Consider the following 144,179-nt stretch of genomic DNA (forward strand, 5'->3'; position numbering starts at 1 on the left):
CTTTTCTTTTTTTTAAGTGTATCACTAGATCTGCCTTGACCTAAAATTTTATAATGAGATAGGCTGAACAGTTCAAAGGCTAAACTGGAATAGCAGGGTGTCTTCTTGCCATAGTATGTGTCGTGTAGCCAAAGCAAGGCCAGGGGGAAGATTGCATTTAGAAACTATGGAATCCACCTGCTGTTCTTTTGCCCAGAGGCATCACACTAAGTGCTGGCATCAGTTTTGTGGTAAAGAATACCAGGGTTTAATGAGCTTGGTCAGACTTTTCTTCACTAGTTCACTCTCCAACACCGTCTTAAATACCCGTTCTCTAAAGCAATTACTGGCGCAGTATGTCAGATAAACTCACTGCACTCAATACCCTAGTGCATGTTTTATTATGAGGTGGCACCTGTGCCAGGGTGACAGCATAAAGCATGCAGGTGTCACTGGTGAATAAATAGTTTCCCACTTTACAGCAGAGGCTGATTAACTACATGTTATTAAATATGTGCCTCAGAGAAACACTTAAGGATCTGAAACAGTCTGCATTGTATAAATAGTTGAATCTGATTTTGCCTGGTGTTCCCCTCCAATGCATTTTAAAGTCAGCGAGTTTCTATTCGAGCAGCTTTGTTTTGTTGTTTTTGGCTGGATGGGATTGCCAACACTGACACTGCAGATTATTTAGTCAGGTAACATCTCCAGATCTCAGTTGTTTTTCCAGACATGCGACCTGCTGCTAGTGCCATTAGAGATGACAGAGATGTGGCTGGAGTCACCATCTGTGACTGCAGTACTGGATATAGAGCTGCTGCTACCAGGTGGCGCAAAGGTTTTTAGAGGTCATTTGATGTGAAGCAGCGGTCAGGACACTAATCCATTTAATAATTTATTACATTTCTTTTTAAATGGAAGACTGCGCCTCACCGAGCTGTTGAAACAGATAAATAGCAGAAGAAATTACATCCAGTGTTTTTATCTACACTTGCTGGCAATGTCTGGCAAGTTATTACATGTATGTTGTCTTTGTATAGTAATTGGTAAGTGTTTGCCTTGCGATTGTTGTAAACATACATGCTAAAAATATGAGCTGTTAAGCATATTAAGATCTGTTGCAAATTATAAATGACACTGGTTTTAAAACATACTCAGCTCTTGTCTGATGTTTCAAGCATGCAATTCCTTTTGCATTAATAATTAATTATACATAAATAATTATATTTGTTATGTGCATTCCATCTGTTGTTAGCTTCAGTGCCTGCTTTACCAGATCTGTCATACTAACTCATCTATAACTCATCTCTTCATATATGTGACACTTCAAAAGTTTACTAATCTTAAATCTCTCATTTTTTTGAGAAAGATGCTGGCAATAAAAGCTGAAGTTTTCTTCCTCCTCAAGTGCTGACAAAGGTCCTGGGGTCCTCTCTCTAGCAAAAAGTTTTAAAACAGCCAGAGTCGACCAAAGAACTAAATGTAGACATTAATAGACGGGCAAGCTCAAAGAAATACAAAGAACAAGGCAGAGCACTTTAAAAGCTAAAATGTTAAGACCACTAAGAACAGCCTAAGGCCATTGAAAACATTTATGTCTTAAGATTTCTCTTAAAAGTGTCAGTGAACGCAGTAGTGACACAGATAACTGAAACAATCTTTTAAAAGTGGATACAAGTGCCAAAATTTGCATATTTGTCCCTCTGGAGCTATTAAATTGAAAACTCCCATTAGTCACTTGAAATCTGGCCATCATGCAGCATGGGGTCCGTGCTGTTTTTTCCTACAAAATTTCAACCAACTGGATGCATTTAGAAGGCTTTACTCTTGATTTATATGCTTTTCACTATAAGTAAGTAAAACAAAATAACTGCAATGACACATTTGTTATGTGTTTTTCTATTGGTCCAGTGATAGCTTTAGCTGCATGATGCTATGCAGGTCAAGGGATTGACCTTTTACCCCTTTTTACCTCTTTACCACAGGTAAACTGCATATAGGTACAAATGCAGTTTAAACATTTGTACCTATATATACAACCATGACATTTAACATTCACTGGGTGCCAATTTTTTCCTGTGAGATTCAATGAATCTTATGTATTCAGTGCATGAAGACTCCTTTATCCTTGACTCAGCTCTGAGGCGGCCAACAATGTCTTTGGACAGGTTCAAACCCACAACTGTCTTGTTTTAAGACAACTAATGACCACTGTGCTGGCAGGCTATCTCCCATAACTTCACTCTCAAGTTTGTGAGGTTAGTTAGTGTTCTGCCCTTTTCCTAGTTTAGTCCTGCAGTCCAGTTTATCGAACACCTTTTTACTTTCACCTAACATTCAGTATTTTTCACTGCAAGCTGCATCCACAGGTACATTGTTAACATTCACACACACATGCAGAGATGGATGCATCAGATGATACTTGGGGTTGAGTACTTTGCCCGAGGATATTTCAGCATAAGTTTGCAAGAGCTGGGCAGTGAACAACAGACCTTCTAAATAACAGACAACTGTACATCATAAAGAACAATATTTTCTATGACCATGATTGAGACATGAGTTACCAGTGAGGACTATAAAGACCCATAGACCCCACCCCCCTGTTTGCAAACTGGTAAAAAGTAATTTCAGACTTTTAAAGTCAACTTCTAAATAGTTGAATATGCATGATATGACACTAAGACAAGAAACAAAAGTGGCAGGACTTCTTTAAGTTTCTTGAAGATGTTTCACCTCTTATCTGAGAACCTTCTTCAGTTCTAAGACCAAATGGTGGAGAGTTCCAGGTATTTAAGCCGTAAGTGTCCCTTAAGAGGGTTGTTGACCCACTATTGATCATGTACCTCATTACAGGTGCCAAGGTGTGTAAAAGGTTGCGTGTCTGAAGAAGAAGCTTCTCGGGTGAAAAATCTTCAAGAAACTTAAAGAAGTCCAGTTGCTTTTCTTTCCAAGCTCCCATCTACGTCGTCTACCATGACCTGGATGACTGAGAACCTACACAGACACACAAAGACAAGGCAAGTCTAGTTTACTTTACTTTACTGGGGGGGGGGGGGGGAATCATATTTTCTTGCTTTTGTTGACAGTCATCTTTTAAATTGGCCACCGATTTTAGTTTTCAAATTGATAATAAGCTTAATCAAAAAATATCAAAAACTGTATGCACCACTCATCGCACTTGTATCCACCCATGAATGATTTCTCTGCAATATTAAGTTATCTGCTGCACTACAGATCATATTGATGTTGAGTCATATTGATGTTGTATTTGCCAATACAAAAACCATGATCCTCATTACTCACTAACCTGGAACAGTTAAAAGCAGTTGATGAGAGCAGACTACCCGTGTGATGCGTTTTTCTTTTTCTGATACTAGTTAGAAGACTTGCAACTGCATTGTGCACCAGCTGCAGATGAGACAGTGCAATATCCAGGCATAGTGAAATGCAGTAATCCAGTTATGAGGAGATTAGCATGGTGGTGTTCATGACATTGAAAGAGGGAGAGAATGGATTTTACTTTGGTGTAGTTCCTCAGCTTAAAAAAAAGCAATTCAAGCATCCTGTTGATATAGTTGCCAAATTTTAACATGAAATAACCCTAATCTCCAGTCTGCATTAAAGAGAGAAAAAGTTTTTTAATTGTCCTTAAGATTAGAGTAATAGAAGTGGAGTCATGCAGATTAAATGGCATTATTCGTGTGACATCAGCATACAAATAGAAATACAAATAATAAATACAAATAAGCTGATATTATCTTTGTGGAAAATCGATCCAAAGGGAGTGCAATATTGAAATTGGGCTTTAAAGGAAACCTGTAGGTACACTACAATTGCATGAAGAAAAATCCCTGATCTTTCCAGAACAGACTCTGGCTGTTAACTATGAGGAAAACTGCACAAGGACATTACCTCAAATGGCAACCAGCCACACACTCTCATATACACACATCTAAATTGGCATGTGTGTCTTTCGACTGTGGGAGGAAACCAGAGTACATGGACAGAAGCTGGAGCATGAATATGGAGAACATGAAAACTCCACACAGAAAGACACTGGCTGACTAGGAGGTCTGTTTCCAAAACATAAAATATAGAAAAACAACAAATAGGGGTTGCATACAGTTACACGGTTACATGCATATTACATGATCACCAGGTCAATGAAAAGTTCAATTTTCCATCTCATGAGTTCGTTCATACTGCTTCTTATTCATCTTGAGCCAAAAAGTAATAAAGTTTGCTTTCATCGATGTATGAAGCAGGGCTCAAATCAACTCAACTCATTTTTAACCTGTTGGGGATTCACCCATATGGCAGGGATCACATGAACAAAACGAATGAATGGAAAAAGCGGCCCAAAAACAACCAAGTCAATTGCAGCCATATGCAATCCCTCTGAGTGGAAATCATTGCAAACTGCTTCTGTATTCTCTGCTAAAATCTCTGGGGAGTACTCAAGTGTAGTCTCCGAACATAAAGCTGTCGTCACACCTGCGTAATGACACTTACAGTAGTCCTATAGCTGGCTAAAGAAAAGCCAGGTTCTTCAACAGTCATTGCACTGGAGCTCCCAGAGCTCTTCAGCCTAGTCATGCACTGTGGATGTCTCCCATTTCAAGCAGTCTTAGCCAAAGATAAATCACCAGGGCAAGGCCTGTATCCTGGCCTCTTCCCTTCACTGACGTCAGCCAACAGCCATCCTCTTATGACAAATGAATGCTCTTTTTGGAGTGTGGCTGCCATGAACATCAGTTTTCAACCCCTGTGGGATGCCTCCATTGAGTTACTGGCCAGGTGATATATCCTCCAACCAGCAACCTTCCCACAGAGTGCTGTGTCGGACAGGTTAGAAGCTTACCTCCAACCACCTGCTGGGAACCCCATTAATGTTGGAGGGGATGGATGGGCGCACAGTTGAACTATTTGTTCAGTGTGATCAAGCTTTTTTGTTGAAAGTTTCTCACCTAAGGTGAAAAGAGACTGCATACAGCTCCAAAAGATAACATACCATCCGGCTATATTTTGCATTTTCTGGCGCATAAATTCCATTAATACTTGTGCGGGTAGTGTACATCTGTGGCATTTTAAGCCAGACAAGAAATTATTCCTTTTTTTTTTCTCTTGCAAGGCTGGGTTACTGCAGGCAAAGTGAGCAGGCGCCTCTAGGGACTAAGAGCTGCAGGTTTACAGTGTAGCAATTCGTTTCTGATCATTTGATTAATGTGAATTTGTTTGGTAATTACTTATGCTTCATTAATGGGGCCTTGAGGCAGTTTAAACATTTGTACCTAAACTTGAATTATTCTGTTCTTTAGATTGTCAAAAACAAAAAGAAAAACTGCTGTGAAAAAGTCTACTTGCACAAGAAATGGGAGAGGAGAGCAGTACATACCTTTTTGCTCTTGTGTTGTTGGGCAGTTTTGTTTTATTGTCTTCTGGGCTCTCTAAGTTGGTAAATCATCAAATACATGTGACATATGTAATAAAACGTTCTTTTTACAGCACACCTTTAAATATATTCAAGCCAAGAGACTTCAAAAGAAATCCCTGACTCTTTGCATGACAAAAGTTCTGTCAGTACATCAAAGTCACATTAAAATATTTCACCTGGAAGATCCGTGCTGTGATTTGGGGGCAGGAGGGTCAAATGGACGTGGAGTGTTTAACTGGCAGTCAGAGGTTTTGTAAAATATTCAGAAAGGCCAGCAGAAGATGAATGTCTCCTTATGCCCCCCTGTGGTGGGGAGCCAGGCAGGACGAAAGCGAGTGATAGAGAGGTTACAACTGGCAAGAATTTTAAACATCCATTGGCCCAGGGGACTCCGGAGACATACAGCTCAATATAGATCAGTTGGATAGCGAGGAAAAAATAAGAGCAAGAGCAAGCTGAGGAGAAAGAGCGGAGAAGAGGAGGTGGTGGATGGAGGGGAGGGGAAGTAAAGGAAGGGGGCCGTGTGAGAGAGGTAGGCAAGGGGAAGAACAGGAAAAGGCAAATGTATTAGAAGCAAGAAAACATGGATTCATTGATATACAAATTCAATCTCCTCTCTTTCTTGCCTCCCTGAGAACAGAATGAGCATTTCAGAAGAAACTCTTGTGAAAGACTGCAGTATTTTCCAACCGTGCTGCTCAGTCTTTAAAGTTTTGGGGGGGATTTTCCCTTGTTTGAGTCAATATTCAGTTTAAGCGAATGATGAAATATCTATGCATGTCTAAGACGTTGCTAGAGGCAGGGAGGAAAAGGGCTGAAGGACTTTTCCTCAAGTTCAGCCATTTGAGATTTTTGTGGTATAAAACTTCTCTGTGACACCCAATTAAAAGCATTCCTGAGATCTACTGGTTTGTTAGTGCATGTATGATATAACTCATTACTTAACTACACTCTACATGTACTATCAGCATCCAACTAAAAATCACTGCTGCCCCCCTGAGGATTGTTGTGTAACAGCATGACAGCAGCTGTACAAACCCCTAATAAGAGCAGAATGGAGGAAATAAAAGGTAAATATTAGTCTGTTGTTTATGCATTTTTGATTCAAAATGTACCTAAGACACTATTCTTGTCACCTTCAAATTCTTTTCCCTCCTGACTCCTATATTTTTGGGGAGCACGGTGATATTGATACATTTGCATGTGTTTCTGAGAAAGGGGAGAGCAGGGGTGTCGCTTTGTAACTGGGATGAGACAAAAGCACGTGGTCATGTTTGAGCAAACAATTTCTCGATAGCTATAAATAATAATACAGGCATAATAATTCGTTTCCATTCCCTAAATGTTAACTTTAGAGAAAACATCAGCATATGTCTTCTGCCAAAAATACACAGAGAATGGTTGATATATCATCAGGGTTTGACGCCCCCTCTTGCGTTCTATAACATATTTTTGTATTTCTAAGAACATCATTTGCATCTTGTACAGACAATGAGACAATTTTTAGAGCTAAAGTCAGACACAGAAGTTCCTCTTTCTAACATCTTTTCCCAAATAAGGCGATGATTTCAGGCCCTGGAGATACCCGTGGACTTGTCCTCCTGTTGACCCATCTTCTGTCACCTGTTACTAAGTAAACTCAAATGCCACAGGTTGCAACAAGAAGCTGAATACATTCAGGCCTTCGCTCAAGCCTGTTCCTAGATTATATGTACTATATGTATTATAAGCGTGTAGCGGCCTTCTATGTTCTAAGTCTTTTACACAATAGATTGTGAAGTCATAGCGCTTCACAAAGCTTGAAACCTTCAATAAACTGAGACTGAACATCAACTCTGAATGAGCACAATCATGCAATGTGTATGAAATACTTCTGGCTGTACCTGTAATAAAAGGTTAACATGGTGGAATTAGCTTTAATAAACATCTTTAATACAATATCAAATGCTATAAGAAATAAATGATAAAACTGCAGATTATATGTTAGCAATAAAATTTCTGTACTTCCACATTAGCCATTTTCTAAAGTATTGTTCCTTGTTGAAGACTTTCCTCACTCACGAAACTTTGACAACACTGCAATTCAAATCCAAAGACTTTGACTCATTTGCCGAAGCTCACAGAGATGGACCTTTTTCACTTCCATTCCATTAAAATGAAAATTAATGCAGAGTCAGTAATAACCCAGGCCATCTGTTGCAGCCACTTCACTTCTGAATAGTACTTAATAGTACTTCAGTTATTTCCTGCAGACTCTATATTGCAGTTAATGTCTGCATTAGTGTTTTTTAAGCAAAGCGTTTAATGTTAACAGTCAGTTCTACAATTATAAGTCATCCACTGTGACTGTCCTTCATAACAAATAAAAAATAAATCATTGTTACCTTCTCTTGTGATTTATTGCACCATCTAGTGGCAAATGGTAATTCTGACCGTCTATTTATAATTGGAAATGTGGCAACAAAGATCCTCCATTTCAACCAAAACCCTGATCTTTCCCTGTATGTGTGAGACTCAAATGAATGACCATAATTTGTATGGTCATTCAGAGCAAATAATTTCTTGGAACTGCCAACTAGGTCTATGTGACTTTATATTGTCATGTCCCTTCAGCTTTTGGTCACTTATGTAGACTAAAATTATGTTGTTTTGTTTTGTTTTTTAATGATAGTATATTCTGCAGAAACTATGCAAGCATGTGAGCATGAGCTAATATTCTGTCACTGTCATCCTGTTTTTGTCATCCGTTAATAAGGATGAAGCATCAAAGAGAATTTTCCAAAGCTGATTTGGGGATTTTCTATCAAAACAACAACCTGTTGCTGCTGATTACTCCCTGGGTCACTGTTAAATCTAACCAGCAGTTCATGCTCTTTTAAGGAACCTAGTTACCAACACATGGTGCACACTTTGGTGGAAACCTCTCCAAAGTTTGATCATTTTGTTTGTTTGGGCAGAGCAAAGCCATCTTAAAGAGAGTGATAAAGCATTATATTTGCTTTAAAGACACACTTCAGGATTTTTGTGGAGTAGTCGATGAGCGGCTTTGCTCTGTGGGTTCATAATCAGCCAAAAGAGTAATTGTGGATTATAATGGTTTACATTTGTAGACTTGGTGATGATGCGTGATGAAGCTGAACCTGCATGTGGAGGTTTTCTTTCATGATAAATCTCCAGATGCCAACATATCTAAATTAATTTCAGTGTTTGTTTTTTTTTCAGTCATTTGTGGGACAGAATTTTAGAGAAGCAAATCAGATTCATTAGTACAGAATATAAGAAAATATAATTAGAAATGTTCATTCAGAAAATAGAAATAACATTCATGTGTATCGTGATGTACTTACTGTAGTCATTACTATAGAGTCGCCTAAGAATTATTATTGTTTGCTATATTAACAAGGAACTACTGCAAATCTAACCTGCCATGTAAAGAAAAACACATGACACGAGTTTTTAAAAAATATCAAATTTAATTTGGTTATAAAAGTTGTATTTTTCACATGCACACCCACACATAGTTAATCACCATAAATACTGTCCAGTGATTTCTTTTTCTTCTTCTTTTTCGTTGATTTGTTGTTTTTGTTTTTGTTTTATCTTGATTCACAAAGCAAGCACATACGGTGGGCTTATACATGTGATTTCAAAGGACACTATGGAGAATGCTTGCAGTTTTTTTTGTTTGTTTTTTTACAATGAGAGGAAATCTCAGTGCACTGAAAAAAAAGGCTGTCGTAAAATCAAGTAGAAACATTTACAAATTATCTACAAATGAATCGAAGTACAAAAGAGCTACAGCGTTTCGAAACACTACGCCCATTCACAAGTGAATGATTTGGTATTGGAACACCATATAATTTCAACATTGTGAAAGACTGAAAGTGAAACTATACGTAAACAGCTTTGGAAAATAATGAAATGTAAACTGATTGCCAGCCTAAATTCCCCTTTGGCTAACCTCTCATGTCTTTGCATGCCCTCAGCAATATTCACGAATGAAGGAACCCTGTGCCACAAAACAAACTCACATCCGGCTCATCTTTTAAATGTAACTTCACATAAGAAACACGGAAGATGATTGGGACATAATAAATTTTTATCACTAAATATAATAATAGAAACTTAGTCTTTTTTTTAAAGGTAGTAATTATGTTTGTGAGCTCCAGTAATCCTCTCCAAAGCACACAGAATGCTTATAGATGAAGCGGGGTCTTTCTTTCAAAAATTCAAGTTCATTTTTAAGACTTTATTTCAATAATGTTGTCAAATTAACACACGCCTGTCACCTTGAAAAGTAAAACAGTGGGTTGCCATTTAAAGCTAGTCCATTTCTGGGGGATGGATCTCATTACACCAGCCAGTTTGAGCATAAGAAATATATGGAAACGCTTAAATGTTTAAAAGACAAAACCCAGAAAAAATGGTCTCACCCATAAAAAGTCAAATAAATTTGTGTTTGCAAGCACAGAGAAAAAATAAGATGTGTTTTCTTCCTTTTTTTCCTTCATTGCAACAGTTTCATTTTGAATTTGTTCAGCTTGCTAAGCTACATTTTCCCCATCAAAGAGGATATCCACACCACCAAAGGATATAATTTAAACCCAGGAAGCCACTTTCAAACTACTAAAAAGAGAAGAGAAAGAAAATGAACTGTCTGGCATTCATTTTCACCAATTACACACAAAACTCAGCTTCTGATTCTTTTATATTTTTCTCCCTCTGTGAAGCCTGGTCTGTTGTTTGTGCAGCATTAACACTAAGAATTCATTGAATAAGAAACTGACTAATTAGACAGTCGGCTCAACAATCTGCAGGATATTAAGCTTCTGCTGATCTGATCATACTTTAATGGTGGCAATCTTTCAGTGGCATTGTGCAACTAAATTTGCTTTTGAGGACTTGATTAAACATATTAAACATTCAGAGAGTCAACAAACAAACGAAAAAACAATAAAATATTGACTGTATTAAGTGGAATCACTTCATACATGTTTTTTATATAATTCAATATCATGGGAATAAAGTAAAAATCTATTATGTACCATATCCTCTTATATAATAGCTGCATATTAGCTAACATGTTGATTCAGCACAGTATAGTTCTTTATATAATGAAAGTACAGGTCATGATACAAAATGTGAACTTAAGTTCATATTTATCTCCACAGACAGCAGGTAGATAAAACAAAACCAGAGAACAATGCACATCTTAACATTTTGATTTCCAGTTTTTATGAGGCTTTATGAGCATGTCCCTCACTGGTTTCAAAAGAAAGTGCATCACCCAAACCTTAATCAGAAATGTTGGCATTTTGTGGCATCTACAGTTGCCTGAAAAACAAAAATCTGTAAACTTGAGTCATAATTTGTGTTTGAACACAAGTTAATCATCTACAGAGATGGGCTGCTACAGATGAGGGCAAAACTATTGCCTCAAAATGTTCCCAAGTTGTTTTTTAACAGAGCAAGAGATTTTCAACATACTGTTTCTAAACATACTAGTTTTCTTAAAAAAAGCATGCATTATTTCTATTTGCCCACAATAACAGAATTATTTCAGAAAACAGAAATGACCAGGGTCGATATTATTTGCAAGCTTAAAATAATGTATCTTCTTCTTATCGACTTAATGGAAGGGTTGTCTTCCAATTTACTCATTGTATGAAAACTTCAGCAAAAGTTTGAGCTGTCACTTGAAAAAGCATCACGCTAAAACCAAAAAATCAGTTTAGACTCAAGAAAAAGAATCGTTGATGCTCACGAAGCAGGAGATGGATATACGAAGTTATCACAGCGTTTCCAAGTGTCAAGAATTGGACCGAGAAATTCAAAGACCGACAAAACAAAGAAACACAGCAAAGATACTGAAAGAAGTGAAAGATTTCCAAAACCCTGGAAAGAAAAACAGTGAGAGGTGCATCTAAAGACCACAGTGAATGACTTAGCCAAGTCAAAGAAGCCAGTCTCTAGAACCCTGCACAGGGATGAACTGCGAGGTTGCAAACCAAGAAAAACTCCACTTCATTGCAAAATACATCTTCAAACAACACTGAACTATGCATAGGACAAGGTGAACAACTCAAAGAAGACTGTTCCCACGGTGAAACACAGTGGTGGGAGTACTATGCCGTGGGGATGCTTCAATGTGTCTGGAGATGGGAATCTCATCATGGAGACAGGTTTTGTTAAGATTTTGAACAAAACCTCAAGCATTCAACAGCAACACTGGGTCTGAGTCGTTCCTTGGTCTTCCAACAGGACAATAACCCAAAACATACATCACTCCTGGTGAAGAACCCCCTCCTGAAGACCAAAGTGAAAGTTATTGACTGGCCTGTCAAAGCTTTGACTTGAACCCCCCTGAAAATCTATCGTGAGATCTGGAGGAACTGGAGAGATTTGCCAAAGAAAAAAAGGCTCGTGTTGCACAGGAGACATTTGCGAGACTTGTTGAAAACTACAACTAAAACTGCAAAAAACAAATACACCTGACTATTAGCATCAGAGGGGCTAATAATTTTGACCCTGTTAGTTTTTGTGACATAATTTTGTTTCTGTGTGCAAAGTAAAATAATGTAAGCATACAAAATAAAACCTGGATGTTTGGAAAAGCTGTGTTAAAAATTTCTTGCCATGTTTAACAGCACTTTTTTTTTTTTAAAAAAGTGGCATCTTTCATAGGAGACTAATAGTTCTGTCCTCACTCGTCTATAAGGTTGCAAATGTACATTTTGAAAAGTTTAACTGCACTCATCTAATAATAACTAGCTTTGCTTTTACTATCAACGATTGTGTTAGCAAGTTAATAATAACATCATTCACATCTGGGTTACAAATGTGACATTTTGTGGCGATCCACTGTCTTTGAACACCAGTGAACATCACGTAAGCTAAACAATGCACAGCCAATGGAGGTAGCAGCACACCACGAGATCACAGGACCAACAATTACATGGCCTCTCCTTCAGAAAAAAAAAAGATAAAGCAAGTGAACAGCAAACATGAAAGGTGCAAAATATGAATGCATCACATACATACATGTAGTATACACGCACACACACAGGCACACAAAATATATCGTTTACCAGTCGTCCGACAAAACACCCACCTTTGTGCAATAGGAAGATAAACACAAAATTTCGTCTTGAACTAGGCGTTTCATGACAGTTTGACAGCGATGACAACAAACATTACCGCTCTTTGTTTAATTCTCAAAAATGACAAAGCACAAGCGGCCCGTCATGAAAAAAAACCCTGGCGTTAAGTCAACCTTGCAATCAAACTAGGAATGTCGTGCTCATATTGTTTCATAAAGGCCACTGAGACAGCTAAACTTGCCTGGTGTTTCTGACGTTAATGCCCTGTTGCCAATCTGTTCTTCTCTTGCAAAGTCCTTTCATCTCAGAAAAAAAAAATCCTCTCTGCTGAATCACAGGTACAAGTGGAAATCTTATTCCCACATATGCTACCATCTCTCTATGATATTGCACTGAATAAAGGATTTTGTAATATTTTTTTTAGCAGCCAGCATTACTTCACACAATGCCTCAATAACAGTGTAGTCTTTTTGAGATTTTCTTGGAGGAGCATGGTGTCTGTTCCCTTGTAGTGACATCAATACTCCATTTTTTTAACATTTTATTTTATTTTTTTTTAATTTTTTTGCTGAGAAAAGTCTTTTGGAAAGTTTTATAACCAGATGCTTTGATACCCTGCTTAAAAAAAATGTACGAATTACTTTTGCCTAATGATAACAAAAACAGAAGAAATACATGTCATGAAAATCCTAGTTTGTTTTTGTTTTTTTAATCACCCCCTTGATTTAAAATACATCATAGTTACACGATTTTGTGTCTGCAAGTGACGTCGCTCTTGATTTTGGCACTGCACTGTACATAATCGATTTGTGGCCACCTTTTTTTTATATATATATCACTGCACTGAAATAGGCTCAAGCAGTCAAGGAGACACAGCTCACATCCTCTCTGTCATGTGTTGTTAGATCAGAGTTGATTGTATGAATGCAATACACCGAACCCAGCATGAGCACTTACTGTACATTAATTTTGTTTCTGTGTTCTTTTATTTCACAGGGGAGAGTTTCTTCAGGAGTTTCTTTCCCTTGGAAAGCAGTCCTTTCTTCTTCTTGTTTGCCAGATCTTGAGAGTCCCGGGGGTCCACTGGGACGTGGGGACCCCTTGTAGGGCTGAGGGGCCTCATGGTTCCAGGGAGGAGGGGGCGAACAATCGGGGACGGCGCCCGGACGGGTGTGGTGTCATTGTTGACGGCTTCGGTAGTTTCTGTGGTAGCCTGCGAAGAGAAGTGGTGGGGAGGTATGGAGGCATGGGGCAGCATATTACAAATGAACCAACTCTTTCATACTGAAACTCTAAGCCTTTCCCTCTGCGTTTCCTCGGCTAAACGCTGTTTAAAAAAACACTTCATCTGCTTTAAGTTCGATCAGATTCCTTGAGTAACACAAAGAATGAAAATTAGCTCTCTTTCTAGCCTATTTCAGAAAAACAATTTTGTTTTTTAATAGATTTACAAAAATGTCCCTCACTGTATTCATAATTTTCCGCTATTTTCCTTTTGACTTTTTTTTAATATGTTCAGAGCCAGATTTTCTTATACGTTTTTAAAGTGGTCTCAATTGTTAGTTCTTCAGGCTTTCTAAAGCCCTTTTAAAGTTGTTTAGACATTGGCTGCTTTTTCCACTCATTTACAGTCCAGCCCTTGTACCTGACCATATTAGGTGTTATTTTCTTAAGCCACTTAACACTGACTCGTTAATCTTTCAAGCATAAATAACTCGAGGGATGAACCAGTTGTGAACTTAGCACTTTGACACTTCGAAAAAATACATAATTTGTTATTTCTTTTGTTGAATCCAGGTGAAAAAGAGCAAAAATAACACAGTTGACAGACATAAAACAATCTTTTTTTTTTTTTCAACGAGAAGGTCATTCCCTTTTGCTTTATAACTGCTGAAATAGACTTCCACTCTCCGCAGCCCTGAATTGAGTGACCAGAAGAAAAGAGATGGAAGGTGATTGCCAAAGAGCTACTAGCCAAAAAAAATGGCATATCTCATGGAGTGTCCTTAAAGAAATCTGAAGTAAGTGGACAACTGGGGGACAAAAGAAGTGTCAGGCATAAAAAAAAAACTTTCTACAGCAGAGGAACAGTTTCTTAAATGCATGTCTTTAAGAAAAAATCCACCAGAGACCTGAGAGATCCATCTACTGTTCACTGAAGCCTCATCAGATATCGCCTCAATGGAAGGGCAGCTGTCAAAAAGCCATTCTTAAGAAAGGGAAACGGGGAGTAAAGACTGAGGTATCCCATATTACACAAAAAGAACTGTACTGGAAATCAGAGGAAAAGGGTGTTTTGGTGCGATCCAAATTTGAAATTTATGTTTTAAGATGTTGTCATCAATGTGTACAGGGGAGATCAGGAAAGAGTCGGTGTCGATGACCATCTGCAGAGCAGAGAGGCTGCAACTCAACATTACTGAAGCTGTGTGGGTTCACATTAACACAGAATGTAACAAAAGGAAGCAAACATCCAAAGAAGAGCTTTAAATGTGCTTCAAGAAGCCTTCAAGAACTATTCCTAAAGATTACTTTGAAAATGACAAGAAAGCTTGGGTAAGAGATTTCAGGCTGTGTTGAAGAACAACGGCAGTCAGACCAAATGTTTAACTTTAAACCTCATTAGAATTATGCACACTGCTTTCTCCTTTACATAGTTTATTTCCTTTGTTTGCAGATATTCCAGTAAATCACCCCATATCCCATTTTCCTGGCAAAATATAAAGACTTTTGCACAGTACTGTAGTTTACACTTTTGGTGGTCATATCTCAAAACCCCTGAAAACAAATTTATGAGGAATGAAAAAAATCTTAATTTTGGGTGTTTTGGGTTCGATTATGTTTGATTGACAGCATGTAAATAACTCACTTGATGTGGCATGCTTCAGATTCAAAGATTGTCTTTCACAGATCAAAAGGTAACTAAAAAAATAAAGGTTTCTAGTTCTATATGAAATATTCAGTGTTTATTTTCAGCAATTGATAATATTAACTCTTAATATAAAAGTTTCATATTTTCTATACCATTTTATTTACATTATTTCTCTGGAGTAAAAACTGATATTTCAGAGTAAAGCCGTCCAAACCTAGGTACTCTGCCTGTTAATCTGGATAAAACTGATAGTAAAGATGTTTTTACACACGAATACATGACTTCAGATAAAATTCTTTTCCTTCAGAATTATTTTCACCTTAATCCTAACTGCCATTTAACATAATCCCAACCTAAAAAAAAAAAAGTAATTTTTTGTGTTATTTAGGCTTGCTCGGTGTCCCTGTACATAATGCATGTCCTCATTAACTGAGTCCACAAACAGTTTAGGGTCTGCAAAACATTGTGTAATGCCTCGTCCACACTCTCTCACACACACAGAAATCAAACTGAGGAAGAAGCCATCAAATGTTGAGCACAACATCAGCACACCACAGAGCTGAAGAAGTCCATCATCAGTAGGCCATGAGGGAGTATACAGTACAGTCAGATACGGTACAACACCCAGGGACACAACTGTAGATACCAGGCTTCCCATCTAATGCAGCAGCTGCTATTTCGGATAAAGATATCGTCCTATAATGAAATCTGGAATCTATTCCAAATTGTAACTATAACACCTACGGATGACAGAAGGGAAGCTACCCACTAATGTGAGTCAAATATTTTAGTGAGTCACTTAACAGAGAGCTAAAAATCAAACAAAGAGACAAATCTGCCTGATTCGAATCATGAAACAAGTCAATGACTTGAAAAACGCCTCCGTAATATTGCACGGCATTTAAACAGCTTCTGCTGCAACAAGCTGTGTGCATTAGCGCAGCGAGTCTGGTATCTCAAGTTGCCAACTTACTGTACAAGGCAGACAGAGCCATTTATGGTGTGAAATGAACAATCTTCCTCTGCTTGTTTGTTTTGTTTTGCCAAGCGGGTGAGGAAAAACAAAAAAGAAATCAGATGTGGCAGCACTGTCACTGTCGGTAAAACCCACACCACTATGACAACTGAAAACAACAACACCACCAACAACACACATGAACACAGAGCATGAATGTTTTTAATATCCAATTGCTTTCTTTTTATTGTTCCATTGTAACAACAGTACAGTATGGACGTCTCAGTGCTGCGGTTAGTTTTTTTTTTTTTTTTGTCTCTCGAGCTCAGAGCAAACATGGCATATCCACTGTCACCAGGGCTGAAAAATAGATCTGATGTGTGTGCAGTATACATAAAGAAACAAAGCCTCTTCAAGGAAATACAGCAGTCGAGCCAAGAAAGTTGCTAGAAAATGTATCAAGTTTGAAAAAGGCATGCTTTTGTCTTTTTGTTCTCAATATAATTTCTTTCAGTGTCATTGGGTAGCAATTGTTATGTGTTAATAAAGCACTTAATATATTTATCTTTAATAATACAATACATAACCACAATTTGATTTTGTGTTTCAGTGCAAAGAGGCCCCAAATTATCTTGTGTAAAGAATGAGCCTTTTTCAAGTCCTCCCTTAACCAGTGTTACATGCATATACCACCTGCAGAGCTCCCACAGTCTATCCTCTCTGTCCATGTCAGGCTTTGCTTCTTCCTTTCTCTGAGACTCAGAAAGGTGTTAACACTGGATTTTGTCCCCTTTCCCCCCTCCAAAGGGTGAAGGGTGGAGAGGGAGTTGTTAGTCTGTATAGAGTCACCACTGTCACCACATGGACAAACACACACAATGAACAGCACACAGACGGCAAGTGGAGGAAGCGAGAGACGAAAATCAAGAGAGGACGGAGGATGTATGGACACAGGGCCTAGCGCTGAGAGCGGCGATGATGATGTACCCGTTTGCTCTCTGAGACGGCGGGGATGGAGTTGGCAGGAGGCCGGTTGGCGGGCTCTTCCTGGGGGTAGTGGGATGGAGTATCAGTCAGATAAACCTCCACGTCATCAGGCACTTCTTCCAGGAAGTTAGAGGGAACCAAACCGCGGTGGCCATTGATCTCACCCTATGGAAAGAAATGAAGAGAGGTGAGAAGGCATAAACTTCACTGGCAGAATACCAACTCATAAGATTATGCTATGTCTGCACAGCTGCCACAGTTAACTGAACATAATGTAATCCATTCTGTGGACCAAACACATCTAATACATTTACATCACATATGTCAGGCCTCCAATTGATCTGAATCACGTCTCTCACATCTTCCTACCCATCTGTTTCAAGTACACTCACCGGCCACTTTGTTAGCTACTCATGTTTAACTGCTTGTCAATGCAAATATCTAACTGGCAGCAACTGAGTTCATTTAGGAATGTAGACGTGACCAAGATGATATGCTAAAGTTCAGAGCATCAGAAAGGAGATTTTAGTGACTTTGAATGTGGGATGGTTGCTGAAGCCAGATGGGCTGGTCTGAGTATTTCATAAACTGCTGATTTACGACAACCATCTCTAGAGTTTACAGAGAATGTTCCCACAGAGAGAAAATGTCCAGCGAGAGCCAGTTCTCTGTGAAAAAAAGAAGAAAAAAGCCTTTTTGATGCCAGAGATCAGAGGAAAAATTGCCAGACTACTTCAAGCAGATGTATACAGTACAGTACAACATAAGGTGGTCAGCTTTAAATTTAAATGTATTTTCATGTTTTACAGCTTTTCTTACTGCTTCCTCGCTTGATTTTAAACGAGTCTGATGTTCCTGCAGTAGAGCGCAACATGTTAAAATTAGCAGATGGGCTACAGAGGCAGAAGACCACACCAGGTGACAGCCCCAGAACCACTAAGCTTCAAGCAGAAGAGGCATCTATTAAGAGTCATCTATTAATCGCAAGGTTATTGGTTCGATCCCTTCTTCTCCAGTTAGCAAGCCAAAATATCCGTGCATACAGTGCTGAACCCCAAGTGGCTGCCCGATGTAAATGTTAGATAGAAAGCACTTAGATCTATGACTGTGTGAATGACACCTGGTGAAGCACTTCGAGTAGTTTAATCAAAAATGGTGCCTAATACAAATTTTGAGGAGTTCTCTCGAGGAGAAACCCCAAAAACATGGACAAGCACTCACGTAATAGAAACCATCTTCGTCAATGTCACCAAACACAGCAATGATGTCACCAGCGCAAAATGTGAGTTCAGCCTATTAGAGAGATAGAGAGAAAGGGATACACAAATAATACAAAGTAAAATCCAGTTTTTGTTCCAGTTTATTTAAACAGACTGAATTAAGGAGTACAAAAGTGCTATTTTTGGACAATCTTTGTGGTTTTGTGTAACAATCACATTTCAATGTATTTGTGAACCAAATTATTCACATATAAAAGTGTTTAGGTGTGTTGTAGTAGCTGGTTAGATATTTGTGCATTACACTATAAACACTTAAGCGTTGAGCAGTTTGTCCTTTACAGCAAACAATACCTCAACATCAACATTAGGAGAGCTCTCCCTGGGGTCGTAGTCGTACAGAGCCACCATCCTCCTGGAGGCCTGATCTCGACGCAGGCCTCTTCTGTTCTGCTCTGAAGGTAATTGTAAACGGCATTTTAACAGGAAGCGTCCCGTTACATGCTTTCTCTCACAATATCTAACCATTTTTTAAAGCTGTACATGGTTGTTATTTGTGAGGGTGTGCATGCTCTTGTGGTACCTATTCTATCCACAGGTGTGCTGAGCGGCAGAAAGCCCTGTTTGATGAGCTGGTCCATGGTGTCCTCATCGTCTGCTCGTATCTCTGACACCATGTTACAGGGGATCAGACCCATCCTGCCCTTCACTTCACCTCTGTAAAACCCATCAGTATCTTTATCCCCATACACCTGGTAGATAAGAAAGAGCAATGTTTAAAACTCATGCTACTACTACTTTCTTTATCCATTTGACATTTATGCTTGGTTTAATAGTTTACCTAACAGTATGAATTCACCTTAAAAAAAAAAAAAAAAGAAAAAAAAAGAAAAAAAAGAATGAATGCATTACATGAAAGCACTTGAAACTCCCACCCTAATGATCTGCCCCTCTTTGAAGGGCAGCTCTTCATCAGCAGCATCCGGGTTCGGAGACATGGACAGAGGATCGTAGTCAAAGAGAGCCACAAAGATCCTAAAGGGCTCCTCTGGCTCTGACTCATCATAGTACGTGGGAGAGCGGCGATCCCGATCCCTGTAGCCATCTTCAGCACATAAAACAAAAAGTAAAATCCCATTATCCAACCTCACCAACCAATAGACTTACAGAAATGTGGACCAAGTACTGTATCTTTCGGACCATAAGGCGCACTGGATTTTAAGGCGCACTGTCGATGAAGGAGTCTGTTTTCATACATAAGGGGCACCGGATTATAAGGCGCATTAAGCGAAACAAAGCAGTCAGATAAGTCCAGTGTTGCCAACTTAGCGACTTTGTCGCTATATTTAGCGAGTTTTCAGACCCCCTTTTTTTCTAAAAAGTGACTAGCGACAAATCTGCTGACTTTTTTCTGGTGTTACTGGAGACTTGTGACGACTTTTTCACATGAACGCACAAATCGCTCTTACTCTGAACAAGCAGCGGGTGCTGCCATCGGCACCTCGCCCGTGTGAAAACGCTCACAGGCAGCAGGTAGTCCTCATGCAGCAGTCGCCCCCAGCTGATGTCAGAGCAGGAGATATTCAGCCCTACAGTACAAACTGCAAATGAATCGCGCATGAGCAAGCCGCTGGCGGGAGCAGCAGTAACTGTACATTTTTCTTAGTGCATTGATTCTTAAATCAATGCACTAAAATACATCATTCCAATCATTGCAAACTTAGAAATCGGATGTCCATAACTCCATCTTGTACATCCAATCAAGACCGAAGCTGTCTGGTGAGGCTTGCTATGTCCATTTTGATTGTTAGTGGTTAAAATGTTCTTCTTTTACTCTTACTTTTTGTGGATGACAAGGTTTAAAATTACTTAAAAAGACACACACACACACACACACACACACCACAAAGAAAGTAACTCTGCCAGAGTGCCTATTTCGCGTCACTTTTGCCGGTCCCAAGTCCGTGTAAAGGAGGAGGGTTGGAATTATTGAAAACAATAATAAGAGAGAAATTTAATTTGTAGTTTAAATATTCTAAATACTTTTAGGGTTCTTGGGGGGTTTTTTTGGGGGGGGGTTACTCACTTTATGTCTCTTCCACGATGTTATTTCTCTCTCCTACAGTGTCTGTTACAATTAAATAAGCAGGATAAATTGTGCAAATTAGGCAATGACGTCATTTAGCGACTTTTAGGATAGCCAATAGCAATTTTCCTTACTGAGGAGTTGGCTACACTAGATAAGTCAAACTCAACTCATTCTTCTTGCTTCCACCACTTCCGTACCAGTGATTGTGATCCTGTTACTCTTTATTCTTTATTATTCTAGTTAATGTTGAATTCTCTCGCAGCTGCTCTATTCCCATGTTGTCGCAGTATATTCATGACCAACCTCCTATTGTGGATAGATTTTCTTAGTTGTTCTCCTGACTGAAGTTTGGTCCGTTTCCAGCATCCTGTCATGTGATTGCATTTGCCCCTAACCATCTGGAATCTTGCCTTAACTTTTATAGAGCGGAAAAAGGTTAGCATTCATCCCCCAACTTCGCTGTGGTTATGTTATGCTAGCATAGCTGTGTTGCTAGCAATCACGTAGCACATCACTATATACCAGCTAGTCCAACTTCACTGCTGTTTAGTTTTCGGTCTTCATTTATGTTGGAAGTGATAGCAAAGCTGTACATTTTAATTTTTTCAGAAATCTCTCAGTCAGAACATGGTATATCATCTTTAGGTGGAAACTAGCAAGCTAACTTCCTGCTAACGTCCCACTCAGTTAAATTTAATAAATTCTGTTTTCATGGATGCCTGGCGTTAAACTTAATTGTTACACCTGGTAAAGCAGCAACGCTGATCATTTTATTAAAGTTTAACTCTCAGTGATGCCGCAGTGTTAGTTTGACTTTGGGACATGAAGGGAACTGAGTTTTGGACCCAGATTACTCCGCGAGGCTCCTGACTATAGTAGCCGTAATGCTCCAACAATCCATCAAGCAGTGCGGCTTCATAGCTTACCAAAGTCGTACTAAAACATTTGACAGATTTTTCAGCGCCGTTTACCACATAAAATCGCATCGAGGTCAGTAAGCACAACCAGAATTCATACATAAGTCGCACTGTCGATTTTTGAGAAAATGAAAGAATTTTAAGTGCCTTATAGTGCGGAAAATACAGTAGATGACTACATTAACTTTACTTTGTGTTATAAAATGTCGTAAAGTGTGGCTTTTCTATTACTGTGAAGTAAACATGTGAAGTAAAGCTTTAACAGCCGGTGATTTTAAATCACTTCCACATTAAAAATTATTCACAAAACTTATTGCTGCATACAGTGAACGCCACTTCTGTGATAAGCAAGTCTGTGATGCCGTGCTTCCGGTCACAAGAAATCAATGAGAGGATCCTGATAAGTCTTATTGATTTGACCATTCAGTATTTGCATGACAGATTTCACTTTCCGTATCAGGCCATGATTGTGCCTCTAACCATGCAGGAAGAAATCTGTGACCCAGTGAACTATTTTCTGCAGCACGCACACATGCATCCACAAATACACACATGCTACGTGTGTTTTAATTACTTTATTTATTTTATAGCATGTTTTTTTTTATGTTTGAATTTGTACATGGTGTCATGCATGAAAAAGAATCACTTTTTGATGTAAAACCTCATGAACTGTCAGGAAAATGCACAAACTATAAGCACAATGCATTAATAATGCAACAACTCAGTTATTGCAGTCATTATGAATCGTTAATCATGTTCATGTGTACTACAGTTTAGTCCCTTCTATGAGCTGCAGACGTAAGAAACTAAGCATAACAGCAGTGAATCTGTCAAAATGTTGTGATAGTGGTTAATTAAGCAAAACTTCTTCATGACGTTACTGATACGCTGATAGTTCATAATGCTTTACATCAGTCAATTAGTACTTCTTCATACATAAAATCATGTAAGCATTCATAATAATTTGTGTGCCCTTTCCATTAATGGTCATCAAAGACTAACCATGGTGCAATACATAGACAAATCGTGATTTATGTGCATGACAACATCCGCGACAAACAAGACCCTGACATGCATGCTAAAGCCTTAGAGAAGAAAAAAGGGAAAAAAAAAACAAAAACCCAAAACATCTGAGAAACAAACAATCTAAAACAACCACACTGTGCCAACCCTCAAGGCAAGAAGAGGTCTCAAGCTGAGGCGGCAGTGTTGTTGTGAAGACCTGTGTATGTTTTTTGATTCGCTACGATAACACTGGGAAAATGCACCACCTAGCAAACACTATATGGCCAGTGCTTGAAAATACAAGCTTACAATATAAAAGAAAGCTAACATCTCAAACTCAGACATCTAAAGAAACAAGAAGCAATGCCAATGTGGTCATTCTTTAGTGCCTACCACTGTCATATCTTTTGAGTTTCATGCATGACTGGTGTAGTGGGTGTGGTTGTATCACAAAGGGAAGGGTTTTAGCAGGCGTCTGGAGTTCAGTGCAGTGTTGTGAGGCATTCCCTAAACAGTCAGTCAATCATTTATCATCTGCAACTGTGGAAATGTTGATCCTGGACCCAAAGCATGGTTTGCCAATGGGTCCACCATTTCAGTGCATTGCGGTCATGCTGTTCAACTGTAAGCATAATAACAATGACTATTATTTTTGAAGACAAAACATTTGCAAGTGTCCACAGCTATTTATTGCAATTTGCCAGGTGCTGGTGGCACTTTTGTTGCCATGCTGTGGTGGTAAAAACAGGACTGCAGGCACATACCATGGGGAGACCTGGTGCCGCCCATGTGCCTGCGGGATGACCAGGTCCTGTGTCGAGCTACTCTGCCATAGTAAACATCCTCGGTGATGGGAGAGAGGTTTCCCTCACTGTTATTCTCAGAGGTTACCTCTACAGAAAATACCAGTTAGAAGGTGATGAGGTTACAAATCAAAGCTCTACTTTCTCCTCCCAATATGTTAAGTGAAGATTTGCATTGCCTCCTAAAACAGGTGATAACAAATTTTCAGTTATATTTCTAGCTATCGTCACTGTTCGAGTAGATTAACTTATCACTCTGTGCTGCAACAGTGCAAAGCGGTTTAATCATCATCATCATCATCTCCATCTCTGGAAGATCAAAGTCAAGGTACTGAAAGGGATGAGCATGGTTCGCAGACACAAAGGTGATCTGGAGACAAAGACTTCATGAGCTTCTTGGTATTTAAAAGAAAAAAGAAAAGAAAAAAGGAGCAAATGCGACTGCACTAAGGGACAGAGAACCTAAAATATAGCCATCTGCCCATACTGACCAATGGAGGGGACCATTAGGGGTCGTCTCTGAGGCTGGGGACCGCCGTGATGCGCTCGTCTCCCACTATCCCGATCATGGCGGCCTCCAACAGGGGTTGTTGTCTGAAATATACACAAACATAGAAAGCATCCGCAGACAAAGCATTCATGTGTCATGTGTTGTCACAGAACCGTGAATATACCCGTAAACAGCGTGTGAAAAAGTGCATGTCGAACATACTTGTACAAACTGTATGTAAACAAAATCATGCAGTACTCACAGGCAAGCACTGAAACATAGACGCACACACGTAGACTCACATTCAGACACACACACACACACAAGCCCATGGGAAATATTTCCATTCCAAAATTAAGAAATAACTAGTATCGCTCTACCCATCTACTAAAAAAGAAAGGCAAAGATATTTGTCAGTGCAGCCTAGGCTACACCCCTCAGCTTTATGTCTCCCTTTGTCATGATAATCTTTTCAACCCAGTCTCACCCTTTAGCTCTCCAAGTTCTGTCCTCTGTGTTTTAATCAAATCCAGTCTATCCCCGTTTCACTGCAAAGCACCCAAACACAGAAAGAAACTATCCCTTTCTGTGTTTCTGAGAAATTAAAGGAGCTTTTTGGCAGCAGCAAATGGAGTCTTTGGTCCAGACTTTGAAGATTGCATTTTTCTACACTGACATGTTTGTTCACTGAAGTAAAATAAGCTTCTGTAGTTTCTGCGATGACATGCTTTAAAAAAGTGGCAAAAAAAGTCACGTGTTTATGAAAGCAGCAACAGCGGTGCCTGAAAGCATCTAAAACCCAGTCTACATCTCTCTCATATATATTCCGCACTATCTTTCTCAATAGTGCGGAAAGATTCAAACCCGACAGCTTTCATCATCTCTGTCTATGGTACTGAAATAGTCAAACCCACTGCATCTGCCCTTCTATCCATGGGCTTTTTCTTTCTGTATAAAATTTGAATTAAACTCAGCACACACACTAATGACACATATCAAAAGCAAGGCAGCAGTCTCAACTGAAGTATCTGTGCCTGTGCAGTTCACTTAATAATAATTTGCTTGGATAAGTGCAAAGAACTGCACCTTGGGTGTGTTGTGCGAGTTGCGTCGACGTCCCTCTTCCAGCTTCATCTCAGAGTACAGTTCCTCCTCATCCTCTTCCATGATGTCAGACAGGTCAGAGCCCCGGCTGCTTTCGCTGTGATAATCTTCATTGTGACTATAGTGAGGCTTTTGGTAGTTACACACACAAACGAACAGACGCGATTAAGTCCGCATACAAACATACATACATGCACACACCAAACACACATGGATAAGGCCAGCACGCCCACGTGAACACACAAAGACACGGGTTAAGGAGTGTGTACACATGCAACCACCTCAGACGCACATGCACACACACACGTCCAGATGCACACATGTGAGGAGGTTTTTCCACTGAAACACACGTTAGGTGCTTGAGCTCAGAAGTGTGATAAGCAAAGTGTGTCGCTTATCACACGGGTCTTACCGGCCTCCCCAGCTCAGAGCCTCTGAGGAACTCGTCAACCGAGGGTCCTCTCCGTCGACCGCGAGCAAACCCTTCCTCGTCTTCCTCTTCCTCATCAGAGTGATGCTGGTGAAATGAATGACCCTGTTCTCCATATCTGCCCTGCCTTCTGTCACCCTGAAAACATGCGTGTGTAAATAAGAATGGAACAGCGTTAACGGTGTCTTTAGGTTTTATTATAGTAACAATCACAGAAAGCTCAATATTCTTTTATGTTTAGCAACTTGTGACACTTCCCTTCTTCAGCTACTCTAAATTCAAATTAAAGCAACAGTTTAATGACAGTGACTTGTGCTAAAATATATAACATCATTTTCATTAAGCATCTAGAGTGTTGTGTGAGCCAGCATTTCCATTTTCACCAGACCTTTCCGCTTTCTGCTGCCACCCTCTGAGCTGCTTCTCGAGCAATAGCTTTGGCCACAGTGTCCGGGATAAGCGTGCCTCTGGGCTGAGGAAGAATCCTCTGGGGTGAGGGAGACCGTGGATTGGCAGGTGATGGGGCTTCAAGGGTGTGGCCTTGCATGGGCACTGGAGGCTGGACAGAAGGAGAGCGTGTAGGGTCCCAGCCAGGTTGGCCAGGTAGAATAGCTCCCCCGTGATGGGCCGCATGGTCTTTGGCATCCAGGTCTCTGGCACTTACTGGTCTCAGAGGTATAAGGTGGGGTTGGGGGTGGGGCAGCAGAGGCAGTTGGTGCTGTGGCCTGGGACCTTGGTGGGGTGGATGAGGCTGAAGATGTAAGGGCTGCGGCTGGGGATGGGGAGGACGAAGCTGGGGTTGCGGGGGTCCACCTTGATGGGGGAGTCTGGGATGGGGTTGAGCATGGGGAGGACGGGGCGGCAGTTGTTGTCCATGTGGTGGAGCGGGAAGTTGGGGTGTGGGATGAGGAAGGTGAGGGGATTGGAGGAGAGGTTGAGCATGGGGGTGTGGAGGGGGGCCCGCGTGAGGATGCACTGGTGGTGGCAGGGGAAGCGGAGGTAGAGGCACAAGCAGGTTGTTTGGAATGACAGCAACTTGAGAGTCCTGGGATTCTCCCTGGACCGACAGTGTCCTAACAATGACCTCCCTGGCCTCAAGGCATTGAATCCTTGTCAGTTCAACCGTAACATAGTCTGCCATAGGGAACAGCACCTCAGCTATCTAGAGCCAGAAAAAAAAAAATGTTAACATAAACAGTGGCTGCAGTTTCATTTTAACAACAACTAAAACATTATAGGTATCAGAGTCAATACATCCAAAACAAAAATGGACAAATCCAGCTACTGGAATTTGACTAGCCCCCTGCACTTTATAGTGTCAAATAAGTGATTTCACTGAACTAACGAAAATACCTCTTTAATTTGATTTATTATGGTGGGAAAAAACGCTCTCAAGATTTCCACCTGCAGGGGCAGCTCAAAAACAGGTTTCTGCCCAGTGTGGCTGAACGTTGATTTACCCTTTCAGGTTTACTGTGATGATTTACTTTAGCAGTCACCAGAGGGAGCGAGAGACCTTTCCAAGACCCAGACCTGCACCGCACGTTAATTACAAGTAGGTGGCATTGCTGAGTGAACTGATGGTAATGATGACATAATGCCACGCTGAGAGGCAGACGCTGTTAATGTCCCATCTGTGGTGTATATTCTCATGTTTTGACTGGATTACGCATGATTAAACATTTCAGTGTTTCAGTGTTGTAAATACTGTACAGCATGTAGACCTTAGGAATATACATCCCATATGCTTAGGATTTAGCCACAAACTACTGTAGTTTCTCATAACAGAACACAATACATCATGAGCAATGCCTTTAAATCAAGATGAGCTCTGTGTGATCACTCATTATATCCTTTTAAAAAGAATGATATATAAAAAGTAAACTAGTCTTGGCAGGCGAGACCTAGACATGCTAACTCACCCTCTGCCCTTTAGTGCAGACTGCGTAACCAATGACATTTGCCCCATTGGATGTGCCTGTGGGAGAGAGGTTGGGGGGCTTCCAGCAGACCTGCAGGACCCCTGGAGCCTGCCCACAGAGCACCTGAACATCCTGGGGTGGCAGCGGAGGCCCTGGGAGGTAACCAATCCAGTGTGTAAGAAAAATAATCTCTTACGGTTTACTGATTTAGTACATGTAGGATACAAACGAGAGGGGGAATGATGTGAAGCATTCATCAGATGCACAAATACGTACACACACACACACACACACACACACACACACACACGCACCACCATGCACAGAAATGCCCAGACACAAAGGAGGAAATGAGGACGTGAGGTTGGGGTGGGGGGGTGGGGTTATAATTTGACTTGCATATCTAAATTTATGAAATTACATAACAGCTTATTTGTATTTTGCAGAGATACACAGTTCATGCGGGCTACTTGATAGCATGACATTGCTGGTGGGAAACATTCACAAAACACTGCGTGTTGTGTTTAGACAATGTCATTTAAGTGTATGGTGAGTTTTTGCACAACACTAATATTTCCTAACCTAAGATGATTGTCAGATAAATCAAAATGAAAATTTTATTTTTATTTTTATATACAGACCTATATTTTTAGGTCTGTATTCCTTATATATGCCATTCTACTATAACCATTCAGTAATCTTTGGAAGAGATGAAAACTTTAAGGGTTGCCCCGAGATATACACTGCTGTCTCCACATGCAGAGAGCCTGATTAGAGCTCAGCATTTCTTTTTTCTGATCTCTTTGAAACATGCACAACTGCATTCGAGCAGAAGCAAATGCACACTGATAGAAAATGGTCATTTCAGTGAGCAGTGGAGGGGCACCGCTTTATATAGAACTGGCTATGTCAGGCTAGGCTATAGGCTGAGGAAATGACTCATCGTAATTATTGATCATATCTCGTGCTGCTCTGGTATTCTCTAATTAGTGAAGTGCACTGTGCAGCAAACTTGGGCAAAATTGCATACAAATTTGGTTTCGAACAACAAATTGTGCATTTTCAAAGGACATGTGAATGACAGACTTGTTTTTAAAAGGTTTTCAATCTCAGAACCAGAATAAGATGCCATTTTGCCCACATTTCATAATAAACTGCATATGCTGAACAACATGGCACAGTCATCCTCCCTGCAAAATGTGTCAGAGCACTAATGACATCCCTTAGGTTTAGCGCTGGAATATATGGGAAACCCAGCACTGAAGCTTCGTTCTGACCTGTTCTGCAAAATGGTGTTGGACCTAGACAAAATACAATACACAACAACGACATGGTAAAGAAATGTGACGCTATACTATTCTAGAGCAGAGTACAATAACATTAGAATTCATATTACAGTAGATGTTCTTGCATATGAGAGTTAAACTAAGATTCTTAGAAGCATGTGAAAGTAATCGTCAGCTATTAAGCTGCGCATTATTGATACAGTATCTCTGTGGATAATAATAAACCTTTCTGACCTGCTGCCTGAGTGCAGAACTCCACGCCGGCTTCCTTCCTCTCTCTCTGCTCCAGCGGCAGTTGCCACGGCACCTGGTGGGGCTGTGCCACCACCGTCACTTTGTAAACTGTCAGGGGCTTCAGGTTGTGGAACCGTAGTCTATACCTTCCCGGTTTTACCGCTGCGTGCTCTACCCCGTCTAAGAACACAGTGTGAGCATAGTTGCTGTTGCTAGGCAACCAAGAGAGCTCGGCAGTGTCACGCTGAATGTCATCGACGCGCAGACCGCACGGCGCCACCACCACATTGGCTCCCACCAGCAAGGTGCAGCGCAGCTCATCTGACAAGCCCCGGTCCGTGACGCTCTGCACTGACACACGGTGGACGCAGCCGTCCAGGTCCAGCTTCTCCAGCAAACACTTGGTCCGACCACCGTATGGTATATTGGCACGAAGCTCCCCATCTACTAACACATTGTAGCTAGAGATGTTCCCCCAGCCCAAAGGCACTAGTGGAGGCTCCCAGGCCACGATGACACTCCGTGCCAGCTGCTTGATCAAGGTGATCTTTCTGGGGTAAGGCACAACGTCTTCCGCCAGGTCCTCAGGATCCAAGGCCCCACCTGTCCCATTGCTACAGGGAACCAAAGCGTTTGCTGAGCTCAGAAGGCCATCCTGGGAGGCACCTCCATCCACAGCCATCAAGGCTAGGGATGTGTGCTCAAGTGAGCAGAGATCTTCCCCTGCGTCTCCAGCCTGAATGCCTGGTTTTTCCTTGTCCTGGACAAACTCCACAAAGTTGGAAGGAACAAGTCCTCTTTGGCCATCCAGCAGCTCCCCTGTCATGCATAAACAAGTACAGACACAAAGGTAGAAAATAAGAGAAATATGTTATTCATTTTTTAAAATGATATTTCTAGTTAAAAAGAATAAAAGTAGATAACAGAAAATCCTGCTACTATTTAATAAATGTCTCTTTAGGAAACAACTTTCTGTTTTGATGCCACCTGTAAGTGTTAAAATTAGGCTTCTCTCACAACACAAAGACAAAAGCAAAGCAATAACTTAAACACATAAATCGGTGAGAGCTTCTTTTTTTTTTAACCTGCAAGGTGGGAATGAGTCACTGAGTGAGAGGTGGAAGATATGTAAACATACAGCATGTTCTATTCCCTAAGATGTAAGATTCCCCACGGGTTCTCTGATGCCATCTTTCATACTCCAACACACAACTTAGAAAACACTCCTTTCAACATTTCTAAGGACCTCAGCGTTTGAACATTTCCAGGAGCACCCCAGAGTACGTAGATGCTGCGGTCAATGCAGGAAAAAAAAGAAAGAAAAGAAAGTGCTTAGATTTGCAGTGTAGTTTTTCCCCCAAGGCAATAAGTTTGTCTTCAACAAAGCTCCCTATCATCTCGTCCTTCAATCCCTTTTTCCACAGAGGCCTGGGGGGCCTTAAGACCATCTTGGTGTGTCTCTACAAGTGTATCTGAGCGAGTGTGTTTGTTGTTTATGTGTGCTGATGATTAAGCTGAGCCCTGCTGGATTAGTCATCAAACTAAGAGACCAAGGTCCCCATCCTGACAACAGCTTGGTATGCAGCCCAAGTCGCCCCTCCTGTGTGGTAAATACAGAGACCGTCTGCAATACCATGCAATCTGACTGCACACAGCTAATGAATCACAGGGCTTTCTATGACGGTCTGTGCTGGCTGCAGGATTGCTAGCAAGGGGGATTAGGATTGCCTCTGATGGAGAAGCCTTCATAATTATAAAGAGATTATACAGAGAGTGAGTCCAGCCACCAGTAATGAAAAAGTATCGGGAAACTTTTCTTCATGACACCACGCACTGACTAAGTGGAAGTCACGCGATGAAAGTAGTCAACTAGTATGTATGACGGACTTATTCTATATCAGGGTGACAAAGCCTGTCAAGCAGTCCTTGCAGCACGTTTACAAAAATGACTGCATCAGCATTACGTTTAGATTGTGCTGTATCATTACATAACACGACATAATGTAAAGAGACTGCAGGGGCACAAAATGCATCACAGATACAATGTGTCATTCTACACATACAACATTTTTTGCATATACCACTTACTGCACAGTGTGCTGTAGGTGCAATGCAGTAGGGCGATCGTGGCTCAAGAGTTGGCAGTTTGTCTTGTAATCGGAAGGTTGCCGGTTCGAGCCCCAGCTCAGACAGTCTTGGTCGCTGTGTCCTTGGGCAAGACACGTCACCTTCACCTACCACCTACCAGTGATGGCCAGAGGGGCCGATGGCGCGATATGGCAGCCTCGCCTCTGTCAGTCTGCCCCAGGGCAGCTGTGGCTACAACTGTAGCTGCCTCCACCAGTGTATGAATGTGAGAATGAATGAATAGTGGTATTGTGAAGTGCTTTGAGGGGTCCCGAAAAGCGCTATATAAATGCAATCCATTATTATTATTATTAAATGTTACAGTCAAAAACGCCACAGACATAAATACGATGGTGAAAGACAAAACAACTTCAGTGGAGAATAAATGCCAGCTGACACACACTACTCTGCATTTTTGTGTTTGTGAGACAATACATAATGATGCATACACTTGTTTTCACTGTCAGGCAGCATCAGCGACAGCAGACAAGCACTCAGGCAAAACTGCAGGCCTGAACAGAAGAAAACCTATCCTCCCAAACAGAAAATTTGTTGCAGTATTTTCAGATTTTTGCCAGAATTTGATTTATCGAGCCAGAAGCACATATCGCCTCACAGACCGCTTCAAATGCTCTATGTGTGTTGTGTACGACTCACCTTCATAGAAGCCATCGTCATCCATGTTTCCATACACATACAGATACTTTCCAGCCACAAGGGGGAGTTCTGCTTCAGGATGCTCATTTGGTCCATCGTAAGGGTTATAACTTGAAGGAAAGAAAGGTTTTTCATTCATTTGTGAAGGAAAATTAAAGATAATGCGCGTTATAATGAAATTATGTCTGTATTGAAACTTGTCTTATGCACCTATAACGGGCAGTGCAAAGGCGGACCTGGCCTGTGTAGCGAGATTTGGACCTGGGTGATGGGCTGGCCTCATCCTCCATCTATAGATAAATGACAGGAACAAATTAAAGTATTATTAGCAGGGATAAGCGACTTTCCTACAGCATATTTAAGAATTAGCAGTTTGCAGCAACTCTTGAACCATTCCTTTTCAAGATATGAATACGTAAGTTAATTATTTAAAAACAATTAACATAATAGGTTATGCATGCATTATTCATGGATGTGGCATCACACAGACCCACCTCTGATGAGGGAAACTGTCGGGGGTGGATGGGGTGGTCCGTTGTCACGGTGCTGGATTTGACAGACAGCAGTTCTGGTGGTTCTCCGTCTCCAGTCTGCGGTGAGCAGGGCAAGAACTGGGATATCAGCAGCGGCGTGTCTGCCGCACTCTCATCACCTGGGAGACATTGATTTCCATAGCAAATAAAGAGTAACTGCCTTTTCCTTCCACAACCATTTCGTGCTCTTTGGAGCAAAACCATTGATCTCCTGCGGGTACAGCTAACACCCTTCATTTGGAAGGCTACTCCACCCCTATCAGCCCATCCTATTGGCAAAACAGACTTAAAAAAAATGCAGAAAATACAAAACGGAATTCCCTGAAGAAATTAACAATACGTAAACAACACAGATCAAGTGCATCACTGCGTTCTTGTGGTTTGTATGTAATATTATGCATTAGCACAAAAACATCAGTGAATTCTGCCCGAAGTGAAGAGACAGATAAAACAGGATTTTCAGCACTTCAAAGACCTTTGGTTTGTGCCAGACTGTATAAATCTACATCACTGATACGGCTCTATTTGCTGTATCTGCAGGTTGCACTATGTGTTGTTAGAATACTAATGTGTTAAATTACATTTGTGTCGTACATCAGGCTTGTGATCAAGGGCAGATATTGATCATGAATAAGCACCGTCTCCATTAATGGTATCCACCTCTGGTTTGCAGTGAGTGGGTCCAGCTGTAATGTGAGCTGTCTGGGGATTAGATCACTAATTATCATTTTATCTGATCATAACCCTTTTAAGCACTAATAATTTTGCAGATGCTTTTATCTGGAGAGCACATGTGTTTTTAGAATAGTTAGACCCCACTAATATTTAACCCTGCTAGTCTACAGTTTTATATCACCACTTTATATTACACAGTTACATTAATACTCACAGAACCACACTCACACTCAAGTAAACACATAAAACCGCTCAGCTAAAACTGAGGAAAGTAGTAATCAGAGAAAAATAAATAAATAAATAAATAAATAAATACATAAAAATCAGGGACTGACTTTCTAAGACTTTTGATTTTTGATATATCCCCCCAGCCTCATAACTGCCTTTATGGCTCAATGTGTTTCATACAAAGCTGCCTGTGAGGTGAGACTCACCTGTCTCTGGTTGGGCTTCGAATCTGACCTGCGAGAGTTTCTTCTGTGGTGAGGGCGGGATCTGGGATGCAGAGGTGGTATTACTTTTAGGGATAGTCACAGGTTCCGACTGGAGGCGGAAATTCAGCAGCTCTTTGGACAGCTGGTGAAAGTGTTCACTGTGTGACCGGCATTCCTGCTCCAGGTCACGAACCTTGACCTTTGGCAGTTAAGAAAAAGAGCAGTAAGGATTGTGAAGACTGAGAGAAAAAAAAAAAGAAAAAAAAAAAAAGAATGAGAGGTGAAAGGTGATTATTCTTCAGGGCTTTGGCAGTATATAATTTTGAATGTCTAGCAATCTAATCTAAACACGTGGAAGTGTAGAGTCATTTACTGATATGGTTAAATCGTGATAACCACGCCTGAGCACTGCATGAAGTTATATCATAGACATGCTATCAGAGGAAGGCCTAGAGGGGAAAGCGTGAATATACATATAATCACTTTTGGTGATACAGAATATAATTTTGGTTTCAAAGGTTTGCAATTAAAGGAAAATTCGAAGAGGAAAGAAAGGGTGATGTAACTAACTAATCAGGGATGAAAATAAATACCTGAAACATTCTGTCCTTATTGTTCTGTTCAGACAAAATGTGGAAATCAGAAGTCGTAAGTAAAGACAGGGGAAAAAAAAATGCAAAAAGAACCAATCATTAATAAAAGCAAACGGAAGGGGAACCAATGAGAACACAAATGTATTTATGAGTCGACAAAAAAAATAAGACAAATGTGTTTGTCGAACTGAAATGGACTCCTAAGCACAAAAACACAGAGTGGGAAACATATGGGGATTTCACACCTACAGACAGCACAACTATGCTTTCCCTCCTGTGGCCATATTTGCCCATAACTATAGAGAAACGCGCCTGTGAAAGAGACCAACTGATTCAGTGATTTCTAGGAAGAGATCTCCTTGACAGAGTTTCAATTTCTCTGACCAAACAGTTTTTTCTGAGCCAAACTCCGTCTGCTTGCTCAGTAAAATCGTATTAGAGCGCTCCAGATGGATAATAACGTGACCTCATATGAGCCGCACACAAAGGAGTCTGCGACGTATTCTCGTAGCAAAAGGATTTAAAGTAAGACGAGAAAATAATTTTGAGTAGAAGTCTGTGATGAAACAGCGGGTCAACGATTACCATCCGGGGGGGGGGGGGGCGACGTGAAGCGTCAATGCAAGGCGTGACAACGCATCTACTAAGCAGAAACGTTTGGAGCGCTATAACAAAAGCAGCCTGAATAAGAAGATAGAGGCAGAAATGTGACCGCAAGCACAAAGGATACGCTATTGTCTGACTAGTCTGATGTATGAGTCACAATCTGGTGTGGAGTACAAAAAAAAACTACACAATAGTGTAGCCAAGCAGATAAGTGTTTTGCTGGAAGAGAGACGGGGGGGAACTTACTTATGGGACTTCATTAGAAGAGAGTCCCCAACGGTACCCATGTGTCATAAGTTCAAGTTTAGAATAAACTTGCGTCGTATGGCTCCACATTAAAACTCTGCTTGTCCACCCACGCAGCTGTTTTCAATTAGCCTGATTAGACGTCGTTGAAGGCCTACGTAGGCGTGTGCAGACGGTGCCTTTTTTAACATCTCTCTTAAAGTGTTGCCAGTTTAAATGCACTAGTAAGTCCAAGAAACGTCACTTTTCAATTTACTTAATTTAAATAATTTCCTGCGTCTCTGCGTTCAATTTCAGGCTCAGCAGAGGTGATTACTGAAGATGGCGTGAGTCACGCAGTTAAACTAATACATTCGTTTGACAAATATACCTCGCTTATTTTATTTTAGCCCCAAATGTAGAATGGCTCTGAGGATGGCAGTGTTGGTTGATGTTAGCCCAGGATAAAATATCTAAAGAACTGCACTGGAAACAGACATTAATAAAAAAACAACAACAAAAAAAAAAACTGCTGGGGTGAAGATTTAAAAAACAAAACAAAACAAACAAGAAAAAAAAAACAGCCTTCAAGTTTCTGCATTTACACAATTGAATGTTGGACAAGAAAAACTCTATATTGTGTCTTGCAACGTCAAAGGTGTGCGCTTTCATCTCCTTTTTGATGTCAGATTGTGAGCTTTTGATTAGCTAACATTTCCTCCCAGTTACGTTTATATCGCCGCTTGTTGCTTTGGCATGTTCTTGACAGACAGTAGATTGCTCTTTGCATTTACATTTGGACTGAGATGTTTTTCAAAATGACCTCAGAAAAATCTCAGTTTTAGCAAACACCCTACGTGTGGACATAGCCTAAAATTCTCACTTTTAGAGCCCAGCGTTGGACATTTTGACCATCTCTGTGGTGTGTTTGTGCCTCTTACAGTACTTTTAATATATCAGACAAATAATATAGCTTGCTGTGCAGTTGTTATACTATAAAACAATCGAAGAAGTCTCCACACTGCACCCATAGATATATGTACAATCAAGATTACTGGCCTTAGTTTATAATTTAACACTCCACTATCTCATTTAAATATGGCCACTTCCTGCTCCAGAAAAGAAGATGGAAATAACCATAAAGCTAAAACTGAAGCTAAAAGTTCAAGGCTAGTTCAAAGCACTGGGTGCCGTAGTAGAGCCAGACAGGATGTTTTACAGCAGCTAACTTGATACATAGACAAGCTTCGAGTCTTTTCCATATGTTACAAAAAGGAGAGTTTCATCACCAACTTATCCATGTTTCCCCTTATTTCATCTGGAAAACTGACCCAATACTACATGAACCATCTTAAGGATGTGTTTTGATTCACCTGGTTAAAACAGAAAGCTCCACTATGTTTAAGAAACACAGCAATCCAGGAAACATAAGGGTTCGTTCAGCTTACTGTACCTCTAACAGGTGTACTGCTTCCTCATGCTCTTGGTCAGTTTGAACCCAAGCCTGCAGTGAACACACAGAAACACACAATGACAGCTGACACTGTGATCACAGTCCATGAGGTAGAATAGACAGTACACAGCTGACATACTGTCAACGCAATACCCTGGCGGATGCTCACTGGTTCATCAAACAGAGCTGGTACTTGAAGAGATGCCTACTTCTGATGGTACAGCTCCAATAAAAAGCAACTGGCTTATTTTAGGACATGTTAGTGTCCAAGTACTGGCTGTTAAAGGCAGTGAGATTAAACCCACTCTTGAGCGACTGTGCAAATCAATTTGTCTCAGTTTGAATGATCTGCATCTTTTTGAACATTAATGATTCTCTTTTGAACAAACATCAATGCAGAAATGGGACCAAAATGAGACAAACAAACCTCACAGACTTCCGAGAAAGAGACACTTTTCATCATGTTAGACTTGTGGTCTAATCCAGAAGGTATTTGATATTATTTCAGTCATCAGCATAGGAAGGAAACAGTAAGCAGGAACACATGCGCACATGTATATTGTGTTTTACGAAATATCAAAAAAGAATAAAACAACCACAACAGGTCAGATCTTCATGCTGCAAGATATTTGTAATGTGTACAAATATATCAGCAACTACAAAGGCAGCATTTTTAGCCGTGTTCTTCATCACACGATCAAAGGGACCATGGCTGCATTTGTATTCACATCTGCTGATTTTGGGGCGGGCTATATGAGGTATCTGTATTTTCTGATACAGTAGCAGTGATTCAGCATAAAGTGGCTCAAGACACATCATTATCCAAACAAAGCCCTTTGGCATAAATTCACTACATAAAAGTCGATAACCAAGGAGGGATACTGCCAAAAGTATTAAAAGAATAGACTTAAAGCGGTTTTTAAACATACCTTTTGCAATTGATTGATCTCCTTCTGCTTGGTGTGAAGGGCCACCAAGGCTTGCTCATGCTCTGTCTGCAACTGTTGCTTTAGCTCTACAGCCTCATGCATATGCTAGGAAGAAACAGAGGAAGCAGAAGGAGGAGAGATTATTTCCAACACTACTGCAAAAATAATAAATTACCCAGCTGCAATCTTTCGTTGAAAACAGTATTCTCACATTTCAATGTCATCGAGTAAATCTATTCTCTCTACCACTCTGGCAAGAGCTTTTGAGGAATCTGAGCCCTGTCCACCTGATTTAGCGACATTGCATCCATTTCTGAGGAAAAATGAGGACTGCTTGAAAAATAGGAATAGCCACTGTGTTGTTGCATCAGCTTCAGTGTAATAAATCCCACAAATTGAAGTGAAGCATTGCCTAATCCTCAAAGATTAAACCAAGCAATTCATTTGAAAGGTTGCCAAGAGTTGGATAAAAATATTAATACCAATTACCACCTAGTTTATCTAAGGCTGAAGTAGAAGAAAACAGCTTGCTTCTATATGACAGTTTAGAGATCTGCCTACTAGCAGCCGGTTAAGCTTAGTAATTAGCACATTATATGTTGGTTGTTTAAAGTTTAAAGATTTTGCACCCTCACATACGATGTCACTTAAGAGGCAAGGTACGTGAAGAGAAGAGCATTAAGTAACACTGGCTTCTGTAACATATATATCTCTGGCACCAAACATACTCTATAGTCTGCACTGACTTACACAAAGCTGTCACGCATAGTCGCTCCTGATCCAAATCTACCCTTTGCCAAATTAGCCAAGTCATGACCATACAGTATCTATGCATGAAGTCACAACCAGCTGCCACATCTTGCAGAAACAGAATTAAGGCCATAGGATGTCTCTGTGAGCTTAAGAAGAAAAGACAGCTTAGAAAGCTCTGACATTCATATTTTTTTCCCTGTTCTTTCTCCCTTGAAAAAAGAAAATCTTCTTTACCTCCGGGAGTGGCTTCGAGGTGTCCTGAGCAGCCAGTCGCTGCTTTGCATAATCATGGAGAAGCTCTAAGCTGCAGAGGACCGGGGTAGCTGAGAGGCTGTCACTGGAGCCTTAGTGAAACTGCTTTTTTAACCCTTGCTTTTTCACACGGGAACCAATGGTCACGCCTGCATTTAAACACCTCGTTTTGTCATTTTAAAAAGATCTGCGATCCTTCACTTTATCTGCTTTCGTTAACTTATTACAATTTCAAACAGCTCCAACCCTTGGACTACTGCAGAGTTATCCAAGGCCTACGCTGCTTGATGTGGACTCGAAGCCTTGAAAAGTTGACTAAGACTGGATTGAAACAGCAAAAGAAAGATGCTGACTTATTAGAGACAGGAATCAAAACAGACTCTATTTAACTGGGCATTGACTGCCTATAAAACTCATGACGTCTTATGAACTGACTTAAAATTATTGTCAAAAACTTCAGGCTTGACCTGATATTTGCTGTTGAGAAGTTTCAGACTTTATTTGGAGCTAATGCTTTGGCTGTTCCTCGGGACAGTCTCACTTGTCAACATCCATAAACTGGTTGTGTCTCTACTGAATGAGGAGGAAGACACTGGCAAATTAAAAACATCTGTCAACAGTATACCAAAACAAAAGCCAGGAGGTCCCCAAAATCCAACTGGAAGATAAATCACGGGCTGATAATGGTCAGCTCTCCATCACATTACTATAATCACGCTATAATTCTATACTATATACTATACTATAATACTATAATTCACATTTTTTAAGACTACACTCTGGATTTACCTCTGTTGACACACATACATGTCTAACAAAGGTCTGATGTCACTGCAGATTATTAGTTTATATGTTTGTTCTCATTTCTAATCCTGTCCCTTCTGATCACTGCCAATGAAAATCTTCAACTCTGTTTTGTAAGTGTAACATGAGCCATGGCCACAGATAAGAAAAAAAAAACTACTAAATACAATATTGTGGGGTTTTTTCTTTTTAAAAAAAATCTGTTTCCTAGTTAAATTGGTTGCTCTCTTTAACCTCTTAGGACCTGGCGTCCACATATGTGGACATCACATTTTGGGTTATTTAGACCAAAATACTCAATTTTGCTCTGCAAGGGCCTGATATCCACTTACGAGGACATTATACTGCTACTGTTCTATCGAAGTTTTAAACGAATATCCTCATATGTGGCTCTTATTTTTCTTAAAAACAAAAATAAGGTAAAAAAAAAAAAAATCTGGTAATTCTTTGTTTTTACATTCATTGGGTCCCAATATGCCCAAATATCAAAAAGAGAAATTAAAAATGCATGTCGTGGAAGAGTTCAGGTCTTAGGAGGTTAAAGACGGCAGTTTTTGATCCTCTGCATGTTTGCTCACAGAGAAATTAACAGTCTCTCATTTTTATAGTAGTTTCATTTTAATGGATACACAGAATAGTAACCAAAGATCCTGAAAAAACAAATTATGTGAAAATTATAAATTGATTTGCATGACATTGAATGAAATGAGGAAAACATGACTTAGTACTCTGTGGAGAAACCCTTGTTGGCAAGCACAGCAGCATTTGTTGTAGTTGGTTACCAGGTTTCCAAACATCGCAGGGCTAAGAGATCATGACCTTGAAGTTTTCCTTCTTTACCCACTCCTATGGTACCTTGGTGGTATGGTTTGGGTCACTACCATGCTGAAAGATCCATCCACAACCCATCTTTAGTGTTCTTGCTGTCTAAGTTCTCATCCAAGATTTCGTGGTACGAGGCCCAAACCACTGGCCCCTAAATGTGGTAAAGTTGTCTTGCACCCTCTGGAGAAAAACGTCCCAAAAGAATATGTTTCCACCTCCGTGTATGGCAAACAAGTTGATGCCAAAGAGCTTGATTTTGGGTTCATCTCTCCACAGCACTGCCTCCCAAGCCTTCTCTGGATCATTTAGATGTTCACTGGCAAACTTAAGTCGGGCCTGTACATGCGGCCTTGAGCAGGGGGACCTTACAGTTGCTTCAAGACTTTAATCCATTATGCCAAAGTGTGTTACCATTGGTGTCCTCGGTGACTGTGGTCTCAACTGCCTTTAGAATATTAACAAACACCTCCGATGTAGTTTTGGTCTGATCCACCACCTTTCTCACGATCATTCTCACCCCACGAGGCAGGATCTTGCATGGAGCTCCAGACCCAAACACAGCCAATCGGTGAGAGCCAGAATTCAGGCTGGGTTGAAGAGGATCAAATGTCTATTCTTTTCTGGATAATTGGTTGATATTCTGTCTGCCTGCATTAACACTGAACTACCATAAAAATTGGAGACTTTTCATTTCTTTGTAAGTGAGCAAACTTACAAATTCAGCAGGGGATCAAATAATTATTTCCTCCCACCTTGTGTTCTAACTTGTATACCAGACTTTGACCAAAACAAACAACAAAAAGAAAACTTTTGTTATCAGATTATATGATTAAAAATAACACAGACAGTGCTGCATCTCATTAGTTTTGAACCAGGTCTTTTTCTGTTCTTTCACACTGTGTTTCTACCATCTCTGCTTTCTCCACCCACATTATCCTGTGTAATTTTCTCTAAATTATTTCTTTGTCTCCATAATCAATGCACAATGAGAAAGTGACAAAGCTTTCTCTGCTGTATCGGGGAGCTGGTCAGTTTTTCTCATGCGGGTACATTTCGCTCTCAAATATCCTGACAGACACACAATCGATAGGAGATGCAGGGAGGCGAGGATTTGTAATGAGAGTCCCTCTCGCAGTGCAGCGAGACTGTGTCTGATTACTATTGGCAGACCAGAACACAATAAAGAAAACAGCCTTTCCATGAAGCCGGTGACACTACACCTCATGTATTGCCTCAGTTTCCTTCTCAGGTTTTCTGAGGACACAAATGCATGGGAAATGGGAATATTTCCGAAAGAGTCACAGTAAAACTGGGCCTGAAAAATCAGTTATCGTGACTGGTGTGAGGACTACTGAAGTGAACACATGTTGGACTATGAAGAAGATGGGAATGCTGGAGAAATGGAGTGAGATGGATTGATGTAATGGAGAAAAAGAAGCAAGAAAAGGTGGTTTAGGCTTGGGTCATCACATCTTCTACTCATAGGTACAACAGGTGTGTGGCTGACTTTACAGATTGTTTAGTGGTCTGTTGAACTAAATTTAGACTCAAATAAATGCATAGAAACTGAATAATAATTACAGGTAATTAAATCTGAAATCTGTGCGAAAAGTAGGTAAGACAATAAAATTTATACAAGAAATGAGTGAAATCTTTAGTCCAGGGGTTTATGTGTGGTCGAATAGCACAGAGGAACTCAAATCTGATATTATTAAGGCAAAAAAATTTGTCCCACCTTTAAAACGTGTTCCAGGTTATCCACTTTTTCCTGGAGCTGGCTCCTCTGCTCCTGGGCCACGTCTCTCTCCTGACTCACTACAGCAAAAGTCTGTCTCAGCCGATCATAGTCGGATTGCACCTGCAAGAATTCGAATCATGAATTGAGCACAGACACAACGAAGGGATAGATGAGAAACAAGCGAAGGTTAAGTGGATCGTTAAAACATGAATTTGAATAACTGTGGGTGGAAAAGAAAAAAAGGTCAGCAGCAAAAGAGGCAAAGAGAAAACCACAACAAAGCGAAGAAAGAAAACACTTTAATTGCGTCGTCGTTGTTTTACTTGAAGAGTCTCAAAATGCAGTCTGTTTTATAAAGAGCAAAACAAGCATGCAATTTTTATGAGGTTTGTTCTTGCAGCAGACCTACTTTTCACATTTATGAATAGAGGCTGCATTTTTGTGGCTCGAGGGTTGATTGAAAGTTCACAGTTTGAAGAGAAATTAATCAGCACATTTTCATTTAGCGTTGATGAGACAGCGTTGCTGACTTGAGCATTTCTGCCGCTCGTCTCTTCATCGGTCAGAGGCCTTGAGCTAAGCCTGTTCCTCAAAGGACTGAGCTGAACCACACCTATCATCTCGTTAATTAGCATGAGATGAGAGACACAATAGATAAGCTTACTCACAAAAATAACATTTAGAAGTACATCAAAGATACATGCGGCTTAACACGGATGAATATTTCTATTTTATCTAATCATTTTATTTAGAGATCAATTGTGTCACTGCTGATGTTACTAATTAAACCAGACAAGCAAAGAAGTTGTTTTTTATTCAACATTCTTTGCTTAACATTTCGATTTAATGAGTTATATTTCTGATATTTCTTAAAAACTCAGTCGCTAAAAGAAAAGTTACCACTAACGACTCTGAGCAATCAAAATAACACTGCTTCTGTGATAAACATAAAATAGTTAAGTTGATCAGTTCTCTCTAATCTATCAAAGATCCTACGAAGCAAATGCAATTTATGTACTCTGATTCTCTAATCACATCCCCCGTCTTGTTTCCCGTCTCTTCATTTCTTACTCTCAGCTTCTGTCGTTCTCTTCTCCCCCTGTCATTAATTCACTATCTATTTATGCACACGTAAATACATTTTCATTGTGCCTTTGTCTTAATTGCCCTTACAAGCCAGTCACACTCAGTTATACAGTATATGTGACAGGACTGCACACACATTTGCCCCACTTTCTTTTCATCTCCGTGGCCACCTTGTCGGTGAACAGATGGCATCGTTTTCTGTGACACTTTGGAGCAAAAGCTCTGAGCTGAGTCCCTGGACACATGTCAGATCTGTCCCCTCTGTGAAAGTCACAATTAGCGCCAGAGCAGCTAATCGCCTACCATCACAAACGGTCACTGTCTCTCTTTATGGGTCTGTGTGCATGCGTATGTATCAGTATATGAAGTCAGGAAACCAGGGAGCCAGCATTAGTAAAAGCACAATATTAGGAAAGGGAAAGTAGCAGTAGTGTGTGTGTGTGTGTGTGTATACAACACGTCACAAGTTTTGAGCAAACCCTTTTTTCTGTTTATTTTGCTAGAAAAATCGGAGATAGGTGCAGCAATTAATTGAAACACGTCCAAACATACGTGGAAATACAGCAGATAAGAGTTTGCACAATCCTAATGAGGTTAAAGTCAATAGTTGGTATGACTGTGTTTATTCTTTAGCACAGCTTAAACTGTCTTAGGTGAGCTTTCTAGTGATTTCTTCAAGCAGTCTTCAGGAATAGTTCTCCAGGCTTCTTCTTCAAGCTATTCTTTGAATGTTGGCGTCTGGTTCTGTTCTTTGTCAAGATGATCCCACAATGCTTCAATAACAGCTCCAAGGAGGTCAATCCATGACTAATAATATTCATTTGTGTGTTTTTCTATTCAGGTGTTTTACTTTTTTCCTTTTAATGCATTGACACTGTGTTCAGGATCATTGTCATGCTGAAAAATTAAGTTGTAGCTAATTAAATGCTTTCGAAGTCGGACCAAAATCTGACACATTTTGAATTGTAGGCCCAAACCATGAGAGAGCTTCCATTGTGTTTTCCTTGCTTAAGAATGGTGTCTTAATAGCCATTCTTCCACTGAGACCATTTCTGTCTGGTATATGTGTTATTTTCTTTTGTAGATTGACCTAAAGAAATTAGTGAATGAAACCAGCCAGGAACGAGGACAGGACTGAAAGTGAGTGAAAAAGAAGCCAATGTCCAATGAAAAACAGACCTTCAGAAACCCTGAAGAACTATTGCTCAAGAACAGTTATATAAATGAAAGCAAAACATAAAAAAAAAAAATTGTGGCTCAACACTGTTAATATTTGGAAATCAATCTGATATATTGATCTGGCAAGATGGACAAGTTCCATCATATGACTGCTCCTTTTTCTCAAAGCCACTGTGTGTGCGTTTCTTTTCCTGCATCGTTGATACAGAAAAACAGATCATACCAAGCTCATTCACTGATTTCTTTCATTTTCCTGTGTGTGTACTTCCAATGCATACTTGCACAGTACATGTGTGAATTTCTCACCTGGTCATACTTGGATGCCTTCAGATGGTGGTTGATCAACTCAAGGTTCAAACGATTTTTCTCCTGCAAGGCAGCATGGAGCTTTGCTTTCTGAGAAGGAAGAGAAAGCAACAAAGAAAGAGTTGGTTGTCTTGTTCCATTATCCTCCTGCTTACAAGGAAATTTATATCTGAGTGCAAGCCACACAGCAAAACTACACCTCAAAATTATTATATAAGTGAAAGAAGCGACCTAAGCAACTTAGGTTAGCGTCGATCGCTCCCTCCATATGTATGCATCTGCGAGTGTGTGTGTGTGTGTGTTTGTGTGGATAATCTTTTTCTAAGATGCCGTCTGGAGGACAAAACCCACAGCTGCATACTGTCACCCTCCATTTGGTATGTGGCTTTAGGAATGGAGGGTGAAAGCTGAAAAAGATGAGGGAATGGGAAGAAAGAAAGAGAGGAAAATGGGGTGTGTGTGTGGGGCGGGGGTAAATGAAGAAAATTGGAATTGTGAGAAAGAGCAACAGGAAGCAAGAAAATATCTGAGGGAGAAATAGGGGGGGAAAAACTAAAGTGAGGAGAAAAAGATGTAACAAGGGAGTCCCAGAATGTTAGTCGAGTACTAAATAAGCAATCGTGCGCACAATGTCAGTAAAACCCTCCTAGCTAAAGACGAGATTAACTTGCAAACCACGTAAAAGGATTGAAAAGTGATGTGCAGTTCCTGTCTGCTCCCTCTACATTCAGAAGTTGTCATGCCGCTGGTGCTGCAGGTACTCAAGCATTACATAATTACGCCAGACTCAAACTAGGCCAATGCTCTCCTCCTATCACGCCGCAGCGCACTCAAGAGTGATTTTTACTGCGACTGTTCATATCCTGGCACGTAATACCACTTCACTGATACTGCTCATTGCCATTCTCAACACTCCGGCATTAAAATGTGGGTAAGTATTTTATAATAGCAGCAAGGCCTTTCCTCTTTGTCTTCAAACAAAAAGCAACAGGAGTTAATGACAGGTTTTATTTTCTTGTTATGTCTAGTCAGGAAAAAGAGCAGGGCTTGTTTTTAAAAATACTGTCTCCAAATGCAACAGTTACTGTCCAGGGGAGGTTTGAAAGTAAACTTGGATTTCAGATACACTGAAACACAACCTCTATACATTTATATTCAAAACGGCAGAGCCACACTTGTAATGGTTTATGTTAAGTTTACTGATATTGGGTTATTCTTTGTTTCTCCTGTCATTCCTCATTCGTTTCAGTTGTTCCTGTTTAACCTGGCCTCCTTGTACAGAAGTCTTGAGCTACACTTCACAACATAATTTCTTTATATGTTGCTTCCAAAGACCCATAACTTCTTGTCATTTTTAAAGACATCTTGAGCATCAGTTCTCCTTTTGGTATTGGCTGTGTTTTCTTTTTTGTTTGTTTATCCACTTTGAAGTTAGGTTGAATGACCTTTGAACCAATCAACCTAACTGAATAAGTCCCTCTTAGCAAGATACCAATTATTAGTAGACTGTCAAAAACGTACATGATTTGTTCGCATACCTTTAGCTGAATCTATAAAAAAAAAAATAACACAGTTTGATAGGCATAAAATAGAATTTTTGCACTAAAACTAGCTGTAAGAAAGCGTGCTGTGGAGTGTGTTCTTAGAAAAATTGCAGATCAGACATGGATTGGCCTCCCCAGATCCCAGACCTCAACTTTACTGAAGCAGTGTGGGATCATTTTGACAGAAATTGAATCCAACATCCAAAAAAGAGCTCTGGATGTCCTTTAAGAAGCCTGGAGAACTGTTCCTGAAGACTGAAGAAGAAATGACAAGAAAGTTTGCCTAAGAGAGTTTAGGCTGTGTTGACGAATAAAGGTGTTCATACCAAATATTGACTTTCCACCTTGTTAGAATTGTACAAACTGCACATGTTTGTACATTTTTCAGTGAATTACTGCCCTTATTCTCCATTTTCCTAGCAAAATATAAAGGAAACCTTTGCACAGTATTCTATTTAGTTTGAGTCAGCCTTTGTCAGATTGTGTGTGTCTACCATTTTTTGTGCTATTGTATGTTTCACTGACTTGTTCTCCATCTCATTTTTTTTTTGTCTTTGTTGTGCTTCTCATTTGGATTGTTTGTTACCCTTCAACAGCTTAGTATAACAAACCTCAGTCTATCTACATTCTCTTTTGTATTATGCTTAACAGCGCTAATAGCATATTGACACACCATACATCAGCGCAATATGCTCTTGTGAACCTGACTGTCACGAGTTAAAAAATGGCCAAAGCTTTGTATCACCTTCTGCAAGAGAAAAGACTGTGGAGCTCAGAGGTTTATGATCAAATTTATCAGTACAATAAATCGAGGAACTCAATAAACTCTGGACAAGAGGAGGAGAGAGAAAAACAGACAAAGTGAGGGGCCAGCCAGATTCATTCATCTCTTTGTGTGCAGGCAGAGTGACAGCCAGGGATGTCAGAGAGACACAATCAAACCAAGACCGAGATAGAGAACAGACAAGGACAGGAAGACACAGAGACTGGTGAGTGAGTTCACTTGCTGCTGTTATTGTGTAACTCATGTCGCCACATCACAGCCCTGCAGACTACAGCGTTTTTCAATGTACAGAGCCACACCTACAGCAGCAGTTACAAATCCTCCTGCTATGCTGCTGTTAATTAAGCAGAAATGAAAAACAGGGAGATGTCAGTCTCAGTCACGCACTTCACTAAATCTCCAGGACATGGTCTTGTAGCAGACACCATAAGACAGGCGGGGAGGAGATGGACTGAATGTACAGATAACTGGAAAGAAGACAGCAATAGAAACCCTAAACTTTCTTTTGCTCAACCTTCTTTCCCATCAAGGAAAAGAAAGTTTGAAAGAAAAGACAGAGAGTAATAAAGAACCACAGAAAGAAAGAGAATGACCTTTTAAAGCCTTCTTTTTATGGGCCTCAGGAATGATGTCTGCTTCTCCACTTCCTCCCACTTACAGTGAATCACACATTCACAGCTCAGCTTAACACTCCCTAACATCTTGTATACACACAGCTAAACTGCGAAGCCAAAGGACACACACATTTTCGTGCCAATTTAAACCTCCAATATCCACAAATAAACAAAGAAATCTGGTTTGACGATATGAAGGATATGGAAATGTGGTGTACTCTTAAGAAAAAACGCAATTTAACACCACTGACATCTGTGCAGAGCAAGTGAAAGAGTAGCAGGCATGTGTGAATCTTGAAATCTGTGTTCCATATGTGCATGCAGAGAGGCTGGATTGGCTTAAGGGAGAAGCATCAATACAGCTAATGTCTAATTCACTCTGATAACTTTCTTTCTTCCTTTCCATACTGTCATTTCTCATTGCCTACCACACAACACCCACACACACTCATACAGACTCTCCCTTCCATCACCATAATTATCATTCTGTCCATAAAACCACAAATTTAGCTACTGAACCCACCTTAGCTCACGGCTGCCAGGCACCAAGGTCCTAAACTCTCAAAATGTTCTGTGCATCTATATTACTGGCTCATATCTTACTTTCTTGTTGACACTTTCTTTAGGAGCTTCATAATAGTAGAATTTCCAAAAAATGAACTGGCACCTGCCACAAATAAGACAAATACAGTGTCTTTAAGCAATGATTCATCAAGTCATGAAAAAACAAGCTGCAGCTACATTATTTTGTTATATAGATTGCACTATTGTGTGAGTTAGACTATAAATATATCTTTGCCCAGGCCCGAAGATGCCCTTTTAAGAAAATATTTATTTTCTTATTCTTTTGTTCTGCCACATTTTACTGACACAATAATGTAGGATACAGCAGAGTGGCTTAGAAGTAATCAAACTCACAGGATAATATATTAGCTATACCAGTTTAACTGCTTGTTAACAGAAATATTTAATGGCAGCGACTCATTTAGGCATGTAAACATCGAGTATCAGAATGGGGAAGAAAGATGGAAGAAGTGACCATGACTGTGGCACGGTTGTTGGTGATGAGACGATATGCATATATGATAAGCATTTTAGAATTAGCAGAGTTACTGGTAACCCTCTCTGGGTTTATAGAGAATGGTCCGAAAATGAGAAAACATCCAGTGAAAATACCTCGTCGATCTGAGATTTGCCAGAATGCTTTGAGCTGAATGGAAGGCAACAGTAACCCAAATAACCACTTGTTACAACACAAAAGGCACAGGCTCACCAAAATTGGACAAAAGAATATTGGAAAAACCTTCCCTGGTCAGTTATGTCTCGATTCTTGCTCCAGCAGTTCAAGGGTCAGATTAGGTATACTGTAAACAAGATGAAAGCATGGATCCATCCAACTTTGTATTAAAAGTTCAGTTGTTGGTGGCATTATGGTGTGAAGGATAGTTTCTTGGCACACTCTGGCCCCCTTAGTACCAATTGACCATTGTTTAAAGTTCACAGCTCTCCAGAGTATTGTTGCACGTCCATCTCCTTGACCAGCGTATACCATAACCAGCAAGGTCCAGCTAATAAAATAGTCAGTGACTGTATAATTATATTTGATCTACTCAGATTCATACACACTTGAATCTAAACTGGGCTACATAGGAAAAAGAAAAATGGCAAATAAGTCCTTATGTCAATCACAGAGGACACTCAGCTGTGTTTGATGAAATAAAAAATAATTTAAAAAATATTTAAGAGATTAAATTCTTCCGTTTTTTAATTAAAAAACCAATTAAGTGACATTAAATGCAGCATTCAAATATCCTTTGCAAGCTAATATAGGATTTTATGGATGTGATCTTGGATTTGCTGAATTTAGAAAAACACATTTTGGATCCTAATAGCAATATTAAATGTTGCAAAATAATACTTGAGAAAATAAGCCAGGAGATGATGCATTTCTAATGGAGAATTGATGGGGGATGAAATCATGATTGCAGAGATTTGTGGGATGGCTACTCCTGACTCTAAATAGGATTCTTGTGGGTAGAGGATTGGTGCTGTTTTCCCCAGGAGGATTGTCATTAATTAGATGTCATGGCGGAAACACTTTGTTCCACTTAACTGTGGGCGGAAAGACACACTGACAACATCTGCCGTCGTCACTGTGAGCAGCAAGTCACAAACAGAGATGTGCCCATAATAGGTAATTACTACAGACATGACCTTTTTATACAAGTAAAATGCAAAAAGAAGTTCATGGCTTAAGTTTCTGAAACTATATTCTCCTCACTGTTGACAAACATTCGTATTTGAATGTAAATTTTATACCATTTTCCCGTCCAAAAGGCATATTCTCCTCTGTGTTTAAGATATATAACATTCATATCTTGCTACATTAGATTATCTCAGTCCTCTTTAAATCTTGAGATATTATAAACAGATTATTTCCTCCAGATCTCTTCATTAAACTCTGGACTGCCGTTGTGAGTGAGTGGTATAATAGGACATCTACAGTCAATGTATCTATGCATGCAGCTGTCCTTAATAACTGAGTGTGTGAGAGAGATTGTTCTGTACTTGTGGTTAGTGAGTGGACAAATTGGTAATGTTATATCCTCACTGACATCTTCTGCAAGAAAATCAAGCTCACCACTATTGAATAGTTGATGCAGTCAGGACCATGGACAGCTCCTTAGCTTTAGTAATGCAGACCAGCGCAAACGCCCTGAAAACTGGTTTTGCTTTTATGTACATCTTTAAGGTTAAAATGTGAAGGGTTTTAACATCTATAAATTTGAAATAACATTTATGAACTTAATTGAAGAAATATTTCAGTTTGAACTCATCCTTTAAAAACCTCTATAAGCCTGCAATTATTTAAATCACACTCAAAGTACAGTGTGTCAGTGGGCCACGTTAGACAAAAGCAAGCCACCAGTCCTTTAATATCTCACTGTAAAACAGCTGTGATATGGAAGCAGGTGACAGAGTAGCATATCAGTGTGATATATGCGATCATTTATTACACAAAATGAAATCAACAAGAGTAAAACAATACAAGTGAGTAATGTGATGACTTGTAGGACTATACATGGAGTATATTTACTTACACGTCCTTGTGGGTTATGCTATGTGAGTAAGACTAAGAGGGAGTTAAGGATTCGAATTTCTAAACATGAAAGCAATATAGGAAAAAAGATCGAGAGAGAAAAAAGAAACAAAGAGAGAAGAAAGAGGTGCTTTATAGCGAGACATTTTCAGCTGACTGGATGTGGCATTTTTGGTCTACCGTTCAAGGGAGTTGGAGTCATTATGTCACTGAAAAGAGGGAGCAATAAGAAACAAACTTCTTCAAAGGGAAGCACATTAGACGTATCATTTGCAAACTGTGTATCCTGGTGGATTAAAAAAGGAATTTTATTCAAGTGTTTGGTTTGTTTTTGTCTGTGAGTATGTTTCAGTGTTTTGTGCACATTTTGTTGATTTGGTGGTTGGAGCGCACTGTTGGTTTTGCATGTTGACAAACTGTTAGTTGTTGCCACCTGTGCCTGTTACTGATTAGGTCCTGGTTGTGTTTTATGGCTGGCAGCACCCACTTGTATCAGAAACCCTGAGGAAAGCCTTATGCTGAAACACATCAGGGGTTTTTTTCTTACTTCCTTGTAGTATTTAGTACAATATATATGTAATTGTTAGCTCTCATGAAATTCTCATTCATTATTATGATATCAGTGTGCTCACAAAGGCAGCGAAGAAGAGCGTCAACTAGGGTGTAGCAGAGTAGGATTTAAACTATACAAAAAAGTATCTTTGGATATGTTATATGTAACATTTCCAATAGAAGAACTCAGTTTAGTGTTCAGAGTCAAAGATGCATTTAAATCTGTTTGGTGTAATAATTTTAGTAATAAATTTATACTCTTGTATTACTTTACTTTTTAACCCGGCCACTGTGACTCCCGTGGTGCTGTCTACCCACTGGAAGGTCAGGGGAGCGATCCCTGCCTACTCCGGTCTGCATGCCGTATCCTTGAAGTATCCTTGGACAAGATAGTGAACCTTGAGTAGCAAATGTTAGACAGCACCTATGGAGAGATAAAAGTGCTGTCCACAGTGCACCTGAAGCACATCTGAACCAAAAGAAACCAACTAAGTCACTTCAGTGCCGATTACAAAGCACTGAGCTACAACATAACACAAAAGAGTCTAAAAGAGGACACACTCTCAAGGTTAACTTTAAGACAGTTGTACATTGACACTGTATGTCCCCACTTAAGGAATTGGTTTTGAAAAGCTGGGACATTTTGGAGGATTTATTGTATAGCATTAGCAAGCTTTACACTTCAGCATAAAAGATGATGTATAACACAGGCTTTGTCCTCTGAAGAGCTTAATAGGTGTTTGCCCTTTCGTGAGAGAATGTGTGACTTCCATCCCACTTGATCTTCAGCCAAACATTAGCTTCCTTGGCATAATGTAGTAAGTCTCAAGAGCATTTTGAGATCAGTCGTTTATAATGCAGTTAATACCGTGCATTACTTTTGGATTGGTAGGCATGACACAAAAGCAAATGCTGGGTTATAACAGCGCAGTCCATTCACAACAAATGATTTGCGTTAACATTTAATGCGTAGTAGTGTTTATGTGTGTGTATTTTATTTGTAAACTCTGCCCTTCCGATGACAACCGCAACCTTCTGCATCGCAGAATGACTTAATATTGTTTCCCTTAGCATGGAATGTTGTTTTAGCAACTATACCATAATGTCATTTTTAAAAGAGGCTGTAAAGATGTCAGTTTTTAATGTCAGTTTCAAAGCGTTTTCAGCTGATTTCTCTAACCTGTACTGCTGATTATGCCGCTACAAGTGCCTCATTCATAAAACATAATTGAGTCTCCAATCTAGTTTTGAGAGTAGTGTGTGTTTGTGTAAACCCGTGTGTACATGTGAGCAGTCATAATAGAACGTCACACAAGACCTATGAGGTCATCTCTTTTATTTGCAAACTGTGGACACAGATGGCATGGGGTAATACCAATACAGTGAAGCGTGAGCTGAAGTGTGTGTGTGTGTGTGTGTGTGTGTGTGCATGCAAGCATGAATGAGTTGCATAACTAGCATCTCCAGGCATATATTAGCCTTAAGCCCTTCTGCGCCCACTGTGTCACAGAGCAGACCTTTCAACTGAATCCCACGCATTTAAAACCCCTCGAAATAGCTCATGTAGTTAGAATACCTCATATGATGAACACGCTCCGTCACTTTAATACAGCAAGTTGTCCTAACATACGATACGATACAGTAACAATCTGGGGAATTTTCACACACGTGTAAATAAAGGCTTGAAAAAAAGGTCTGCACATGAATTATGTGACTCACTCCTGCACATCTGTAGCCTATATGTAGTCCCAGACTTTTAAATTTAACACAAAAAGCTCCACTTCAGTTCAATGTGGCAAACAGAATTTTATGCACATTTACAATCCTCTTGGAGGGAAGAAATCACAGTACAGTCTTTTGCATTTAGTAAAATCGCACATATACAGATTCTTCTTAAATGTGTAGTTTAACGTTTTGCTCGCCTTCTAAGCAGAAATCAAACAGCTACCATATCAGCAGGACCAAGAGCAGGAGACCATCCGTGGTTTTATTCAGTGAAAAAACCAGAGGAGAGGCAGGGAGAGGCCGGCGCTACAGTCAGAAGAGATTAACTTCTCCTTCACGTAGCAAAACATCCTCACTCACGTCACCCTTCAAGCTACTTTGCCACTTCTCTCCTTACTCCTTGAGCTCAGCTAAGATAATACTGTAAACTGTAGTATTTGCACTTGTTTATTTGTGTTACGGTGCTTGCTTTTGACTCAGCAGCAAACCGGAGTTGACTTTTTCACGTCAGACATCTCAAAGTTTCAAGCCTGAGGCAAGGTAACAAGTAGCTACAGCTGTTCCCCAGCAGGGGCACACTTCCCCAAATTTGCAGCAGCTATCAGGCCCCTCTTCTGTCAAACCAGCTCCCAGATCAGATTTAAGAAACAGACACTCTCTCTACTTTTAAGACTAGGCTTAAAACCTCCCTTTTTGATATAGCACATAACCAGGGCTGGATCAGGTAACCCTGAACCATCCCTTTGTTACGCTGCAATAGGCTCAGGCTGCTGTGGGAACATCCCATGATGCACTGCGCATTTCTTCTTCACCTCTTTCCACTTTTTGTGTGTTTACACCTGTTTCTCTCTGTTCTCCTCTCCCCAGCACACCCCAGAGGTTTCTTTCTGTTAAAAGGGAGTTTTTCCCTTCCTACTGTCGCCAAGTGCTTGCTGACAGGGGGCCGTCTGATTGTTGGGGTTGTTTCTATTGTAGGGTCTTTACCCTACAATAGAAACTGCCTTGAGGCAACTTTTGTTGTGAATCGGCGCTATATACAAATAACTAGATTGAATTGAACTGAACAAGCTACATTCTCCTAAATGAAATCATTTTCAGTAGTTTTACTTTTTCTTTACTTTTAACACATTTCACCAACCAAAACAAAGTATTTCAGTAACCAAAACTGTGACAGATGCTACAACTGTGTATTACTACAAAATGATAAAGACACTTTGGGCACAGACAGCTTGCACTTGTTTTAGCTATAAGCATGCTGAACATAAAGAGACAGAGTGTCAGAAAAATGTGTTTGGTAACATTTGATGTAAGTATGTTTTAAGCTTTAATATTATACTAATTATGACCCCATTCTGGTCACAAAAGCTCTTAAATCATCAGGTGGAGAACCAGAAAGTAAGAATATGCAAAGGGTCCTGTAATGTAAGTAAGAGTAGCAGCCATGGCTTCCACCAAGTGCTCACCAAAAATAGGTATCAGAAAACTGGAATATAATATAAAAAGCATTCAGTCTGAAAATGATCTTAACAGGGCGAGGAAAAAAGAGTGAGCCCAGATGTGCAAACTTAACTATATATGCTGTGTAGGAGTGATCCAGCTGGACAGAACATGCACAGCCCTCCAGGGAAAACTCTGGCTTCCCTTAAGAGTACAAATGCCCCACAGGAAACATTAAGGCATGGGAGTGTAAACACTGAAGTGTGTGTCTGTGTGGTATGTGTAAAAATGTGGAAGCAGGCAGTAAGAGTGAAATCAGGCCCGACTGACATGGGCAGTAAGGCTTCAAGTCACACTTATGACATAACACATTTGATGTGAGCACGACCTATTGTTCCCTCCGGCCACGCAGAGAATATCAGAGGGTTGGAAAATAAGTTCGGAGGAACGTCAGTGTAATGCTAATGAGGAGCCCAGGAGCTGGTTAGGGATTACATGTGCTTGGATGGAACTTAATGCTCACATAATGCTTGGGTGGACCTTCATGTTCAGAATAGAAAAGTGCATGCACACACACACACACACACACACAAACACACACACAGACAAGCCAGCACATAACTCCTCAACCAAATTTAAAAAACTTGCTCACATATACACACACACTAAGCAACGAGGCGAAGCATGCCCAATACCCACAGACACACACTCACATGACCCCAATCTGCAGCAGAACATACCACATAAATGCTAAATAATTTAGATCTGACCCCATTGTGCAGTTGCTAAAATGTACAGTACGCTTAAAATACATTAGCAGAGCCTCACCACAGGTTTCTTCACCAATGTTTCAACCATAGACCCCTTACACATGCAATATATTTGTAACTGCATGCACTGTGAGTATATATAAGGTACATATCCAGTGGCAAATAGTGCAAAGCATTTTTATACTCATCAGGAGACACTTTGAAATCATCCAAAGCACTTTTATGAGTTATATCAGTGCATGCTTCTTTCCATTGTCTCTACAGCTTCAAATTGATTATAATACTTTCGTTTTTAACCTATCTGCCACTGTGCACTGAAGCTCTTGAGTACAATTCAGAACAGAGTATGCTGCAGAGCCAGCCTCAAAAGTTGGTTTTTAAAATAATGAGAGATCAAGCGTTAAGCTGACTTGACTGCTTAACTTTGGAAAGATACTTAGCAGCGTTTCTGTGACTGATTAACGTTTGTCAGCAGTTAATTTTTGTAGCCTTTGTGTTGGTTATTATTTAGGTTATAGTTCTTTATTTGTAAATTGCAATTAAAGTAACGAATTATATCTAAATCTTTTCATAGTGCAGGTATAGACTTAGTCTGTCTCTTATATTAGCAGTGTGTGAGCCACCAGATGGTTGATTTTGTGAGCAGAGCAACAAAAGAGCTGCAGTGCAGCATGGGACAAAGAATTAGCGCTGCTGCCGCTACATTTAGCCTTTAAACAAAACATGCAAAGCAGCACTTAAAACTCCCCTGGACTTCTGCCTTGTCACAGCTGTTTCAGAGTGTGCGATGAAAAAAAAAAAATCTAACAACACTCACATCTGAGCAAAAACCGCACATCTGGTTCCCAGCGCTGAGTTATAAAAATGTTCTTGGGGCTTTGATTTTACTGCATAACAACAGACTGATTTGCATCCGCTGATTTCTCCAGAAATAGATTTAGGATTCAATGACAAAAGTATAGTTTTACAACTGCTACTGTAACACAGTGTGGTAGATGTGACCGCGTCTTAAGTCTCTACTGAGCAGGACTCAGTGTCACAGAGCAATAGGTGACACTTACAGAAGCACAGGTCCTGTCATGTCATCTATGTCCAAACAGGAGCGCCTGTCTGACATTGTGTACTCCTCTATCCCTCCTTCCTCCTTCCAGGTGCCCTTGATGTTCAGTTCACTGAAGGTTTCTGTCCTATGTTTAATCATTCAAGCCTTCCCAGACACACGACGCTAGGGACTAAATGAAAGGGAGAAGAAGAATGGCTGAGAGACAAAAAATGCAGCAGTGATAGAGGAGCAAGACAGGAGATATTTGGAGTGTAAAAAAGAACTTTTGAGGGTGTTAAAATATTACATACTTATATTAGAAGGAAGGTGAAATTTAGTTAAAAACTGCAATCAGTATCTGATTTTTTTGTTAATCAAAGCTAACCTTACCTAAAAGGTATTGTTTAGGTAATAGAACTTAGCCTTTATTGGACAGTGAAAGCCAAGCGGGACAGGAAAGCATGGAGAGAGATACGCCACAGAGGGCCGTGGGTCAAACTCAAACCCGGGCCACTGCTCATGCGGGATGTGATTGCCTGCTCACCTACTGACATATACTGGCACCCAATAGTAACGACATTTAACAGCTGTAACTCACTAAGGAAGTTAAGGAAATTGGGCAGTCTGCCTAATACTACTCATCATGTTACACAACTAATTGATTGACTGATTGATTGATTGAAAGGCTTTGGAATTCAATAGGAGCAGTTGGTACAGCTTAAGCATAATCAAGTCGGTATTAAGAGGAAGAGAGACGACAGACTGGGAGAGAGGCGTATAATCAAAAGAGAAAGCAGCTTGAACACAGCGAGAAAGGTGGGGGGAAAAAACTTAGAGGGGACAGTGGGGGGACTGTTAGTGATGTGGAATTAACAGGCTTTTATCGGCATGTTCCTTTGCCAAAGGGCTCACCTAGCCTGACAGTGTCACGCTGGGATTATGTACCAATACAGAACCAAATAGGCCTACAAAATTAAGTTTTTTTTTTAAAGAGAACCTCAAGCTGCTACCCCTTCCTACAAATATGCTAAAAATATGAACAGCATTGTATAACTTGGCTCAGAGTCCCAGAAGCTTTTAGGAATATTATCCAGCGGACATCTACACGTGTCCTTAAGTGATTCTCAGTTACAGTGATATAGATTTCAACAGGTCCAGCAGTAAATCTTGACTACCTGGAAAAACAACTAAAAACACATTTGTTTTACTACCTGATGATGTAAACAGAGTGCACACACTGACGCTCAGTGAGTTAGTTAGAAAGCAGCTAAAGCGAATCGCTGCTCAAGTGCAAATCTGCACCTACTTATTCCATGAGATGGGATATAACTTTTAAAAAAAGAAGCAAATACGCACCATGCATGACAACATAAATCAAGCACTACTCATTATTTTGTTTATTTGACTGTCTGTATTTAGACTTCAGAGACATCAATTTTCCACTGTGATATTAGCTCTTTCTCCCCTCACTTTCCTCCACTGCCCCACCCTCCTGCCTCTGCAGTACTCTGTGTCTTTCCTTTATCATAACTTCTATGTATCTTGAAATGCTGCCCACAAACGCTCCTTTATTGTTTTTATCTCCATCATCCTCCCACCACCACCACCACCACCCGCTGGCTGGGTGACAACACATACGCTACCAATCAATACAGCGCTCACTCACATTCGGGGCATGTGGAGGTACACATGTTGCATGAACACACACAACATGGATAGGAGTGTGGTGACGGTTTATGCGGTTGCTATAGAAACTGCTCTCTTTCAGGTATGGCGTGTCAAGATGAAAAAAGTAGCAATGAACTATCACATGCAACATATCTTATGCCCTGAGAGTCTGCACACAAGCACTGCAAACAAAAGCCTTCCATACTGAGGATGCACATTAAGATACACAGCTGTAAGATATGAAATATGCATGACAAAAAACACACTGAAGACAGACAGAATATCATGTGGATTTCCAGTAATCGAGGCTCTTCATTTATAATAAAGTGAAATTGTGCACAAGTATGTGTTTAAAGACATGTAGTCTAGAATAAATTTGATTGTATGTCACGTCTGCTGGCATACGCTGTTTTACTCTCTTAGTAGATGCATAAAAATTGATATGTGCTGCCACACCCCTCCAAGGCTGTGACTATAGGGATTATTGCAGAGCCTGTATGTCTGGAGGAACATTTTGATTAGTCAAGGAGGCTGTCTTTTGGCTGCCAGACTCCCTGATTATCTCGAGAGAAGAGCAGGAGAGAAAATCGGTTGTAAGACTGAAAACACATGTTTCATTTCCCCTGCCTTCTTTCCTCTATCTCTCTCCTTCTTGCCCTCTGGCATCCAACTGAATGTCGGTTGGCAACGCCGACCAGCCTGCCGCATGAAGATGAAGAAGTAGAAGGAGAAGAAAACAGGGAGGAATAGTGCAAAAAGCAAAAAAGCAAGGCATTCGTATCCTCACAGGGAACAGAAAAGGCAAAATTACTGTACACAGAGAACAAAAGTGATGCCAAATGTATAAAACAAAATGCAGTAAAGTAAAACTGTAAAGCTAACAGTACACTATTCGTCCACTGGTGTCTCACCCACCCACACAACCATATATTCAAACATATGCAAGACGAAGGTATATAACACACTCACTTGTTCTTAATATGCACATACAGGTTCGAACACATTTCCTGAAGAGGTATTTCAATATTTGCTAAGTAGCTGGTAGTGTAGTGATAGCTCTCATGTCGGAGAGCTGTCTCATGGCTCAAATCTCTGCTCTGTGAATTTAACACAACTGTCAAGTTTTCGTATCGTGAAACAATTCCAAGGCGATTAAAAGAAGCATTGCGCTTTCCATTAAGTTTTTATTTCCAGTCATATTGTCATCATATTTAACTTTTACCATAACTTTTGCATAACCGTTCCCATTCATTAGGCAGATGATTTAATTGCTTACAACCTACATGGCAGAGCAGTCACACCAGTGCTCACTAAACATGCCACTTATTTTTTGAAGATTTCATGCATAAAAGAGAAGTGCTTCACGTATTATGAGGTGAATAAATTTAAATACTACCCTCACTTAAAGTCTACCCTCACTGCCATAAACCAGTGGCCAAAATAAAAGAAACGCCACTCAGTAGTGGTGTAGTTCAATAACCCCTTAATCTACAACCTTCCAGAAAGCCAGACGAAATAACACCTCTCTCAAACATTTATAGCCTCTACGAAGGCGGAATTTATTGCCAGATTATTTTATTAGACTGCAGACCATTTAGCCACTATAGTGTATATAGTAGATCACTTTGCCAAGCACTCACAGACACACCAAGACCTTTAGTGAGAGACTTTTGCTCATGTGAATAAACAACCAGCAGAGCGCAAACGTGAGTCAGTCATGAGTGGGTTAATATTCTTCACCAACACCTGGCAACCTCTCAGCAGGCAGCAACCAGGAAAAGCTCAGGTTACCGGAACTGACAACGCCAAAGCACAGACACACACACACACCGAAAATCAAATTTGTAGCACCACCTATTTCTATTTATCTGGCTTCCCGCATTTCCAAGTGTCTATACATCTTGTTTTACACACATTTCTTACATAAGCACACAATGAGACATTTGACAGCAGTCACAAGGCAGCAGCACTCCTTCAGAAATCCATGCAAACACACATGCACACAATATCCTTATCATGCACTAAGCACACAATTAGACCATACACTGTAACCCCACCCCTCACCCCTCCATACACACCCACACATCTCCAAACAGGTGGCTCTGCCTCAGCCAGGAAACCGGGAAGCTGGTTGTTGCTTTCTTCTCATTACATCCCAAAAGAGACAAAATGTACAAATCCTCCCCTCCTCTCCGTCTCCCTGTGCACATCTGTCTCCTCCTGCAGCCACTGCACAGACAGGTTTTCCCCAGCTGCTTGGCTAAGCTAACCCTGAGCACTATATATAGGACTCAACAGAGCCAAATCAGACACAAACACACTCGAGCCGGTGATGCGGAGACAAACAGCAGCACTGAAGAGGAAGCAGAGTGGTGATAAAGGCTTTGTATTTACCGTTCGCGCCGGCTTAGCACAGGAGCATCTTTACTGAGGTGTCGCTTACTCCTTCTTCATCCTTGCTCTGATCTCCTCCCTTCTTCCGCGCTCTGTATGGGTGGGGAATTGTCAAACGGCTGCAGCAGCGGCAGCAGCAGCATCAGTAGCAGCTCTGGGGCCTCTCTCTCTCTCTTTTACTCTCTTTCCTCCGCCCCCTCTCCACACACTCTCTTTCCTAGCCTCCCGTTCCTCTCACTCTCTCACCCCACCCCCAAAGACCCTCCTTCTTAACAACCTTCCTCCATCATTTTCTCCTTTTCTCTCCTGCGTTCTCCCTGGAACTGCATGTGTTTGCGGCGAGCTGCACAATTCCACTCTGTTGAATAAAAATCAACACCGCTACAGCCTTCGGTTACATCAGGAGTCCACGGAGGAAAGGTGTCACTGGCAATTGGAATATGAACAACCAAATAGACCCGCCCTCATCTCTGCTTCTCCCAATTTCATGTCTTAAGTCGTGGCACTAATTTAACAAGGTCTTGACTGATGCTGCTTTTTCTCATTTCGCCTTTTCTGCTAAGATACACATCTAATAAACGTTTATGGCATTAATAAATGAGGCGTAGCGTTAGCTGGCAGGTTTTGTAGTTATGGCTGTGCAGGAGCCTGTGTATAATATTTATACATTATATTACAGGAGTTTTATTGTTTGTTTTTACAGTATTCTAGTAGGATTTATGTCTCACTGTGTCTTTAAGTGGTGCTCTGCACTCTTATGGTCACAGGTTATATGTATATAAAAATCTTCTGGAGAAGTGATACCAATGTGTAATTCCTTTCTTCCTTTCTAATTGCCAGTGGGGGACAACTTTACGGTTGCAAAATACCTATGATTGCATAAAGTCTATGAGAAAACTACTCCACTTCTCACTTGAATGTTGTCCTTGGTGTACGCTTTCCTGGTGGGTTTATGATTTTAGTCTCTACTTTCAACTCTTACTGGTGTACTGGTTGCAAAGTTTCAGCCGCATTAAAAATCCAAGAGGGCTATAAAGTAGGCTATGCTTTGAGTAGCTGCTTTATGAGCATGCTGTGTAGTGTCCCTTTGTTTCTCAGATCACCCACCCTTTGCCCCTTCAGAGCACCAAGGAAGCAGATCTGAAAAGCTTCAAGATGGGCACTAACCAATGACTGGCATCACAGTGGCTACATATGGGACAAGCTGGCCAAAGACACAAAAGCACCTGAACAATGATGCAATCAAGAACAACTGGACATCCCAATGTTTCCAATATTCCTATCTTGTAACGTCACTGTCTATAAATATCTCCTAAACTATGTCCAGAACAATCTGGAACAATGAGGGAGCCCCTGCTCAGGGCAGCTACACACACTAGGGGTTTGACCTGACCAGTCACCCAGCACATTTTGCCCCCCCTTATTGATGCTGGCAACTTTTCCAACTTTAGCCAGAGGCAATAATGCTGTGTGCGTTGTGATCAACTGACAGATTCTTATAAACCTTGCAGAGGTTTTAGCAAGAGTTTAATCATTTACAAACAAGTGAGAATTTATCTATTTGCATTGTTAATGAACTACAATAAATAAAAGAACTGATATAGTTTGACATCTTCCAATTTACAACTTATTACACAACTTCCCGAGTTCTTAATAACTTGTAGCCAAAAATGTGGCAGAAAAAGAAAGAAATAATACAATAACTAATATTTTGTGAGAAACACTGTAATCAATACAGCTATCACGGCTGAAAATCAATTGTATCAACCCTGTCACAATGACCAATGGCTTATTCATAATCAAGTATACCAAACATATTTCACAGCGGTGTTTTTAGGCTGCAGAGAGTGAATGTTTCACAGGATCATTACTCCACATTCGTGGGCTGACACGTTGCCTGCTGAGATGCACAGACTGTATATAAAAGATGGGTCTGGATTCCAGGTCTGAAAAATGAAGCCAACATGAAAGTGCCTAAAACGTGCTTTCTTTCTAAAGGCCAACAGGGAATGACTCCTGCAGCTGCAAAAGGAAGTCGCATTATGTAGAAGTCTGAAGAGTTTTATCATATAAACTAATGTTGCTTTGTTTTTTCAATTTTATGAGCGTTCCAAGTGCGATGTAGTTTCAAAGATTTTGACTTTAACTGCACTACTTATATTGTTGTAATAGTTATACTGGCATAAACCTTCTATGATGTGCATGTGTGAATGTGGGTATGCCAATGTTAACCCCTAAAATTATTTAATCCAGTTAAGGTGATTTTTTCCTTCTAATGCAGCAGAATTTAGTTTCCTGTGTCACTAATGGATGAAATCACAAACCAACTCAGCCTTGCCTCTCAAACTTTGTCTCCAAACTGCTCAGCCTGAGCTGTCCTTCTGATGTCCTCATTTCTAATCCTGTCCCTTCTGGTCACTCCTGCATCTTCAACCCTGCCACCCTCCAGCTCCACCTCCTGTGTTTTAGTCAATGTCACACTTTCAAAGCCATAGCTCATAGCAGGTATATATTATATAAGAGACAGAGTGCCATTTGGTTGGAACCAAAGGTCAAATGTGTTCGCTCGTATCTGGATATTTGAATCTGTTCTTGTATATGTTGTATTTATGTTGTATTCTTGGCACCATAGGGAAATGACATGACATTGACATCAACTGACACTGGTTTTATCATTTAAAAATTATTAGGTCATGAGCTAGAAAGCAACTCATCTGAAATTTTGTCTGGAAGGAACTGTCAGAAGATGTCTCAATTCGATCGTGGCCAGGCACGGCCCGCCCTGATTTACATCATATCTGCTTAGATTAGCACAAACATGAAGCTGCACAGGCCAGGCCTGTGGCGTCAGTCAACCTCTCTGCCTGGGTGTGGACACTGAGGAGGTGTGTGTATGTGTGTTTGTGCTTGCGTCTACGTTGTACTGAGCTGTTCTCTCTCCATTATCAGATCTTTTTCAAGACACTGTGAACGACGCCACAGAAAATAGCCATTAAAGTCGAATAACAGATTTTTAAAACAACTGTTTTCATTCATCATTAAAACTCATCCCACAGGTTTTAGAGGTCAATGTGGTGCGACCTGTTGGTTTTGTTGTTCTCGTTCTACTGTTTCGCCTACAGGGTAAATCTCAGTGTGCTCTGCTTTAACTCTCAGCAGTTTTACGTAGGTAAAAAAAGGCAAGGGGATGAACTGGGGGGGGGGTAATGTAGTTACACAGGAATATCTTAAAGAACACACCTGGGATGAATTGAGTTGGAGAGAAAGAGTAAAACATCCTTTTTAAATGTCAGCTGATACAACAACCTTGTGAGTCAAAACAGTGTGAGAAAGTGGGTGGTGATAGTGTTATTCCTGCTGAGTTGTGAAGTTAATTTCAGCATACTGTTCTATTGTTAACCTCGTTTTATTCATGTGTCATTGATTGGAAGAACTTAAGATACAGATTGTGGGGTCAGGTAAAGCAGCACAGCCATTTAGGATTATTGATTAGCCGTTGCTCCTCTTTGCACCGGCACAACTCATATCATTGTGAGGCCTCTCATCTTAGTGGGCCAGCTGCTAGCAGTACACAATTGTTGCCATAGGGATGGTGTCCAGGGAGACAGCTGTGGCCTTTTAGCAGCAGCCACACAACAGACAGAAGGTCATTCCTCACCGAGGGAACCTTTCTCCAACTGTCCATCACAGATTGTTTCCAGGCAACAGGTCAAAAGCCTTTTTTTTTCTTCCTTCTTCCATCTTCGCTGTGCTTCCTCTTGCCATTTAGGAAGCAAAATAACCAATTAAATTCAAGAAAAAACAGACACATGGGAATATAACTAATAAGCAGGCGATGAAATTAAGTTTCAGCATCACAGCAAAGATTAAATTAAAAACTTTGAAATAGTAGCTTATATTACTTCCTGGTACCCTGGTTTCACACCTCCCTATAACATATTAGCACCTTTTTAAATTGACATGGGGCAAACATGTTAGCAAACTGTTTCCTTTTTCTCATCCAGTTAATACTGACCCAACATGAGCATTTAAGCTCTCCCTATTAGTCCTGAGTCTTCATGTAGTAACAGACTGACTCCACACCAAAAAGACCCATGAAGCCATGCTGGACAAATAAAAATAATTTAAAATGTTAAAAAAAAATGTAAATATTTTCTCAGTTTATTATAATCCGAAGTAAATTGTATGCTATTGTTACCTTGGGAATATGTGATTATATACTCAGTGCATTTAGGTATGCAGACATGGTCGAGATGACCTATTCAAGTTCAAACCCAGCATCAGAATGGGGAAGAAAGAATTTAAGTAAGAAACTCCTGATCTACTGAGATTTCTGAAAAACAAGCATCTGTTGGGTTTACAGAAAATGGTCTGAAAAAGAGAAGATATCCAGTGTGAGCCAGTTCTCCAGGTGAACATGCCTTGTTGATGCTAGGAGAGAAGCCAGACTGCTTCCAGCTGACAGGAAGGAAACAATAATTCAAATAACCACTCATTATAACCAAGGTATGCAGAACAAATCTCTAAACCAAACCTACAAGCAGAAGGGCTTCAGCAGCAGAATACCACACCAGGTGCCCCTCCTTGGTCATTGCTGCTGCAGCATTTCAATGGTAGGGTAAAAATCTAGGGTAAATAACATGAAAGCATGGATCCATCCTGCCTTGTATCAATGGCCCATCCCATTGTGACCACAGTATACCAATCTTGGCTACTACCAGTGGGATAACACACCATGTCACAAAGCTTACATTATCTCAAACTGGTTGGTTGAACATTACAGTGAGTTCACTGTACTCAATGACCTCCAAAGTCTTTAGATCTCAGTACAATAGAGCACCTTTGGGATGTGTTGGAAGAGTAGATTCTTGCCATGAATGCACAGCTGAGAAATTTCCAGCAACTGCGTGATGCCAGACCTCAAAATCCAGGAAACAGTTCTGGTGTACTACCATATTTCTTCTCATCTTACATCAAAGTGTGTTTTATTGGAATTTGTTATTAGGCATCTTTTGACTGTGACAAAGTGGAAGAGCAGTTGCAATGCTTTCCATTTGTCCCATATGTGTTTACCTTTTTTTGCACATTGTACACATTATTCTGTTATTGATTTGCTATTTGTCAAGTAACATTGCTTCACTCACTATCCCGGGTTTGTTTGTGTAAGCGTTCTGTTGCCAGCAAATCAAACATTCTGCAAATTAGGACAGATACTAAGTTATGTTTCTCTATATTTTATTATGTTACAGATTAAGTCCTTTGTTCATACTGTTTTCAGCATTCTCAACAAGACAAGTGATGGAAGGGCTATCCAAAAATAGGCTCTTTTTGGTTTCGTTTAATGCCCCGACAAAGGTCACAGTGCATCTGCTTAAGGAAATGTGTAAAATGAACCCTCTCTCATTACTGAGCTTCTCTTTGATCCATAGCTGAGTCTGTCTTTGCATGAATGACCATGGTGCAGTGCTGACTGTGTGAGTGAAGCTATCAGCAGCAACACCAAAAAGATTGTCAGGCACCCAGCTGGATTGCCTCCTAACAGTATCTCCCGTATTTAAAAATAGCACGCACACACAAAATTACACAACATTACTGCTTTATGTTGTGGTTACTTTGAATGTTAGGGAGGGGAAAAAAATAAAAGACAAGTTTTGCTTTGACGGTTTTCTGTTTACATAGAGAGAGCAGTTTATCAGAAAGTTTTACATATAACGTTACTTCTCAGTGGAAGAAAGACTGATGGGAGACAGAAAGTTTGGTTATTTTGTCATTTGTACAGTATCTAGCTTTAATAATTTTTGTCTGGAAGGAACTGTCAGAAGATGTCTCAATTCGATCGTGGCCACAACCTTTAACAGCAGGTTGTGGCAAATTTTCAAATATGAAATTATGTAATTGATGTTATTATTTTAACTTGAAAAACACATTCAAATAAAACAAATTAAAAGGCTGCAAAGGAGGAACGGAGCTTGCAGATTTCACTCTCAAACTGATTTCAAACGATTGCCGCTCATAGCAGCAGCAGCCACTACGCTCTGTCAGTTCCCCTCTGTCAGTGTGTCAGCGCTCCTGCTAATGGGCATGTTGCCAAGACAACGGCTCAAACACCTTGCCATCTGGGACCACCTGGTGGAGGCCTCCAAAAGACAACTTCACTAACTTGACTTCACTACACAAATACATGCATGAAGGCAGAGTGCAAACTGGCACTCGCATCTACAACACACACCCAACCACCCGCCTATCTGTTTTGCACTGAATTATGCTAGCCTACTGTGCTCCTTTAGTAATATTTCATCTGGTATATCCAAGCCAAAAGAATATATATCATTTGAAATATGACTGCGTTCGCTGTCAGAAGAGACAGACAAATGTAGAAATTATGTGTCAAAAATTATGTCTGTGGAAAATGACATAACTGGGGTTCATGAAGTAGCAAGCATACCACTTTCTTATACTGCTGTTTCTCCTGGCGAAGTGTGGTTACTTCAAGCTTTAGAGCTCGGTTTCTCTCCTCCAGCAGTCGAAAGCGGCTTGCGTGGTAGACAGTGGAGTGGCCTGTAGCTTGCTGAGATGAAACATCATATCTGGACTGCAAGACAAATAATAAAGATAAGAATAACCAGTGTTGAACATTCCTGTATTATTAAATACAATATCATTTTAGTAGTAGCTGTAATAGTGCTGGTAGAGCCAGGCTAACACTTCTGTGAAGCAGTCCTTCAAGACCAACATTATCCTGCTGCTAAGATGTTACAAGTGATCATGTTTATATGATGCCATGCAGGTTTAGAGGTTTAGAGCCTCAGGCAGACTGGGACCAGTTGGTCAGCCCCAGGCACCACTGGTTGTTAGGATAAATGTGTATTCCATGACACCAACAACCTAGATGAACATCTGAACTGTGCTCATTTCAGTACAACTTAAAACTTTCGCAAGTATTTTTGTTTTACACTGGGCATATCAAACTCATTTTCCATGCAACAAAACTACATGAAAAATGTGTAAAATTACAGAAAAATTCTGGTAGTCCAGTGCCTAGATGGTCCTGTAAAGTTTTGTTATTTCAAAGAAAATGACCTTTTTTTCTGTGAACTCCCAGATAAAAAAAATTATATATGTATATATATATATATATATATATATATATATATATATATATATATATATATATATATTAGATAGTGAAAAACAGGAACTTTCTGTCATTTAATTGTTTATCTATTACATAATTACTTTGCTGTAGTATTTATCAATGGGAAAAGCTATAAAAAGTTTAGAAATCTATGCACTCCTTCACATTTCACATTTTCCAGAGGCATCCAGTGGTCCCGATTGGAGTCTTTGCCAGGCTAATTCTGGCCCCCTGGCTTTATGTTTGATACCTCTGTCCTAAACCAAAAAACTAAATCAAATATGACCCTGTGCATATTAGCAAATATATTATCCATAGGGAAACATGAAAGTGTCTGTCTATTATCGTCTAATGGCAATTACCCAAAACCTTAAAAGTGAAACTCAGGTGGATCCCATGGAAGATGTGCAGCGGACAAGTTGTGTCATGAAATCCTCCAGTGTCTATAAAACAATCTGTTGTCCACACAGGAGTCATCACCCTTGTAATAATATTTAAACACACGATCACATTATATTATTAATGTGGATATCAGTGCCACATTTACTAGAGATATTTCACTACAAAACCTGGCAACCTCATGGTGACCTAACAGGAAACATAAGGCAACCATTATCTGCATAAAGTCATCTGGCACTTTATTCAAGTTACTTAACCAACCAATTCACATGATTAATATACAGTAAAGAGAAGCCATATTGACAGTGTTTCTTACAACAGTCTACTGCTTCAGTCCCATATGGTCAGTGACAGGAAAGGGATTAGCGGGTCTGATAATGAAGCTGCTGCAGCTCAGTCTGCACATCAGTGTATTTTTTTTTAACATTTTCTTGATGGCATAAAAAAGCCTTTAAAATCCAAAATTTCACTTGCTTAAATTCTCAGTGGAAATGTAGTGCATATCTGCAACAGGCAGGCTGGAAGCATCCCTTGTGCTGCTGAGTTAGTCTTCTTTCATGAAAGACATCCATCGGAGCAGTTTGGTGGCACTTTTCCATTCATAGCTGTCGTGTTTTGGAATAGAACTGCTATGCTGTCAGTCTTTTTTCAAAGTTTCCAATCACGCTGGAGCTACCAGAGGGACTGTAGATAGCAGAGGTATTAGGCAGCTTTTTTGCTGAAGTGAGAGAAAATCTGATTTAAGATACAGTAAAAATGTATTTGTGCCTCCTGGAATTAAACACAACCCCGAAGATAGAAGGATGCATTTTGCTCTGATATATATATATATATATATATATATATATATATATATATATATATATATATATATATATATATATATATATATATATATATATCAGAATACAGAACATTCCCCTTTACGTAAGGCTAAAGAAAGATTTGGTGCTGTGCTACACTCTGCTTACTTTAAGTATTACAGGAAAATGTTAGAGAAGTATAATCTGAAATGCCTGAAAAAGCATTAGTCTTTCATATTTGCCTCCTGAAAAAGCACACTTAGCCTGCCCAGACACACAAGTATTACCACTTTAGCACCTCAAACAAAGGAAAGCTTTTGCCTGCATTACTTTGAAGTCTGTTCTCTTTTGTCTTTTCCCTCCCTATACTAGCTTTTCATCTAATTTTTTTTTAAGTTACTAAACCCATCTCAAGGAACTTTAAGGCTGTGGTCAAATTGTCAGCCCACTGTTCTCATCAAGCATTATTTCTTTTTACCAATCCCTGACAGACCAACCAACAGATGGCTCTCACTTCAGTTTATATTATTCTAATATATCAATTTGCTTGTTACCAGAACAGTTGGTATTTTGGCACACAAAACAATTCACACACTCGCACACATACAAACAATAACCAGATCCCCTTGATGGAAAGCCAAACCATCACACTCCACAAAGCACATATGAAAAAACAAAGTTGCAGACAAGATGACAGTTTACCCACAGAGCGTAAGCTTCTGAAGCCAGTACGATGGAAGTGCCAAGTAGACAGAAAGACAGCCAGATCCACCTGCTAATACACCAGACCCGCTAAGCAGTCGAGCCTACACATATATCCACCAGTGTAATATGGTGATCGTTCCAAGAACAGACAGAGAGATGGACCTGCCAACCAGTGCTGTTGGTTTTCCAAACAGACAGACAGACTAACACATTCTGTCAGGCTGTTCAGAGCAAGATATTAGGCCATATTGACGTCCCTATGAGAGCTGATTTTGTGAGTCATTTACCACAGAACCACTGGTTTACAGATTTAACATGCTAAAAAATATATATGGCTAAAGGCAGGTAACCTCTTTAGTGACTTGACAACAAAATGAAAATATTTTCTCAGCTTCATTTAAAATACTTTGGACATTTTAGCATCTGGGTGACTGGACTCTGGAGCAAACACATAAACTCTAATCACAGGCAGTTAAGACATCCAAGGGAGACATGATACCATACAATCAGACTCCTAATTTAACAGAGTTTGGTGCATCTAAGCACTGTAACCAGTCCCTTGTCTGGCAGGGCCCAATTGTGCCGTCCACACAGGAGTCGTCATCCTTGTACTGAGGAAGCTGGCAAAGCTGCTCTGACAGCAGTTACGTCAGAGTTTAGAATAATGGCACACTCATGCACACTGGGGTCACAGGAAATACCAACAGCATTTGCTTCTAAGTGTGAGCCAGAAAAGGAGCAATTAAAGGAAGATTATAAAAAGTCCAGATGCTAAGCTGGTATTTTATCCATTCTCTGCCTTTAATTCAGAGAGAATGAGCAAAAGGCAAAATGTTTTTCCATAAAACACATCTGAGTCACTCCTGGGTGACTAGGAGTGACTCAGATGTGTGACTAGGTAAAAGGTACAGTGTAGCTAACAATTCACCTTGATCTCTTGATTTAGGCCACCAATGTCCAAAGTAAAACTTTAACAGATCTTTAAAAAGCCTGGAGAACTGTTGGTCAAGAGCACAAATAAAAATTACAAGAAAATCCAGCTCCTGAGGGGTGGCTCAAGATTTTTGCACAGTGCTGTACATCCAATATTCTGCACAAGCTATGGATAACCATAAGACAACAGAAAATATTACCAATATTAATACCATATAAATCGGCAGACTGAGGGCAGAGGGATGAGATGAATTAATTAGTTGAGAAAATTCAGATGCTATACAGTCTCAGAAACAATCAGCGAGAAGACCTTGCAGCAGTATACATAAGATTTTTACCACCTGAGAATTTTCTTTTGTATTTAATATCTCAATGATTTTACATAAATAGTAATAATAATTTACTCGTGTTTGTATAAATCTGCCACAGCATCTCATAAGTTGCTCTGAAGTAGTAAAATCTGCCTGTTCCCCATAAAACCAGTCTGTTTTACTTCCACTCATGCAGTCTCCGACTGCGTGACAACCTTTGGGAATACAGCAATACTCCACTCTCAGAGGAAGTGTATGCCTCCAGTCTGATTTAATGCACTGGCCAAGGTTCTTACCTGTGTGCAGTGTGGTTGGTTTATATTGCCGTTGTGTGTGTCTTTGTTGATTTCAGTGACCCACAATGTAAGATACTTTCACTTCAGATTTTATATGTTCCGTCGAGAGTCTTTTTAATTTTGTTTTGTTTGTTTTTTACTTCCATCTAAGGGATATATTCCTTTTTTGTGTTTGCAATCGGTAAAGGTCACAGCTGTGGAGTGCTGTAGTGTGTGTACTGCTCAAAGGCAAGTCTTTAAAGCAGGTAACTGCTACAAAGGGATTTGTAGAGCTTACTGACTGCTATACTTAACTTCCATGACATATTTCAGAGCCTTGTTCATAATTTTCTGATGAAGTGCCAAGGAGCAGCGCACTAAAAAAGGTAGGCAGGTGAACGACGCAAATATTTATTGCATTGATACCAACACTGGTATTGGTATTGGGTCGATATCAGTGTGACAGGATAGATACTTTCTTTCTATCCTCAAAGTTTAGTATGATGGCCACTGATTTGTGTTAAATAATGAAAAGCTGAAAGATGTGTATTGTGTTAACTAAGTATTTTGGAAACTAAAAATCTCACTGATTTACTGGTTATTAAAATGTGTTAAGAATTTCTCAATTGATGATGATTAATCTCATAAACACCGAGGCACTGCTCTCTACATAAGCTTCCTTTATCAGATAAAAGTATCGGTATCAACAATATTGGCCCAGCATTTACTTGGTATCTAATCTATGCCAAAATGTTCAATATGGTACAGCACAAGAACACATTTCTGGGAAATAAAAATAGCAAAATAACATTCATTAAAGGCTATGAAGGCAAGCAGCAGAAACCTAAAAATACAAGGAGCTTAATTTCTGCACAATACCGGTGACAACAGCGGTGATGGACGCACAGTGAGTGCATTATCCATTTAAAACTAATGAACAACTGGAGGCTGGGGGAACTGTTTATTAACCAAAGCAGATAATGTGGGTAGCTATTAAGATGTTACAGCATATGATTATGTAATACGGGCTTTTTACTTCTTTATACCCCTCACAGTTAAGCTTCACTCCCATTTTCCAGCAGTTAATAGCTACCAACTTTATCAGCACGCAGACAAATGCTGTGTGCATTCAAGAGTCTGCTTAATAAGAATCACATTTTCTGGGACGTCTGTGGATTGCTGCTTTGTTTGATGACTCCCGCTAAAGGGACACAGTAGAATAGATTAGGGAGGCAGCATGTGGTGGCTGGACTTGAACCAAGGGCACTGTGGTTAAGTGGCGTGTGCTCAGCCAACCGAGCTGCCAGGATACCCCGAAGGTAATCTTTTTTTTTGACTAGGGGGAATTTAAATTTATTGTCATGTCGCCATCTGGTGAGGAAGTGAAACACTTGCATCCGTGCTGCCTGATGCTTGAGGTGGATACATATGATCAAAAACAAAGAAAGAAAGGACGAAGCAAAGGAAGAAATCCAGCCAAGATTTTCAGAGAAACAATTCACCCACTGCTCCTTTGAGGAAGAACCGTTTATATTTTTAATACAGTTATTTATTTATTTGTTCATTCATTTATTTATTTATTTATTTTAGAGAGGTTTGCACAGTAATGCTAGCGTGCAGTGGTTTTGTAAAGAGACCCACGGTAATAACACTGTCCCTACCGCAAACGCAGTATCTTTTTTGTCCCGAATTGTCTCTCTTTTCTTCCCGTCACATCACGGACCGGCAGCGGAGGCGCAGGCGACACGTCACTGTGCGTAACCCACGTGTGTGTGTGTGTGTGTGTGTGTGTGTGTGTGTGTGTGTGTGTGTGTGTGTGTGTGTGTGTGTGGTTATGTTTGTGTGTCGGGGTCTTAGTGCATCTGTGTGCGTGCTTGCCTAGTCCACACACACCCGTGGCTGGCCTGGATTATCACCTTAACAGCGAGACCAAAAACAGCGCCACCTTCCTGGCACCCAAACAGTTCCTGCACCCTCTCACCATCGCTGCCAAACACCCCCCACCTCCACCTTTCTACTGGTGTCAGTACCTTTCTCTCTTACGTCTGTCATCCAAAGGATGTGTTCAGTTGACCAAACATCAACGTCACGCACGCGAAAAAAGGAGGGATGTGTTGGAGGGGCATGCACGGCATTACATCATACATCGTCCACTTCACCTGACCTCGCAGGTGAAGTGAGGCTCATATTTTGAGTTCAGAAGTTGTCTAATTTGCTAAATAATCTTAGATAATCTTGATGTTAGATAATGATGTCTGCTTTTCTCACTTGATACGTACATGTTTCCAGAAATGAAGAGTTTTTGCTGAAACATACAATACTGTGTAAAAGTACTGAGCCACCCCACATTTCTTTATAATGTTGTAGGAAAATGGGAAATATGTGCAGCAATTTATTGAAAGGTGTGTGGAAACTCACATGGAAATGCATTATATAAGGCAAAAACAGAGTTTGTACCATTCTAATGAGCTTGAAAGTCAATATTCAGTATTTAGGTTCCTTTGGAAGTGCGCATGCGCCATTAGAGTGCTGCATGCTGTAACCTATAATTTCCTTCGGGATTAATAAAGTATTCTGATTCTGATTCTGATTCTGATTATTCTTCAAGACAGTCTGAACTCTCTTAGGAGAGCTTTCCTGTGATATCTTCAAGCAGTCATAAGATTATATAGTTCCTCCTGCTTCTTGAACTTCATTTAAAGTTGTTCTTTGGGTGTTTTTTTGTTTGTTTTTGTGTTAAGTTGGTTGTTTTAGTTTGTTTTTGCTCCTTTATCTGTCGAGATGCTTCAATAATGCTGAGGTCTGAGCTCTCAGGAGGCCCATCCATCACTCATGGTGTTCTGTATGTTTTTATATCCAGGTATGCTTTTACTGCATTAGGTATGTGTTTGGGATTACTGTAATGCTGAAAAATGAAGCCATTAACAATGAGATGCTTTCAAGACAGGTATTACACGATGGATCAAAATTTGATGGTACTTTCCTATATCAATAATTCCATCAATTTTAACAAGATCTCCAAGCTGAAAAGCAGTCCCAAACCATGGCAGAGCATCCGCCATATGTTACAGATAGACGCCCACTGTTGTAGTTCTCTCCTGACGTCCTCTGCACAAATCAATGATGATTCAAACCTTAGATTTACCGTTTTTACTGAATGCTTAAACCCTAACTGTGATTCTTATAGCACAATTTCTAAAACTATTAATACTTATAGCAAAACCACTCACTGAGTTTGCAAAACTAAAAGTACAAACACTGCTTTGCACTCAGTTTGCCATTTTGTAACACACACTTTGCAAACCTGTAGCTACAATCCACTGCACAGCACTCTTTTTGCAGAACTGTAAACACAACTCACTGCTTTACACTCAATTTCCAAATGATCAACGCACTCCTAGCAAAACTATACACATTTAAGGCCATTATTTACACTATTTTGCCAACTGTCTGGCACACTGTCACATGTGAAAACTTTTTTAGATAATTAGTTCACTTTGCAATCAGCCTAAGCACTATAATACAGGTAAGCTCTGTGTGTGGAGTACAATGGAGGGAGCAGGAAGAGTGAGAAGTAGAGGAGGCTGAGGAAGAGGACGTGGAGGTGAAGAAGTAGGATGAAGAGGACGACAAGGACAAGGAGGAGCAAGAGGAGGACGAGGAGGGGGGAGAGGAGGACGAGGAGGGGGGAGAGGAAGGGTAAGAAGAGTAAGAAATAGAATTGCTGATGACATCAGAGCTACAATAGTGGACCATGTAATCAACCGTGGAATGACCCTGAGGGAAGCTGGCCAACGGGTACAGCCTAACTCGAGCTGCTACACTGTAGCAAGCATCATAAGGACATCTTGAAATGAGAATCGGTTAGTACAGTCACTTTGCACTAAGATTTGTAGCACTGCCGTATGCCAATGAAAAACACAACAATACCATAGATGTAAAAATACTGAAATTGTTACTTTACAGAATTGCTAGATGACCAGATGCTGGGGGCAGAGGAAGCATGTTCACTGCAGACCAAGAAACCCATATAGTCAATATGGCGATTGCAAATAATCCTATACTTGGAAATAAACACTTGTGTTTGTTTTGATGTGTTTGAATAAACACCAGTACTTGAAGTTTGGATCCCTCTATGCTTACGGCTCTATGACAAAAGTATGAGTTCAAACTGACATAGCCTACCTTGTGCACAGAGAAAGCAAAAGCCAGATGTGTTTTTTATTCATACCATCAGTGTGTAGTTGGTGCATTGTGTGCTTATTAATATGATGGCTTGTGTTAACTGTTGGATACAAAAATACCATTTTTACAAAGGTGTGGAGAGTTAAGCAAAGGTTGTTCGCTTTTACAAGAAAACTACAATGTTTTGCTGATTGGGTGAAGAGTTTTCTTATTTGTGTGTAGAGTTTTGCAAAAATAGCCAATAGTTACAAAAAAATGTGCTCAAGCCATCAGAAAAAACTGTATAATCTGGATTCATGACTCTGTGTGTTCTTATGTAATTTTGCATGCCTCAGCCTTTTCTCCCTGCTTCCCTTTGTTCAGAAAGGCTTCTTTACAGCCAAACTGTTATCTCTGGCATTTCTCACAGATTTAGATAAAGAAATGGGAAGAAACAAAGGGGGCCTGTAACAAGAGAAATCATTTTTTTGCTAAAATGTTTGTTATCTGTAGCCATATCACTGGTTCATCCCTTGAGATAGGTCCCTTTTTATGCTTAAATGATTCATAAGTCAGTGTTAAGTGGCTTAACAAACAAAGACAAAACCCCTAACACTGGTCAAGTACAAGGAGTGGGCTGTAAATGAGAGAAAAAGCCTCCTATGTCCAAAGAGAAACTTTGAAAGACCTTCATAAAACCTTGAGAACTATTGCTCAAGACAACTTAAAAAATTACAAGAAAGTCTGACTTCCAAGTAGTCAGACTTTATTTGGAAGTAGCCACTTCTACAATCAAACAATACAGAAGTAGACCTTTATGCCTCAGAATCAACACCTTGTTAAAAACTCAGACTATACCCTCGACTCCACTCTGTTTCATCCATGTCTACCTATAGCATTTTAAGGTTTGGAACTTTTCTCTAGGATTAAAATCTACACTGTCATGTTCCTGGTCCCAGTCCTACCTTGCATCCTATTTGCTCTTTTCACCTCCTCTAAATCCCTAAGAGAGGGCTCAAATTAAATTAGGTTTTAGTGAGGTTACATCAGCACCAGGCACTCAATGTATTATGTAGTACTAGTTCTCGGTTTAGCTGGGACAGAGCAAAGAGTACGGAGGGGAGGACAGAATGAAAGAGACACATGGGACAGAGGACAGGACAGAAAGACAGGAAGGAGAGGTGAAAGTGGGATGTACGCACTGTTCCACTCTGTTGCCTAGCAACACGTGCTTGCTGTCTGTTCTCATCTTTACTGTAGGCACATTTACTCTTGCAGTGAACTGGTTTCCAGCCACGACATGACGCCCTGTGAGGCTGGGAATGAGGAACAGATGGAAACTGGATTGGACAGACTGGCTCCTTTAAATATGCAAATAACTGAAGGCAAATTGTAATTTAAGTACTATATATATATATATATGTGTGTGTACATATATATATATATATATATATATATATATATATATATATATATAAAGGTGATTTGATTTGATTTGATCACACACACGTGTGTGTGTGTGTGTGTGTGTGTGTGTGTGTGTGTGTGTGTGTAGACATATAAAAATATGGAGCTGGAGATGAGAATGGCAGGTTTATTCTAAACCCCTTTGGACACCTTTAAAAACCTTAAGCATCTATAGTGGCCTATCGCTCCACTGGATAAATTTTGAAAACCCTGAAAATGTGTTTTCAGAAGCATGCTGTCTTCTCTGAGACATAATTGTCAGTGACTTAGAATCGCCAGTGATCCTCTGGAGGACAAGTGGTTTACCTGATAGATCAGTAATTTTTCTTTTGGACAAGGGGATTCAATTCAAAGTGCCCGAATCACACAGTAGTATGTCTGCTGCTGTTAAAACCTTTACAATTGTTTTAATGTTGCTGACAGGTGTACATTTGTTGGGATCAAACAAAGCACAAAAAGAAAGAGATGTAAGCAGTGACAATATAATCAAGAGCTGCAACTCTTTGCACTCAAATCTCAGTGCTGGCAATAAATGAAGACTCCCATGTAGGCATTTAACATTTTAACATTGAATGCATGGCTTACTGTCTGAATAAAGTCTGCACAGTTAAAAGTTTGCACTGCAACATGGCAGTAAGTTCACTGTATCTACAGTCACCAGATCTCAGTCCAGGGGAGCACCTTTAGGATGTGGTGGAGATTTAAGCCAGCAAAAGAGGATCTGACCAAATACTGGCAAGATGTACCTGATGAAATGCCCAGTGAGAGTATATTAATTTATACAGTTTAATGCTATCTTATAAGATCACTACCAAATATTACTTAAAACTGACTTCAAATCACAAGTTAAAATTTTATCAGCTACCAGTAAATGCCATTTATCCTACACCAAGGTCAACACTAATGTTTCCACACTAAAGTTCATCTTAGCTATACAAGCAGTAGTGTGTCTAAGGCCTATAGTATGATGTTACCTTGCCCTTGCTCTGCAGGTGGTGATGGTGCAAGTTTCTGGCAGCAATCATGGCGAGCTGTCTCTGGATCCACTGTAACTCCATCTGAGACTCCCTCAGCAGGTTCTCCACATTAGCACTGGACTTGTGATCCCGCATTATCACCTGCAACACCAGTCTGCAGGTTACATAGTGAATCTATGATGCAAACCTCATATTCTGCACGCACACACACTGACGGTGCAATGCTGGAACAGTGCCATCAGCATATATACAAAGAGAAGCATGTACGCATCATTGAATAATCAAGAACTATTGCTTTTTGACCAGCATCAATAGGTGTCATTTATTAAAGTTGAATACTTAAGGATTTTGAGCTACCTTTGTAGTTTGTGTCTGGTTCAGATTTATATTTTAGTTTCACTAAACTTCACCTGAAAATAGAGCATATTTATGTGCATTCTTTAGTCATCAAATCACCATGTTTCCAAACAAACAATAACATATAGTGTGTTTGATCGATATTAAAATGACAAATAACTGTACATCATGAACAAAAAGCATTTCAAATATTTCATTATAATTCATGATTATTGTTTTCTCAATGCAAAATTCAAATTGTTGCAGTGCATAAGCTAAAAACGAAAGGTCTGCTGCTGAGAAAAAGCACTAATGCACTAATAAAGAGCTTTTGACACTTACTGTACAAATCCTTCATCTTCTTTCATTAAAAAAATCAACACGCAACTTGTTTGTTCATTTTGAGAAACACAGTCAGTCCTTGAGAGTAAAAGTCACATTTTTAAAAGATGAATCATTATTCCAGTTGAACTCCGTTGCCACCCGCACAAGTTCGTCCACATATACATGTAGGCACTGACTAGTATGTTCATGTGTGTGTCCATGTGCGTGTGCGTGTGTGTTATCACTGAGAGAGAGCTTCATTCGGTTACATAAGAGAGGATTAGTGCACAGACACACAGTGAAGGGGTGTGTGAGTGTGTGGAGGGTATGGTGGAGGGGGGCACGGAAAATACAACAGCTCATATTAATTGATACTAAATCTCCATCTATGTTGACATGCTTTGTGCGTTTGGTCAAACAGACACTGACTTCCACACAGGAGTGTTGCATTCACACTAACCATACAGAGCACAGATACATGCAGGGTAGAGACGGTTAATGATGCTTGCACCTCAGGGGATTTGACTTATTGGACTCTACCTAATCTACACTAACAAATGCTCCAATGTCTGACTGTCTGTTTTTTCATTTGTGTTTTTTTAATACTAACAAGATCAGATTCCTTTTTTTTTCCTTTTTGCTTTTCCTTTTTGATTCATTCATTCAAAAAGTGGCTTTTTTAAAATAAATGAATGCCATTGTGTTAAAAACTAATGACCAAAGACAAAAAAGAATAATAACTGGCCTCTTCTTCTTCTTCCATTGTTTCTCTTAAAACCTCGGCCAAATGCTTGAACAGATTCTCTGTGCTGACTCACCTTGGACAGCTTTTACTTCCTTGCAGGGGATTGTGGAGGAGGAGGAGGAGGAGGACAGACAACAACAACAGCAGCAGCACACAGAGCTCAGGAGTCTTACAGATTTATGCAAAGTATCCCACCCTTCAAAGACCTCTATGAACCACCTCTGAGAGCCAAAGCATCTCTGTCGCAGATTTATCAAAGGCAGAGAGAGTGACATTATCCAGGCCTGATTGGGATTTCACATTTTTTATTTATATATTAAATAATCTATAAATCCATTATTTTAATTAATTCCATTACAGTATTCTTTTAAATTCAAAACCATCCCCTTTCTCTAAAGATTTAAGTTTATTACTGTGGTGAGGCAATGTACTTAGCTCATATTGATTCTGAGCAAATAGCTCTTCACTGTTTACACACAAGTAATAAGAGCTCATTTAAAGAAGACAAATGAACTAGAAACTGAATTTAGAAGTGGATTCATTGCATTGTTTGAAATTATATTTTATTAAGTTAGCTGTGAATGGCTGTTAAGTGTTAGCGCTGTACACAACTGTTCAGGAGCTGAAAAAAATGTGTTTGCAAATATTATGGACTAATAGATATAATGCTGCATCATAAAAACTGCAAACGCCTTCATCTATGATGCTTTAAAACTTCTGCAAGGACTGTATTTCATAGTTCTTACCCATTTAACAAATGGTCTTCAGCTTCTCTCATCCTCTTCACAAAGATCGTGTTTGGCTGGGTAGTATCATGCCCATCTTGTAGTTCACCATAAGCGAAGCCTACAAAAATTATAAATAGATTTTCTAATCTTCAAAACTGTAGGGATTTACTGCAGACTCCGTAGCCTCCATGGTTTGTTGCTTGTGGCGTGTGTCTCAGTACATTTTTGGAGCGCTTCTCCCTCATATGACTTGTTCTTTTGAAACAGAAGTCAGTTATGATTCAGAATCTTTCTCTCACAGCGCTCTTGTACCCAAGGCGGCCTGCTGTGTGCCCATATGGCAAACTTAACAAGAGCATGAAATATGAACAGCAGACGGAAAAAGATCATCTAAGGCAAACCTTAACCTCACCTGTATGAGGGGAGAACACCCTTGATAAGGCCTGGCTGTATCCTTGCAGTGTAATTAACTGTGATGTTTTAATGTAGGTTTAAGACTATATGACACACAGAACTGTGCAAACGTTTTGAGTACTCCTTAATTTCTTTATATTTTGCTAAGAAATTAGGAAACATGTACAATGGAAATAAAAACAAAGTATATAACTCAAACATATGGACAACATTTATTCTTCAAACAGCCTAAACTCTCTAAGGCAGCTTTCTTCTTCTTTTCTTTAAGTAGTTTTCGGGAATAGCTCTCCAGGTTTCTTGAGGAAATTCACATCTCTTCTTTGGATGTTGGATGGCTTTTGCTCTATTCTCTGTCAAGATGATCCCACACTGCTTCAATAATGTGAGGTTCATGCTCTGTGGAGACCAATTCATGACTGATAGTATTCCATTGTGTGCTTTTTTCCCCAGCTTTCCCCAGCTGGCTTTGCATGTAGGATCCAGGTCTGAATGTACTTTTCTACCCCTTTATTTTATCAATTTTGACGTGATCTCCAACACCACTGTCGGCAGCCCCAAACCACGACAGCGCCTCTACCATGTTTTAACCATGCCTATAGACCCCCACTATTGTACCTCTGTCATGACACAATGGGGATTTGAAGTAAAAACTTTAAATATAGATTCTTAATGCTTCTTGCTATTGATTTTTAGTCCAGATCAGGTGAAATTTGGCATACTTCAGCTTCTTCTCCCCACTCCCCTGCATTATGAATGGCTTCTTCACAGCCACCCTTCCACTAAGACCATTTCTGATGAGACTTCAATGAACATTAGACACATCAACTGAAGGGCCACATGCATCTCTCAGGTTTTGTATCATGTCTTTGCTGGATGCTTTGCCATTTTCAACAGTAATGACTTTAAGACCGTTCATCTGCTGTAAATACGTTTTTTAGGCCTGACACTACACACCATGCTGAGATATACCAAGTTTTTGGCTAATAGCTCTTTGAGAACACCTTGCTGATGCAAATCATCATAACATTTCCTTTGTTTTTTTCAAATATTCAACTAAAAAAAAAAATTGTGTTATGATTCATAAAACAAGGGCAGTGATAAGTGGCTTAAGAAAAAAAAAACTGTTCCTCTGAAAATGGTCAGGTACAAGGACCGGAGCAAAGAAACAACCACTGTCCAAAGATAACGAGGGGTGACGAGATTTTTGCTCAGTACATTATAACAAATTGAGCATCTCCTGCCTGATTTTGGAGGACCAAAATGCAGCCACATTAAGTGAAAATACGCAATGCACTGAATGACTTTGTTGTTTAACTGGAAGCAGAAAACTTGAGTTTTAGCGTAGCTTAACATTTACCAACAATTTCCTGTTTACATTCTTTCTTTGAATTCTTGAAATTGTGTATAATTGATTTCAAGTAACAATGCCTTCAAAGACCATCAGTTCTAGAAAATGTTTTTATTGGCATACAACAGTCACACATCGAGGACAGTAATATAGAATTTTAAAAAAAGCAAGAAAGCATCTAATTTTCATGGAGAAGATTTGGGCAACGCTTTCTGAAAAGCACTTCAGATAAAAGATGAACGAGTGTAAAAAGGTTCTAACAAGGCAAATGTGGTCCGTTGTTTTGTCTCATTTTATGCCAGACAGAAGTGCTGTCCTAACACGTCTCCCCCTCCTTTTAGTAACCGTGTGGCAGTTTCAAATTCCAGTGGGACGCTCTTGATCTCAGGTTGCTTCAGGTCTTTTTCCATCAGCTGTGAAAAAGAAAATGAAATAACTTATTCATCTAAACCAAATTTAATTTGACCAGAAATAAGAGGAAAACTAATTCTTGAAGCGTCACCTCATACGTTGTGACCTCTAGTGTCTCACTGATGTCATCCTCCTGTTCTGACAAAGGTGTGTTGATCAGCAGTGCAGCTTTAGCCACATCTGGATGGTAATGCTTTTGCAGCGACTATAGAAAAGATGACAGGAAAATGTGTCATTTTAGTGACTCCTCCACTTAAATTGGACTTTCAATCGTTTGTGACATCTCTTCAACATGTTTTCCCCAAAGAGAAAAAAAATGAGAAATATCAAAACTCAAAAGTCAGTTGTCATCAGCGACAGAGGTAATTCATTTGGGAATCTAAAGTTATTGCCTGCACACCTTAATTTCCCACAAGCTGCTTTCTAAGGCACGGCACTGAGCAGGATCCTCTTCATCCATCAGATAAGGATCCTCAAAAGGTTCTGTCACCACACAAAAGCAAACATTTATCACATATCCTACAGACAATTCATACAGACAAGTTAACACACCGATCCCAACTACAAAAGTCTGAAACTCACCATCTTCTGCGCTGGGCTTGTGAATGAGGACTCTGCAGGACGGGTGGCGACGGATCAGGTTGTAGATGAAGGGCAGCACTATGAGAAGGGCTGTAGGCGGTGCCGTGAGAGCCAGACGAGCCAGACGTTTGGCAAATGCAGCCACTAAGTAAACTGGCAAGTGACTGAAGGAAACCAAAAACAGAACATGCATTTTAGCAATGTAGATCCTGAGCTTTCATGCTCATTATTTAAGTAGTAGGATGCTTATATTTGGTCTGTTTAGCAGCTTAAATAGTTCAGCCAAAGCTCATAAAAATAACAGCAGGTCACCCACAAAGCAACATTCATCCTGTGTAAAGAGTAAAAACCTGAATGCAATAATTTACAGATTTGATAAACTCACAATAGAACATAGAAAACATAAAAAATGTTTAAACTGAGTAAAAGGAACACATTTCAAAAAAGTCTGGATGGCGTAGTTTACCACTGCGTAGTATCGTCTTTCTTTTAAACATCTGGGAACTGAGGAGAGCAGCGGCTGGTATAAGTTTCTGATCCAGGATTCTAACAGCTAACAGCTGGTGCAGCACCGTGACTTTTCAACAGTGAAGCCACGCTTCTGTAACATATCCAATATGGAGTTTAGCGTTGTCTTGGTAAAAAAAAAATGCAAGGCCTTTAATTGGAAAAGACTTAATCTGGATGAGAGCACACGCTGCTCTCAGCAGTGATGACTCCATAGGCACCAATGCACCTTCATACCATCAGGGACTAAACAAAGTGCTAAAAAACCTGAATGGTTCCTCTCCTCCGTAATCCGGAGGATGTGGTGTCCATGTCCAACAAAACTGTTTTCCACTTTGCCTCAGTCCATTTTAAATGAGCTTTGGCCAAGAGACGATGGCGGCTTTATTGGATCATGTTCACATACGACTTCTTCTTTGTATGACAGAGCTTTAACCTGCAATTGTGAGCGACACAGTGAACAATGTTCATAGACAATGATTTCTGGATTTGCACCTAAGCTCATGCAGGGATTTCCATGACAGGCTCAAGGATCATGGGTATCCAGTATTGACTTCAGCGTGAGATTTCTCCAGATTCTCCGAATCTTTTTATTTTATGTATTGTAGCCTACAACTGTATGTCAAGGAACACGATTCTGAAATTGCTGTAAAATTTAAAGACTGTTTTTGCAAATTTGCTCTGAGAAACTCTGCCTCTCTAAGATCCTCTTTATATATCCCATCATGTTACTGACCTGTTGCCAGTTATCCTAATTAGTTACAAAATATTCCTTCAGCAATTTCTTTTTAATACCACTTATTTTTCCACCCTTTTTTCCCCTCAGTCCCAACTTTGAGATGTGCTGCCATTAAATTCAAAATTCTAAATATTTTTCATAGAAAATCTTAAAACTGTTTGCTATGTTCTATTGTGAATAAAATATCGATTTATGAGACTCAAATGTCAGTGAATTCTTTTTTTTTTTTTAAATGTTCCAACATTTTACAGAATCTGATTTATAAATGAATAAAAAAGGATTTTGAAATATGTGACTGAATTCTTACCTGGAGCTAAGGAAGACATTGGCTAAATGGAAAAAGCGTGCTCTGTACTTCACATGAAAAACAGAAGGCTCAAGTAGATTATACAACTTCTTGTAGAAATCAGGATAATCTCTGCAAACACACAATACGTGGTTTTGATTTATGTGATCAAATGTCTCCCATTGTACTGTAAATAATCTGATCTAGTAAAAGAGACAAAAAAAAATGTGCTTTTCACTCACAGGTTGTGTTGATGTATGAGGACAAAAAGGCCATTGAGTGCTAGCAGGCTGATTGCCCCACCTGTTCGATGAAGACAAGAATCTGCTGATTACCATCACTTTATAAGAAAGCTGTAGATGAACATATGAAAGTGTTGTTTTTCCACCTTTCAAATTCTGAAATAGTATTTTTGAACATCTGATGGTACTTTTGTGCTCATAATTCTATCAATTCTATCAAGATTCTCAACACCAAACCATGACAGAGCCTCCACCGTGCTTTACAGATGTAGACACTCGCCTCATCCATACGCATTGACAATTATTTGAAATAAAACTTGTATTCATTACTTCATAAAATTTGTTGACATTGACGTTCAGTCCAGTTCTTGTGTAATTTAGCATACTTCAGCCTTTTCTCCTTGTTTTGCTTCCTTAAAAACGGCTTCCTGAAAGTCGTCGTATGTCACTGAGACTCTTGGGTTCTGTGTCAAGTCTTTGTTGCATCCTCTCTTTTTTCCTATTTCTTAAGGACATGATTTTCAGATGCTGTTCATTTGCCATGGATAGGTGTTTAAGCCTGCCATGTCTTGTTTTGTCCTCCATTTGTCCAGTTTCCTTGAATATTTTTTAAGAACACACTGCATGCCATGCTGACATATGCCATGTTTTCAGCTAAAAGCATTTTGATGGAATTTTTCTAAGATTCAGCTACAAAAATGAAAAAGAAAAAACAAAAAAAAACAACAAATGATTTATTTTTGTATATATATATGTATATATATGGTGCTAATAACAAAGTGCAGAGAGACAATTTAAAACAGGTTCTTTGCCAAGTTGTTTGTTATTCCCAGTGTTGGGGAGTAACGGAACACATGTACCGCCGTTACGTATTTAAAATACAAAATATGAGTAACTGTATTCCGTTACAGTTACCGTTTAAAAAGGTGGTATTCAGAATACAGTTACTTTGTTGAAATAAATGGATTACACTGCGGTACTTTCCTGTTTCATTTTGTCGCGGGTCAGGACTGTTTGGTTTTGTTTGACAGCTACGTTCTGTTGTTCCAGGCGGCAACGTTACGGTTGCCATGGTTACAGGGCGACGCTCTCTCTCTCTCTCTCTGCGACTGTGTGTTTCCTGGGTGAGAGAGCGCCTTTTCGTTGTTGTTGTTGTGCTAAGCTAACAGGCAGAATGCTACAAGCATAGCTCTAAAGAATGTAGCATCATGGGCAGTGTAGTCCGTGTTGCAGGGAGAATGGACTGCCATACACGTTATGGGTCCGTGAGCGCGAGGAGGGAGAAAAAGGGGAGTGGAAAGGTACGAGTTGTCATCGAGGAAAAACGGGAGCTGGAAGCATGTAAATATAATAATAACCACTTCAGCCAAGAAGAGTGCCTGAGCCCAGTTGTAAGTAAGCTATTAAGACTCGACTGTACACAGTGTTCGTGTTTTCCTCTGAAACAATAAGTTCCGTTGGAGCAGTCTTTCAACGCCTCTCTCTGTCTCTTGCAAGAAAAGTTGACCCAGACAACAAAGTAAAGCTAGTTTTCGGCTACGAGCCGACAGGGACCCCGCCGTATTAGTCAGAGGTCCCTTTACTACAGTTCGGAGTCGCGGACCTTCAGTAATAGTAATAAATCACACAGCAATAGTACATTCATGTAGTTGTAAAAAGCATGATAATATATTAAGTAATCCAAAGTATTCAGAATACGTTACTGTCATTGAGTAACGTAGCGGAATACGTTACAGAATACATTTTGGGGCATGTATTCGGTAATCTGTAATGGAATACATTTTAAAAGTAACCTTCCCAACACTGGTTATTCCTCTGTAAATGATTAGGCACATGGACTGGACTGAAAAAGGTTAAAAAGCAGTCAGTGACTAAAGAAAAACTTTGAAAGACCTTCAGAGTGCTTGGAGAACTGCTGTTCAAGTTCATTTAAAAAAATTACAGTATAGAAAGTGTACATACTGCACAGCCCCGCCAAAAAGCATGTCACATAAAAACAACTTGAATCCACAAAGCTCTCAAATATTTTTCATGTTTATAGGATAGCTAGACAAACAGATACACGAGTCAGGTGACGCAGACGCGTTATACTCTGCGTGAGGTTAGGCTTGGGTCCGAGTGCAATAAATTTGGTCAGAGGGCATTTCACTACAGGGGTCACTATAGTGAACTAGAAAAATAATATTCTAACAACTACTTCCCCCTAGTGTTCGCTGATGTCCATGCACAAGCAGATATAATCCCAGTTGAAGTAAGTAAAACAACAAAACAAAACACTGTTAAATTCTCATTAATCAATCTAAAACTAACAAAGCTAAAGAATCGCTTCACTGTAACTCTAACAATGAAATCTTCCTGTGTTTTTTATGGAGCATTTACATTTATGCTGTAGACAATGTACTGTAGCATTTTTGTTGTGTTTATACCAAATTAATTATTTAATTCAAAATATTTGAATTTTAGGATTCTTTTATATTTCAAACACAGTCACTATCACTACAGTTCAGACTTCTAAAACTATCACAGACCAGATGTGAAAATACCTTAAAAGTTACAGATGTCAGTCGACCTCATGGTGAAGTACCGTCACCATAGAGCCACGAGCACACACATAACTTACCAATTTCATAGGCAGCAGTCAAGAAGTCGATCATGAGCGTGGGTTTGCTCATATACGGCAGAATGGAGTCATGTAGTATCACCAGGACCTTTTTATACATGCTGTTTGGCAACTACAATACAGACATCAAACATTAATGAGACATATCACAGAGCACAAAACAGAGAAGAGACTGTTGGTCTAATCTACTTACCTTATACTTCAGAAAGCCAAGCCACATCCTCTCAAAGACACGCTTATGTTCCTGTGTGGCAGAAGATCTAACAGCATTCAGAAAACCTTTTTGTTGGCAAACAGAAATGTGAAGATTTGATTTAAAGTATTTTACTTACATGCAGCTTGGCAGCTTTCCAGTCCTCATGCTTGGCTGAGAAAAAAAATGCCATTATTGACTTATAAAAAAAAACAAAAAGTCCCCAAACTGGATTTTCTCCCTCTGCAGTGACATTTTATCATCACGACAAAAGACAGAGGGACTCCCACTGTGATTATCACATCTTAAAAAGTATTACCTTCCTGTTTGACCATAAAATTGGTCAGCTCTGACTCCTGGTTTGGCATGCTGATGCTGGACATGAGTGTGAACACATTGTTCTGATATACAGGCACCACAGCCTGGAAGGAACAAACAAGCAGTATTTAGCAAATCCCATAATGTCTTTAACACAGAAAGAAAGCATCCACGTAAACGTCTACAGCAGACAGGTGATGATTTCCTACCCCTTTGCTTTTGTCCATGACTTTGCCGACGTTATCCCGGATGGAGCTCATTACATAATAGCGCACATCCTCCATCTCGAGAAACTCCTGGAACCTGGAGATCAGCAGGGAATTGTCTGTAGCTTTAGACAGAAGGTTGTCCACCAGTGCCTGGCAGTACAAGAAAAAAGAAATATCAGGAGGAGCCACAAATGACAAAGTGTATCTTTCGGGAAAAGCTATTTTTGCCTTGAGTAATAAGCTGAAAGAAGTACTTAAGTCACCCAAAAGAACACAGAAATTATTAATACTTATTAATCCTAGAAATCACAGCCAAAATGCTACCTGGATCAGTTCCCTTGGGAAGCTGTAATGTTCACTCCAGTCCAAGTCCTCAAGAGGATGCCGTCCTTCTCCGGCAGCAAATTTCATCAGGCAGCACATGGCACTCTCCTGTATCCAAAAAGTTATCTAATCATGTATTTTTCTTATTTAAATGAATATCATTGCCTCCCTCAAGTCCCCAAGAACTGCAAGCAATGTAATCAATTGCACAATGCAAAACTGTAAAAGATAACTCCCCGTACAACACAGAAACTTTCAACACGTCTGTGCAAAATAGATACTGAACCCCCAGCAAACATGTCTAATGTGAGCCTTTCGTTCTAACAGTCAAAAAGTGAAGACATGTATTAATTTGTTTCTCTTAAGTTTAATTAACGTGTGACGGAAGGAGAAGTCACAGAGAGACAGCTCACCTTGATGTCATACTGCTCATGGCTGAGGTGCTCTAACAGGATCTCAACACAACTGGTGTACCGGTGTCGCATAAATATCCGGTACTTGTCCTCGGCGCTGTAGCCCCCTGGACCAGACAAACCCAGGTAAATGGCGACAGGAGCAACACGCATACATCCACCTCAGAACTGTTGTTGGTAATCGGGTTACAATCGTATACTAACCGCTCAATGCGTCCTCCTCTCCGGGGAGCTTTCCCAAGAACAGCTCCTTCCTCTCCAGCAGCGCACAGAACAGCTCGCTGCACGCAGCGACTGCGCTGATAACCTCCTTCTCTTGTTCTGCCTGCTCACAGACACGAAGGAAACAAACACGTACACTTACTGAAAGCTGCCCAGCGGTGATCATGCTAAGGTTAGCTAAATGGCATGGATTCAGTACAGCGTGGATGTTTAGGTGTGGAAATTTATACCTGAAGGCTCTCGAGAATGTCGAAAACATCGTTGGCATGCTTTCTGCTCTCGAGGATACGCTCGACGGTTTTGCTGAGATCTACTTTGGCTTTTTTTGCACTCTTTTCTGCTGTTTTTACCGAACTCACGTTGCGCTTTTTGGCCGGTGCCATGTTTACTGGCTGGTGCTTCTTCTTTGAGGTTTACTGCCGGTAATAAAGCAGGAACTGGTGCGTTACCGCCACCAGCTGGTATGGAGTGTGAAGCGTCACATCCTCTCAGTGATGTTCGTCTATCTTCCAGAAATATGGCACCCTTATAAAACCTTTTGCTTTATAATATTAATTAGATTCGACTTTTTTTCCTTATACTTCTGACAGTGGACTGAAGGACACATAAGACAGATGTACGATGTTAAATATACTGCCAGGGGCACCTCCAGAATGTTTTCATGGGGTGGCCATATGGGGCACACTAAAGATTTTGGTGTGGCACACCAAAAACAGAATTTCATGTTTTATTATGCTGTTGTCAAATATAGGTTACTTGAAAAATGTGGCAAAATCAAGAGACGGTTGAAAAAGTTATATCACTGAAAATCCAAATAAGATTTTGAAATTCATAATTATCTGTTTTGAATAACAAGTTACTGTTTCAAGGCTCACCACAGGACATCTCTGTGATGTAGTGGCAGGCACTGGGGTCGATTTGGCGCCCCTGTGTACTGCTTGCTTTACGGATGTGTTGATCTTTCTTCTGGCACGCCCTTGCTTTGCCACACTCTCTTACATTTCTTCCTGAACCTCCCCACATTAAGTAATCACATAGCCATAGGTCATCATTAAATAGTTTAACTGAAAAAGATTCCTTCAAAGAACTGTCAATAAGTGAAAAAGCAACCAGTGTCCAAAGAAAAACTTTTAGAGTCCTTCAGAAAGCCCGGAGGATTATTGCTGAAGATCACTTTAAAAAAAACTTCTTCATGAAAATAAAATATAAAGAAATGAGGAGTGGGACAAGACTTTTGCAAAGTCCTGTAAATACAGCTCACTGCTATTATCAGAGAAAGTCATGAATGTGGGATTTAAACTTATTATTAAGAGATGAAACGTCATAAGTTGATGTTGTTATTTGAGTATGCAGTAGTACACAATTCTTCTGACAATTTAAATGTCGCTGTAGCATTAAGAGTCTATTTTCAAGAGTAGGCAGCCAGTTATTACTGCAGAAACATCAAACAAACCAGTTATCCAAAGTCGTTTTAGTGGTAAACTAATATTAGGAAACCAAGCAGGTTGCATTAAAGAACAGAAGCTTTTATTACTTGCTTGTTAATAACATTTGTATAAAAGAAACAAGATTTAATCCCAGTGAAAATGTCTGTATCAGCAGTTAAAAAAACAAAAACCCACATGATGCTGCATCTTCTTTCTGCTGGCAGAGTGGCCTAATCAGAGTCATCTCCTTCATCTGCATCATCCTGCAGGAAGAGAACAATTATATTTAAAAATAAAAAACAGATTTTCAATGTTAAAAAAACGTTTTAAAATAAATGTATCTTCTTGGATACCTGTTTTTTAACTTTATCGTCTTGCACTTCAATAGATGTGGCCTCAAAGTCATGGATGGGGAGAGTGGCCATCCAGCTGACCATGGAGCCCTCTTCACACTCAGTCTCAATAATGGTGGGGTAGATGTGTGCCTCTTTAAAGGCCTTGATTTCCTCCTCCTCGCGATCCCATTCCAGCTTCTCATGCAGCCCGTCCCCCCCAAAACGTTTGTTGTACCGGTCAAAGTGAACCCTTTCCAGGATGAGGCCAAGTCCCGGAGCTTTGGGGACATCTACCTTCTCATGTCCCCAGCTCCGCTCCATCACCTCCTCCTTTGCATAGCCCTTGACCACTGCAATCACCAAGCCAATCATCTTGCGGATTTGATGCAGCATAAAGCTCTGGCCTCGCACAGTAATCACTGCAAACTCATAATTTCTGCGGATAAAAGGCTCACCACAGGACATCTCTGTGATGTAGCGGCGGGCACTGGGGTCGCTTGGAGCCTTCTGAGAGGTGAAGTTGTGGAAGTTATGTGTGCCTTTGTAGAGAGCAAAAAGGCGATTCACCTTCTGTAGTGTCTCTGGTTCCAGGCGAAATGCTGCTATATTCCCGGTATCATAGTCTTTTGGGGAAAAGGCCACTGTTGGAAGCATGTACGAGTACGTACGAGCATCACAGTTATTTTTAGAATTGAAACCCTGCGTCACCCGTTTTAGTCCTGTGGGTTCAAAAGTTGAGAAAAAAAATGAATCATACACACTCATGCCAACAGTACTCATCATACCAAAAACCTAGACTTGTAATTCACAATATAAAGTAGTGTCTCACCAAGCACTTTGATCTGCGGTGGCAGATGCTCGTTGATTTTTTCAATGATATCATCAATCAACCTCACTTTTAGAGACACCACTTGGCCAGCAGCAGACACGCCCTGAATACATTCATATAAAAGTCAACGACATAACTAAACACATAAATAAATACTAACAAAGAAATACACAATTTAATTAATTTTTATTAACAATTACATGATGACAAGAAATAAAACCAGCACAACATTAACAGACAGATAACACGTAAAGATACATATCCTCTAATCTGCCTTGTTGGCCAAGCTTTGACCAGTAAATTCTTATTGTGCACTGAGCACATACCTTATCTGTTCTGGCACATCTTTGGAAAGACATCTTCTTCATCTCATCACCGTGGTTTTCAGGAATGCAGCCAGATTTAATAAGAGCAGCAACCAGATCATCTTCAATGGTCCTGAACTGAGAGTTTCCAGGATTTCTCTGGAGTGTGAAAAAAAATTATGATTTTAAAAATAAATAAATAATGAAAATAATAAGGATGTTGCACTTTATTGGCCAGTGTTTTCTATGTGCCATTGACTGCCACTAATTATGATGACATTCACTGATGGCAGCGGCTGATCTTCATCTGTTTCCACCAGTCTCATATCCAAGATCTGTTTCATCCAGCCAACCATTGACTTTCTTCAGCTTAATCAATTCAGGGATATGGGGGGCTGGAGCCCATCCCAACTGTCATAGGGTAAGAGGTGGCAACACCCTGGACAGGTCGCCAATCTGTCACAGGACTAACACAGAGAGGCAGGCAACCATTCACACTCACATTCACAGTTTGGAATCACCAATTAACCTAAACCCACTGACAGCAAGCCTGAGTACCCAGGGACAACCCACAGACACGGGGAGAACATGCAAAATCCATAGCCAGATGGAGGAGTCAAACCCAGGACCTTCTTACTGTGTGGCTCACCTAAGATCTGTTTTTATAAACGTATATAACTACATTTATTCTCTATTGTCCACCCCAGAAGGGCATCCGGCATAAAAAAATGCCAAATGAAACACATGGAGCTACCTGCTGTAGCGACTCATGAATATGTGAGCAGCCGAAATAAGCTTTTATCAAAAAAGTGTGGTAAAGGGCAGAAAAACTTTAAAACAAGACAACTGCAGAATATAAATATATCTTTATCTGTTGTACAGTGTCCTTGGGTGCTTTGAAAGGTTCTATTTTTAAATAAAATGTATTATTATTCTCATCATTATTATTATTATTATTATTATTATTATTTATACCTGCATCCCATAATATCCTTTTCCCGAGTACGCCATGAGCAGGACCACTTTCTTCTTTGGATATTTCTTTTCATCTTCAGCGTGTTCCCCATCTGTCTTCACCCTTTTAGCTGCCTGGACCTTCTCAGCAGAGTCTTCATTTTCCTCATTGGTCCTTTTTAACAGTGTAGCTGTCTGCTTATCCATGCCTCCTTCACTCATCGTGCAAAAGGACTTATAAAGACCCCCTGTGAAGGAAACACAAAAATTAAACAGTGACAGCTACTACCCTGTTCTGTGATACACGGATTGAGAGGCCTTTTGAGATTGAAAGTACGATAAAGACAATATAAAGGTAATAAATCGAAACAAAATAGTAATAAATAGCAAAAATCGGACAGACACTCGTGATGCCTTCTACATCTATACTGTGTGGTGATAAAACACCTTCACAAACAAATATACTACACATAAATATATATATATGTTTCCCACTGATGCATTTGTTTCCCGATGGTTCGATGAGTGAATTAAGATACCAGAAGCTAACCAACCACAGTCTGGAGACTGCAAATGCACATACTGTCACATAGCTTCTGTCAGGTTGGCTTACCGTTTGTCTTTAACGTCTGTCGGTGGTTAACTAAGGCACTCAGCAGCGGTCTGACCCGAAACATGTCACGCTAAACCATCTTTAGAAGATATAGCAGCTAAAAGAGACTGCAAAAGATTCAATCTGCTCTACCAGCTGAAAAGCCGAGGCTAGCGCGTATTAGCGAAGAATTTAACAAACTAAAACCAACTTTAAAAAGGTCTCCTAAATATTTAAACAAGGTTAAATAACCACGCTCATAAACATATAAGAACACCGGGGGAAACTGTAGCTAAGTCCCACAGAAACGCTCTGTAGTAAACCTGCACATACAGGCACATGCACACATGGAAAAGCCAACTTTGACCTCTAACAAAAATCTCGCGAGACTGTCGTCATTCTCCCTTCTGCTCTTGTCATCGCGAAAAAATAAAGTATTTAAAACAAACACAGAAAAGGACATTAGAATTTAACTCTTTGGGGATAATTGTAACCGATATATACCTCTTTGTCCTTCTTTGATTAAATTTAAACTTTATTAACTATTTAACGCCAAAAGGTTACAAAAAGGTAGATATGACTATTTATACTTTTTTATTAATTTAATAATAATATTCGTGTAAATCAAAAGTCTTTTTTATAACTACAACATGGGATAATTTTCAGTGTAACAGGAAATTATCAAAATCACAGTCTGGGCAGGCGACTCAAAAAAATTTGCTGTCTTGAGGTAGCAATGTAACAATAATGGCTCAGTGTGTTTACATTTAATAGGGAGAATAGAAATTAAGAAGATAATAAACACATGCCTACAAACTAAAGTTACATGGAACTCAGAGGAAATTCATATGTAGTTCTGTGCATATGTAGTAATATTTTCGACCACTTGAGAGCAGCAAAAACCAGTAAACACATTAATAATCATGTTTTCTTTTCCTTTTTTTAAATTCTTTTTTATATGAAGAGAACAAGTTTAAGTGCTTGCGTTGTCATCTTGCTTTCTTCAAAACAACAATGGTGTCAGTGCAGACATTACTGCAATGATCCTTTTGCTTTTTGCTGTTCGCTTCAGGATCTTGAACAGTAAAGGGAGTAAAGGACACGCAATAAATTATATTATTAATCTAACATTAGATATTTATCATTGACATCTCAGGGAAGCCTAATGTGCTAAAGGCAAAGGCTAACCCTCCCGCCTTGTTGTGAAAGGTAGCTGCTTGTTTCTTGAGGGTTACAAAGACCTCACCTTTGCCACTTATAACATGCTGTGTTTATACACAGGTGTATAAACACTAAAGTCAAATTATGGAGACAAACAGGTTAAGCACCCCCAGAGTACTGTGTTTATGTCTTTCCCAAGAACAACAGGGAATGTGCTGGTTTCCAAGTAACAAATTAACTTTGCCATCCTTGAATGCCCTTATACAATTACACTTTTTTTAGAGAGCCTTATAAGGTGATCAGCTAGTTTTATGCTGAAAACCCAAAGCCAAACATAGGCAAGGTATGGTAAAAGGGCCTTGGTTTCAACAATTCGATATCACACAGTGTATGAGCCCATTTTTCCAGTAAACTTAGAACTAACTGGATGCTCGACTGGGACCATTACTGTAATATAGTGATTCTTGAAGATTTGTAGAACAGCTGATAAATGTAGGTGAATAAAGGAGCTCAGAGGTGTACTTTTCTGTTAATTTATGACTTCATACAGCCTTTATACAGCCATCTTTACCACAGTATTCAACAAGGGTATGGCTTGTTGAATACAAGCTTAACCATAAAGATAAAGATACATCTGGGGGTTTTTTTGTTTTGTTTTTTGCAATTAAAACATTGCACAACAAACTAATCACATCATTGATGAACAAGGAGTAAGGTTCAACCACTGGTCTAAGTCTTCCTTTTATTCTCAACGTGCTGAGAGGTCTCATCCTAAGACTTGCAAGATATCAATCTAAAAAAAAAAAAGAGTTCTTGGATCTCTGAGAGGAGTCAACCGGCTCCCAGCATGCCATTCAGCATACTAACAAAACAGACCTAAGCCTTTTTTTCCTTTTTTTTTGCAAAGATTGCACTCACCTGTACTCCTGTGCGCACTGATATATCCTCATAAAAAAATCAACTACAGTAGAACTTTTATGAGACTGGACTGAAACTCACTCCTTCCCACACATAAAAATGATTAAAAAAAAAACTATCCTCATTGTCAGCAACAAAATCCACACCATCTATTACCCTGCTGGCTAAGTTATGTAAGCCTCTGATTGCACCCGACATTACTAAACATGAGAAGAAAATGGATTTGTTTTATGTGCAAATACTGAAACAGGTTCTATATGAGTTTCACTGTCCTTAAATTCATTCTACTTAGTCCCACATCTTGATTTGTTTACACTACATCGAAGAAGAGGTGCTTCAACTGTCAAGTGATAATTGCCTGTCCTTATTTGAGATAAGGGCAGTGACATACCGCTTTGCTTTCAAACTGCAACCACTTTGTGATCATACTTTATTTTTGAACATTCATCACACTGCAGTAAACAACTAAAGTGACCAATCATGGCTCCACTTTGGTTGAAGGCCATCCATTAATCCACAGTACCTACTTCAACGTAAGTACACCGTGTCATTTAGCTGTCATTTTCTTTTTTTACCTCATGCGACACAAGGTGAGAAGCGTTTTATTGATTTAAAATTTGAGGGGGAAAAGTCACAATAATGCTCATGATTGTGCTGCCAGGATCCTTTTTTTAACAACAGGATCTGTGTTTTCAGCATAACAGCTAATAATAATCAAGTCTTACCAAGAAAATAATACATCCATCCACTTTCTTAACCTCTTATAACCATTCAGTGACATCTCTCTTTTGGATAGGGCGATCCTATAAAAGCTGTTTCATCACAGGATAAAGGTGAACACTCAGAGCAACTTTATGCTGATATGCATTAACAATTCATGATACGAGGTCGAGTGGATCCAATGCAAGCACAATTCCCCAGGGCCACCAGATTTTCCACACTGGAGATGTAACTATAGTTAAAACTATAGATAAAGCAGTGTTAAGCAAACATTCAGTTAAAGCACAGTTAAGCTGTTCATTTCTCATTTTTTATCTGAAGCTGTCGTGTGAGTAGCTGACTGACACGTTTTATTTTTTATTTTGTTTTCAAGCTATCTTTTCTATCCTGCAGAGAAAGCTCTGACTTTCCTTCTCAGTGAGGAGGAAAGTCTCAGTGCGGCAGCACGCATTAATCTCCGTGGCTGAAAATAACTTGTCTTTCAGATAGACAGCAGATAGCGCAGTCTGCAAAGCCGTTTTACGCAAGTAACACTATCTCAACATCTTTGGTGTGTTTGATTTTAACAGCTTAAAGCATGAAAAGGGGTTTTTCTTGCTATAGGCAGCCTTTTCCCTAAAGCAGTCATGTTTCTGTGAAAGAAAAGTTAGACATGGCACTGACCAAGCTGACTGTACGGTATCAGTTTAAAGATGGTTTCTTGGACCACTTCTACTGATAAATTCTCTCTGACACAACGTTAGAAGGCCAGGGAGCAAAAGATAACGCTGACTATGTTATATCACTGGTAAGGCTGGTTTGTAAGTCTGCCAGAGACTACTGGGATTCTTTTCACACAACTCACACTGACAAATATAAGATAATAACTCCGATGTGTTAAGTATTGCATTTATTGAATGAGCATAGAATTTATTAACATACACAGTAATGTTTTACAGGGTTGTAGATATGAATGCTTCAGTATAGAATTGTTGAGTTTTGTCAGTACAGTTAGCAAACCTAACAGAAACCATTGAAGCTAATTCCTTCATCCGTTACTGAACATAGCATCTACACACATCCCCACTGCTTTGGTCTGGTTACAGATTCAGAAGCAGTCTATCTCTCCACAGTGTAGTGTAGCACCTCTTACAATTGGCTAGTTAAGGTCTTGGAGTCAACACTGTCAAATTACACACCTAATTTGTTACAATAAGCAAGTAAGCATTTTCATGGCATCATCAAGTGTCACTTTGAAACTTGTGCTCTATATCAACAAATCTTGTATTAATCCTGTTATTTTATTTGGAGAATACATCTGTGACTCCAGACTGCTATCATTCTACAGTGCAGTGAAAAAGTATCTGCTCCTTCCAGATTTATTTTCTTTCTTTCTTTCTTTCTTTCTTTCTTTCTTTCTTTCTTTCTTTCTTTCTTTCTTTCGCATATTTGCCAAACTTGTTTTAGAAATTTTACTATTAGACAAAGATAACTGGAGGAAATACAAAAGGCAGTTTTTAAAGGATGACATCATTTGATAAGGGGAAGAAAATGTCTACCCAAAGCTACCTAGCCCATGTGAAAAAGTAATTGCACCCTCAACTTAATAACTGGTTTTACCACCCCTGGAAGCAAGAACTGCAATCAAGTATTTGCAGTAACTATCAGTGAGTCTTCCACAGTGCAGAATTTTTGTCCCACTCTTCTTAAATCAGCCACATTGGAGGGTTTTTGAGCATGAACAGCCTGTTTAAGGTCATACCAACGATCTCAATCGGATTTAAGTCCAGATTTTGAATAGTGTTCTCCAATGCCTGATGTTTTTCTTTTTTTCTTTTTATTTTATAGTCATTCAGAGGTGGACTTACTGATGTGTTTCAGTTCATTGTCCCGCAGTATTGCCCAAGTGTGCTTGAGCTTAAGGGTAACAACTGACGGCTGGACATTCTCTTTCAAAAAAAATTTGGCAGAGAGCAGAATTCCTGGTTTAATTTCCCCAAAGTCTTGGGGGTCATCAAAATGTTTTTTGGCAGATATGAATCAAGTGTCTTCTTTGTGGTTAGCAGTGTTTTTCTCCTTGAAACTCTCCTATGAATGCCATTTTTGCATCTTTTTCTTATTGTTGAATCATGAACTCGAATCTTAACTGAGGGAAGTGAGGCCTGCAGTTCTCTAGATGTTGTTTTGGGTTCTTGTGTGACCTCCTGGATGAGTCATTGATGCACTCTTGGAATAGGTAAGCCGGCCACTTCTGGGAAGGTTCACCACTGCTCCAAGGTCTCTTCATCTGTGGATAATGGGTGTAATGGTGGTTTCCTGGAGTCCCCCAACCTTCAAAGTAACTTTGTAACCCTTTTCAGACTGACTTTGAATGACAGAATGACTCAATAAATGAAATCTGGGTGTGATTAATGAAACTCAAAAAGGTGTGTGTGTGTGGGGGGGGGCTCACTTCCCACAGCACTGTGTATATGTATTATAACCAATATCCTATAGTACAAAATTTTAGGCAATTTTTAAAACTTTATGTGTTATTATTTTGAAAAGAGGAGAACGGATATACTAAATAATTGATTTGCATTAGCTAATTATTTACAAATAATAGTGAAGATCTGTTATCGGACTGTTACTTTTTCTGGAATGTTCTATTATGAAAGTACAATTTGCCTCAAAAAAACATGCAAATTACAATAGTTGAATATCAATAACAAATCATGTCCTTGCAGTAAAAATCAATTACATAAATATTTTTTTAAGATACGATTGAAAATCATTCCGACTCACTGTCACATGTACAAACTGACTAAACACATGCTCCAGTGTACTGTTCCCACCGCGCAATTACGAAAAGCACTGAGTGTGTGCGTAAGAGAGCGAGAAGGACTTCCGGTATCTCCAACCAATGAGGTGATTCCACATGCGGACACTGAACACCGCATTCGAGAAGAAACGCTATTGGTGCTGATGAGGACGCTGCTGATTCCGCAACACACAGGCAAAGCGGGCGACGGGAGCCAAGCTGCAACTTACCCACATGTTTAAATCATCCATTCGGACGCAATTTTTCCGGGATTCGCTGTTTTAAATGAAAGGGACAACATTAACAACATCCAGCTGAGACAGCAGCGTTGATATGTTTTTTTTCTCCAAGGTCTCACGAGGCAGCTAGCGAAGCAAAGCCGGCGAATTCAAGCAGAGCCAAAGGACCAGAGGCAATAGTTAGCTAGCTTTAGCCAGTTAGCCGCTCGCTAGCCCGGGAGCCGCTAATTTGTCCACTCTCGCCGCACACCTGTGCGCCGCGCTATCCTGTGTTGGAACTACTTAGCTCGTAACACTCATCGCTGTGGGTTTCCGCTTAAATATATATCTATTTTTAAATTTCAATTACGGTGACACCGAAGGAGGGGGAGTTAGAAAACCCACCTTGATAGGTTGAGGTTGGAACCAGCCAACTAAGCGGTGTCCTCAAGTGGCCATTCACCATGGACAACGCACACACAAAGACGGTGGAAGAAGTTTACAGCTTTTTTAATGTGAACGAAAGCACGGGTCTGAGTTTAGAAGAAGTGAAGAAACAACGGGAACGATATGGGCCAAACGGTAAGGAGCTGGTTTACATAGGTTTGTTCAAAAACAAGAAGCTATTCTCCCGGCGCCGCGTTATGGCCCATGGCTCCAGATATGTAACAGGCGAAAGAGCAAAAAGGAAGCTTACGTCACCATGTGCATGTTGAAATACTGGAAACCATCTCTTCTGTGACCAATTTTATGAGAAACTTGTCTTTATCATCCTACTACAGTATCATTGGCTGTTGATGTACTTCACTTGTGCTGAAATATGCTATTTTGTATCAACTGCTTAACTTTAACTGCTTGTCCACCCTTTTTTGCCTTCGTTATGAATGGGATGATCTACAGAACTACCAGCGGAGGAGGGTGAGTGAACCATTCTGGATGCTTTGGATGACATGCATATGTTTAAAATGTATCCCACTTAAGTTTGATGTTAACCCTCCCCAGGTAAATCACTTTGGGCACTAGTGATTGAACAGTTCGAAGATTTGCTTGTGAGGATCCTTTTACTTGCTGCCTGCATATCGTTTGTAAGTATAACACATGTTATGTTAGCAGTGCGGGTGATGTGTGCAGTGGTCTTTCAGACAATACTGGCTATTCATAGTGGTAATAATCAATGAAGAGGATGTGACACTTGTACAAGTCATTTACTGGCAGTATTTTAATGATAGAATAGTGAGAGAGTCATTCATATGGAATACTTAAATAGAAGCGCTAGCTCGCCTCAAGACTGATTACTTAGAGTTGAGTACAAAATGTAATACTAAAACTTGGCTTTCAGCCAGTTGAACATCATTTATGTTCATTTCTACCACCATCCTTCTTTCAACTGCTCAGTGATGAGTTTAGAAAGCTTTTTTTTTTTTCCCCTTTTCGCTCCACAGTTCAGCTTTGTCAGCCTACACATTGTATATAGTTATCATTTTGCAATTGATTCTGTGCAGATTATAGCTTAGGAAGAAAACTGTTCAAAATAAGAAAAGAAAGTCACCCAGAATTTGTCTGGTGACAAAACCCAGATTCATATTTTTCTTTTTTCTGATTCTGTGCAAACACGGCATTGCTCTTGAAGCTAATCATAAATTATCGTGGCTTCTTCAAGCATGTTGTTTTTATAGAGATTCTGTTAACACATCAATGCTCCAGAAGTCTGTAATTCAAAAGGAGCACTGACGCTGAGGCAGTTTGAGAATGGGTGAAATCTGCCACTGTAACAAGTCTGAATGCGTGGCGTGTTGTTGACAAGAGCAGCAAACACTTGGCTGTTATAAAGAGAGAAGGCGACAGACACATGAGAAGTCGGTATACTTCAGTGGTGATTGATTTTACTGGTGTTAACATACTGCAACAGTATAGTGAGGACTAATATTTGGAGTTATTACTTGTCCGGTATGAACAAACATAACTTCTGAATGCTTTATATTCTTGCCACCAATAAGTGGCGATCCCCAGCGTAGAGTATGCTTGACACAGTGGTAGGTTGAGTATCCTGTGGCTCTGCTTCTACTCAAGGATTGGCCACTCTCCCGTTGGCTCAGACTATCCTGAGACACCAAGGCATGGTGACAACAGCCAGCTATGCTTTTCAGAGCTTATAAATCATCAGCTGTAGTACTCGGCCTTCTCTCAATCACACCACATGCAGACACATTTACATTTACTTCAGTGTGAATATGAAGTTATATGCAGACATTTGTTAGATGTTACATTAAAACATTCAGGAACTGATGGGTGGAGTGTAAATTTCTTTAGTATAAAGTCTAAATTTGATGTTTGGTTGGCAGTGTTGAAATAGTTTGGAGTAGGAGAGAGGCAGTTGACACACTTCTCTCCTGGCACAGTTTCTAAAAGAAGGGAAAGTGATTAATACCCTCTCACACACTTGGCCCCGTTCGCAATGCTGTCAGAAGCTGGCTTGGTATAATCATAAAATTTTAAATGATTATTGATGATTAAAATAATTTTTCCAACCACTCTTAAGGCAAAGTGAGATTCTAGCACAACTCCACCAACAGGCAAAGTTCATGGCAAACAGTGTAAGGAAATAACAACATGAACCTGACAATTACTATTGTCCAGAAAGTTGATTGAAAGGCCTCAAGTCCAAATTGTAAGTAACTGATCATAAATAAATATTCAGTGTAAGCCACAGTTTGACTTGTTTAATTTTGTTTGGCTGTGAGGTTATGTTTGCTGGTTTCTCACATTTAATTGATTTATTGAGTTCTTTTATAATATTTGTTCTATAAAAGGGTTGTAGCATTTCATGTGAAATAAAGCTGGAGTCACTGCGCTTGTGGAGCTATTTGTCTTGGGCCATTAAATAGACAATCAGCTGAAAATAGCCGTGACCTTTTCACCTCCCTTTTCTCCATTCATGTGAATGACGCAATGTGGTGTTCAGCTCTGATATTTTCTGTTTCATGTTGTGATTTCAAAAGTCCTTTGTATTTTGATTTGGTTGTAAAGGGGCAGGTTTTGTGAATTTAGGCATCTTCACCATCAAGCCTGCAAGCTTGTTCTACTCGAGTCAACATTCTTGCAATTCTGTGAAACAAAGTAAACTCAAATGATACAACTTCAGTGAATAATCTAAAATATAATTCTTTGTAAATACTTTTTCTGACATATGCTAGAATATTCATTACTGGGTGTTCTTGGGTAAAAATATGCCATATCATCCCAGGCCAGGGACTTTAGTGTTACTTATAGCTCACACTTAAATATAAATTGCTTGCATTGTGTTTGATTCCCTTAATTTCTGTTTTGTCTGCAGGTCCTGGCCTGGTTTGAAGAGGGAGAAGAAACCGTTACAGCCTTTGTGGAACCTTTTGTTATCCTTCTTATTCTCATCGCAAATGCCATTGTAGGAGTTTGGCAGGTAAACGAAATTGCAGTTTTGAATCTGACTTCACATGGGTCATTAAAACTTGGCTACCTGAGTGAAATTTTCATGTACTGTTATGAATACTCGGCTTCCTTGTAAGCAGATAGGTTTTCCACATAACATCACACTTAGCTTAGATTTTAACCAAATCTACTAAATGGTGCTTAGTGGGGTGAGCAGGGAGTAGTTTTTTTTTTTTGTTTGTTTTCTCCCCTACCAGTTTCTGTCTTGCCAGTTATTCATCGTGCCTTTAAAAAGCTTAATATCACAAAAATATGCATAGATGTTGTGTAGCTTGTAGAAGTCTCTCTTAAGAGGAAACTAATAATGTTATGGACAAAGAAGGTTTGATCAGATTACCAGTCTCCATTATTCAGATTATCTGACAACTTATTTGCACTTCTTCCTGTCTCCTCATCCTACGTATGCTTTGCAGTCAGAATAAATCTGTCCCCTCTCCATCAACCCTTGTATTCCTAGTATTAGTTGTTAGACTACATCAAGACTAGTTTGGATTTTTTTCCTGATATTGCCTGTTTTTTTTTTTTGTTTTGTTTTTGTAAGATCCAAACAACATTTCAGAAATGAAGAAAACATAACTTACCAGACATAATGTTTTATTGGCTTCTTGTTTAATTTTATCAAAGGATTATCAATGTCTGAGGAACAACTAGGGGTAGCCCTTCATGATAAACTGTGCTTAATATCTGTAGACAAATTAACTTCTTCCCTGGGGTCAGGATTGAAAGATCAGGCGTTTTGTTAAATAGGTTTTCTTCTCTCACTCGGTGCTGATGTAATCCAAACTGCACATTTGCTTGTTAAAGCCACCTGGGGATAAAATTCCAATTTACTATTTTGATTTATTTATGTGATTATAAACCACACCACACTATATTTCGTCAAAGACGCCTGGTCGGCGGGTGTATCTCCGCTGGATTGCCTGTAAAAGTAAATGTTCGTTGAACAGTCCTGCTGAGGCTTGTGTAAATGGTGAGCTGTTAAGTGCCTGTTTGCCTTTGCTTATTCCTACAAAGCCACTATGAATGATGTAGAATGGAAGGATGATCTGTTTGCTGCTTATCATGTTGGTGGTGGTTTGGCGCCTGTAGTTTTGTATATGTTGCTTAGCTTCCCTTAACTGGCCTCACCTTTACTGGCAGCCATTTTAAGAGCTTCGTATCCATTTTTCTGTGCTCCCTTACAAAGGTCATAACTTGTGTGCCTGGTCTTGTTATGTCTATTCATGTGCAGCCTACTTACTGCTATGTTAAGAGTTGCCACTCAAACTATGCAGTCTGTAAGCGATCGGCCAGACAAAGAAAAGTGAAGAATGGTAAGGAAGGAAAATGGTGAGACTGAAAGGAATATTTGGGAAAACTGATGTAAAAATGCAGCTGTAGTATTTAAAATAAGGACAGTTTTACATAAATTGGGGGTCCTTTGAAGGTAACTGTAAAGTGTTTCACTTCTGAAAATGTAGCATTCCTACTATTTCAGCCTTTCGCAACACCGCAGTGTTTACTCTGCTTCACTTCCTCTCCTAGTTCACTTTGTCGGTTTGCTTACATAAAGATAACTCTCCACTCTCCATTATGTACATTGTGAATAGCTGTACACTGACTATCCGAGAGTCATTTTAGTTTCACCTCCCTTTTCATCCTCAGCCTCTGAGCTGCATGTGTGGTGCTGGCTTGTTTTTAAGTTGAATTCCTGTTTCTACTTTTAAGGAACGAAATGCAGAAAATGCCATCGAAGCCCTTAAGGAGTATGAGCCAGAGATGGGGAAGGTGTACCGCCAGGATAGGAAGAGTGTCCAGAGAATCAAGGCAAGGGACATTGTGCCTGGGGACATTGTGGAGGTGGCAGGTAAGACTAAAAATATCAGGTGTACACTAATATAAAATAATATTCCAGATGTTGTTAGATGCTGCCAGCTTGTCATGAAAGAAGCAAACAACAAAATTAAACACACTGTTCAGGATATATTGTGAGAAATTTTTCATCTTTTTGTCGCTTTGGTTCAGGTCATTGAAATCGCAACAGGAAGTGCAAAGCAACATAATGATTGTTAGATTTATTCATGTTTTTTTTCACCATGCTTTTCTAACAGGATAGAATGTAATTTCCTATTGATTGGTCTACATCAGTATCTGGTTTTAGTTTCCTTTTTTTTAAACTGATTGCATGCAGTATTGGTAATTCTTATCTAAAAACTTAAAGGTGTTTAAAAGCATGGCTGTAGTCCAGCAGTCATGTGCTATTGTTAAACATAAGATGTGTACAGCTCTGTAAACACAACCAGTTATGATGTGCTTTTTACAGTGTTCAACATGTAGACACACAGCTGATCTCTCATCCTGTTTATCTCCCTAGACTATTTCAGAATAATTGTAGTACCAAGTAAATTATGCAATACAAGAGCAGCGGTTCAATCTGTTACTGAGCGTTAGTTGGCTGACCTCAGCTTGGATAGAGCCACACATGTTTATGCGTTTTGCGTCACTGCTCCTCATTACTCTGTGTTGTGTGTTTTCTTACCAAGACTTCATTTGGTCTCTTTTTATCTTTTATCTTTGTTCTTGTACTCTGTCTTGGGTTGTATATTTTTTCCCTTTATTCCAGAGGAAAGCTTAGCGGAGTGTGTCTGTAATGTTTATCACAAGCTTACAGAACGGTTGTAGAATGAATGAGGATCCACTGCCTTTAAAGTAAATGCTGTGCTGTGCTCTGACAGATTTGTACTTGAAATACAATCCCAGTAGGGCTGTTCGATATAACGATATATATCGGATGACGATATAAAAACGTCTATTGTTTCATTTTACGCTATCGTTTGTTTCGTGGTGTCGCAAAATAAACTGTTTACGGCAATATTTTTTCATCGTTTTGATGGACACTGTAGTGGCTATATTAATTTCTAGAAGTTCTCTCTTTCTCTTATATTTTATATAACCACACTACGGCACAAACTGCGGCCTTTACGACTTATGTCTAAAATTGTATAGTTTCATATATCGGTTAAAACACTTGACTCCAGCTACATGACGCGCAGCTGGAAACACTTCCCGCAAGTCAAGCTGCCCGAGATTCACAGAATTTACAGAAAATGTTACATTTTTGTGATTTATATTGTTATCGGGACGATAGAATTCTTATATCGGGATATGAGATTTTGGTCATATTGCACAGTCCTAAATCCCAGTATAACCTGATGGGTTATATTCACTTTTTGTTTTTATTTTTTAAAATTTGCCATTTGGTCAACAATATTTCTTTAACTGTGGACGTTGTGGAGGTGCATTCATTTGTTATTGTTGGACAGCTGTTTCTTGTAAATGCGTATCAATTTTGAATACACGAGATGGCAGCAGTGACAAAACCGAGCTCCACAGTTAAGAGAATATTAGTTTTCTGAAATAAATCACAAAACTGAAACCTAATGGCTTCCAACAAATGATAATGAATCACGGATTGAAGGTAATTCAAAAACAAGAGATGGAATTGTATGGCCACTTTCCAGTTACTGCTTGTTGATTACAGAGTGCTTGGCCCCTGTTGTGCTTCAGTCTACCTAAGTTACAAATGCATCCATCATATCATGACAAAATGAGTGAAGATAAACCAAAATGTAATTGCTTCTGCCTGTCTGACATGACATGAATAGATCCACTAAAGATAAGTATGAAGTACTTTAACATATATCACCATATATTCAACAATTATGCCATGTTCAGTCTCCCATAGGTCATTCAGCAAATCTGACATTTTAGTGGGACAGTCACTAATTCAAACAGCCCACTTTGCAAGCTTTATCAATGCAGTTAGATCAGTGGGATTTAGGGTCTGTGATAACAGGATGTTTGCGTGGCCATTAATGAGATAAATGGTTCCTTGAGTACTGACAATAACATGATTAACGGATTGTGTGCATATGTTTTTGTTATCAGTGTTGGGGAAACCAGCTTGTCAAACCAGTAAGTTGTATGTGTTATAAAGCAGGATAGTGATGGGTATAATGTCAGTTGCAAAGTACCCTGCTGGACTGGGGTGCATGTGGTTTATATCTTTCTTTCACAATCTCAGATGCTTTGTCAGACCAGTTGTGAAGTGCTAAGCTGAAGTGTGTGCTGAGTGTGTGAATTGCTCTGGTTTTGTGCCTTGCAGTCCTTCATTTGTATAGACATTTTTTCTCACTCTTGCTCTTTTCACTCACTATAATCCATAAGAGCAGTTTCTATCTCAAAATTATCTCAACAGAAACACTAGTTAGTTATTCATTATTAAATTAATTTGTCTCACAGCTGATATTAAACAAAAATCCAGTAATTTTTGTGAGCAAGAGGGTCAGGATCTGGCATTGTCTGGGTATAGCTGCTGCTACTGAGAAGAGCAAGCTGTTACTGGATGCTCTTGCTTTTCTAAAACTACTGTTAAAGCAAACATTAAAAATGTCTCCGATATATCAACATTCAAAACTGAAAGCAGTAAACACAAATTGGTAGGATGAGTTGATGTTTTATGGAGCTCTGATATGCAAAGTTCAGGCCAAACACACTGGCCATCCATTATATTAAAAATGCAGCCACAACAGTGACTGATTAACATGGTGGTAGTTTGAAATCAACTCTGAGCAGAAGTTCAGCAAATGGGGAAGGAAAAAAATTGGTTTACCCAACAGTCATTGTTGCATTTTCCAGTGTGAGTAGAGTCTTTCTCCTACTTAAAAAAAAATAAAATAAAATAAAAAATAAAATAAAAAAAATGTATCAGGCCAGAAAGGCTGACGTAAAACTCCTTAAAATCACTCTGGAAATTGTCCTATTAAAAAAAATTGGTGTGATGAGCACACATTGAACAAACAGTTAGCCTGCGCGTTTCACCGTTTTCCATCATAAATATTTTCAGGTGTGTTAGTTTGTACCAGTGTACTCAAACTGTAGGGCAGACCTCACTGAGGAATGTAAACAAGAGTTTGCTGATGCAATTACTGACCTGTTATTTACACAAAATTCAACTTGCATCTTTCTTTTTCATTTTTTGGTTAATGATTGATTAAAAATGTGGAATGCAGGGCTTGAACTATTTTTAACATCTGAAGCAGGGCATGCCAAAAAACGTGATGGCTGTTGGTGTAGATGGAGATTAACTGCTAAAATGCTCATCTTGTTAGAGATCAACTTTCCCATTAAAATCTTTTTGAAATGAAAACACATTGGTGTCAGTGTAGCAGCAGCTGATTTATTTTATAGGCTTTGTTCTCTTAACTGTGTACTTCGTTTCCTGCGTTAATGTACTGGTTTTATTTGCTTTCTGCACTCGACTGACGTAACAGACAATTCTTTGTTTTGTTTTTTTTCTTTCTTGACATATAAAACCCATCAGCTCTGTTCTCATTGACTTACAGTTTTAACCACAGCCTTTGGCCAGTGGTCACCATTAATGTGTTTTAGCCCAGAGGAAGAGACTAGACAGGATGTAACATGTAGAAAAGATACAGATTCAATTTGATGAATAATTTCTGCTCCAGATGGCCAAATTTCCCCTCATTTTCAGGAGCGCAGGATGGCCTGTTTATTGTCATCACCCCTAGGTATTTCTTTGTTGATTTTTGGCCACGAGAGAGGAAGAGGAATAAATTAAGGAGAACAGAAAAGTTGACAAAAGTATTGATCCATTGTTGTAACTTACTAAACATTACATGAATGGACAATGTCCTGTGTTTGTGTGTCCTCAGGGGTTGTCTTGAATTCCCCCCCCCCCCCCCCCCCCCCAATTCTTAAAAGAAGTAGAGAAGTCATTGGGGAGGTGGATGAACTCATGAAAGGTCCCAGGAGACTGGAAGCCTACGTGCTAGCACATCAGAGAGTCTGAGTCACTGGGAGAGAAAATATACAGCCCTCTAAGGCTGCGAAAGTTTCACTGGACCCCCTGTGAGTGGGTGCTTGTTGTCTTGATAACAGACAGATTCATACATCCTGAATAATAAACTTATAATAATAAACTTTATTTATAAAGCACACTTAAAAACCAAGGGTATGCCAAGGTGCTTAACAAGTAAGAGTATAGAAGGAGGATAATAGAAATAGGACCAAAGCAAGTACTAAATATGCAAGCAGATAACTGTCACTAATACATAGGAAAGCAACAGGTACAGAGCAAACAAGAATTTAAATGAGCATAAAAGTGCATGATATAAAATCATAAAAGAAATATTAACTAGAGGGAAAGGCAAGATTGAATAAGTGGGTTTTTAATCGTGATTTGAACAGTGCAATGGAATCAGATGCGCGGAGGTCGAGAGGAAGGGTATTCCACAGTACCGGGGCAGCCAGAGCAAACGCACGGTCACCCCGGGACTTCAGTCGAGATCTGGGTTGGGTCAGAAGTAGTTGAGTGGCAGATCTGAGTGTTCTAGCAGGAGTATGTGGTTTGAGAAGTTCACTAAGATAACTTGGCGCTAATTTATTAATAGTTTTGAAAGTAAGGAGTAATATTTTAAATTGAATACAGTACTTTATGGGCAGCCAATGCAGGCTAGCTAGGACAGGGGTAATATGACAAAATTTCCTGGTACCAGTCAAAAGGCGGGCTGCTGCATTTTGGACTGTTTGCAGTCTAAGAAGAAGAGAAGAGGGAAGACCATAGTACAAGGAGTTACAATAATCCAACCTGGAGGTCACAAAAGCGTGAATAAGCCTCTGCAGGTCCTCATGCGGAACATAATGCCTAGCCTTAGAGATAAGGCGCAGTTGGTGGAAGCTAGATCTCACTACAGCAGACACTTGCTTATCAAGTTTGAGCGAGCTATCCAGCAGCACACCCAAGTTACTGACATAGTCACAAGAAAAGCTAGCAAAGGAACCCAGGGCAGCACAGAGTTGGGCACGAGGGATTTTACTGTTGAACACCACAATCTCAGTCTTCTTATCATTTAAAACGAGGGAATTACTCAGGAACCATTCTTTGACCTCCCGCATGCATTCTTGAAAGTAGTGCAGGGACACAGCAAGGCCGTCAGTAAGTTTAAAATAGATCTGTATGTCATCGGCATAACAGTGGAAGGCGATATTGTATTTTTCAAAGATTGCGCCTAGAGGGAGCAAATACAATGAGAAGAGAATAGGGCCTAAAACTGATCCTTGAGGCACACCACAACAGAGCGGAGGAAGAGGAGAAGGTGCCTAAGTGAACTGATAAGGATCTATCAGCGAGGTATGATTTAAACCAGTCGAGGGCAGTGCCTCTAATACCCACAGTGTGCTCAAGTCTTAGTAATAAAATGTTATGGTCCACCATATCAAAGGCCGAAGAGAGGTCCAGTAAAACTAGGACCATAGAGCGTCCAGTATCAGTGATTACAAGAATATCATTAAGAACTCTAACCAACACTGTTTCAGTGCTATGCAATGGCTGAATTCAGGCTACATTTTAAAGTCACATTGAATCATGGTTTTGGTCCACGATAAGGTTGGAAAGTGGGAACACAGACCCTGAATAGTGTCTGAAAACAGCTTCTGTCTTTAGAAACTGATGTGGCCTTATCGGTTAAGTTGCTGCCTGACATTTGTCCTGCACTCGAGGGAGCAGATAATACAGATAAAACCCTTTTGTTCACAAGGGAAAGGAAGGGGGTCCCAATCCCAGGGGCTGTCCACTCTGGAAAAAATAAAATGCCTCTAAGTTGATACAGCTGCAGTCCTGGGTGACTGCAGCAAATTTTTTTTTTTTTTGTAGATAATTGAAAAATATTTACAGTAATTACTCTTAACAAAAGGAAACAGCCACTGCACAGAGGCACTGTTAACTGCAGTTTATGCTTATCGATCTAATACTAAGTAATGCATGCTTTTCCTTTTGGAATTAAAATACGATCACAATTCCCAGATAAGCAAGATTGTCATGATGATGAACATATTGTACATCGTCATTGGGTAATGTATTCAGTTAAGGGTCTTACTGTTGAATAGCATTTATAGTCTGTGGTTGTAGGCAGAGTATTCTGTGTATTGTCTGTGAAAGTGGGTTAGTCTGCTTGCTGTGACCTTATTCCTAGTATACACCAGTGGATTGAAAATGGCGACATGCTTCACTGTTACTCTAAGGTAGGAGGTTTTCTAATTAGTGAGTTTTAAAAGTCCCACAGGGCCTTCTAATATTTCCAGTGACTACAGTTCCCTAATTTCTTTTTTGTCCTCCCCCGTACTGCACTTGTTCATCTTCTTCACTGTCTCATATCTGTTAATGGTATTTCGTTTGCAGGCAGGTGACGGTGATAAGGATTTTGACAGTGTTTGGACAACTACAGAACCAAATTTGGTAGTACAGCTGGTGCAGTCCACGAGCATTACACTTAACACGAACCCAGCATTAACACGCTACAGTAATAACATTTTTATATGAATTGTGCGCTGTACACATGATGTGAAATGGTGTGGTGATCAACTTATATTGGTTTAGTTTTAAATAGAATTTCCTCGCTTAATTCTGTTGGTGGCGAAAGCTGTCACCAATTCACGAGACTTGTCTGACTTAACGAACCATCTGTATGCAAGGACATGTCATATTGTTTCTATTTCAGCTTATCTGACATAAAACGGGTTTTCCTTGCTTAAAAAAACTTTTTACTATCCCCCCTCTTCAAATCCAGCTGCATGTTTTCAACTGATCAAAATAGTTTTCCCATTTTTGGATGTGTGGTTTGCAGGACTCATCTAATCCCTCTTCCCATTCCTCTCCTACATCCTCTTTCTCTTCCTCTTCTCTGAATGGTACCGTAGGCCTAAGGGTTGGTTTACAAGTCTGTCATCACTCTCCATTATCCAGGGGTCTATTAAGAGCTTCTGGGTCATTGCTTTTACCTTTACACTTTTAGGCCATGTGATGTTTTAGTGCATGATGAAAGTAGTGTTAGTGTTCATTTGAATCCAAAGTGGCTTTAAAAAAACAACAACAAAAAAACATTTAATTTAAAAAACATTGTTTTATTTTTAAGGTAAAGTTTGATACATGAAGCACAAGTCTAGTAAGACTTTTTAAATGTTTGTATTTCCAGTCTCATCCCTGAAACGTTCAGTAAGTCTTTGCAGATCAGACCCACCTGCATGAGGAAATCATACAAAGTCGTGGTTGCTAATAAGTCTGTTGCTTTAATTGTACTTACTGTATTTATTCAGAGAAAACACTAGTTTGAAATTTGGTGTGTATTTACATTTTGTGATCGTGTTACTGGGGCTCACTGAAGCCCTGTGTTAGTGGAAAGAATGAGCAGCGATCTACTTGCATCCTGTGCAGGAGATGAGTGGAACATTAATCATTTTTGAATTCATGGCGCTCTCAGGCTTGAGTTTGATTATTTTATTACTCCCAGGGAGCATGAGATGGGATAACATGGCAGTTCATGTGTTTAGCATTTGTGTGTGGTGATTAATATTTATTTATAGCTTTTAACCCACGTTTTCTTTTCATGATAAAATACTCTAAATTTAGTAGAGTATTTTTACATGTGGGGTATGTGCATGCCTCAGCATAATGTTGCATCGGATAATTACAAAACTGCTTTAGTAAGTTGCATTGTTCAAAGTATCTATTCATTAGTTGTCAGTCCCATTCAAAGATGCATTTAAGTTGTTAAGAGGTACTTAGTTATATCCTGTTTTGTTTCTCTCCACAGTCGGCGATAAAGTGCCTGCAGACATCAGGCTCACTTCTATCAAGTCAACCACACTGAGGGTAGACCAGTCGATTCTTACAGGTAATTTCAGAGTTCAGCCATTTGCTTTTTTAAATATTTATTTTGTATTTGTGAGCTCTGTGTCATACCCACAAAGAGTGATTGTACATATACCACCATCTTTTAATGCTTTTCCATAGCTTTATATTTTATGGTTTCTTTCTTGTTCACGCATTGCTGCTTTTTTTTTTTTTAATATTTATTTTTTTCGCCTGGCTACCTCTGACCTTTTGATCAACCCAGACATGTAACAGCAGGAATAAGCACCTTGTCTCCTTTTCTGCACATTTCATTGCACTCAGTTGTCATGGCTGCTCAGCTGTGACAAAAATGAAATGAGTGATGTGAATAAAAGGTAAATGGATGTTTCTGTGGGTGGATAATTGGACAATGAGGTAGATGGAAAGAAAAATAGAAGGGGAGAATATTGAAGGATGGAAAATGTAGGGGAGAAGAGTTTATGTGAACCAAGTCCTTAAATCGCTTGTCTTGCTCCGCTGCCTTAATTGGTAGCAAATTCCATGGGATATTTTAGTGTTTGAGCTATTTTTCTCCCCTCTTTCCTTCCCCATTCATGGCCATGCCGCCTGTCAAATGCTCCCTGCCTTACTCTATCAGAAAATGTGCAGTCTTGCACAGTTGATTACACACAGAGACATACACACATCAGATGAGGGGTTTGAAAGGCAGTGGAATTGCAGTATTTGATAATTGTCGGGCCTGCTCAGTCAGCTGCAAAGCCTTTTCTGCACATATCTGCCCAAAATGTCAACCAACCATCACAAGTACCACTACATGCTCTGCTGTGTAGAAACTCTGCGTCTGCTTCCCATTCTCTTATCTTTTGTTTTCCTCTACCTGCAGGAGAGTCTGTGTCTGTGATCAAACACACAGACCCAGTGCCTGACCCGCGTGCTGTCAACCAGGACAAGAAGAACATGCTGTTTTCAGTGAGTCACTCACTAGACCATCTTAGGTGGTTTGGTGTCATTTTACACTTTTACGCTTTTTTTTTTTTTTTTTTTTTTTTTGAGGGGGAGCATGATTCCCCCTTTCCATCTTTTCTATCACCCAGAGTACACCTATAAAAGCAACAGTGTGCTGCTATTTACATTTTAAGTATCTGTTTTTGAAATTTGTTTATAAAAGTTACTTCTGTGCGTCTCTAACCGGTCTCAGAGAAGTAGTTATTGACAAAGGGGGAAAACTGTCGTAAGATTTTTAGTTTTCTACTGCCTCTTTATTTTCCCTCATTACTCCACCAGGGTACCAACATTGCAGCTGGTAAGGCTGTCGGTGTGGTGGTTGCCACAGCTGGCAACACGGAGATTGGCAAAATCCGAGATGAGATGGCTACAACGGAGCAGGAGCGTACACCCCTGCAGCAGAAGCTTGATGAGTTTGGGCAGCAACTCTCCAAGGTTATTTAAATTGCATTGTTTTGCTTTTTTAAAAATAAATGAATAAAAATCTAATGTTTATTCCATTTGATATTAAAAGATCTTTAAATAAAAAATAAATTTTTAATTCAAGGTTATTTCACTGATCTGCATTGCTGTGTGGATCATCAATATTGGACATTTCAACGACCCGGTTCATGGAGGTTCCTGGATCCGAGGTGCTGTCTATTACTTCAAGATTGCTGTGGCTCTTGCAGTAGCTGCAATTCCTGAGGGTAAGCTGGACATTTGCAAATGTAGTTCTGTCCTTGATATGCTTGCTTCATTTTCCACTACTTCACGAGACGACTAAAGAATTTTCATCACTTAATAATCCTCTTTTCTGCTGTGGCTCCGCTGTTGCTGTTTTGCAGGGCTGCCGGCTGTCATCACTACCTGCTTGGCTTTAGGAACACGGCGTATGGCCAAGAAGAATGCTATTGTCCGCAGTTTGCCCTCTGTAGAGACCCTTGGCTGTACATCTGTCATCTGTTCCGACAAGACTGGCACACTGACGACCAATCAGATGTCTGTGTGCAGGGTAAGAAAACAGTGGGCAGTCGTTTTGAGTGCATGATGGAAGGAAGATGGATCGTAGTGTATCTTTAGTGGATTTAATGTATTTTTGTCACACCAACATCTAGGCACATCAGCGAATCTGAGTTTGGTTTTGGGATTACTCCTAAGTCCACACTGAGGAAAACTGGTTGGAATCTCTGTAGATTGGTGTTTATGTGCTAAAAATGCCTCACTGTGGATCTGTTAAATGGTATACCACTGTAATTAAGCAGCATGTGATTATGTTGAGTGAACATAACTTAATGCGGAGTTTCCTAATATTTTCTGGACTCTGAACCCAGCAACCAGTACTGAATCGTGGTAATATTAACTAAACGCTGTGTCGCTGTTTGACTGTAAAATTTCCCCAATTCATCTTTAAACATAGTGATTTACTGAGCAATAAAGCCTACTCGGGCTGAATGGCTAACAATAACACAATGAAAGAATTGAGTTGTACATATTTGGGGATGAAATGAGATTCAGAATTACAGGTGTTTCTTTTTTTTTTATCATCCCTTATTAGTGCATGAATAATTTTATACTGCATCTTTTTACAGTCTGTTGTAGTACAGCAGAATATGTATTCTTCCCCCCTTTTCCTTCCATCTCTTTCAGTGCTCTCAGCCCCCACCCTCATTCAGGCAGCATGCTGATCAGTATGCAGTAGTTAGTCACTTGCAGCAAAACCAGTAGAGTTGCATAACTGACCTTGTGTCTCTTTCGGCTGCCCCTGTGTCTCTATCCCTTGCTCATCCTTTAATTTTCTGCAAGCTACCTCTGCAGTGGCAAAGATGCTGCTGTCCAACTAGGGCACTACTGAAATTTGCTGCCATGAGTGACTGAAGGCTTCTCTTCAGTGCAGTGCCTTTTTCTTGTTCTTGTGTTTTGTGTAGGACAGCCAGTGACTTCACTACCTTTTTAAAGTCTTGCTAGTGCCTGAGGATAGTGCAGCCATAATGCCAGCTCATCATTTTATTCAGATATTTCTATTTTCATCCCCTGAGCAGCTTTGTTCTGCTCCTCTCAGTTTGGGGCAAATGTGGAATGAATATGTATGTTTGAATTAATGCACACTTCTGAATGACATTCCTAACAGAGCTAGTGCTATCTGCCTGAAAACCTTTGTTTCCTCTCATGTTATCCTTGCTCTTGTTTTCTGACATTTTTGCCATGTTAATTTTATGTTTAAGCAATATTTATAGGCTGTAATTATGTGTTAGGCAAAGAATCCCTGTGTGGAGTCCTAACTTGTTGTAAGATGACATTTATTGAACCCTCCCATCAAAGCGCTTTGTGGTGTCTGCTTTGGCTCACCATTTCATCATTACACTCTGTTCAATGTTAGAGTGGACTGAAGGTTTCTTTGATGTCGATTGTAGTCTGATGCCATCTGCTGGATGCAGTGTGCATCAGTCTCTCAGCTTTCCCCCTTTACCATCTTCGGACTTTGATGCTCGAGTTATAATGTAATGAATACAGCATTGCACACATTGGACAGGAGGCTGAGCTGGACGTGATGGTGGAAGACGTCGAGTTTTTCATTGGGAGCGATGAAATGAGTACATCAGAAAGACAGCTTAGGTTGAGCATTTTGGAGAAAAGAGTTACAGAAGTAAGGTTGAGATGGGTTGGTGGATGTATTGGTCAAAGGATGTTGAGGAAAGGGTGAAGACCTCAAAGGTGGTTTGTGGATGTAGTGTGAAAAAGGACATGTCTGTTGCCGTTTTTCTTTTTTTTATTGTACCTCTTACATTCAGAACTGCAGAAACCCTGAAAGTTACTTGATGATCTATCCATCTCACTGTATCTCTAATCCCTAGTAGGGAGACGGAAGCGACCCATTAAAGGGAGCAGCCAAAAGTTATTTATACAGACAATAAATATGTTATGTGTGTTTCAAATATTATAATAAATTCAGAAATGTTTCTTTTGTTCCTCTAGATGTTTATCATTGATCGGGCAGAGGGCGATCACTGTTCATTAAAGGAATTCACCGTTAGCGGCTCCACATATGCCCCAGATGGACAAGTGTGAGTATTCAGTCTTCTTCTATGCCTCTAAGTTTTATTTGGGGCATCTTATAGCAAGATAGACATAAATGCTAAATTTCTATTTCTGCAAATGTGAGTTTCCTAACTGTTCCTCTGATATTTTTTTTTTTAATTTTTTTTTTTTTTGTTTAGATTCCATGATGGAAAAACAGTCAAATGTTCCCAGTATGATGCGTTGGTGGAGCTGGCCTCTATCTGTGCTCTCTGTAATGATTCCTCGCTGGACTTCAATGAGGTTTGCAGTATTAATGGTTCTTGATCCTTGAACACTAAAGTGAAATCACATTTACATGTTTTGTGTGGCAATTTCCACATAAAACATTAACATTGGTTGTTTTTTCTTCTTCCCAGGCCAAAGGTGTGTACGAGAAGGTGGGTGAGGCCACAGAGACGGCTCTCACATGCCTGGTTGAGAAGATGAACGTGTTTGATACAGACGTGAAAGGCCTCTCCAGGGTTGAGCGAGCCAACGCCTGCAATTCTGTATGTAATTGAATGCTTTAAGTCTGCTTTTCCTTCTGTCATTATGCAAAAATGTACAGCTTTTCACTTTATTAGAGAAATTCTTATTGGTGGTTGGGTTTTGTTGCATATTTAGGTGATCAAGCAGCTGATGAAGAAAGAGTTTACCTTGGAATTTTCCAGAGACAGGAAGTCTATGTCTGTGTACTGTACTCCTAACAAAGCACGCTCCTCAGTTGGCAAGATGTTTGTGAAGGTAAGAAAAGCAACTACTATGCATTATTACAGGATTTGAAGCCTTGACACAGCTGCATGTTAAATTATTTTCTTCCTTAGAGGTTGGTCTTTGCCTTTCTCATTAACTGATTTGTTCCTGTTCATAGGGTGCTCCTGAGGGAGTGATTGACAGGTGCACGCACGTTCGTGTAGGCAGTAACAAGGTACCCATGACCCCTGGAATCAAGGAAAAGCTAATGTCTGTGATCAGAGAGTATGGAACGGGCAGGGACACCCTGCGCTGTCTGGCTCTGGCCACACGAGATAATCCCCTGAACAAACATGAGCTGGTGTTAGATGACTCCTCTCGATTTATCGAGTATGAGGTGAGAGCTGAAGCAGATGGATCGGATCACTTGATTATCTGAAAGCAGTTTTGTTTTTGTTTTTTTTTTCTTTTCTTTTTTAAGTTCCTTAATCTGTGATTTTTCTTATCTTGCAGACTGATCTGACATTTGTGGGTTGCGTGGGCATGCTGGATCCTCCCAGGGCAGAGGTGGCAGCCTCTGTTAGGCTCTGTCGTCTTGCTGGCATCCGAGTAATTATGATTACCGGAGACAACAAGGGTATGTGACAGTTGTATCTGAAAAATTAAAAGCGAAACAAATCAGAACACTCTGCTACTCTACAGATAATAAAAAACATGGCAAATACGGCTTAACCAGCTTGTTTCTTTCCCAGAAGCCTGAAGTAATAATTACTGCGTTCTCATGTATATTCCAGGGACGGCTGTGGCTATTTGCAGGCGCATTGGTATTTTTGGAGAAGATGATGACGTTTCCAGCATGGCTTTCACTGGCCGAGAGTTTGATGATCTGTCACCTGCGCAGCAGAGAGAGGCTGTGGTCAAGGCACGCTGCTTTGCACGGGTTGAGCCTTCACATAAATCCAAGATTGTTGAGTATCTGCAGTCCTATGATGAGATCACAGCTATGGTAAGAAAAAATGGTGTTCTTCAGTCATGCATGCACGAAAGCATCTAAAACCAACCGTGCCATTTCTTTTCTAGATTTTTAATGTCTTATACCTTTTGGCTTTGTCACAGTTTTGTGCTGTTTTTCCCTTTTTTGCTTAGATTAAAGGAGCGCTTGGATAAAGACGAGTTTCATTTCAGACGAGTCATTTATTTCAGACTATAAAACTCTGAATATTTTCCTGTCCTGCTTTTCGTTCTCTCCTCAGACTGGTGATGGTGTAAATGACGCCCCCGCTCTGAAGAAGGCTGAGATTGGCATTGCCATGGGCTCAGGTACAGCTGTGGCCAAGACCGCCTCTGAGATGGTGCTGGCTGATGACAACTTTTCCACCATCGTTGCTGCAGTTGAGGAAGGAAGAGCCATTTATAACAACATGAAGCAGTTTATCAGATACCTCATCTCCTCAAATGTGGGCGAAGTTGTCTGGTGAGAATGACTTGCTTTTACAAACACACTTCATTCTTCTGAAATAAACACACATTATGGTTTTAGGGCACTTGATCATTTGTCATTCCTCTTTTTTTGTGCAGCATCTTTCTGACTGCAGCTCTGGGCTTCCCTGAAGCTCTCATTCCCGTCCAACTGCTCTGGGTCAACCTGGTGACTGATGGTTTGCCTGCCACTGCTCTAGGTTTCAACCCACCAGACTTGGACATCATGAATAAGCCTCCACGCAATGCTCGTGAGCCGCTCATCTCTGGATGGCTTTTCTTCAGATACCTAGCTATTGGATGTAAGTAGTGAAAATCAAAGAGTGTACATATGCGCTATGTGATACTCTATACTGTATACAGCAAGTAATTTGCAAGACGGCTGCTGCTACTCCTATATGTTTGTATGTTTAAGTTTTAATTGCTGTTTCATGAGCATCTGTGCCATTGTCTGTGTATGAATGATTTTTTTTTTGTGTGCGTCAGGTTATGTTGGTGCTGCCACTGTTGGTGCTGCTGCCTGGTGGTTTGTTGCAGCTGAGGATGGACCAAGGATCACCTTTTACCAGCTGGTAGAGCTTAATAATGCTATCATGCTAATTTGCTGCACTTTAATATGCCAGATTCTTCTGTTGGAGAACGTTGCTGATCTTTTTTTTTTTTTTTTCTTTCTGCCTCTTAGAGCCATTTTCTGCAGTGTGGTCCAGAAAATCCAGACTACCAGGGCATGGACTGCAAAGTATTTGAGTCTCCTTACCCGATGACCATGGCCCTGTCTGTACTGGTCACGATTGAGATGTGCAATGCCCTTAATAGGTTAGGCAGCTTTCCCAGCTGTTGATCTTCAGCTCCTCTTTTACATTCACTCTCCGTGTGTGTGTGTGTGTGTGTGTGTGTGTGTGTGTGTGTGTGTGTGTGTGTGATGTTGGGAAATAAAGATTCATGAGTTTTTCTTCTCGAGTGAGTGAGTGACTTTTTAACAAACATCACCATTTGTCTGTGTTCCTCACAGCGTGTCAGAGAACCAGTCCCTGCTGCGGATGCCTCCATGGGAGAACGTGTGGCTGCTGGGAGCCATCTGCCTCTCAATGTCCCTTCACTTCCTCATCCTCTATGTGGAACCTCTGCCAGTGAGCATTATTTTTCATTTTGACACAAAGAGTTTGTTTTACTGTCATCTGGATGCAGAGCACAAGAAAAGAAGCATTGCTGTGTTGGCAAATTTCCTAATTCTGTTACTTTGTTCATTGCTGTTTCTGTTGTTTCTTCTTTTCCAGATCATTTTCCAGATCACACCCCTGAATCTGACCCAGTGGCTTATGGTGCTCAAGATCTCGCTCCCTGTCATTCTACTGGACGAACTGCTCAAGTTTGCTGCCAGGAACTACCTGGAGCCCGGTAAAGACCTGGAGAAGCCTGCCAACTCCAAAGGCTGCTCCCTGTCTGCATGTGTGGAGGGAATCTCGTGGCCCTTTGTGGCCATTTCCCTCCCGTTGGTCCTCTGGATCTACAGCTGCGACACTAACATGGCCGACATGTTCTGGTCCTGACTGACTTGAGCACAACCTCGACTTTTCCATTCCCCACCCACTGCCATCACTTCCCTCTTTCCCTCTCCTCTTCTCTCTCTGCCTTCCGTAATGTGCGTAGCTAGTGCGTGTGTGTGTGTGTGTGTGTGTGCATTTGTAGAGTTAGTGTGTGCGCCTCTGCGTGCCACCACGTGCGTAAGAGAAAGGACCAACTTTGACACATAACAAATAATATAAAATGTTAATAACACTGAGAAGACGTCTGTTTTGAGGTGGTATAGGAATAATGAATGGGTGAGGCTTTAAATGTGAGTGTTAGAAGACCATCACTCCCATAGCTGTGGACTTTTTTTGTTGCTGGTGTGAAAGAAAATGTACCGTTGCCAGTTATTATTTTTGTTCATGTCAATATTGCCTTTATGGTTCATATTTTAATGATGGTGGGAATAACATGTCCTGTGTCACTACAGTAAAAACAGCAAATTTCGGTCTTTTTTGTTTTGTTTTGTTTCCCTCTTGACGAAAAGGAAAATTAGGATATCAGAAATAATTTGATCTGTACAGAGACTGAACACTATTTTATGCAACTTTTTTTATGGCTTTGTAAATTGTTTGACCAGCGTGGCTTAGACATACCGCCTTGATTTATTTTCTGATGTTTACCATTGTGTCTTCAGTATAAACTCAGAACTCTTTCAGAGGACGAGCTCCATGTGGCAGACAAGGACGGGGGGAAGGTTTGGGAGTGAAACATTTGAATGCTTAGCTAACAACAAAAAAAGGCAAAAGAAAACCCTTGATAAACAAAAGCCGCATGTCCTGTGACCAAGCATGAACTGTATGTGTTTCTCATTCTAATTTAATTGTGTATGGTCCCCCATGTTAGAGCGAAAATTAAACTTCATAGATGTTTTTTTTTTTTTTTTTTACTATAATGATCGAAAACAAGTAAGTTTTTCTGCACTGGGCAGAGCACAGCTACCTCAATATAAGTTTTTCTTTTGCTCATCTTGAGATACTTTTCCTCAACAGTCTTGCTAAAGCGTAACATCTGAGGTGTGCCCCTATTTGCTTGTGCAGAAAACAACGAACAAAATCTCTCGTCCCTCTAACATTTTTAAAGAATATATTTTGTGTTGATTTGTGACATTAACTTTATTTGTGTGTGTGTGTTCTGAGACAGAACTGGGTGGGGATGTTGTAAGGTGACTACCATCTCCATGGCGTTTGATTCAAAGGATCATAATATTAAAATTTTAAGGAAGAATACTAATACAGCAGCTGCTCCAATGAATGGACTTTGGATTACAAATTAAAAAACGCCCAAATGTTGTCGTTTTTGTTTTTTTTACTTTAAGAAAAATACACTCATGAACCCTTTGAATCAAGTGTTTTCTGTCTTTATTTAATACAATATAGACCCATGATATTCAATATTATTCATATCCATTTTTTGTATGTGCATATAATACTTGAATACAGACCATTTCAGACATGTGAATGCTTCGGTTTTCTTGGCACAACATTGCAGGCATGAGCTATTCATGGCATAAGAACCTGTGTGTTTGACTCTTAGACTATTCTTTAGGGGACTTAGTTTATGTTTGATATACCATGCTTTACAGTAGTCTGTACTCGTTGGATCAGAGCCTATTCAGTCTACACTCATCTTAAGCATCACTGTTTGGAAATTCTGACGTGAGAAAAGCCCATCATTAGCATGTGTTTTGAAGCCTGGGTTTATTCGTGCTTGTGCGTGTTTGTGTGTTCCTCTTAACAGCTGTGTGCTTTTTTTTTTTCTTCTTTTTTTTTTTTTCCTCCTTTCTCCCCCTCAATGCCTACCACTGGCCACCCTGTCACTAGAGTGAGTATCCATTTGTCTTACACACTCCAGATATGCTAAATTAACAAGAGAAGACTCTTATAAAACAAAACGAATGGGTGGCTTGTTTTGTTATTAAATTGGGAAGCATACGAGTCACTGAAGGGATGCAAGGGAGTCTTTAAGGACTACCAGTACATAGACAAACAGAACAAAACTTGACTTTGGCCACATGCCACTACTGTGAATGCCACCGAGTGCTGTTCTTTTCACCCCTCTCACACTTGCTTATGTTCACGAAATCTTCTCTTGTGGTAGAAAATGTACAGTGTAACAAATAATGGGAATACTCGTCACCATTTTTAAGAGTTTTGTGCTAACTGTTTTTCCTCTTCCTTTTTTAGGTTGGCTCTCATAAATGCTTCGTATATAAGAGTAGCCTCTAAAGTTGCAGCCATCCTACAACCCAGGGTGTCCACTCACTCTGGCTTCACACACCTCAGACACCATGATGACCAGCAGTATGTACCCTTGTGCAGACAGGAAAAAAAGTAAATAATTAGGACATGTTTTACAGTAATGAGACCAAATATGTAAGGGTGTACTTCAAAAGGGTTTGGGAGCTTATCCTAGCTCCTTTTGCCCAATGCATCACGACACGTGACCACATACTTCTCGAGACACTTGTACCTCCGTGTGCAGATGCTAAATCATCAACACTGTTATGTTTTGTGTGCAGGGAACTTCTTAACGGCCTCAACGATCCCTCTTGCATGATGAACATATTTCCAACTTCCATGGTAGCTTGTCACATAGAGAATCTTTAAAACACTGGGTTGAATGGTCTTAGGTCTACATCAGTGTAAAAAATAAAAACATTCATGCATGCGTTTCAGCTGTATGTAGGCTTTGCAGTTTGTATTTATAGATTCTAATGTATTATAGTCAGATAACATTAAGATATATTGCAAAAATCACTGTTTTTATTGTAATGGTTTGGGTAATTTGCACAATATTAATGTGGATAAATGAGTGATGCTAAACTTGACTGTACTTAACTCTAGTCATTTGAATTTTACTCCTACTGTAGGCTGATCACTGACCCATTTACTTTGAAGAAGTCTTTTGCGATGAGTACAACAGACTGACACTGATTCATTGGTAATCCTGCAATACAACAGTGTTCTGTTTTCTTATTGCCTCTGTATAATTCTGATAATGTATCTTTATGAACTGCTGTAAAACTGTGATCTAATTCGGGGGAAGGGGCGGTAGAAACTCTTCAGCGAAACCTGGTTGAAGAACAATAGTAACCATATTTAAAAAACAAAAAAACAAAAGACGATCATTATTGAAGACTTGTAATGGTTACCATGCATTACTGAGGTTGTGATTTCAGGTAAATAAAAATACATAGCATTTGAATTGTCTGCTTCCTTTTATTATTGTACTGAAGTTATGGTAAATGGACTGGTTCTTCCTCTACTCTACCTAGCTCTTTCTACAGTAGGCTTCATGTACCCGTTCATACACGCACTTTTTTCTGTGCTTCTAACATTCACACTCTGATGCACTTGAAAGCAACATTGGGTTAGCATGTTGCCCAACCGTATTTGGCATTCAGACTGGAGGAACCAGGTATCCAACCACTAACCTTCAAATTAGATGATGAGCTGCTCTACTTCCTGAGCTCGCATTTTCACTCAGTGTGCACTACGGGAGTTTCTTCCTGTTAAAAGGGAGTTTTTCCTTCCCACTTCCAAGTAAGTGCTTGCTCATAGGGGGTCTCTGTATTACTGTAGGGTCAGACCCACTACTGTTGTGATTTGTGGATATATAAATTAAATTGAGCTGACCTGAACTTCGTGGTTAACAAAAAAGTCAGCTACGGAATTACATTACACGTTCTCCGTATGTACGTTACTCCACTGGGTGGCAGTGTTAGGTTATAGATAGCAGTACACCTACACGATCAGTAACACCTGCTACACAGGTAAAATTCAAATGAACCCAGAAGCTGTAATAATTCTTAATCTATATTAACTGCTCTCAATAAAAATGTATACAGCAGCGAGAACACTGGCAGTAGTGGTACCCTGTGTTTCCTGATGTATTAGATGGGATATGAGTTCAGATTTTACTAAGAGCCATTAATTTATGACAAACTACAGTAGTGTATTTGAACTTGCTTGGACGGATAAATTTTATTTAAAAGACAATTAAAGCTCAATGAAAACCAAATATGTGTACCCCAGCTCTGTCTCTTTAACCAGCAGACTCACTGTGGCTCTGGTCCCTCCCATTCTTGCAGCCCTCCAGTGCTACTGGCCTGAGATGGGAGCGCGCACAGCGGCACTTTCACGGCCGAAGAAACGGGATAAATCTGGAAGGGAACTGATTAAAAAATACCAAATAGGTGCTGTGGAAAAATGGGATAACGAAACGAGCAATATAATTAATACCGGATCCACCGCTTGATCCCTTCCCCTATTAAACAGATGTTGTCGTGGCTTGCATTTTGCGCTTTTTATCCATTCTCCTTCAGCGCTGATGGTACAAAGGCGCTTGGTCAGGACCAGCAGCAGCACCTGGGATTACAGCCATATGAATGGGCAAGAGTGAATGAATCGCGCACAAACCTGGGATGGTAAACACAGACAGCGAGTGAGTAAACCAAGCAGGATTAAAACACTTTCTTTCTTTTTTTTTTTCTCCGTGGGAAACAGACCACCAGTGTCACCCTGCGAAGACATACTGTCATTGTTTCGACGCTGATTTAGGGGAGAAAAAACGATTCAAAAGTGGCCTTTTCTGGAATAATGCACAAGAATTATGAACTCGATTACAGATTTTTATTCATCTCTATTTCTCGCACATTCCCTAGTTTTTCTGTAACTGAACAGCCGGTTTCTCTTGTTCAGAATGGGGTGTATTGTTGCGACTGCGCAACCTAAGACAAGTGTGTGCAATTAGACTGTGTGCTTGTGAACGGGTTACCTTTAACCATTGTCACTGCTACTGGAAGTGGCCATTGTTGTCGATAAGGAATCTGTGGTGATCGGAATAAAAACAAAGGAGGGTAAAACAGTGCACACTTGACATCACCCCCCGCCCTCTGTTTGTGAACCAGAGCTGGTCACAACCCCCCCCCACCCTAAAAATCTCCACATAATATGGTGGAGCCGGTGGGATTCATTGAGGCGTGGAAGGCGCAGTTCCCAGAGTCAGAGCCCCCCAAGATGGAGCTGCGGTCTGTCGGGGGCATCGAGCAGGAGCTGGAAAAGTGCAAAGCATCCATTAGACGCCTGGAGCAGGAGGTGAACAAGGAGCGCTTCCGCATGATCTACCTCCAGACCCTCCTGGCCAAAGAGAGAAAGAGCTATGACAAACAGCGGTGGGGCTTCAGAAAGACACCTTTGAATGAGGGGATGGACCCTGCAGCCACACAGGGTGCTGAAATCCAATCCCAGCAGCCACACATGCAGGAGACTGGTGTAGTTGGCATAGGAGGAGGTGGTGGAGGATATGGTGGTGGTAGTGGGGATAGGAGCCGTTTTCAGCCTCTAGGAGATGGATCTGGCAGGTCCAAACCCAGACCTCCACCTGCCAGGAAGTCAGCCTCCCACGGTGATGGCCTGGAGTCAGCCTTTGATGTACCTCAGCAAGCAGAGTCAACTTCCTGCGACAACCTCGATGGCCTGTCGCCATCAAAGCAGAGAGGTGGTGTTACTGTGTCACCCCGCAGGCCCACCCTTCCACCCCCTGACAAGGACCTTCCCACTGACCCCAAGGACAAGCTTGGAATGGGACTTGGTGTGGCAGCTCTTAGATCCAACTTTGAGAGGATCAAACGGGCGAACTCGCACTCAGCAGGTGATGTAGCTAAGGGCCAGGAGAAGCAGCCGCTGCCACCACCACCGCTATATACCAACATGGAGTTCCACCATGACAGGGGTTTAGTCAGGGTCAATGACCGTGACGTCTCTGACAAGATCAGCTCACTAGGCAGCCAGGCCATGCAGATGGAGCGAAAGAGATCTCTTCACTCCCTTCCAGGTAATCTGGCTACGGTGGCAGGGGAGCTCCGTGCCAGGCCGGTCTATCGAGGAAGGTCCACTGAAAGCACCTGTGGTTATGATGCAGAGTATGAAGATGGGGAACCCAATCAGCGGCATTCAGGAAGGGCCAATGGGGGAAAACCACCTCCCCCTCCTTGGCAGCCCTCTGAGTTCCAAGCCTACTCCAGCGTCTATGTTGGTGGGGTGATGATGGGTGAAGGTGGCAGTGGAGATGGACGAGGGGGTGGTGGAAGTAGCAGCAGTGGAGTCACAATGAGAGAACATGGTGGATGTGATGATCACCTTCTGACCTGGCCTCGTCGCTCCTATTCCCCAGGTAGCTTTGAGGATGTAGGTGGAGGTGGCGGTTATACACCGGACTGCAGCTCCAATGAGAACCTGACATCCAGTGAGGAGGACTTCTCCTCAGGTCAGTCCAGCCACGTCTCCCCCAGCCCTACCACTGCTTTCCGCCGTCCCTTTAGAGAGAAGAGCCGTTCACCCTCCCAGAACTCCCAGAACTCTCAGCACTCCTTCGACAGCAGCAGCCCTCCGACGCCGCAGTCCCAGAAGCGTCACCACCGGCAGCAGGGAGGCCATGTGGTCATGTCTGAGGCTACTATTGTGAGTGTTCGCAAGACTGGTCAAATCTGGCCACCTGCTGCCCATCATGACCTCATGCCTCACTGTAGAACATCCCATGACAACAGTTTCCATGGAGATCACATAGGTGAGTGGTGGCTGCTGTCTGTAATATATGTTTTGTTAGAGGTCAGGTGGGCTGGAGGGCGAAGGACATTGTAGGACATCTTTCTGTGAGGAGGGAGGGGGAAAAGAGTGAAAGCTTGAGTGAATGAGTATTATTTAGTCATGCTGGAATTATGTTGGTATGTTTTTCTTATGCGTTTTTAGACCCTTCTTCATGTAATTTGTATTTCCTCTTCAAGCCACAAAGCAGCCAAACGTTTTCGTGAGAGATACTGTTAGCACAATTTTGTGCGTGCACGCAAACACTCTGGACTGTGTGTCCTCTGGACAGCCTTGCGTGGGAGAAAGATGAAAGATCCACCTCTGCTTATTCCTGGAATGTGTGTCGGGTGGGTGAACAGTAAATGTGGTCAGTCTGCGTTGAAACGGCAGGTCTAGCCTTTCCCAGATAACTCTTGCGGCTGTATGGAATTCGAACAACTGTCTGTCTTCCTGCCTGTCTTTCTTTCTTTCAGAATTTCGAAAACTGTCCCTGAACCACAGCCTGAAACTCTTCACCGGCAGAACAAAAGAAATCCAGTCTTATCTTTCCAAACAATTATCTACAATTATCTGCCATATACCTAACAGCTAAACTGCAGCCTTCCAGATATGGCACCTGTAATAGAAACCGCTAGCAGAGAGATGTGCAGCCTGGAGCTGAAATCATGGGTACTGGCTTACTGAGCTGTCATGCTGAAGCCCAGCAGGAGTGAAGTGTGTTGCTTTGAGGAAAAGCACATTAGGAGGGCACAGTTTACTGTAATTGCGCAGTAAAGTTTCCATTTCAGAGGCTGGGCCAGGTCACAAGAAGGAAAAGCCAAACACTTCTTGGGTAGTTCAAATATTTGATATATATGTATATTTTTCAGATATAGATTGTTGTTTACCAAGGTGTGGTTAGCTGCACGTCCGCTCATTTTGGAGTGTTGTCTCACTGGTTTTCTGCAATGGAAGTGAGGAGTGTTTTAGCACTCACTTGTAACAGATTTAGGACTGGCATCCTGCTTGACCAGACAGGCAGCAGGATGCTGGCATCACACACGTGCTCCAGTGCCAGGATGAACTGGAAAGGCAGGAGGAGGTAGTCTGATAGATGGTAAAAAGGGAAAGAAACACAAGCAGTATTATACAGGGGGATCAGAAGAATTGAAAGTTAAAGAGAAAGTGTGAAAGCAAGGAAAGTTTAGGAACAGTGTTGACAGCTGTACAAGTACGCAAAAATGTAGCTAATCTAAGTAACATTTCTGTCTACCTTCATTCTCGAAAGCATTATTGTGTGTATACCAGTACTGCTATTTGTCTTAATATCCTGAATGTTGAGCAGGCTTCTTTGCATCTATAATTCATTTATTTGAATTGAACCACTGACACAGTGGTCCTGGTGGGATCAGCTAAAATGCTTTTCCAGGCCGGATGCGATCGTCAAGGTGCGTGATTGCATCCTGTTTCGACAACCACTCCAGAAATACTTGTAGTGAAAGGAAAATACTTTTTTTTTTAAACAGCAAGTAGCAGTTTAGAGCAATGCTAAGCTATTGGCTCTAGCAATTAAGATGTTAAGATGTTTTCATTTAGCAGCAAAACCCAGATAGCTAGTCCACAGCAAATGGCTATCTTATCTCCAGCTGGTATGTTTAGGATTATCACTCCACTGTCTGCCCTCTTTGTTTTAGCATCTTTTCCACAACAATGAGCCCTGTGGGAAATTAGGCGAGCCGGAAAAGCAGGGATGGAAATGCAGGATGGGGGTGATACATTTAGTGGGATAATCTGGAATTTGAGCAAAAGATAAAAAATGATGGTTAGACACCCTGCGGGGATGTCTTGTTTTCTAGTTGGGGTTTAAGCTGAGGGCAGATACATATGATGTTGATAACAGTGAATGTTGCATCATGTTTGGGCCCTTAGTGTGTATGTTTTGTTTTTGTTTTGTTTTTTTGACAGGCAGGTAAAGGGATAGTAAAGGAAGTGAATGTGTTTTTAGTGGCCGGCTGATTATAATGAAGAGCGGGATGGTGTTGTGAGGAAGACTGAGGGAGGCAGAGTGCAAGGCAGAGCTGTCGTTTCTCGCTTCATTGGTCAGGGATGCGGGGGCTGGAAAGAGGCACAGATGGGAAGAACTCTCCCGTTGTGTAACAGAAACACACACCCAGGCTCGCACACAAAGAGAGACATGCTTGATGCCCACTCTTATACCTTAAAGTTGGAGTGCTTTTAGCAGTAGGTGTAAACGTCCACTATTTGATCCATTGTTGTATTGTGAGATAATGCCGACTGGCCAGGTCATTCTCTTCTCTTCTCTTCTCTTCTCTTCTCTTCTCTTCTCTTCTCTTCTCTTCTCTTCTCTTCTCTTCTCTTCTCACAAATATAACAACCAGATCTTTTGAGGATATGACTGAGTGAAAGATAATGGCAAAAGCAGGGAAGATTGGCAGGTTACCCCCCCCCCCCCCCCCCTTCGGCTGCTTTTCATTTTTGAACTTGATTGAACAAATATGAGCTCAGCAGTATACCCTCAAACATTTAATCGTTCATCCTGAGTTAGACTGACACATTTCTTTTACATTTTGACTTTGAGTTTTCTAATTTGGTTTTAGAGTGAGTACAGAAAATCGAATTTAATACAGTAAAAATGAAAAAAAGCTAAACAAAAATATGGGGACTCTTGGAGGTCATTTGGTTTATGTATGGTAAACCTACTGATGGGGATTAACTGATAAAACTCACATTTTTTAGCGGTAGCAGGAAAGTGTCCCTACTCAGGTTTCGCTCCCCAGCCCAGCCCCACCCACACATCTCACCCACTCAAAGTTTTTAGAGGTCAGTTCATTAAAGAAAGTGTAATGATTCTTGTGCTGCCCAAAAAATGGTTAGTGTCTTCGTACATTGTTTCCATGAATTAATCTGAAGGAAAGTCTGACGAAATGTTTTGTTTCTAGCGTAACCCAGGTTCTCTGAAAACTGAGTGAGATTTATCACTATGGGGGAAGCGCCTTCTGGCATGACCAGTCACGGAAGCGCCGCTACCACCATGTCTGTCTGAGATAAATCATTTCAAGAACATGGAGTCCCCCATCACCACTTTAAAATTGCCTCTTGCTCTGTACCAGGCAGGATTTTCTTACATTTGCCCATGCAAGTGCTAGCTGGGTTTATTGCTGGGTTTTGCCTTGGTGTCAAAATAGTGGGGATCAATCTTTGAGATCAGCAACACTTGCAAACACTGCTCAGGGATTCTACCTGTATAGCATTGTTTGCAGAAGTTGGTGTTTGCCAGCAACACTTGTGCATGTTTGATGCCCATACATGCGATGCAAAGGGGATGGGGGGTTTTCACCGAGTTCATCAACCCACAAACATTTTGGCAAGTCCAGGTTATGATGTCCCTTACTTTGCTGCCACCAGTGTTCCCTGGACAGATCCAGTGGTTGCCATAACTACTAATGCTCAACTTTGACAGCCAGAAAATGGCTATATAAATAGGGACTACCTATCCTGGTTCAGAATCGCTGACGAACTCTAGTGATCGTTACTGGGAAGAAAGTGAGAATGCCTGATGTTGGGTCAAGAGATCCGTGTGTTCCGGGAACCCCTGTATTCTTGAAGGATTGGTCTGTCTTACACAGATAGTGGAGCTTCTCTGATTGGTCATGCCAGAAGGTGCTTCCCTCATAGTGTAATAACAAGTGAGGTTCAAAACAGAACCTGAGGGTTTGTGTCTCTGATGACAGGGATAGCAAAGGACAAACCTGAGAAAACTTCACCCACTGTATCTGTCCTATTTATAAGTACTGCATGCTTTATGTGCAGGGATTATCACAAACTAACCATTTTAAAGTAATTGCATTTCTTAAACTCTCTATTATAGAAATGAATAGGTTAATACCTTTTTTAAAATCTACATTAGGATGCACATGGTGCTGAATTTTACACAGGCAACCAGTCGTATTAAGAAACCTGTGGTAGATATACAGTCATGTGAAAAAAGTTTTCCTTTGACTCTGTGCAGTCCTGTGAAAAACTAAGCGCACCCTTTGGAATTCAAAGGAATTAAGAGGGTAAATGACAACAAGATGCTGCAACAAGACTGCATTTCGTTGCCCTGTACCTGTGCATGTGCAATGACAATAAAGTTGAATTCTATTCTATTCTAATTCTATTCTAATCAAATGCACTTGAATAAATGAGTATTAGCAAGTTTGAGCACCTCTGTAATAGCAAAACTTTTGTCATTGCAAATACGTATTAAAACATGTGTAGGAGAAGACAAAAAACAGTCATATAGAAAAACCATTCCTGAGGGCAAAAAATCAGATTATGTCATCAGTGTCTGTCTGCGTGCATTTCTGGATATATTTCGAATCTATTTATCACCTGAAACACCATAATGTGAAATGCATACACACAAGATCCTCCCCGTGAAATCAGAGTTAAGTGTGTTGCCTGTTTGGCTGTCGCGAATATTGCTCAGCATCTTTAAATACTGTAACAAACTAGTGATCAGTGGAGTGAGCATTGTGAGAGGGAAGCCAGAGAGGATCTGAGAGGGGCTGTATGTTTTGCATCATATGATTCAGCATGTATTTCACATATGTACAGAAGGGGGAGAGAAAATGGAAAGGAATGTTTTATAGTATCCTTGTGTAGCACAATGACCCCCTTTTTCACACGGGGATGGCAGCGACTATAAAAAAGATGCATTTAGCATGTGTAGTTGAGTGAACTGGGGAGTGAAAGCAGGCTGCAGGCTTACAGTCAGGCCTTGAGTGGTTGAAGGAGTAGTGGAAAGAAGTATGAGAGGATAAGGAGAAGAGGTTGGAGGCTGAAGGAGGGGAAGCCAATCTGCCTTTCTTGCCAGCTGGGTGCTCAACTCAGCCTTTCATTGGCCTGGCTGCACCAGGCCAATGAAAGGCCTGGCTGCACCCTTTGTTCCCTTGGCGAGATCAGTTTTGGAAGAAGAAATCTTCTTTGCTAGAAAAACCCCCCAAAAGCCAAATAATAAGTATTTACTGATGCGCAAAGATATGTAGGTATGTAGATTGTTGAAACAAGTTTCATATCACAAATGATGTATTTTTATATTTTATTTGTGCCACAGTGGACATAAAAATTTATCCCTTTTTTTGTTATGAGGTGCTTACAGAAATAAAAGCTTCCAGTAACATCTTAACCAATATAAATTACAGCTTTTAAGAGATTACATAAAAAACCCACCAGATCCAAACAATATTCTGTATACAAAATAACTTTACACCACAAATTCTTACCAAAATATGTCCCCAAACCACCGCATGCATGCCACAGATCACCGCTAATTGATTCATATGCATTCAAATATATAATGCGATAGAGGTAGAGTTTCCTTGCTGTGTTTCTGATGTAAGAGTCCAGTCTGGCACAGAGGCTGGCCTAGAATTGCTTGGTTGGCACTGGGCAGCAGGGTAGAGCAAGTCCAGCATCTCCCCAAAGAAAGTCAAACTGCCTGGCTGGGTTTGTGAGCCTGGAGCCTCGTGTGTGTGTGTTGTTGTTTGAGGTTGTGTGTGTCCGTGTGCACTCGTGTATGTGTCCGCTGTCCATGTTTTGCAGGCTTGGGGACAGTTTTGGACATTCAAACCAACCTTAGGGTGAAGGGAAGCAGATTGGATGATCATAACTGAAAACTGCAGACAGACATGCAAAGTCAAACACACATAAACAGCACACACTCATATCCCTCCACAGGGTAATTACTTTTCCCTGCTTCACTTAATTCTTCTTTTTGTATTTGCTTGTGTATTTCCTATGTCAAGCATCTAGCCGCAATCTTTTCTCGGCCGCTGACGGCACTTGGAAAATCCCTGTCATAAACTTTGGTGACTTGACACCCCCCCCCCCCCCCTTTATTTTTTTTTTAAACTCCCCTTACTTTTGAACAGTGGCCATCTTGGCTTCCCCTAACACAGCCCGTGCTGTCCCAGTCACTCAGGTTATAATTTTGATTGGCCACACTGCATGGAAACTGTACTAGTTAGCGTGCACAGCTCACCACTTACCACAGAGCTTTGTACTTGCAGTATAAGTGCATGCTGTTGTGTGTTTTCTGGTGTTTTGCATATCTTCGGTTAGCTGCATGGGTTATTAATCACAGCCAGGTCTCTAAGGGGCCAGGTTAAGGTGGTTGAGACCACAAGGCTCCGTACTGATTTGTTTACACTCATTTACTTTTGTCTAGACATAAAGGAGCATGCCACCTATTTATGTCAAGGTTGTGTTACTAGTCACAGAGCTCACTCTATAATTAAATATCTCAGTTTAGAGAATAATAAAATTACTAAATAACTAAAACATGTGAAGTGAAACAGTGACCATCATGTTTGTAAGACATGGAAACACAAACACAAATTTACAGTGACATAGTATCTTAATACATATGATTTCCTGAGAGAAAGCTTATGTGAACTAAGCAGAGGGGTCTAGCTTGCTGTCTCTTGTCAGGTGAAAATAATTCGGCACTGTAAACCTCTTTGCAACCAATTTCACACGATTGCCTGCTGACTTCCTCCAACAACCACTCATAACCGGTCAGAGCATACACATTTTTCTCTTTTAGCCGGTGGCTGCCAGATGGTCGCTGGCAGGACTTTAGACCTGTGTGAGTGAGGCCTCATACGCCGTGTCTACTTCCAGGAGATAGGTTGACACCGTGACCAATATAAAGCCACATTTTGATCTCAGTGAGAGCTGCTTTATTAACAATGTGAGGCAGATAAGCCTATAGTGCTGTGATGCATTTTCACGCACATGTAATAACTGGAAGCTAAACAGTGTTGCTTAAAGAGCAACAGAAACCTCTCTAGTGATTGAAATCTGTAAGCCTTAATCGCCACTCTTCAGTCAGGGTATTAAAAACTGCCTAACATTTTTACTTTTCCTCACTTAACACAGCTCATATTAAAGCATTACAGCACTAATGCATCATGTCCTGTATGCTACACTTAGGATTGACATGTATTCACGTTTAAAAGTCAAACAGAAAAGTTCCACAGTGAATCGTGTGTTATTGGTGGGCTTTAGCCCAAGATTTTTAGATCGGTTACCCCTGAACTACAGTGGTTACAGATTTAATACATTTATATGACCATTTTCCCTTCTTTGCCATTTCTTATACTGTCTTTGTTTTGTTCTTTCCAGCAATGCTTCATTAAAACATCTGCTTCTGGTTTCCTTTGCTTGGAACCCTTTAGTGGCACTTCACTTCTCTGTCTTTATTCTTCCTGGTTTTTTCCACCAAGCAAGGGGAAAAGCAGAGAGACATCAAAGTCAGGACCCCCCTCACAGTGAGGCCTCTGTGTGTAATTGTTGAATAGGGGTTTACCTGACGAAATCTCTGTAAAACAACACAATCAGTGCCAGCTGTTAGCAGCAGGCGTTCTTGTTACAAAGCAGAAAAAAAAACCTTCCCGTGCACCTGCATCTGACTTTTCCTCCAGCTATGTTTCCATACATGCACTGTGTGTATGTGGGGTTGTTTTTTTTTCAGTGTACCAGTGTAAGATGCACTCCTACCACCTCCTGCAGCTATACCCTTAAAGGCTTATAGTTCTTCAGAAAATGGCTTTAGTTACATTCATAGTGTTAACCACAGTCCTCCATCAGAACTAAAGAGGGTTAAGCTCTAAATAGGATGTAATATCCCCTGTCCTCGGCTCCTTGAATGCCCTCAATATCATGTTGTCTTTTGTCTAATATTGCAAAAAGAAAAAAGTGAAGGACATGTTGTTTTCAGAGTGAAATATTACATGTGGTTGGTTCTTGATGTTACCTCGGATTCAGCAAAAGAAACAGCCCATATGGAAAAGAAATAGAGAAAACTTATAAAAGACTTGCATCAGATTTGGCTTGCTTCATATAGTGAATCATATAAGGCTTATATGATTTACTCATGAAAGTGGCCACTTTCTCATTACTTTCATATATTGTTTTAGGAAGTATCCAAAACATACAAGTTTCATTTATATCATTTTTCAAGGGATCTTATGTCTGTTTTCACTCTTGTATGCTTTTCATACAAGTTCCACACGAGACAAATACAAACTTTATAAGATTTATATATATCTTTTCCAAATGGGAGAGAAGGTGCAGAAAAGTAAAAATTCATGAAAATTTGGAAATTGTGAATCTTAAAGGGTGAAACGGAGAGAGGAAACTCTTCAGGCATTCCAAGCTTTCTGTGGCTGCAGATGATTAAGAGCCGTCTTCCCCTCCACATTCCCATGTTTTCCCTCAGACTGTGCTTCTATCAAACACGCATGGAGGAAGACATCATTATCTCACAGCAGACGTGTTGCTCGGTTTGTTTTCAGCTGCATTTAATCTCAATTCAGTATGAAATCTGACAAAACAGGCTTTGAGCCTCATTGACATTCACAACATGTAAGAATAACCTGAAAAAAGAAAATGAGCAACAAATGACATCATGCGCCTGTTTCCCTAAAGGTCTTCTCTTGCACTTTATTCATCCTCTTTATCTCATCCCCCCCGGCCTTTTCCCATTTGCCTTTTCCTTGCCTGCCTCATTCACTTCATCTGAGCACCATATAAAGTGCTGCTTCTAATTTGTATCTACTTGAAGCCAATTTCCATCTATATACCATCTTACAGCTGAGGCAGATGCATACTGCTAAAATTGACAGAATGAGCTCACCAGGATGTCTTTTAGTAGATAAGGCTGACTGCTCTGTGCTCTGTACAAAGCTCACTCATAGAGCGCTGTTTCTTCTTTCACAATAGCAGTTCGTGTACAGTGTTTGAGCAATATTGGTTATCTTCAATGACATAAAGAAGTAGACTATGAGCAGGGACTATAGACTATACCAGTAGGCTATAGGCAGTCTACTGGTAAACTGTGTAAAATCCAGTATCCTACTTTCTCAAGAGTTCCACATTGTCCTCTGATAGAAATGCTTGAACATACAAGTCAGCCCAGGTGTTTTTGTCAGTCTGAAATGATTCCAAATTGGAACAATTGATCCAAACCCAACCCCCAGCCCTCGGTTGGAATGACACATAAAAGAAAACAAAGAGCTCATTACAGCCAGCCATTCCCTCTGCTTGTCCTGTTACACTGCGGGCTTTCTGCATACTTTGAACCTGTCAGCTGGCTCGCTCTGTTTCTTTGTGTGTATGCATGTACTTGTGTGTCTGTTTTGTTTTTCCCCCCCCTTCTCTTAGGCTCTATAAGACTGTGTTTAACCTAAGTAGCAAGACGAGTTTGTTCAGTCAATAGCTGTTGTAAAGTACTGGCCAGGCAAGGTGTAGGTGTGTGTATGCATTTTATTTTTTATTTTTTATTTTTTAGATTTAATGATTAAAATATTCCTGTGTGGATATACTGGCTAGTATTACTTATATAAATGCTTCATTGAATGTCAGAAAATTCTAGCACACAGCAGGATTATAACAAAATGTAGTTACTAAGAAAAAACTAAAAAAAAACCTGAACACCGTGTTGGAAACTCCAGAAACTATGACAAACCTTTGTAAATAAAGCAAACACATTTTTACCAGCATCATGTCCTGTAACAAGGATGTCATGCTGGTGTGTATTAAGCAGCATATCAGATGATTATATCAGCGAGGCTCTATTTTGTGGTGCCAACGTTCTGTGAAAGTAGGAGGTGGAGAGATTAAAACTAAAAATACCACCTTATCAAACTGATTCGAGTTGGACTCCTGACCCAGATGTTTACAGACCAGAGCGAACGAGCAGAAATGACTTAACCACATTTTTCAGTCCATCCTTTTTTTTTTTAACTGTCAGAGTGAAAGTATTTATGAAGACAAGTTGTGTTTTAGAGATCTATTTAAAAAAAGGTATCTGCGTATAGGCAGTGGCAAAGGATTTGACTGCAGTTCTTTCAAAGGTTCCTTTTGGACATTGGTTGCTTTTTCTCTCATTTTCAGTCTAGTCCATGAATCTGGCCAGTTTTTTGTTTACTAAGCCACTTAACAAGGACCTGTGAGTCATTCCAGCATAAAAAAGACAATTAACTCAAGGCATGAACCAGCATTGTGTTTAAAACATAGCAGACAACCAAAGAACCAATTTTATTTTGTATCTTTATGCATTTTGTTATAAAAACTAAATTTGTTCTTATTTCCTTAGAGGAGTGTAATAAAAAAACACCAAAGCCACACAGTTTCACAGACATAAAATAGCATTTTCCCCAACAAGGTGATTTCCTAAAGAGAATCAGCTGAAAACTTGGTATATCTTGGCAAATGTGTAGCATGTCCTCAAAAAATGGACAAAAATGGATAAACCCGAGAGATGCCTCTGGTCTTTCAGTTGATTTGTCTACTGTTCACCAAAGCCTCATCAGAAATGGTCTCAGTGGAAGTGTGGCTATCAAGAAGCCATTAATCCAAGTAACAGGAAACGGGGAGGAAAGGCTGAGGTGTCCCAGATTAAATAAAAACTGGACTGAAAATCAGTGGCACCAGGTCTTATGGAGTGATGAATCCAAATTTGAAATTTTTTGGTCAAACCATCTGTAAAACCTTGCGGAGGCTCTGTCATGATTTGAGTTTCATTTCAGCCAGCGGTGTTGGGGATCTTGTCAAGAATATAGAATTATAAATGCAGAAGTGTACTGTCCGATTTTCATCCGTCATGGAATACCATCTGGAAAGCATCTGATTGACAGTGGCTTCATTTTTCAGTAGTGTAATGACCCCAAATGCACTTCTAATGCAGAGCTTTGAATGTCCTTCAGGATGCACTGAGAATTATTCCTGAAGACTCGTTAAAGAAATTAGGTTTGCCTAAAAGAGTTCAGGCTGTGTCAGGAATAAAGCTGTTCATACCTGATACTCTTGTGCATTACTGTATTCCCCCAGTTTTTATGCATTTCAGTGTCATTTTAGGACAACGAAAAATTAAAACTTAGGATAATGTCCACATCTTCAGAGACACTTTATTAGGCATAAAGAGCAAAATATATGTGAAACTGACTGTAATGTCACTTTGTCAGTTTTGAGAGGATGAGGATCTGTCCAGTTTAACAGACATGTGTTAAATGTCAAAAAGCAACCTTTCGGCAGATGTGAAGAGATGTTTGAAATCCCATTATGCTGTCTCTCACTCTAGCTCCCTTTATTGTCTGTTATTCGTTGAGCTGCTAGTTGCAGAGGGACTGGATAACTGTAGGCTCCTGGGGAAGATCAGATTTCATGTTGCGATCCCCCTCCCCTTCATCCATCTCTTCCCTGAATGCCCTTCGGTAACATCTTTCCTTCTGTGAAATCTCTTTTATGTCACTCAATATCCCTTTATCCATCCCCCTGACCATTTTGCTCTCTCCGGCTGCCTCTCTCATTCAGTGCTGCTCAGCCTTGAGCGCACTAGACAGTACAAATGCTGATTTTTAAGCCCAATTTGGCCATGACAGCTGATTTTCAGCTGTGGAGAGACGGCACTTGTCTGCAAGAATACAGAACACATAACTACGGATAGTGGCAAATGCTGTTTTTACAATTTTAATTTGTTACCTCGAAGTGCAAACATGATGATTTCAAAAGTGTCCCATAACAGCAAGTAAGAGAAATCTGAGTTTTATCCTGAGCAAGTTAGAAATGTGAAGTGTGTCTTCAAAAATCTCTTATTAATTGTTCAAATTTTAAAAACCTTTTATCTACATCAGCATTTTTCTTTTCTACATTTCTGCTCCAATCCAATGTTAGTCTTATTTTTTTCTGACAGGCAGCACAATCCAATCCAAGACTTCGTATATGTGGATATAAGAAGTCCAACTGTCCAGCTTTTTCTGTTTTACCTGTACATAGCTCTACGACAAGTCTGGGTAATTTCCCTCACAGCACTTCAGTCGTAATGCGTGGTATCTTTAAGTCTTCAACAGAAACCTTGTGCAAATAATCCTGATGGCAAGAAAACAAAGTCACAGTGAAGGCGTGTGATGTTTGCACTGGGCTGATACCTTGTCCCACTTACTATAAAAGTCAAGGAGCCAATTTGAATCAAACATAAGTACATCTAAAAAACAAAACCAGGAAATTAAAAAGACCTCTCTAAAATGTCAGGTTAAGCAGAGCAAACTTGCCAAATAGCTTATCTGACATTGATCTTACTGATGGTTTACAGAAACTGAATTTGGATGCAGGAGGAATGGATTATGAAGCTATTCTGCATGCGCTGCTTTGTTGTGGGATTCTGAGCTTCCTCTGTTATGTCCACATGGAGTCCACATGGTCAAAGCTAAACCCTGTTGTGTGTTTAGCTTTTTTCCCCCTGCCATTCTTTATCAAGTCTTGGGTCTTTCTTTCTTTCTCTTTGTTTCCTTTTCTCTCTCCGAGTGCTCCAGTTTTACATACCACACTGTGTCATTTTCATCGCAGCTCTTTTCTCATCTGGCCCACTTTATAGACCCACGAATACTCAGGGTAAAGTGGCTGTGACTGGCTCGTAGTGACTACTCAAGAAGTCTTTTCTCAGCAGCATCTGTAGCATTGACATACTGTGGCTTGCTGAATTTGTACAGTGTTTATGTGAGTTGGTTGTAGACGCTTCTTAAAAGTAAACCTTTCTAACCATCTCTGTGCACTATACAGATCTGTGTTGTTCACATTTATAGCTGCATATCCAATAATCCCACTCTTGACTTTTCACAAAAGGGTGTGTTTGCTTGCATGCATGCACCACTCTCTTTTCATCCATTATTGATGGTTGGGGCCCCTTTGCTGAAAAACTAGAAACTGACTATTGTAACACAGGGTGTCATATTACTCATCTCCACCCACCCACCCAGTACTCAGCCTAGTATGTCCGCCTATTCTAATTCACAGAAATAAAACAAACATACTTTTATAGAATTGTGAAAAAAAATTGTCTTAACACGCTGCAGTGATGTGTTCGGTTTGCAAACCGGCACGCCACAAGCCGAAGATTTTAAGTAAGTGTTTAAAGTGAAAGATAAAGGAAGTGAGTCATCACACTGAGAAGGTGAAACCAGAGAATATTTGTCCTTTTAACTAGAAAAATGAATTATCCATCCATTTGTCAATTTTCTTAACCACTTATCCTGTTTAAGGTTGCAGGGAGGGTGAAGTCTATCCAAGCTATCATAAGACAAGAGGAGTGGAAGCTAGCCCATCCCAGGGATTGAAAATGAAGTAGCTGATTTTACAAAGCATTGACCTTCTTTTTAAATGCACAATCATCATACTTACTTATCGTCTGCTCTCTGAGAGTTTCTGACAGCATTAGAAGTGATGACTTGTAGATTACATAAATATGATGTACATTTTATTTTGTAAAATAGTTTTGTGACACCAAGTTTGGGTCAGAGTCTCCTTCACAGTTAGAATTTTCATGTTCACCATTTTTTATTCTGTATTTTCAACTGCAGTTCAGAACATGTTAAAAACAACATGCGACACACAGAAGTTTTACAAGCTTTGACCGAACACCAGTAAAGCTAAAAAATACCAAGTATTATAATGTTTTTGTGTTTGTTTGAAAATTTCTTTCCTCCAAAATTTGTTATGGAAACAATTTATTAAACCCTAATAACACAAAATGATAAAATCTTGCTAATTCTGCTGTAGTTACAGAACTGGACATTTAGCACTACAGCTGATTGTAAAGTATATAAATATAGTTATAACTGCACTGAGTAACAAATTAGCATGCAGTTAAGAGCAGTGCTATGTACATGTGCTTTCATGTGATTTCTTTTTGAATTGTAATGTTTTTGGTTTGGTTTTTTTTTTTGTTTTTTTTTAAACTCAGTGACCATTATTATTGTGGTCATAATTTTTGAGATTTTAAATTAAGTTTGAGAGAAGAATGCCACATGTGCACTGGGTCCAGTATTTGAGTAGTATTACTGGTAGTAGTAGTGGATGGAAAAGGCGAAAGAACACAGTTGAACCAAGGAACTCAAAAAAACCCCAAAAAACACATGCAAAGATAAACACCCAGCAGAAACCCTCACACCTATATCTCTATTTACTAAAGGCACACACTGCCACTTTCTTTAGGCTTTGTCATGAGAGTGTGTCTTAAGGAAGACTGCGTTTACCAGGCGCCTGCCCTGATGCAAGCACACTTTATGTAAATATCACTATCTGTAAATATCACTATATATCTGTCACTCAGGGGAACCAATGCTTCTGGTTCTCTGAAGACTTCTTATTCATGTGTATTGTGCATTTATCCAGAGAGCGATGCCACTCCCTGATGTTGATGTGCGAGCGCAAATATGTTTCTGTATTTACTGTGTAAATGTTTGTGCTTTTGCCTTGAGTGACTTTGCATTAAAAACAGAAAATGATCTGTCTGTGGTGCCCAAAGTCTGCTCTTCAGACCAGAGGAAGGTAGAATAATTCTATTACTAATGTATCGTGCCTTGAGATATTTTTAACTCTATTGATTACTTAAATGAGTCAGTGTCCCATCAGAATACCTTTGTGCATCTTTTAGCAGTTGGCTGAAAGATGAATGGCCTCATCTGAGAAAGGTGATATGGTGGTGGTTAGGTGTATTTCCTGGTGTTGGCTGAAATTATCCTTAATTTTGACAATGCTTCTCTTTCCTGAAGTTGTCTCTTAAAGATATTACATCTGCAGTACTTTATACAGTCTTGAGCTACCCTTAATTCCTTAGATAGTTTTATTCCAAGGAGCAAGAACTTTCTTGCTTTGTGAAGGTCCTTCAACCTTTTATTTGGACATTGGCTGCTTTTTAAATACATTGTCACATTACACGGTGTGCAGTGTGTCCTTAATAAAATCAAAATAATTTCAACAAGTGTGGCATAAAAAAATGAAGTGAAAGGCCTAAAAGCTATGTACAGCAGATGAACAGTATTTGAAAGTCGTGCTTTAAGAAAAAGGAAAATATTCAGGAAAGACTTGACACAGGCCTTAAGAGATGCCTCTGACTGGTTGATCCATTTACTGTTTGCCAAAGCCTCATCAGAAATTGTCTAAATAGAAGTGTGGTGGTAAAGAAGCCTTCCTTCAGGAAGGGAAATGGGTAAAAGAGGCTGAGGTATGCCACATTACACAAGAGCTGGACTGAATATCAGTGGCAACAGATCTAATGGAGTAATTTTTTTTTTGTTCAAACTGTCATTGTTATGCATGGAGCAGGTAGAACACGGTGGAGGCTGTGTTATGTTTTGGATTTACATTTCAGCCAGTGGTGTTGGGGATCTTGTCAAATTATTAGAATCATAAATGCAGAAAAGTACCATTACCATTAAAGCCAATTATCTGATAGGTAACAGAGCGCTCTTACTGTTCTTTGATACTGATGCTTATCACTCTTACCGGTCATAATCTAATAATATGAACTAATTTGGTGTAAAACAAAGAAAAGCACATTGATACACTGGCAAGTAGAGCAGGGCGATATGGCCAAAAATATTTATCACGATATATATTTGAAAATTTGCGATAACGATATAACTGACGATATAATTGATGCGAGGCAAAATACAACTCCACAACATTACTAGCACAAAAAGACAACCTTCCATTTATTTTCACTTAAACAAGAAGCTGGTTTTTATGTACATTAAAGCTTTATAAAAATGTAACAGTGCAAATGCAAATTCCTTGCTGAAAGTTTAACCAAAAGGCATTTCCAGTAGAAATGGGCTGACGTATCCTGAGCATAACCATGTATAATATCCACTGAAGTTAAAAAGAGTTAAAAAAAAGAGAAGTTAAACTGCAGTGTGCAGTATGTATTTTTCGGACCATAAGGTGCACGGGATTATAAGGCACATTAAGCGAAACAAAGCAGTCAGATAAATCAAACTTTATTAAACTCATTCTTCTTACTTCCTCCACTTCTGTACCATTGATTCATTAATGTTGAATTCTCTGGCAGCTGCTCTATTCCCATGTTGTTGCAGTATATTAATGACTAACCTTGTATTGTGGATGGATTATCTCAGTTGTTCTCCTGACTGAAGTTTGGTCCGTTTACAGCATCCTGCCATGCGATTGCATTTGTCTCTAACTATCAGGAACCTTAACGTTAACTTTTATATGTGGAAAAGTGTTAATGTTCGTCCTCCAGCTTCACTGTTTATGTTATGCTAACGTAGCTGTGTCGCTAGCGATCACGTAGCACATCATTATATACCAGCTAGCCCAACTTCAGTAACCCTACAAACGTCACTGCTGTTTAGTTTCCTGTCTTCATTTATGTTGGAAGTGATAGCAGAGCTGTACATTTGAATTTTTTCAGAAATCTCTCAGTCAGAACATGCAATATCATGCTTAGGTAACTAGCGAAACTAGCGAGCTAACTTCCACTAGCTTCCTGCTAACTTCTAACTCCGTTAAATGTAATAAATTTTGTTTTCATGGATGCCTGGAAGTTAAACTTCATAGTTACACCTGGTAAAGCAGCAATGCTGATCGTTTTATTAAAGATGAAAGAATTTAGACAGTTTTTAACTCTCAGTGATGCTGCAGTGTTGTTTGACCTGAAGATACGGAGTTTAGGACCCAGATTACTCCCAGATTTAAGAGCATCTTAGTCCGACAAATACGACAATAACGACGGCCGCTTGCATGTTCTGCAAAAAAATGTGCTTTGTCGTGTATCTGACGGACAAACACCAACCCAGTTCCACATCACTGAAGTTGCACCATTTTTACAAACCAATTCTGGTTCATCTGTTTCACTCAACAATCGGCCATGTGCGTATGAAAACAAAGGCACTGCACATGCGCGTTTTACTCATATTCTATCGCGATATTTCATTTTCCTATCGTTGCCTAACATTATACCGGTATTACCGTCAACGGTATAATATGGCCCAGCCCTACTGGCAAGCTCATCACAGATGCATTCAGTAGCTACACCACCTCACATTTTTAGTGAGATAGCCAGCTGGAATGTACTGGACATACAGGTGTAGCCACTTTACTGAAGCAAACGTGCACACAACTTTGGATTTATGGAATTTGCATTTGTGTTTTGTGAAGTTGCCGTTGTTACTCTGTAACTCCTGTCAGCTCCTCTTCTTACATGCAGTATTTTGCATATAGAGTAGCTGCATTTTGGTTTATATAATGAAGCATAACGGCAGAGCACATAATGTAATCACGCAGTTACGCAACATCCAAAGTGGCATGTGTTGACAACAGCACTTTTGTCATTGTATGAGTTCTCTCTCCACTGTGGAAACTTCCAGTGTTTTACACAGTAAAAACGAGCTTTAATGAATTGATTTAGCCTGCTGAGGTAGCAATGATTATAGTGAAAAACAGAACAGACAGAAAGAGATTCACCTCTGGCAGACACATTGTGGCATCTGGCTTCAAGGCCTCCGTTGCTCCAGTGAGGGAAACAGATGTGTTAATGTTATGAAAGCGTGTGTGTGTTTGGGTGAGTGCTCAAGCACGTTTTTGGATCCAAACCTCTATCTGTGTGTGTGTGTGTGTGTGTATCTTTGTCTGTTTAAGTGTGTGTTTTACCCACAGTGTGACCATCCAAGAGTTGCATTACCCTCTATGTTGGATACACAGCTGAATCCATAAATATCTCTTCCTGTCTCGCTCACTCGGTGAACACAGGAGCCTTGTGATTGATAATTGTGTAATTGCCACTTACAGATGCCTCTCACAGCTCCATTGTTTCCTTGGTTACATGTTGTAAATTACAGACACACTGTGGTCTCAAACTGCCCCCTTAAATTGCTGTTGGTCTCAAACAAACAAGTGTAGAACATGCACTGCGAGCATGTTTTAGAAGAGACTGAAGGAGCACTTCAGAGGCTTGCATCTACATTCTCCAGTCCATGGCAGTTGCCCTGGTCATAGGACAGAATCTGTATCACACTGACTGCCAGTTATTTGTGAAGACTGGATTAAGATCCACACAGGGAAGGGAAAAAGCTGTTCATATAAAGAGGAAGTACAAAACAGTCTGTCACGAGTCAAGAATAAAACTTAAGTGGCGAGTTTCCAAAAAACACTGAAAGAGAATTACATCCCATCTGTGTTGCTTGGAGTGTTGACCATGGTTGCTAAATCTCCACAAAACTGCTTTTGTGTGCTAAAGACTATGACTTCAAGATGATTTGTAGGAAAATTTTTAACAAGGTGTCTGAGAAATTTACAGTGATACATATTTTAAAAAAGCCACTCCTGACGCAAAGTACATTTTTAAAATAATTATAGCTATGTTTTATGTTCTGTAAGTGTGCTGGACCTTTTTAGCTGAAATCCACAGGCTTATAGCAAACTGTTTTCTACTCTGTATTTCCTCTGTTGCTGTGTTTCTGAAATTCCTTTCTCAGCTTAGGCTCTTATGTAAGTGAATTAGCTAGCAGTGAAGCGATTAATTTTTGATTTGCTGTGTTAGAGATCAGAAAATAGCTTGCTTTTGCTTTCCAGCCAAGGGAAAGGGTTTAAACATGAAGTTTGTAATGAATTTGCAAAGCTTTATTGCCACATCTTTTTGTGTTTGTCTCTGGTGCTCTCATTATGAATCTCTTAGCAGCCTTGATATGAGCTGTTAACTCATATGGTTATGGTGCCCACATACTTTAATCATTTAGTGATAACCCTCAGCTGTCATTTTGAGATCATTGTTTGAGAATGCAGAGTTCACAGATGATAATTTAT

General features: G+C 40.1%; 5 protein-coding genes across 8 annotated transcripts in view; 2 read left to right on the top strand and 3 right to left on the bottom strand.

Annotated features, from left to right (window-relative positions):
* Positions 1 to 8,866: 8,866 nt before the first annotated feature.
* Positions 8,867 to 79,220, bottom strand: si:ch73-287m6.1 (RIMS-binding protein 2). Of its 4 annotated transcripts, XM_040000081.1 has the most exons (25): positions 78,950 to 79,220; positions 76,796 to 76,939; positions 66,075 to 66,221; positions 44,000 to 44,089; positions 41,426 to 41,548; positions 37,057 to 37,161; positions 36,128 to 36,178; positions 33,251 to 33,449; positions 32,103 to 32,260; positions 31,819 to 31,898; positions 31,609 to 31,718; positions 28,825 to 29,643; positions 28,582 to 28,605; positions 27,305 to 27,456; positions 25,771 to 26,544; positions 25,365 to 25,520; positions 24,935 to 25,081; positions 23,850 to 23,952; positions 23,320 to 23,448; positions 19,480 to 19,649; positions 19,128 to 19,296; positions 18,899 to 18,999; positions 18,549 to 18,620; positions 17,328 to 17,492; positions 8,867 to 13,726 (listed from the first exon to the last, which is right to left on the bottom strand). In XM_040000081.1, exons 2-25 carry the CDS (start codon positions 76,931 to 76,933, stop codon positions 13,499 to 13,501), a joined length of 4,410 nt encoding a protein of 1,469 aa, XP_039856015.1. In that variant the 5' UTR covers positions 76,934 to 76,939; positions 78,950 to 79,220; the 3' UTR covers positions 8,867 to 13,498. The 4 variants fall into 4 exon arrangements, with proteins under 4 accessions (XP_039856015.1, XP_039856016.1, XP_039856018.1 ...); XM_040000082.1 differs by lacking the exon at positions 28,582 to 28,605; XM_040000084.1 differs by lacking the exon at positions 24,935 to 25,081.
* Positions 79,221 to 80,785: 1,565 nt separating this feature from the next.
* Positions 80,786 to 88,237, bottom strand: noc4l (nucleolar complex associated 4 homolog). Its single transcript, XM_040000666.1, has 15 exons — positions 87,990 to 88,237; positions 87,742 to 87,862; positions 87,538 to 87,644; positions 87,125 to 87,232; positions 86,801 to 86,950; positions 86,593 to 86,695; positions 86,413 to 86,447; positions 86,274 to 86,324; positions 86,081 to 86,192; positions 83,461 to 83,521; positions 83,240 to 83,350; positions 81,687 to 81,850; positions 81,505 to 81,587; positions 81,196 to 81,309; positions 80,786 to 81,106 (listed from the first exon to the last, which is right to left on the bottom strand). The coding sequence occupies exons 1-15, from the start codon at positions 88,140 to 88,142 to the stop codon at positions 80,987 to 80,989; spliced, it is 1,593 nt and encodes a 530-aa protein (XP_039856600.1). The 5' UTR covers positions 88,143 to 88,237; the 3' UTR covers positions 80,786 to 80,986.
* Positions 88,238 to 89,264: 1,027 nt separating this feature from the next.
* Positions 89,265 to 92,584, bottom strand: pus1 (pseudouridine synthase 1). The gene is made up of 6 exons (XM_040000669.1): positions 92,223 to 92,584; positions 91,631 to 91,857; positions 90,677 to 90,814; positions 90,351 to 90,453; positions 89,540 to 90,240; positions 89,265 to 89,449 (listed from the first exon to the last, which is right to left on the bottom strand). The coding sequence occupies exons 1-6, from the start codon at positions 92,284 to 92,286 to the stop codon at positions 89,417 to 89,419; spliced, it is 1,266 nt and encodes a 421-aa protein (XP_039856603.1). The 5' UTR covers positions 92,287 to 92,584; the 3' UTR covers positions 89,265 to 89,416.
* Positions 92,585 to 97,882: 5,298 nt separating this feature from the next.
* Positions 97,883 to 122,044, top strand: atp2a2b (ATPase sarcoplasmic/endoplasmic reticulum Ca2+ transporting 2b). The gene is made up of 23 exons (XM_040000665.1): positions 97,883 to 98,579; positions 98,898 to 98,915; positions 99,000 to 99,082; positions 101,332 to 101,436; positions 103,173 to 103,311; positions 111,116 to 111,196; positions 112,040 to 112,125; positions 112,441 to 112,596; positions 112,709 to 112,850; positions 112,989 to 113,155; positions 115,117 to 115,205; positions 115,359 to 115,461; positions 115,578 to 115,709; positions 115,825 to 115,944; positions 116,072 to 116,290; positions 116,407 to 116,530; positions 116,688 to 116,899; positions 117,147 to 117,367; positions 117,472 to 117,674; positions 117,859 to 117,944; positions 118,055 to 118,188; positions 118,385 to 118,502; positions 118,650 to 122,044. Exons 1-23 carry the CDS (start codon positions 98,462 to 98,464, stop codon positions 118,920 to 118,922), a joined length of 3,129 nt encoding a protein of 1,042 aa, XP_039856599.1. The 5' UTR covers positions 97,883 to 98,461; the 3' UTR covers positions 118,923 to 122,044.
* Positions 122,045 to 123,013: 969 nt separating this feature from the next.
* bcr (BCR activator of RhoGEF and GTPase) overlaps positions 123,014 to 144,179 on the top strand; it is an 88,276-nt gene continuing 67,110 nt past the window's right edge. The window contains exon 1 of the mRNA XM_040000664.1: positions 123,014 to 125,511. Coding sequence (XP_039856598.1) covers positions 123,897 to 125,511 — 1,615 coding nt within the window. The 5' untranslated portion in view covers positions 123,014 to 123,896. The remainder of the gene's footprint in view (positions 125,512 to 144,179) is intronic.

This window comes from Simochromis diagramma, unplaced genomic scaffold, assembly GCF_900408965.1.
Source record: "Simochromis diagramma unplaced genomic scaffold, fSimDia1.1 OVJJ01000596.1, whole genome shotgun sequence".
NCBI classification, from domain to species: domain Eukaryota; kingdom Metazoa; phylum Chordata; class Actinopteri; order Cichliformes; family Cichlidae; genus Simochromis; species Simochromis diagramma.

Bases quoted from the DNA above. Each gene is read 5' to 3' on its own strand.
- si:ch73-287m6.1 (XM_040000081.1), bottom strand. From the start codon at position 76,933: ATGCGGGATCACAAGTCCAGTGCTAATGTGGAGAACCTGCTGAGGGAG. The intron at 19,297-19,479 runs GTGGGAGTTTCA...CTTATCTACCAG, and splicing joins AAGAGGGGCAGATCATTAGG to GTGTATGGGGATAAAGATAC. The intron at 17,493-18,548 runs GTGAGTGCTTGT...TTCTTTCCATAG, and splicing joins ACGAAGATGGTTTCTATTAC to GGTGAGATCAATGGCCACCG.
- noc4l (XM_040000666.1), bottom strand. From the start codon at position 88,142: ATGGCACCGGCCAAAAAGCGCAACGTGAGTTCGGTAAAAACAGCAGAA. The intron at 87,233-87,537 runs GTGAGCTGTCTC...TTTTGGATACAG, and splicing joins ATGAGCAGTATGACATCAAG to GAGAGTGCCATGTGCTGCCT. The intron at 81,310-81,504 runs GTGTGCAGGCAA...TCTTTTCTATAG, and splicing joins GCAGCTTGTGGGAAATTAAG to TCGCTGCAAAAGCATTACCA.
- pus1 (XM_040000669.1), bottom strand. From the start codon at position 92,286: ATGTTTCGGGTCAGACCGCTGCTGAGTGCCTTAGTTAACCACCGACAG. The intron at 91,858-92,222 runs GTAAGCCAACCT...TTTCCTTCACAG, and splicing joins ACAGACGTTAAAGACAAACG to GGGGTCTTTATAAGTCCTTT. The intron at 90,241-90,350 runs GTGAGACACTAC...TTGAACCCACAG, and splicing joins ACCGCAGATCAAAGTGCTTG to GACTAAAACGGGTGACGCAG.
- atp2a2b (XM_040000665.1), top strand. From the start codon at position 98,462: ATGGACAACGCACACACAAAGACGGTGGAAGAAGTTTACAGCTTTTTT. The intron at 99,083-101,331 runs GTAAGTATAACA...TTTTGTCTGCAG, and splicing joins TTGCTGCCTGCATATCGTTT to GTCCTGGCCTGGTTTGAAGA. The intron at 112,597-112,708 runs GTTATTTAAATT...TTTTAATTCAAG, and splicing joins TTGGGCAGCAACTCTCCAAG to GTTATTTCACTGATCTGCAT.